Source organism: Oncorhynchus masou, chromosome 8 (genome assembly GCF_036934945.1).
Source record: "Oncorhynchus masou masou isolate Uvic2021 chromosome 8, UVic_Omas_1.1, whole genome shotgun sequence".
Classification (NCBI taxonomy): Eukaryota; Metazoa; Chordata; class Actinopteri; order Salmoniformes; family Salmonidae; genus Oncorhynchus; species Oncorhynchus masou.
In genome coordinates, this window is record NC_088219.1 from 30819229 (window position 1) to 30963407 (window position 144179).

The following is a 144179-nucleotide window of genomic DNA, read 5'->3' on the forward strand; positions in this document are numbered from 1 at the left end:
GGCCCAGGGAGATGGCTCATGTTTCTGGTTAAACATGCTAGCTCACTCTGCCCCCTACATGTACCATGTGTTGCGGGTCACATTTCGGGCTGGGCTGGGGTTTCCTGTATGTGTTGTGTGTGGGTGAAGTGATCTGTGTAGGTGATGTGTTTGGGTCTGGGGTGAGTCCGCATGTATGTGTGAACAGAGCACATTCAGGGAGGATCTGGCTGGCCCCATGCACCTCTCTCTTCTCACCTGCCGTGTCGTCTGACGGGAGAGTTCAAAGTTCACACCTGACAGGATTAGAGATGTTATCATGCCAGATATCGCAAATCTCATGTTTTGGCTATCCTCAGCCAATGTTTTGAAAACTATCTGAACAGTGTATCAGTACAGGATTTTCTTTCAATTGTGAGTAATTAATGGAAAACCCTCACCTCAGGAGGGCTTTCAGTTTACAGTGGTTTATTGGGACTGGAAAATTGACTGTATGTATGAAGTGTTGTTTTCTCTACTTTGTGTTGTTACTATTCAGTCTCCCTGATTTTCCACTGTGATTACTCCAAAATAATTGCCTTTTTCAGAGCCAACTTTCAGAGAAGCTGGTCATTATTGTCTTGTTGTTCATTCAGACACCTCATTGGCCTAGAACTTTAGAGCTACCTTTTGCTGATTGGTGAAGAATTTAGAGTGGGTGGACCTGAGGGTGGATTATACAATTGTTATTTATACTTTATATTACCTATGACTTATGTTAATCTCCATATCTATTCAAACCAGGAGTTAGGAAAAGTACAAACAGTACTTTTCTTCAGCCTCCAGCTACAGTGAGCTCCAAACGTATTGAGACATTGAATAATTATTGTGTTGTTGTTTTGGATCTGTACTCCAGTACTTTGGGTTTGAAATGATGCAATGACAATGAGGTTAACGTGCAGACTGTCAGCTTTAATTTGAGGGTATTTTCACCCATATCGGCTGAACTGTTTAGAAATTGCAGCCCTTTTTATACATGGTCCCCCCAAAGGTATTGGGACAAATTCACTTATGTGTATTAAAGTTGTCAAAAAGTTGAGTATTTGGTGCCATATTCCTTGCACGTAAATAAATACATAAAGCTTGTGATATTTATGTCTAACTTTCTCACTCATCATTACTCATGATTCATTCAGGATTTTCTATAATCATGTCAGCACCCACATTAATGTAGAAGTGTTTAGAAACATTCTATTCTTATTTACAATAAAAGTGACTCCAAAATGAAACAATACATTATTTACCATTAATTTCTATTGTGCACAGAATAATCAGAAACACAAACAAAACAAACAGCAAATGCATCCAACAAATTTAAAGAGTCACAAGCTTGATGTAGTTATTGTGCACGAGGAATGCACAAGGTTTTGACTACTTTAATGCACATATAAGTTAATTGACCCAATACTTTTGGTCCCCTAAAATGGGGGACTATGTACAAAAAGTGCTATAATTTATAAATGGTTCACCCGATATGGAAGAAACACCCTCGAATTAAAGCTGACAGTTTGCACTTTAACCTCATAGTCAGTGTTATTTTATCAGTGCTGGAGTACAGAGCCCCCCCCCCCCAAAAAAACGTGTCACTGTCCCAATACTTTTGGAGCTCATCAGCGTGAATATTCACAGCTTTGTCAAGGATACCTGTTTTCTAAAAGGGAAACAAGTTTATATTCATCGAAGCGGCTGCATTCTCCATGCAAGAGGTTGTTGTTGAGGACAAGAGTACTTTTACAGCGTGGCTGTTGTCAGCTCATTCTGTTGCTGCGTTTGGCACATGCACTGGCACTGGGGTCTGCATTAGACAGAGAAATGGATCTGTTTTTTTTTCTCTCGTGAAGTGACCCCTGGAGAGGCGTCCTGGATTTACTGCCTATTGTGGAGCTACTTTTAGGAAAGCTGTGAGAGGCTTCGAGTGTCTACTGGCCAGGCATTCAGGAGGGGAAGCACTCCCAATGCTCCTCAACGTGTCGTCGCCCCTTCCCCCCACCACACACACACCCACACGACCACAGAACAACAACATTGTTTCCTAACTCAAGACCGGCCCTTGTCCCACTTTGGACTTCGTTATCCTGCCAAGCGGATGGAGTGGCTGTAGTCAATCGTGACCCCCAGACATACAACAGGATTCAATTGAAACAGGATATATTTTATCTGATGGGTTTTTTTTCGGTCCAGATTGTAACTTGGTTGTACAATAAGGTGACCTGATTTTGGTGGCTTGTCCCCGGCTAGAGCTATCCCTGGATTAGCCCTCAGAAAGACAAAAGCAACTCAGAAGTTAAATTGAGGCTGATGTTTCAATAATGAAATGCTGTATCCAATCGGATGAGCATGTAAATATTATGTCTATCACTGTACCAGACTTGTTTGCTCCCCAATTTTAATTTCCAATATCTGGTCTCCTTATTGCATAATCAATTTTTAATGTGTAAGATAAAGGCTTTGAAAAATGCAGTCTGTTTCTCAAAGGTTGCTTTATTGAGTTTCAATAAGAAACTAGGCCTTTTTTTCTCATATTTATGAAATATAGTTCACTTAAATACATTTGGCTTGTTTTTATTCCTTTTCCATTCTGTTCTACAAAGGGCATTTGCCCACTTCTTATAGCACATTGCAGTAAAACTGTAATTAGTAGAGAGGAAAAGAGATTCACATTTTGTGTTTTGTGGGTTGTTGTGCTCACTTTGAAAACCCTCCAACCCTTATTTATGTGGGGCTGGAATGATGGGGGCATGGGCATCTTGTAGAACTGGATTAAATCACTGTGTGAATGTTTCAATACCAACATAAGCTAAATGGGGATATTTGAATATAAATGTGTAGAGTTATCCACATGTGAATGTTTGAATCTCAACGTAAATTACAATTATCAGAGCACAGGAGCTGTGGATGAGTGAGAGATGTTCCTGGTGCCATAAGACCTTGTCCCCTTGGTGTCTTGAAGCACAATGGTGTCAGTCATGTTTGTTGTCATAATGTTAATGTTGTTTGTTGCCTCATGTTATTCATGAGCATCATCTCAGTGGCATCAGCAAAAGCATGCCCTTTCACTGGCCACTTAAAGCCACGTTATGATATACAGTTGAAGTCGGAAGTTTACACACACCTTAGCCAAATATATTTAAACTCAGTTTTTCACAATTCCTGACATTTAATCCTGGGGAAAATCCCCTGTTTTAGTTCGGTTAGGATCACCACTTTATTTTAAGAATGTGAAATGTCAGATTAATAGTAGAGCGTGATTTATTTCAGCTTCTATTTCTTTCTTCGCATTCCCAGTGGGTCAGAAGTTTACATACACTCAATTAGTATTTGGTAGCATTGCCTTTAAATTGCTTAACTTGGGTCAAACTTTTCAGGTAGCCTTCCACAAGCTTCCCACAATAAATTGGGTTGATTTTGGCCCATTCCTCCTGACAGAGCTGGTGTAACTGAGTCAGGATTATAGGCCTCCTTGCTCAGAAACACTTTTTCAGTTCTGCCCACAAATTGTCTAAAGGATTTAGGTAAGGGCTTTGTAATGGTCACTCCAATACCTTGACTTTGTTGTCCTTAAGCCATTTTGCCACAACTTTGGAAGTATTTATTTTAATTTATTTCACCTTTATTTAACCAGATAGGCTAGTTGAGAACAATTTCTCATTTACAACTGCGACCTGGCCAAGATAAGGCAAAGCAGTGCGACACAAACATCACAGAGTTACACATGGAATAAACAAACATACAGTCAATAACACAATAGAGAAAAAGTCTATATACTGTACAGTGTGTGCAGGAGGTAAGATAAGGGGGGTAGGCAATAAATAGGCCGTAATGGCGAAATAATTAGCAATTTATCACGGGAGTGATAGATGTGCAAAAGATGAATATGCAAGTAGAGATACTGGGGTGCAAAATAGAGAAATAAAATAACAGTATGGGGATGAGGAAGTTGGATGGGCTATTTACAGATGGGCTATGTACAGTGATCTGTGAGCTGCTCTGACAGCTGGTGCTTAAAGTTAGTGAGGGAGATATGGGTCTCCAGCTTCAGCGATTTTTGCAATTCGTTCCAGTCATTGGCAGCAGTGAACTGGAAGGAAAGGCGGTCAAAGGAGGAATTGGCTTTGGGGGTGACCAGTGAAATATACCTGCTGGAGCGTGTGCAACGGGTGGGTGCTGCTATGGTGAACAGTGAGCTGAGCTTAGACAAGATTTTACCTAGCATAGACTTATAGATGACCTGGAGCCAGTGGGTTTGGCAACGAATATGAAATGAGGGCCAGCCAACGAGAGCATACAGGTCACGGTAGGTAGTATATGGGGCTTTGGTGACAAAACGGATGGCACTGTGATAGACTGCATCCAATTTGCTGAGTAGAGTGTTGGAGTATATTTTGAGAAATTTGAGAAACCAATGCTGTTGAGTCTGCCGATAAGAATGTGGTGATTGACAGAGTCGAAAGCCTTGGCCAGGTCGATGAATATAGCTGCACAGTATTGTCTCTTATCAATGGTGGTTATGATATCGTTTATGACCTTGAGCATGGCTGAGGTGACAAGACACACCCATCAAAACTCACATGACGAATAACAGATCTTAGGAACATTATACAAAGAAATACTTTACTTCAGAGAGGAGTATCCCATAGCCAGACAGCATTGACTATAAATTATTGTTCAGTTTGGTCTCCTAAACGAAAGCTCCTATTTAGTTCTTGGTACCACTTAGAACCAAAAACATTACCTCATCCAATGGCATATATCAAATACACCCCCTCCTGTACAAGCTTACAGAGAGATGTGACTGGCACACAGACATTGTGGAGCCAACCTAACTGGTTCCCCATTAATCACACCATCCCTTCACATGGTTTAGGAATAGTTTACAGACACATTCATAGATAAGACTAACCCGACCTCTCCCCTCTCTGGGCCCAAGTAACTTTCCCACATAAGCATGCTTATGAACATTAATAAAACATCTTATTTATAAATGTTACCTAAAGGATTCTGATTCTGCCACGACAAAACTTCTGACTTCAACTGTACCATTCTTTCCATGTTCTATGTTTAAATGAGTTAGGTGTCACGTGACCTTCTCTTACACACCTGCTGTGATCAAGTTAACACTTGCCCCCTTTAAAGTCCCATCACCTCCACTACTATTGTACCTACAGGTAACTGCCAAAATAAAGGAAACACCAACATAGTGTCTTAAGCCTTAAACCCACTCGTAGGAATTGTCCTATATGGATAGGGCTGAATAGAAATGTTTCTTAAAAAATGATGAGTAAGCGGACGAACTGGTGTCTCCAAGTGGCCACACACCCATGAAGTGTGCACAGTTACTAAGTAATGTAAATGCACTTTTATGACTCAAAGAAGAGTGATTACTCCTGAGGCACTGGTCTGTTGCACCCTCTACAACCACTGTGATTATTGTTTGACCCTGAACATTTGAACATCTTGAAGAACAATCTGGCGTTAATGGCCATGTACTCTTATAATCTCCACCCAGCACAGCCAGAAAAGGACTGGCCACCCCTCAGAGCCTGGTTCCTCTCTATAGGTTTCTTCCTAGGTTCCTGCCTTTCTAGGGAGTTTTTCCTAGCCACTGTGCTTCTAGCGTAGCACCCCTTATTATCGGCATATTCTACTGTGTTTAAGAAATATATTACCTTCACCAGTGTTATCTTGTGATCAAGCCATCAATGTTTTGTGATTATTGGTGTTGTAAAAATGTTAGCTAATGGGTTAACAATTAGCATGTTTGACATTTCAGTGGAAATACTACTAACTATCAGCTTTTTGATAAGCAGTTTAGAAACACAAATAAGTCCCGTATTATCGTTATACGGCCCCCAGTTATTGGCCACCTTACTATTTTGATGTGTGGTCTGTTGCGCAGTCGAATTTTACAATATACAGCATCTCCCACAAGATGTGTGTAGATGTAAGTTTTTTTTGAAAACTCTCAAAACCAAACTTAACTTACATAAACTGCAATGAAAATCATTGGTCAGCTGACTAGAAGGGTGTCTTTAGTTGCAAAACATACCATTATTTTCCAGGGCATTTAAATGTTGAGCTTGAGGTGATTTAGTCCTCCAACCTCTAGACTGTCCGAAGTTAGGGGGTGTCTGATGTTGGGGGGAAATCTGTTTTGCTTGCTGTTTGGGGTTTAAGGCTGGGTTTCTGAATAGCACTTTGTGACATCTGATTTAATTGATTGATTGTTCAACTATAAGGTTATTTTTTGATCTATCCTAGCTGTGCCATTGAGGATCATTGAGCAAACACACTTGTAGTTGTTTTGTTTGGAACACAGCCCTGCATCCCCGCCATCACATGATTACTTCTGTTGTTTACACAATCCAAAAATGGCCCATTATAAATCGCAATCTGGGTTAGGTAGGCAGCATTTGAAGGCTTGCTCTATTGCCAACATTACTAGCTAAGTTGTAAAATAGGATCTTACAGTGTTAGGCATTCACAGGGCAATTTAGCTAAACAGATCGTAATTTTGGTGCGCATAGAAAGGAGTCATGCGTGCATTCAGGTGCATGTTCCACTTCAAATTATCTTCACAATAGACAAACAGACTCATTCTGTTCAGAACAACCCAGGATATAACGCCATGTCATCCTGTAACTGTACAGTGCCTTTGCAAAAGTATTCATCTCCCTTGGTGTTTTTCCTATTTTGTGGCATTACAACCTGTAATTTAAATTGATTTTTTATTTAGATTTCATATAATGGACTTACACAAAATAGTCCAAATTGGTGAAGTGAAATGAAAAAAAGAACCTGTTTCAATTTTTTTAATTAAAAACTGAAAAATGGTGCGTGCATATGTATTCACCCCCTTTGTAATGAAGCCCCTAAATAAGATCTGGTGCAACCAATTTCCTTAAGAAGTCAGATAATTAGTGTGCAATCTGTGTGCAATCCAAGTGTCAAATGATCTGTCGCATGATCTCAGTATACCTGTTCTGAAAGGCCCCAGAGTCTGCAACAACACTAGGCAAGAGGCACCACCAAGCAAGTGGCACCATAAAGACCAAGGAGCTCTGCAAACAGGTCAGGGACAAAGTTGTGGAGAAGTACAGATCAGAGTTGGGTTATAAAAAAGATCATAAACTTTGAACATCCCATGGAGCACCATTAAATCCATTATTAAAAAATTGAAAAAATATGGCACCACAACAAACCTGCCGGGGGGAGGAACGCCCACCAAAACTCAGACTAGGCAAGGAGGGAATTAATCAGAGAGGCAACAAAGAGACCAAAGATAACCCTGAAGGAGCTGCAAAGCTCCACAGAGGAGATTGGCGTATCTGTCCATAGGACCACTTTAAGCCGTACACTCCACAGAGTTGGGCTTTACGGAAGACTGGTCAGAAAGAGCCATTGCTTATAGAAAAAATAAGAAACCATGTTTGGTGTTCGCCAAAAGGCATGTGTGAGACTCCCCAAACATATGGAAGAAAGTACTCTGTTCAGATGAGACTAAAATTGAGCTTTTTGGCCATCAAGGAAGACACAATGTCTGGCGCAAACACAACACTCATTACCCCGATAACACCATCCCCACAGTGAAGCATGGTGGTGGCAGCATCATGCTGTGGGGATGTTTTTTATTGTCACGGAAACTGGTCAGAATTTACATTTACATTTAAGTCATTTAGCAGACGCTCTTATCCAGAGCGACTTACAAATTGGCATCCAGTGGAACAGCCACTTTACAATAGTGCATCTAAATCATTTAAGGGGGGGGGGTGAGAAGGATTACTTATCCTATCCTAGGTATTCCTTGAAGAGGTGGGGTTTCAGGTGTCTCCGGAAGGTGGTGATTGACTCCGCTGTCCTGGCGTCGTGAGGGAGTTTGTTCCACCATTGGGGGGCCAGAGCAGCGAACAGTTTTGACTGGGCTGAGCGGGAACTGTACTTCCTCAGTGGTAGGGAGGCGAGCAGGCCAGAGGTGGATGAACGCAGTGCCCTTGTTTGGGTGTAGGGCCTGATCAGAGCCTGGAGGTACTGCGGTGCCGTTCCCCTCACAGCTCCGTAGGCAAGCACCATGGTCTTGTAGCGGATGCGAGCTTCAACTGGAAGCCAGTGGAGAGAGCGGAGGAGCGGGGTGACGTGAGAGAACTTGGGAAGGTTGAACACCAGACGGGCTGCGGCGTTCTGGATGAGTTGTAGGGGTTTAATGGCACAGGCAGGGAGCCCAGCCAACAGCGAGTTGCAGTAATCCAGATGGGAGATGACAAGTGCCTGGATTAGGACCTGCGCCACTTCCTGTGTGAGGCAGGGTCGTACTCTGCGGATGTTGTAGAGCATGAACCTACAGGAACGGGCCACCGCCATGATGTTGGTTGAGAACGACAGGGTGTTGTCCAGGATCACGCCAAGGTTCTTAGCGCTCTGGGAGGAGGACACAATGGAGTTGTCAACCGTGATGGCGAGATCATGGAACGGGCAGTCCTTCCCCGGGAGGAAGAGCAGCTCCGTCTTGCCGAGGTTCAGCTTGAGGTGGTGATCCGTCATCCACACTGATATGTCTGCCAGACATGCAGAGATGCGATTCGCCACCTGGTCATCAGAAGGGGGAAAGGAGAAGATTAATTGTGTGTCGTCTGCATAGCAATGATAGGAGAGACCATGTGAGGTTATGACAGAGCCAAGTGACTTGGTGTATAGCGAGAATAGGAGAGGGCCTAGAACAGAGCCCTGGGGGACACCAGTGGTGAGAGCGCGTGGTGAGGCGACAGATTCTCGCCACGCCACCTGGTAGGAGCGACCTGTCAGGTAGGACGCAATCCAAGCGTGGGCCGCGCCGGAGATGCCCAACTCGGAGAGGGTGGAGAGGAGGATCTGATGGTTCACAGTATCGAAGGCAGCCGATAGGTCTAGAAGGATGAGAGCAGAGGAGAGAGAGTTAGCTTTAGCATTGCGGAGCACCTCCGTGATACAGAGAAGAGCAGTCTCAGTTTAAAGAATGATGGGTGGTGCTAAATACAGGAGAATTCTTTAGGGAAACCTTTGTCAGTCTTCCAGAGATTTGAGACTGGGATGGAGGTTCACCTTCCAACAGGACAATGACCCTAAGCATAGTGCTAAAGCAATACTTGAGTGCTTTAAGGGGAAACATTTAAATGTCTTGGAATGGTCTATTCAAAGCCCAGAGTTACGCACGCTCAAGTTTCAGTCTTATTTCTTTTTTGTATCACAATAAAAAATATTTTACATCTTCAAAGTGGTAAGCATGTTGTGTAAATCAAATGATACAAACCCCCCCAAAAAATCTATTTTAATTCCAGGTTGTAAAGGCAATAAAATAGGAAAAATGCCAAGGAGGGTGAATACTTTCACAAGCCTCTGTACATCAAACATAGTGATCATAAACATTGACACTGTATATGACATGAGTTTTATGCAATGAAAATGTTAAGTACACATTTGGCTTGCTTGTAAGACATCAAAACGGTGTATATTTTAATCCTTAACATCTCATCTTTCAAAATACATCAAGTCCTCTAAAATGTACAGCATTTCCCTCACTCGGAGAACAAACAATTTGCAAAAGTGACCCCAATTAGCAGGAAGGTTGTGGGCAACTTCTTGTTGTGTACGGTGCTCAAGTTCAGAACAGCTGTCAGTCAAAACCCATACAGCACTGTAAAGCAAAAGTTCTGATGTCATTTATTGCGTGTTACTATACAGGCATTGTGTTCCAAGTTAGGCGCTTATCATTGCCCAAATCTGCCATTTTCAACCTGTATATGGTTACGAGTGTACAGGGTTAAATGGGTGTTGGGCCACCACGAGCCAGAACGTATTTAATGCACCTTGGCATAGATTATAGAAGTGTCTGGAACTCTATTGGAAGAATTTAACACCATTCTTCCATCATTTGGTGTTTTGTTGATGGTGGTAGACAGCCAGAATCTCCAGAATCTCCCAGGGAACGGATTAAAACGTACAGAATGTTTACCTGAAAGAAAATGGGGAGGGTCATGCTCTTTCAATTTCAGTCAGGGGGAGGGTTTAGTGTTTTTTTAAATCTAGTCCAGGGGAGAGTCATGTCATTTGTAATTGATGAAATTCCAATATTTCTCAGTGTGTCACGTCTACCCCCACTCAAGCACCCGATGTCGCCGGTTTACTAACCACCGGTCCTGGCAACCCTCATGCACACCTGCGCCCCATCATGAGGCACACCTGGACTTCATCACTGCCCTGATTACTTCCCCTTTATCTAGCACTCCTTAGCATCAGTCTTCAGGCAGTATTGGTTCTGTTTTCATGTCCAGATGCTGCTCTTGTTTTGTATCGCTCTGTATCGTTCATTATTCTTAAACTCACCAACTGCACCTGCTTCCTGACTCCTAGTGTCTTCGTTACACAGTGTTTTAGAATTAGTTTCTTATTAGGTTATATATCAATGTGGCCCGATGCCGCCCTTCGTCTCTGATTCTCCGCTGGGCTCACAATATCAATTGTGCCTATAGGCTATTTAATGTGGTCTCAATCAAAGGATCAATAGCCTATAGGCTATGAAGTGCATGCTCTGAGAAGCGGGGAGCAAAGTTATATTTCTCAGATATCTGCTTGGATGGTGTAAATTAAACTAGGCTGCATTACACACTGCAATGTTTATACCGACTCTGAGCTCCGACTTACTCTGCTGTTGCTGATCAAAAACATGTTTGTGCGCTACTCAATTGTGCTGCTTGGTGTGCCAGTTCAGGAGGAGAGTACAAGGTTGATTCTGAAAATAATTGTTGATAAATCTTAAACCAAAAAATGCGTTATCTTGCGTGTGGACTAGCCTATAGCCTATCTTCTTTTCAGTTTGAGAAGGAGAGCATGAGGCGGAGAATAACCGGAGGTCAACATTGATAGCTTGCTACTGCTATAATTGATTTGATTAAAAACTATATGTTTCTTGCCCGTGATCTATTTATCAGAGTTATTGACCTCACAATAATCCAGACTTGAGTAATTTACATCGTGGTGTTAAACCTTGAAGCAGCAGCCATGGCACAATCAATGGGAAATGGACAGCTCATTGTGCTGAAAGTAGGCAAATTCGAGTAGGCATAATTAATTTAAACCGTCTTCATTTTATTTAGACTTTACTAACAACAACAAGACTTTGTTGGAACCTATTTTCTCCTATTTAAGAAATAAGAGGTAGGTCTACCAGTTTGACAGACGAAATTAAGCTATAGGCTACTATATCCATAGATTTTGTCGGTCAATTTCTTCACCCTCCATGCATTCGTTAAATAGCCTTCCTCCATGTCAGTGAAGGGCTATTAAGTTAAAACCAAAACTCGAATTGAGTTTGTCTGTGATTTACAAGGAGCATCCAGACCCTGCAATTGATGCATTTTATGAAATTGATAAACATGCACCTGAAATTGACTGTTAGAACTGTTAAGGCTCCATGGATTGACGAGGAATTGAACAACGGTATGGTTGAAAGAGATGGGGAAAAAGGAGTGGCTAATAAACTACATGACTAAAAGTATGTGGACACCTGCTCGTCGAACATCTCATTCCAAAATCATGGGCATTAATATGGAGTCGGTCCCCCCTTTTATTTATTTTGTTTTATTTAACATTTGTTTAGTCCTAGCCCTCAGCTGAATCTGGTAATGAATGTTATGGCTGTTGAACAAGTTGATTAGACTAAATTACTTGGTGTTACCTAAAATTGTAAACTGTCGTGGTCAAAACATGTAGATTATATGGTTGTAAAGATGGGGAGAGGTCTGTCCGTGATAAAGAGATGCTCTGCTTTTTTGACACCACACTCCACACGGCAAGTCCTGCCCGGCTCTAGTTGTATTTTATCTTGATTATTGTCAAGTGCTGCAAAGAAATGCCTAGTTAAGCTGCAGCTGGCCCAGAACAGAGAGGTACGTCCTGCTCTTCACTGTAATGCCTATGCATGCCAGTCTCTCTTGGCTAAGAGTTGAGGAAGACTGACAGCGGCACTTCTTGTTTTTATAAGAAACCTTAATGTGTTGTAAATTCCAAAATGTTTGCATTGTCAACTTACACACTGCATTGACACACTCTTACCCCACCAGACATGCCAGCAGGTTTTTTTTTTCACAGTCCCCAGGTCCAGAAAAAAATATATAATGAAACGTACAGTATTATACAGAGTCGTGAGTGCATGGAACTCCCTTTCATCTTATATAGTGCAAGTGAACAGCAAACCTGGATTCAAAACACAAATAAAGCAACACCTCATGGCACAACGCCTCTCCACAATGTGACCTACTTGTTGTGTGTATGTACTGACATTATTGTGTAACTGATAGATGCGCACACACACTACATTTTAATGTTTTAAAATGTATGTAAATTGTAAAGCCTTTGGTCTGTACTGTCTTTTCCGTTATTTGTCGGACCCCAGAAAGACTAGCTGTCGCCATTGGCGTCGGCTAACGGGGATCCGAAAAAAACAAATATAACCCTTATTATGAATTAATTCTCTCCCTTAGTGTTCAATTGGGTTGAGATCTGGTGACTGAGATGGATGGTTTATATCGTTTTCATGCTCATCGAACCATTCAGTGGCCACCCATGCCCTGTGGATGGGGGCATTGTCATCCTTTTGGGGCAGAGCCAAGGTAGCAAAAATAACGGCCTGACCAGCGTTTTTTTATACATGACCCTAAGCATCATGGGTTGTTAATTGCTTAATGAACTCAGGGACCACACCTGTGTGTAAGCACCTGGTTTCAATGTACTTTGTTGCCCTTATTTACTAAAGTGTTTCCTTTTATTTTTGGTAGTTACCTGTATTTCTCTGTCCTCGCCTTGCTCAGATATTCATCCAAATCTGCAAGCTTGTCATGCCTTCTCCCCTCCTCCTGACTCACATACACCTGTGTTTTTTCTCCACTTATAGAAAGTCAGATTAAGTGAGTAAGAGAAGAGAGAAATCGAGTAGGGTGACGCATCATCTCCATTCACAAAATGCCCTAATTACCGTATCGTGCATGTCCTCTTTCTCGACTCCCCTTCAGCTCTTACAGATACAGAAAACCCGTAGTCAGCTACATTTCAGCATGGCTTGTGTGTAGCATTAGCACCCTGAAACAAGATCTTCTGGTTCTACGTGGAAATCACAGTGGACGTTGGTACTGTATAAATTGTACAAAATACTCCCAATTATTACATTCTGAACGGACCACTGCGTTAAGTTTTGTTACCAATGGATTCACTGTGGGTTCCTTCCAAAGCATAATGAGATTCTTAGATTCATAGATTTGTTCCCTTATGTTCTTGCTGTATCGGTGTCGTTGTGATCATTCACTCAAGTTCTGCAATGTACGGACCACATGCCCAATACACCATCAGGTAATATTAATAGATAGCATACCCAACTACCTCATCCCCATATTGTTATTTATCCTCTTGCTCTTTTGCACCCCAGTATCTCAACATGCACGTCATCATCTGCACATCTATTACTCCAGTGCTAATGCTAAATTGCAATTATTTTGCCTCTACGGCCTATTTATTGCCTTACCTCCCTACTCTTCTACATTCGCACACGCTGTACATAGATTTTTCTATTGAATTATTGGCTGTACGTTTGTATATGTGTAACTCTGTGTTGTTTTTGTCGCACTGCTTTGCTTTAACTTGGCCAGGTCGCAGTTGTAAATGAGAACTTGTTTACATAAATCTTTTACATCTTTTTTTAAGGTGAAATTAAAAAAAATGTAAAAGATTTGAATGGGCAATTTAGGTTAGCCTAAAAGCCCTGTTGAACTTGTCATTTTTGCAAATGTTTCCAAAAGACTAGCCATATTTGACTTGAAAATGTGAATTTTCCATTAAGACAAATTGAATTAAAAAAGTGAGTTAAGAATCAGGTATACTGATATTTCTGACTGAACTCTATTGCCTGCGGTCTTATGAATATATGAGACCTAGAGAAAGTAGACGCTGAAACCCCTTATTCATGTCCAAGGACGAAGATTCGTCTCTCCTTTCTTTAGCCCCAAACTTGTAGGACACCTTTAAAGGAACGAGGATGATCAAAAATTCTGAAAATTGGTGATTGGAATGAAATGGCCTTGATTCCACCCTGACTCCAATGAAGTACACTGCCACTGTCACATTTCTGACCGATCTAGCTTCAGCATGTGTGATGAATCTGATCACCAACAGGCAATAGGATTTAATTCTGTTTAGCGGTGTCCCATTTTAAATGGAAATGCAATCAAAAGATAATGAACACAACACAAGTGTCTGCATGAATCAGCTGCATTTCCATGACTGCAGAGCCTAGTGTTGATTAGAGAGGTAGAGTTTAAATACGCAGTCTGATTGCTATGTTGTCTGATTATAAGACGTAGTATGTGAAACTTAGCTGCTGGGAAGAGGAGCGGTCAGACCTTTACTGAACATAGGGGTTCAACATTTTTTTGCGAAACTCCCTGATCGGTGTCCCTATACCGGGACGGTTGTTGCTAATGTGACTAGAATTACATTGTAAGTAACAGACAACTTTCCAGGACATAGTTTAAATTATTGTTCAATCCAACTGAAGTGTCCAATTAACAGTAGCTATTACAGTGATAAAATACCATGATATTGTTTGAGGAGAGTGCACAACAACAAAACACTTTTATCACTGCTACTGGTTTGATACATTCACCTCTGAAGGTAAATAATGTACTTACTCTGATTTGTCATCCTGAGGGTCTCAGAGATAAAAGGTAGCATAGAATAAAAATCTATTTTTGTGTTCAAATGTAGGTACTGGGTTCTACAGGTTGAACCACTGCTGTATCGGATGGGATGTTAAACCGGTGTCCTGACTCTCTGTGGTCTCTAAAGATCTCCGGTTAACTCCGGTGTCCTGACTCTCTGTGGTCTCTAAAGATCTCTGGTTAACTCCGGTGTCCTGACTCTCTGTGGTCTCTAAAGATCCCATGGCACTTATAAAAGAGTAGGGGTGTTAACTCCGGTGTCCTGGCTAAATTCCTAATCTGGCCCTCATACCATCTTATCATCCCCAGTTTTTAATTGGCTCATTCATCCCGCTATTCTCCTCTGTAACTATTCCACATGTCGTTGCTGTAAATGAGAATGTGTTCTAAGTCAACTTACCTGGTAAAATAAGGGTTACATTTAAAAAATAAATAATATATAAATTTGAAAAGTTTGTTATCTTTTACCAGATCTAATGTCTTATATTCTCCTACATTCTCCCACAAACTTCAAAGTGTTTCCTTTCAAATGGTATCAAGAATATGCATACAGTATCCTTGCTTCAGGTCCTGAGCTACAGGCAGTTAGATTTGGGTATGTCATTTTAGGCGACAATTGAAAAACAGGGTCCGATCCTTATTAAGTCATGGACACTGTCATGGATACTGCGTGAGTCTCTCGTGTTAAATGCTCGGGCGGAGAAGAAAATCACTGGTTTTCTTTTTTAATAGATGGATATCCTTTGCATGGATTGTCTTCCTAATGTCCTTGCTGGTGGAAAGGAACATTTGACAATGGCTGTCTCCACACAATGCCTCCCTCCACAAGCTTCCTCTGCCAGATCTCCATGCAGAACGTCAGCTGCGTGGCCTGTCACAATGGAGTCCCTGGGCAGGATGAGGGGAGCAGCCAAATTCTCTCCTCTGATCCTATTGATGGCTGAGCTTAGCTCTAATTGAGGAGGTGCTCGCTCAGAGAGCACACAGCCGATTCCACCCCCCCCCCCCTGCCTCCCTCCAGCTCCAACTCAGAGCACAGTCTGAAAAACATTTCATTATTAACAGATACCTGTATTTTCTTTTAGGAATGTCCTCAATGACTACGAGGAGTGCTTAGGGGGTTCGTGGAGAAGGAAGGATCCAGACAATTTAGAAAATTAAGTAAGATGGTAAAAAGACAAGCGACATGGACGGGTTGTTCAGTGTTTACCCTGGTGAAGTAAGACATGCAGCTTTTATAGGGAGATGCACTGACACACACAGAGCTACTGATTAATGGACTGGGTTGGCCAACCACAGCCAATCCAGTCCATCAATCAGTAGCTCTGTGTGTGTCAGCGCATCTCCCTCTAAAAGCTGCATGTGTCTTACTTTACCAGGGTAGACACTGAACAACCCGTCCATGTCGTCTGAGTGCATTTTATGGAGGGGTAGAGTACAGGCTGTTTGTTTGTGTTTTGTTATGATGGTTGACATTCCCAGTGGATTGTTAATAGGTAGGAGGGTGTGGAGTGGAGAGAGGCTTTTCACATTCATAGGGATCTCCTTCATTCAGGTGACCGGGCTCTTTGTGGCCGCTGAAGGAAGCTACTCGAAGCAAATAAACAGCTTGTGAATCTCTCTCAATTAAAAACACATGCTTTGTTTATGTAATGCATATCTGTCTGTCTGCATGGGTGTGTCAGACTTAGAGAGTACATTCTACCCAATATGGTAGCTGTGTCCTTTTTTATCTAAGAACGTAGTTTAGATTAATATTCCCAATTGAAATATTGCATTTCGATTTTTGTCATTTAGCAGACACTTTTATTCAGAGCGACTCGGGCTCTGATGCCTTATTGTCGTGGGCTCAAAATGAAAGAGAAAATCATACCTACTTGCTCTAATTGTTTAGTCATCTGTTCTCCTTTTTGTTTTGTCAACTTTTTGGTAAATAGGCTACAGGATTTTTATACCTTTTTCCACCTGGGCTTAGCTGGGCTTAGCGTGCTAGCTGGCGGACATCTGGAATCTATCTATTTTGGATTTCCTGGACTTTCCCTCGACCCCCCTCACTTTGGTAGCTAACTCAGGCTGCACTCTTTTAAAAGTTTTACCCTCTGATGGGCCCTAACCATCAATCTGTATGTCTCTGCTTTCTCTTGGCTTTGATTTGTGTTTATGTTTTAGTTGTGTTGTGTTCTAGCTGGTCTGCAGTAGTTGGACTCTAGCTTACTGTGGTGGTTAGCTAGGCGGGCTACGCTAATAGCTTATTCGATAAATAGCTAATGTTAGCTGGCTGGCTAGCTTGCTGGCTAAGATTACCGCAAATAGATTTTTAAAAATTGATAACTGTTTAGATGATGTTTTTTTATTTCCAAAACTTTGGTTTATTTTAATGTAGCTGTAAGCTAGGTTTTGATAGCAACTGGCTGACTCATGTAGTGCTAACGTAAAATTAGCAGGTTGATAGGGATAACGTTTGTAGGCAAGTTGATTTGTAACAATAAACTCATAAAGTACTTGCTTGTAAGTTGGCTGAAAATGTCATTGAAACCAGTAGTCATGAGTGCAAATGATTTGGTTTAATTTGAAGATATACATCTGAAGGTTGGAGTATTGGAGTTTACATTGTATGGAATAGTCTGGCTTGCCGAGTGCTCCATATTACATCACACCCCGGCATTGGGTCAGGGGGTCATGCTAACTCATGCCTGCCGGCATCATAGAGGGGCAATGGCAACATATGTAGCTCTGGTACACTGACTTTGTCCACGTTCCTTCCACTCCAACACAACATGGCACACCCCCACACACAGCACGTTCTGTGCGCTGTGATCAGGGAAGTGTGTGTGTCTGTGACGCACGTCCCATATTAAGGGGATCAGAGGTCACGGGATTGACGTGTCATAGCATCTCTCCCTCAGATCTAACAACGCCCCCACTGTGATGGCGAATCTCTCCTGATCGATGAGATCTGATGGACCGGCCCATCCAATAGTGACAGTACAGCCGAGGGCACTGAGAGGGAGTTTTGGGAATATCTTCATCTCGTTCAGGTGGAAAATGACACATCATGCTATCTCTATGGGAAATGTCCTGAACCGGATGATGAGTGCCACCGCCTGACATCCTCTGGTTCTCCAATCCCCCTCCCTTCAGCGCTCAATTGGGCTCTTTTATCTATCAGCCCCGTATCCGTGCCCAACCGATGCTGGGCCAGAACCAAAAACCCTCTGCATGTATAATTCAGGGAGCCATGTTTGTGTGCAGCTGTTATGGGCTGATTAGATAGGAACGATATAGAAGCTAATGATACAGTGATGAACGAGCTGTCTCACACACTCTATCTTACAGTAAAGCAATATGGCATGTCTGTCAGAGGGAAGCTCGTAGTGCCAAAGCGCAAAAACAACAACAACATGAAGTTGAAAGTAGATGCAGAAGAAGCTGCTATCATTGACCATGCTGTTTCATTAATTCCCTCTTTGTCTTGCCCGATGGAGCAGTTGTGGACTGAAGCTGCTGCAGCAATTGAGGGAAAAGCCCTCCGGGTCCTCCTCCCTTCCTGCTCCCCATCCCTCCATGCCACTCACTCTGTTAAGTGAGTGCTTTGAAAGGGTCACCCAGCCCATCCACAGGAACACAAACATCAAAACCCTCTTTCTTTCAGTTGCTGTCCAAGTAGAATCATCTCCGCAACTGGACGGCGACAAGTGGAGACCGGCGACTGGCGAACACTGCCAGGATGCATGTGTGAGTGTGTGTGTCAGGCGTGCATGAGTTTGTGTTGTGTTTGAGTGGGTTTTGTTCCATTTGGCTGCACATGGGCTGGGCCCATTAACCAAATGGATTTGGGCAGCACAGAGAAGGGGAGAGTGGAGGGGATGGAGGGAGGGGGGACAGAGATGGGAGCCAGTGAGGGTTAGTGGGGATGTTAAAGGGTGACTGCACTTTCTGATTTGGTTCATTAAGAAATGCAAGCAGACCATGGCTAAATTCAACCTTGGGTTGGTTTCGGGGTGTGGTTTGATGTGAGTGTCTCTTGTGTGTGTTCGCAAGTGGGAAGAGTTAGCCAAATATTGGCAAAGTTGCTTGTCATAGTTTGGTCCCGTCAATAAATTACACAATGTAAATGGGACAATATTTTCATGTTGCACATCTTTTAGTTGTCTGATTAAATGCTTTCAATATATACATCTACAATTGAAAGTTGGTTTTGAGGTTTTTAAGTCATTGAAATTTGGAGCTATTGCTTATTATGATTGGATCCCATGCAGCTGCGCTCCGAATTGATGATTACTTGGGTCCTGCCAGCTGTGGGAAGGTAAAAATAAACCCAACCCACAGAACTTATTACGGCACCCTTCATTCCGTGACATACCATTCTTTTCCTATCATCTCGCAAATCTCAGTTTTGGATGGGACTGACTTTGACCAAAATGATCCTATTTACACATTGTAGTCGTGGTGACACTACAATAGGTGTTTCTGACGATGCCACATAATGTAGGTTGTTTTCAAAGAAGATGCTTTTTAGGGGCAGTCGCTATTTAATGGCTTCCTCTCTTTCCTTACTCAGTGAATAGCAGAGAAGTGTCTGAGGCACACACACAAAAAGCCTAATGTACATCCGAGAACGGGAAGCTTAGGCAATTTCACGGAGCCAAAGGAGACGATGATAATCCAGTTAAATTAAAAGATGTGAATGTCAATGGATCCTCGTTGATCCCCCTTTTAATCCATCTGTGTATTCATAGACCCAGATAGTTTACATGATTAGAATTGACTTAGGTTTCTAATGTTTTCAATATGTCGCTATGGTGAACTACTCTCTGTAGCCCTTGAGATGTTGACTAAATATTTGGTCATGGTGAAAAAAGAAATGGCCATTTGAAAGCTTTTAAATATAGAGAAGGCTGTTAACCCTGGCTCGGCGGAGTTGCTAGGAATAGGTCAGCATGTTATACATTGTGCAGTACCTCCAGAGTGTTTAATGGAACGGCTAAATGAAGGACTACAGGGAAGATAACGGGGGGGCTGGTCAGACACACAGACATGCACACTCCCACATGCACACTCCCACATGCGCACACACACACATTCTTCTCGAGCACCAGCCTACAGATAACCTGCGGTCATGGAATCAACCTCTGTAACAACAAGTAAACCTTTCCCATCTGTACCCTTCACTCATGTCCACTTGGTGCAGTTAATCAGGGTTAATGAAAGTTTTATGGCTGTCGTTGTTTCCTCTGGACCGCTCTTTGTGTGATGGTAATGGTTGCTGTGTTGTTTCCGCTCCTGACTCTAAACTATGTGTGTCTACCCTGACGAGCAATTTTTTAAAAGGTGTCTGGTTTGTAGTGCCTTATTTATCACTCCATAAGTGAGGGGGTAGGAGGAGGAGTCTGAGTTTATTGGTCTCGTACACAGATGTTATAGCATGTGCAGCGAAATGCTTATGTTACTAGCTCCTAACAATGCAGTAAAATGTCAAACAAGTACATAAATATTAATAATACATTATTTTGTTTTAAATATTTGAAATGTTGGAACAAATCCAATTCACTCAGATAGCACTGTAACAGTAATCAAAATCTTTATGTATACACCAGATGAATTTACAGGACAAGGACCCAACACACCTCCAGGCTGTGTAAGGGCTATTTGACCAATAAGGAGAGTGATGGAGTGCTGCATCAGATGACCTGGCCTCCACAATCACCCGACCTCAACCCAATTGAGATGATTTGGGATGGGTTGGAAGAATATGGAAGATAATGTCATTATTAGACTTTTACATCATTATAACAAATCATGATAACATTGGATAGATAGATGCATGTGCACACACATGGATGTGTAGCATGCGACAACAGCAGGATCATATATTGTATTTAACTAGGCAAGTCAGTTAAGAACAAATTCTTATTTACAATGTTGGCCTACCCCGGCCAAACCCTAACCAGGACGACGCTGGGCCAATTGTGCCCCGCCCTATGGGACTCCCAATCACGGCCGGTTTTCATACAGCCTGGAATCGAACCAGGGTCTGTAGTGACACCTCTAGCACTGAGATGCAGTGCCTTAGACCGCTGCGCCACTCAGAGATAGCATCACAAATGAATATATAAGTACCACTTGAAACTTGATGATGAGTTGATCATTTGAATCAGCTGTGTAGGCAAAAACAAAAATGTTGTGCACCTCTTTGAGTCCCCAGGACCAGGACTGTGAACCACTGCTCTTCATTTGGACCTCTTCATCTGCAGACAGGCTTTCATAGCTCTCTGTATCTGAAGACAGAAAACATCACATCAAACAGACTTTATCATACTCAAATTAGACAGCACTGAATATTATGTTACTATTATCTCAGTCCTCACTTCTAGGGACCGGAACTACCAACTACCAAAATAATGGGCAACTGGGCATTTACATACATGACCCTAAGCACGATGGGAGGTTATTGTTTGATTAACTTAGAACCCACACCTGTATGGAAGCACCTGTTCTAAATATACTTTGCATCCTTCATTTACTCTAGATTTCCCTTCATTTTGGCAGTTACCTGTATATCAGCCGTGGAAAAGGTTAACTATTATCACCAGTCACATGGATAGTTCTAATACAGTACATAGATCACAGATAACCAGGTAGATATCTCTACTGTAACTGAATGGAAATGGTTAACTGGTAATACAATGGCTCATGGCCACATGGAGGTTTCCTCACCAGTAGGGCCCTGTAAAATCTGTGATGCGGAGAACGTGGATGGAATTACGGAATCCAGACATATTAAAACTAAATTCAATAATGTTCAAAAACATTTAGTAGGAAATCAATGAAATGTACTGAACTTATTAGAACATTAATTAATTTGTTCAAGAGTATGAGAGAATGGTGTTGGGATGTATAGCGGCCGTTTTGCGGGCTCCTGACAAGTTATACTATTTTGTGGGAGTTTTTGCAATGATCTTCTTTTGTACATAATGTTTCCGCCATTGTTTCCTACGACCGAAAACAGTTTTTGCAGAACAGAACAGTGGTCAAAAACCTTTATTTGAATGAAGAATTATACTTCAATGACTCGGCCGCGCAGATCATACTGCTCACCCAGGACCAGGCCCTCTTAAATTTGGAAGAGGAAAAGACGGCAATATACAGTAGAGGCCGACTTGGCGACACCCTAAGGAAACTTCGGCGACGAGTAAATAAACAGCCTCTACCCTCTGTTCTATTGGCGAATGTACAATCACTGGAGAACAAACTAGACGAACTCAGTTCGAGCCTGAAGAACTGTAATATCTTATGATTCACAGAGTCATGGCTGAATGAGGGCATGCTTAGTATAAATCTAGCTGGTTTTTCTATGCATCAGCAGGACAGAATGGCAGAGTCTTGTAAACTCAAGGGCGGGGTTTCCCTTTGTTAACAGCTGGTGCGCAATCTCTAATATTAAGGAATTCTCAAGGTTCTGCTCGCTTGAGTTAGAGTACCTCATGATAAGTTGTAGACCCTACTATTTACCAAGAGACTTTTCATCTATATTTTTCACAGCTGTCTATTTACCAACACAAACTGATGCTGGCACTAACACCGCAATCACCGAGCTATATAGGGCCACAAGCCAACAAGAAAATGCTCATCCAGAGGCATCACTCTTAGTGGCTGGTGATTTCAAGGAAAACTGAAATCCATTCTCTACATAGTGCACTACTTTTGATGGGCTCTGGTCAAAAGTAGTGCACTATATAGGAGATATCCTTGTATAGCCCAGCACTGACAAAGTCTCCAACTACTATTGAAACGGTAGAAGTAGCTAGTTAATATTCACATAAAGAGCTAGAGGTAACTACATACAACATTATTTATCAGATATAATTTACTTCATGTTATTGAATGTTCTCCTTATAATTCAAGCAATATGATGAATGGTTTCTTTGTGCAGTTTGGGTACTGAACTAAAACTGGTAGGTCTTTATCAATGACTTGGATTTCCCAAGTCCATTTAACATTCCTTGATCAATAGCTAAGTCCATTGACAGGAAGAGTGGCAGGTGTATCTCACAATGTTAACTGTGAGCATGAATATATTTTTCCAGAGTGAATGAAACCAGCAACAGAGCCAGGCTTGATTGTTTTTAACACTCAAGTATTGACTACATTCTAAGAAGGTTCTTAGCGGTTCTAAAAAAGGTTCTATAATATATATACTGTAAACCCAGTTTATAAACCCAGTGAAGGCAAAGAACCTTGAGGGTTCTTTCTCTACCCCAAAGTGTAATGTGGACTTTAGCCAACAACAGCTAACCAAAACTAGCGTTAAATTCTTAAACTAGATGCTTTTTCATTTTTTTTACGTGATGGGCAGTGGGCTGACTGAGAGGAGGTATGTATCTAAATTAGAATAAATTATTCATTATAAGTCTTGGTGATTCAATAGTTGATCATTACATGATTTGCTCATTCTGGCAGAGGATCTACTCTTTCGGCTACTGCTGATGACAACAACGGCATGTTCTTCTAATCAACATCATATTTATTATATCTACATAGCATTTAGTCTTCACTTTGGCAGATTAACTCATATTTATTTCTGAAGATGAACTTGTTTATTTCTGAAGATGAACTAATGTTTTTGCTCCTCATTTCTTCTTCTCAAAAACCAGCCAGGAAACAACCCATCTTGTATCTTGTACTGTTCCATAAAGGAATCAGCCAGAGTTGCTACCAAGATTGACATTGGCCATCATTCAAATAAAGAGATGCCTCCCAGGCTATTGGTGCTTACAGTGACAATACAACTATGCTGGTATTCTTTTGTACATTATTATATTGTTTATTATGTTATATTCTTAGCTAGAAATAGTACTATTTATTAGTATAAGCCATAATTCATGAATGGCACCAAACAGGGTTCTTTATGGAACCAATTTTGGTTCAGTGAAGAAGAACCCTTCAGGTTACCCATAGGGTTCTGATCAAAGAGCCCTATAAAAGGGTTATATATGAACCAAGCAATATAACTGTTTTTGCTTCTATATGAGTGTACGATTGCTACATCAATTAATTAAAGGAGCAACAGTACACCCTCCTCTGTTTCTATACACATAGCCTCACAGCTGGAGCGAATAAGCACTGGGGCTTTAATTAAATAGCCAGAGAGAACCAGTGATGTAAAAGTATTGGTCAGTCAGTTCATTATGGGGAGTGTTTGTGTCCCTGAGAGGCAGCCCAGGCTGATGCAAGTCTCCATTAACCTGACGGCACCAGCTACAGGCCTGCCACGGGGAGATCAGCATAGTGCCACAGGAGCACCAGGGCAACAACGAGCAAGGCACCACACTGTCATCAAGCCACCAGGGCTTTCTCTCTCTCTCTGCCCTAGCCAGAGCGAGCTCTGCGAACAGCCATCGTACAAACCAGGCCCTTTACGTAGCCAACAAAGCTGTCAAACTTAACACCTCTGGCAGAATATACTCTTCTTTAAGTAACTGATGCTTTTTATCAACCCTGTTAAGCACCAGCGTTCCCCCCAAAAGAGGATTGATGACAGAGGTATAAAAACCTGTAATTGGAGGGGGTTAAAAAAGGATGGCATGGTTTTTAGGTGAACCTGTCCACCGTCCATTTGGTCCCCCTTGCAGTTGGTGCCAAAGTGGGAGTGTTGACACAATTAGGGATCTTTTTTTATACAGGCACCTCGGGCCCAGCCTCTATGGGGCTTTGAGGAAGCTGTGTGCTGGTAATTAGCTGAATAACTAAAAAGTTATTAACCCCACAGTGTTTCGCTGTTAGCGGCTAATATTATCCTGCCTAATTAGCCCTCTCGTTGCGTTATGTGGCCTAATTCCAGATATGTGCCACGATGTTCCCAGGAATGTGAGTAAGTATTTTGGAGAGTAACCACACCCTGAAAATACCTCACTGAAATATGGAGAAGGGGATACCTGCATTCCAACATGGCGACCAGAGTAAAGGTGAGAGGGTGTGCCGGAAGGAAAATAGTGGGAGTGTGGAAAGGAGTGGGTGTGTCAAAAGCTCTCTTCTATAGCTTAGACGGTTTTGATTGAGCTGTGTTTTTTTTCTTCTGTTTCTTACCACGCAACTGGAGCTACTGTACCGCCAGAGTTTGGTCTTCTGCCCAATTATAAGTCTGAGTCATAGTTCACTGTTAGTTTTACAAAAATAATTGTACATTTTCAGTTATAAAACTGACGATTGTTCATTTTGTATGAAAAGTACTGATGATGGGTGTACTGTTGCTCAATGCGTTGTATGTGTGTGCTTACTGTGACTGTCACCCTGTTATTGGCTAGGTAGCTACTGCAGGACAGATGTGCTTGTCAAGTGTGAGTATTGTTACAATGTTGCCGTTTTGTTATCGTTCAGGCCCTTCTCATTGAGTAGTAGACTGTATGTATGTATCAAGGTGAGATCTAGATGGTTAACAACAAGAGTTATTTAATGTGTAGGCTGCTATAGCTACTTGAAATAAAATCATGTGAGAGAAAACATTTGCATCCTAGTTACGACACGACCGTGATACCTAGTAGGAAGCACTTAAAGTTGGCAGGCACAATATCGGTGATGGATGCCAAATCAACCACACAAAAGGGTCTTGAGCGGCAACAATACTGCCCAATTAGCTGTTTAGCTTTCCATACACCCACTGCTTTCGACACTCCCAATCACCCAAACCTCGTTGCCATATTGGGCTGCAGCTACCCATACTTGGAAATATGAGTAAGAGCTACTGAGCAAACTCCACAAAACTCCACTGGTACACACTCCAAGCAAAAATAGAGATTCTTATTTAAACGTGCATTATGCAAAAATTCCTCTGCCATTTCCTGATTGCAAAAAATCTAATAGTTTGCCTAATTTTAGTTTGTGTGACAAAACAAGCAATGTATCTATCGGGTAGAGAATCTAAACCACTGAAATATCTTATCAATAACCAATCATGTATTTTCAGCTGTTTGAAGCTGGTGTACAAAACCAAAAGTAAAAGACGCAAAAATGTAACTTCAGAACAGGAAGCATAGAAATAACGTGCATAGAACATACAGTGCCTTGCGAAAGTATTCGGCACCCTTGATCTTTGCGACCTTTTGCCACATTTCAGGCTTCAAACATAAAGATATAAAACTGTATTTTTTTGTGAAGAATCAACAACAAGTGGGACACAATCATGAAGTGGAACGACATTTATTGGATATTTCAAACTTTTTTAACAAATCAAAAACTGAAAAATTGGGCGTGCAGAATTATTCAGCCCCCTTAAGTTAATACTTTGTAGCGCCACCTTTTGCTGCAATTACAGCTGTAAGTCGCTTGGGGTATGTCTCTTTCAGTTTTGTACATCGAGAGACTAAATTTTTTTCCCATTCCTCCTTGCAAAACACCTCGAGCTCAGTGAGGTTGGATGGAGAGCATTTGAACAGCAGTTTTCAGTTCTTTCCACAGATTCTCGATTGGATTCAGGTCTGGACTTTGACTTGGCCATTCTAACACCTGGATATGTTTATTTTTGAACCATTCCATTGTAGATTTTGCTTTATGTTTTGGATCATTGTCTTGTTGGAAGACAAATCTCCGTCCCAGTCTCAGGTCTTTTGCAGACTCCATCAGGTTTTCTTCCAGAATGGTCCTGTATTTGGCTCCATCCATCTTCCCATCAATTTGAACCATCTTCCCTGTCCCTGCTGAAGAAAAGCAGGCCCAAACCATGATGCTGCCACCACCATGTTTGACAGTGGGGATGGTGATGAGCTGTGTTGCTTTTACGCCAAACATAACATTTTGCATTGTTGCCAAATGTTCAATTTTCAAGTTCAATTTTGGTTTCATCTGACCAGAGCACCTTCTTCCACATGTTTGGTGTGTCTCCCAGTTGGCTTGTGGCAAACTTTAAATGACACTTTTTATGGATATCTTTAAGAAATGGCTTTCTTCTTGCCACTCTTCCATAAAGGCCAGATTTGTGCAATATACGACTGATGGACAGAGTCTCCCACCTCAGCTGTAGATCTCTGCAGTTCATCCAGAGTGATCATGGGCCTCTTGGCTGCATCTCTGATCAGTCTTCTCCTTGTATGAGCTGAAAGTTTAGAGGGACGGCCAGGTCTTGGTAGATTTGCAGTGGTCTGATACTCCTTCCATTTCAATATTATCGCTTGCACAGCGCTCCTTGGGATGTTTAAAAAAAATTATACTAACTGATATCACAGTTACACAAGTATTCAGACCCTTTACTCTTTACCCTTTAGTACTTTGTTGATGCATCTTTGGCAGCAATTACAGCCCGGAGTCTTCTTGGGTGGGACGCTACAAGCTTGGCACACCTGTATTTGGGGAGTTTCTCCAATTCTTCTCTGCAGATCCTCTCAAGCTCTGTCAGGTTGGATGGGGTGCGTTGCTGCACAGCTAATTTCAGGTATCTCCAGAGATTTTAGATCCAGGCTCTGGCAGGGCAACTCAGGGACATTCAGAGCCTTGTCCCATAGCCCGTCCTGCGTTGTCTTGGTTGTGTGCTTAGGGTCGTTGTCCTGTAGGAAGATTAACCTTCGCCCGTGCCTGAGGTCCTGTGCACTCTGGAGCATGTTTTCATCAAGGAGCTCTCTGTACTTTGCGCAGTTCATCTATCCCTTGTTCCTGACTAGTCTCCCAGTCCCTGCTGCTAAAGAACATCCCCACAGCATGATGCTGCCACCACCATGCTTCAAATCAAATCAAATGTATTTGTCACGTGCGTCAAAAACAACCTTACAGTTAAATGCTTACTTACATGCTTTAACCAATAGTGCAAAAAAGGTATTAGGTGAACAATAGGTAAGTAAAGAAATAAAAACAGCAGTAAAAAGACAGTGAAAAACAGTAGTGAGGCTATATAGAGTAGCGAGGCTATAAAAGTAGCGAAGCTACATACAGACACCAGTTAGTCAGGCTGATTGAGGTAGTATGTACATGTAGATATGGTTAAAGTGACTGCGTATATGATGAACAGAAGGTAGCAATAGCGTAAGAGGTGATGGTGGGTGGTGGGTGGCAGGACACAATGCAGATAGCCCGGTTAGCCAATGAGCAGGAGCACTGGTTGGTCGGGCCAATTGAGGTAGTATGTACATATGTACATGAATGTATAGTTAAAGTGACTGTTCATATAAGATAAACAGAGAGTAAAAGAGAGCGTAAAAGAGAGGTTGGGGGGAAGGCACACAATGCAGATAGTCCGGGTAGCCATTTGATTACCTGTTCAGGAGTCTTATGGCTTGGGGGTAAAAACTGTTGAGAAGCCTTCACCGTAAAGATGGTGCCAGGTTTCCTCCAAATGTGACGCTTGGCATTCAGGCCAAAGAGTTCAATCTTGGTTTCATTAGACCAGAGAATCTTGTTTCTCATGTTCTGAGAGTCTAAGCGGGCTGTCAAGTGTATTTAACTGAGGAGTGGCTTTCGTCTGGCTACTCTACAATAAAGGCCTGATTGGTGGTGTCAGTCCCTGATCTGTTCACATGTCTTTGTGCTTGTCTCAACCCCCCTCCAGGTGTTGCCCATCTTCGTAATTATACCGAGTGTATTTATGCCTGTATTCTCTGTTTATTTGTTGCCAGTTTGTTTTGTTTCGTCAAGCCTACCAGTTTTTTTCCCGTGCTCCTGTCTGCCCCCCCCCCCCCCGTTTTTGTAATAAACTTTTGTTACTTCGAAACTCTGCTTTTGGGTCTTCTCCTGAACATTGTCAGGTGGAGTGTTGTAGAGATGGTTGTCCCTCTGGAAGGTTCTCCCATCTCCACAGAGGAACTCTGGAGCTCTGTCAGAGTGACCATCGAGTTCTTGGTCACCTCCCTGACCAAGGCCCTTCTCCCACAATTGCTGAGTTTGGCCAGCCGGCCAGCTCTAAGAAGAGTCTTGGTGGTTCCAAACTTCTTCCATTTAAGAATGATGGAGGCCACTGTGTTTTTGGGGACAATCAATGCTGCAGAAATGTTTTGGTGCCCTTCCCCAAAGCTGTGCCTCGACACAATCCTGTCTCGCAGATCTATCGACAATTCCTTCGACCTCACCTCATGTGGGACCTTATATAAACAGGTGTGTGCCTTTCCAAATCATGTCTAATCAACTGAATTTACCACAGGTGGACTCCAGACAAGTTGTAGAAACATTTCAAAGATGATCAATGGAAACAGGATGCACCTGAGCTCAATTTCAAGTCTCATAGCAAAGGTTCTGAATACTTATGTAAATAATCATTTTTATTTTTAATACATTTGCAAAAATGTCTAAAATCCTGTTTTTGCTATGTCATTGTGGGGTATTGTGTGTAGATTGATGAGGGAAAAAAATGTATTAAATCAATTTTAGAACAAGGCTGTAACATTACAGAATGTGGAAAAAGTCAAGGAGTCAGAATACTTTCCGAATGCACTGTACATCATCCAACGAAGTGCTTACTTGCAGGTTCCTTCTCGACAACGCAAACAATTAGAAGTAATAAAAGATAAGAATACGAACGTAAAGTAAATGGCAGTCAAATTGAATAATTTTATCATAAGTATAATACAGGAAGGTACAATTTATAGTCCAATATTTACATGTGTATTGGGGAAGGGGGTAAGTGTAGAAATATAGCAGTGTAGTAAGAGTCTAGTAGCAGTGTGTGTGTGTGTGTGTGTGTGTAGATGTGTGCGTGAGTGGATTGCATGTGTGCTGAGGTGCGGAGAATCAGTGCAGGTGGTCAGTCCAGTTCAAGTGATCAGCAATCTGATGGCTTGTGGATAGAAACTGTCTCTGAGCCTGTTGGTACAGTATCAGACCTTATACTCCTTTACCGTCTGCCCAACGCCAAGAGAGAGAACAGCTTGTGTGTGGTGTCCTTCCTCAGGCACCGTTTCGAGTAAATGTACTGGATGGTATGGGAGCACGTTCAGGGTCCCAGTGATATACTGGGCAGTCTTCACCTCCTGCTGTAGGCCCTTGCGGTCGTGGACGGAGCAATTCCCATAGCAGGCCGCGATGCAACCGGTCAGGCCGCTCTCGATGGTACCGTGGTAGGATTTGGAGAGGTCCCGGGGTGGCATGCCAAATTTCTTCAGCCGCCTTAGAAAGTAGAGACACGGTTGCGCCCTCTTGACAAGAGTGGTGGTGTTGATGGTCAATTAAAAGTCCTCGGTGATGTGGATGCAGAGGATCTTAAAACTTGTGACTCTGTCTCCTGCAGTCCAGTTGATGTGGATTGGGGCTTGCTCCCTCCTCTGCTTCCTGAAGGAGTACTCCACTTACACAAGCACAAACGCACACACTCCGCTAGATTGCAAATGGAATCAGAGAACAATCTATGGTGTGCATTATTTGTTTTATTCACTGTGTGTGCTCCAACTGGGAATGACAAGGGGGAGGTGAGCAATGAGATTACCCCTCTGCTGGTACAGACAAGCCTCTCTCACAGGCAGCAGAGTACTACGTCCAATCTAGAAAACATCTCTCACAGAGAGACGCAACCGAGAGGGGTTACATTAGACTCTGATTAACATGAGGAGATAAAAGGTGCATATGTATGGTGCACGTGTATATGTCCTCTGTCTGATTTCAATTTCCCAACGGTTCAATTAGACACCAGGGATGAAGGTGGTGGGGGTAGAAGGAATGGAGGGGAAATGTGTATATCCACGGCTCTGAAGCATGAACGTTGTTACCCGCCGTCTCGAGCCATCTCTCACTGAGAGTATCAGATTTCATTATGCGATGCCGGCTTTTGGTTAAGGCCGGAGATTTAATCAAATGAATAATCATCCGGTTGCCACTAATGATGAATCACAGAGCATTCGCCGATCGTTTTGCATGTCACAAAGGCAAAACTGCTAACACAAAGCACTTGGTTCATACCGTGGCATGTCTGGTGTGAAATCAAAAGTCAAATGTGGAGATCCATGGATTAAATATGGCCTCTAGTGAGTGGTACTGCTTACCCAGAAGGAGAATCCTCCATATCCCCTGCTTCTATTCATCACGCCTAATCCATAAACGTACCATAAATCAGCTTTGGAGCTTAATTTGATTAATTAGCTAATTAATTAAAGGCAAAATGATTGAGAGAATGCCTGGATGAGAGTCTGTTCCACGGGATGCTAGCACATGGTTCTAAGACTCTTGTAAATCCATCAATTTATATTTCGATAATAGATAAAGCACTGCCCAGCAATATACATGGAACAGATAATAGATGAAAAATGGCTAGGAAGAAAAACATGGATATGGGGCGTGGCGTTATAAGACAGGAGGAGACTTTCCATTAGGTAATAAAATAGTACTGTAGCTAAAATGGTGTAGAGTCAAGGCTTTCTGAACAATATAGCTACACTGAAATTATGCAAGAAATGAGGAAAAGCAGGGTTGATCATTCTTCAGAGAGTGTGTGTGTGAGAGCGCTAGCTAGCTAACCCACCTGCAGCTCTTGCAGAGGAGGGGGGAGAAGAGAGAGCTCCTAGTGTTGGTCTAAATCATTGATGGCTTATTCTGAGAACCTGCAGATCAGAGGAACAAGCTCCTAACACAGAGCGCCGTTTCACATTAAAGGAGTCGCAGGTAGAGGGCTCTCTGAACTGCTGCTGCTGCTGTTAAACGTTATAGTAACCGACACCAATGGATGTGAGAGGCCTAGGTGGGAAGGAATACTACTCTATGCTTAAAGATGGCTGTTTCTAAAAGAGAGAAGGCAGGGAAAGGACGACGGACGAGGGTATTTGGAGTTCAGAGACTAAGCAGAGTAATGGGTGATAAGGGTCTATGTTTTTTTAGGGGATCAACTTGAATAGATCCTTCATGGATCACAAGAGACATGACAAAGCCATTTCCCCCAGGGATTACTGATAATAAACATCTGAAATTGGGTTGCAGAAGGGTTACCATCACTAATGAATGCATGTCAGTATGGTAATAGGTCAACTATTGATGCTGCCTAAGGTGCTGCCTGATTTCCCCAAGGGTGTATTCACCTGGGCATCTCAACCTGTAACCTCCCCTTCTCCTCTTCCCCTTCATCCTCCACCTCCTCCTCCACCTCATCCTCCTCCACCTCATCCTCCTCCACCCCCACCTCCACCCCCACCTCCTCCTACTATCCTGTTCCTTACATTGTTGGCCTCATTTATTTTTGTATTTAACCTTCATTTAATTAGACAAGACAGTTTTGGAACAAATTCTTATTTACAATGACGGCCTACCCCCGCCAAACCCTCCACCAACCCGGATGACGCTGGGCCATTTGTGTGCCGCCCTATGGGACTCCCGATCACGGCTGGTTGTGCTAAAACTTCTGTGGTGGCTATCAGACGGAGACAAGCTGAAGGGTGACATTGAGGCAGGGAGGGTTGGACACCGTGGTCCATAAATCAGATCCTGTCTCGGGAGGCAGACACATGACCCCCCTCCCCCACCTAGACCCTGCACCAGCCCCAGCCACTCCTCATCCGCCACAGACAGCCCCAGTCTGATCCAATCTGGTACATGCTGACATGTATAACTCGTTTGATTTCCTCTCTTTGATTGAAACACACAATCTCATCTGCAGGGAAGGCAGTTCTGGAGGGTTTAAATTAAGACAATTAAGGTAAGGAGCACTTTACTCCAAAGGTTGGGAAAATATTGATATGGCGGTTTTATTTGGTCTCCTGGTCTTTCTCTGCATGTTAGCATGCTTTTCTTACGGGTTTCTTTCATGTATGTTCATCACACATAGTTGACAATCTTGAAAGATCTACAACATCTCATCAAATGAAACATGACAAAGCATGGACCAATAGCTGTCTTCGGCATGTTTTCCCTGTTACCCACCATTTATCCCTATGGCTGACGCTATTAAAGATCAATAATTTTTTCCCAAAATAATTCATTGAAGATACTGTATGTCTGTTGACCCAATATCTTTGAAAGAAGAGTATGAGCAAGTCCCTGCGTCATTATCTGGTGTTATGGGTCATCCATGTATAACAATCCCTATGGGTTTCGTCACACACACTCACACATCCAGGGATTGTCATGGAGGATATGGGTGTGTGTAACAAAAGGAAGCTTGACAGGTTGATAACAGCACTTACTTTCTTTTAAAAACGCTATAAGGTGCTTCCATAAAGCTGAATAAAAAGCATGCATTGAAAGTACCAAAGCCAGACTCTCTCTCAGATAAGGTGTTTTTTGTGTGTTTTTTTACAGCTGCACTGGACTGAATGTGAATGGAGGGAGAAGGCATGATCGGAATGAGAAAAGAAGACACGGTCTCCGGGGGGGCTGAATAAATGTGACTTCACGTAATCTGTATGTGTATCACAACAATGCAAGACGGCCTTCATACTTTAGGCTATCTGTGTCTTCAGAGAGGGTTCTGGCGTCTTGCTAAGTCTGTTGATGAATAACATTATAGCCTTCTGCAAGAGAGAATATAACACAGGAATCGGATATGATGTGAATATTTCTTATTAACAGTGTGACTTCGACTTCCTGTGTGTGTATGGATCTATAGTATGTTTTATGTTCTACGGTATGCCATTGCCTTTGAGCTTTTTTGGTTATACTTCAGTGTACACACACACACACACACACACACACACACACACAAAGCCAGAAAGTACAAAAGCCAAAGATATTCATTAATGCCCAGTTGACGTGTATGTCTGTTTGTAAAGACTGTAATCTTAACCTGTCCAATGGGAATGCCCATTAGGCAGTGCTGGCAGTGGAGATGCGGAATGCACCAGGTTGAGATGCACAGTGTGATAAACACAATTACAGGCAGACAGATACCGTCTCTCAGACACTGGCTCGCAATTTTTTTATTTATATATGGCAAGAAAATATGTTAAAAAATCCCTCGGCATGAATATCCATACTCAGAATAGACAAGATATAAACTGAAAAGTAGACATGAAAACCTTGTGTTCCTTTTACATATCCCGGGCTTGGAGAGAGAGGTGAAAAGATGACAGGGTTAGGCATGGTACCAAAACCTGCTCCAAAAAGCCTTCACATTGTTATCAATAGAATGTCTCTTCAATGTTCTGTTTTGTTATACACAATCATTCAATTGCCTTAGGTCATGTTTGAGGTAATGTGATATAGTCTCACCAAATATGCAATGATTATGTGACGTCATCAGGGCCGTAGCTACATTATGAGCAGATCGAGGTCCAGACCTCTGTAATGTGGTTGTGCATCAGCAGTTTTCCTCTTGTTATATGTCATTCACTGACAGTCACTCAATTATCTGTTCAAACATTTTAGACTGGTATATAAGTCTAGTTAGTCTAGCCACCTATCTAAACTTGTAGTAATCATCAAGTTTTTCAATTGTATAGTAATGCAGTAAATGCGCTTGAACTTTTTTTAAATTGGAAATTGGAATTGGAAACACAACATTTCAAAAACATGAATATAATATTACAGCAAGGTCTGCGACTTGAGATTGTAATGCAAGGATATTACCCCTTGGCTTAGATAACTTAATACTGCTTTTGTTGGGAACTAATAAAGCTTAATGTATTTTTTACATGTTTCAGCCCTCAAGCCTTCAGATAAATGACAGTCAGACTGTTGGACCTGATCTGAATAGGAAATGTGGGAAGAGAAGGTGTTTGTGTGTATTGGCAATGCATCTCTGGATAGCTTTATGCCTCTTTTTGCTCTTTTTGCATGAAATTGTGTTGATAATGATGGAGTCAAGGGTCAAACAGTCTGGTAGGAATTTTAACACCATCATAGAGACTGCTTAACCTCTCATGTTTTTCATTCAAATGCTGTCTTTGTGCATATGATTTGAAACATTTCGGAAAAGTTTCAACAGGCTGTAGTTCAAACACGTCTACATTGTTATATTTGACATTTTAGTAATTCCAGAGCGACTTGAAGTTGCTATCAGCAAAGTCAGTGCTAGTTCACAAGGTGAAACATTTGTCTGTGCCCTACTATACTACTATGGCTGATCCTGTAAAACAACACATTTCATTGCACCTATCCAGTGTGTGACAATACAACATCTATTTTCATTTAGTAGGGAAAAGTGTTAGTTCTTGAAAGTAAAAAAAAATTAAATTGTGGGGCAGGGAGGGGTGCTGTTGGAGTTTTAAGATATTCTTTGAAGGGGTAGGGTTTCAGACGTTTTTGGAACACGGAAGGTAGCATAATACAGACATACATACACGTGTACATACAAAGCTTGGTACAATACAGCTGTCACTTTATTAATTAAACTTGTTACACAGAGTCTCTCTCCTTAATGGTGACTTTGAACATCACAACACAAAGATGTCATAATTCTGTCTTTTATATTCACAACAACAAAGTGCTACTCATCTGCTATAGAAGAGTATGGATCATCTGATTGTCTGTTCTCCATTGCGAGCCCTCTGATTTTGTGTAATTGTGATGATTTCTGCTTTTTTCCGAATTGGTTTGTAGTTTTCTGTGATGTCTTTTGAAATGCCAGAGTAATGAGGAGTAGAAAATAAAACAGCTTCTGTATTTCAGAGGCATTCGCACTATTTTCAGTCCAAAGAGTTTGCTGCTGGCGATATGTATATTTAATTGGGTGTCAGTTGTCTCCCTGAACACTCACTTGTATATTCTGGGGGCTCCTGGTCTCTAACGACAACAAAAAAAGCCATAACATGTATCACTGGTTTGCTAAATAGCCCAACTGGGAAAAGATAATGATAATATCTATTTATGCTTTTATACAGGAACCATATTTGAAATAGAGATCCATGGGTTCCGGAGGAATGGAGGAGACTTAACCATTCTTTAAGGCTAGAATCCTTTGTTGCTACATACATTTTGGGATTTATAAATGTATGATACACTGGTGGAAAAAGTACCCAATTTCTCATACTTAAGTAAAAGTAAAAATACTTTAATAGAAAATGAATCAAGTACAAGTGAAAGTCACCCAGTAAAATACTATGTGAGTAAAAGTCTAAAAGTATTTGCTTTTAAATATACTTAAGTATCAAAAGTAAATGTATTTGATTGTTTTTTTTAAGCAATCCAGAAATCACAATTCTCTTTTTACTTATTTATGAATAGCCAGGGTCACACTCCAACAATCAGACATAATATACAAACAAAGCATTTGTGTTTAGTGAGTCCACCAGATCAGTGGGAGTAGGGATGACCAGGGATGTTCTCTTGATAAGTGTGTGAATTGGACCATTTTCTGTCCTGCTAAGCATTCAAAATGTAATTAGTAATTTTGGGCATCAAGGAAAATGTATGGAGTAAAAAATACATAATTATTTTTAGGTTTTGCAGTAAAGTAAAAGTTGTCAAAAATATAAACAGTGAAGTAAAGTACAGATACTGCAAAAAACTACTTAAGTAGTACTTTAAAGGTATTTTTACTTAAGTACTTTACACCACTGATACTGTATACCCATTGATTCTTGACGAACATAACTTATAAATGCCTCAGGATCTTGGTTCAAATCACACACCCAATCAGAACCCAAAATATAAGATAGTTTTACTCTAATGTTTGTAAACAATGTAAATGTAAACTAACTCTGAATAGTCTCAAAAGTCCTTGCATCAAAAGCTCTGTCTACACATTTGAGAATGGTTACATTTCTCCAGGCCAATCCCACAGCTTTTTACCGAAACAAAGGCGGTGTGGGTGTGTTGTGCAAGACAAAAACAGCAACCTACATCAGTCAGTTGGCTCTATCTATAACTGCAGACTCGTAATTTTATAGGTATAGGCCCCATTTGTCAATAATTTCACAATGTAATTTCACAATGTAAACTCCCCAGTGCCCATTTAAGTCAGTCATCCCCACAGTGCCTAACTCTGCAGATTTTTTTCAATGGAATGAGGGCACAAACACAGAAGGGCTTTACTAAAACATGTTAGTGTGCTTAGGTGTAAGAAGGATGCACTCTCCTAAATGAATGTTACAAATGTGCTATAACCATTTCCATCCTTGAGGAATGGAGATGGCTATAATGTAAAACATATACTATTGTGTATCTTGATCAACTAGGCCTTCCTCAATGTTAATGTCCTTGGAAGAAGCCAGGTGATTAATACCAATGGACATGTCAGACAGAAGACTCAAGGTCCTATCACTCCGCCATCTGTCTAACCTTGGCAGACCCATGGCTGTTATAATTATCATTATATGAAGTCAAATATTACCAAATCTCTCAACTTCGTAAAGGTTGAGAGCAGGGCCTAACCTCGTCGACTTGTCAAACACGAATAGGTCCATGACATTGATGGGTAGTGTACTACCAGAGACGCGAAGTTGAAATGCCTCGAGGCATGACTCATGTAAAGAATCAGACACCAGTTGTTCGATACTTGTATATGTTTTTCTATAGATTAAACTTGAAGGCCAACGAGAAATACTTAATGTTGACTGACTTCTTTTGACAGAAGCGGCGCAGTAAGGCGTAAAGGCTACCCACCGATTTCCCTCCGGTGAGACAGCGCGAACATGTTCTCTACAGTTTACACTCTGCCCAGTGCCCAGGCTTTCACCTCACCTTCTGTACAACGTGAGAGAAACCTGGAGCCGAGGCTTCCTTCGTAGAGATACGTATATGTCATTGCATCACATAGGCCAAGTAGGCTACAGACACGTTTTTGCAACATCACCTGGTCTTATAACCTATTGGTGTACCTATATCAACTTTCTTGGTAGGTAAGCATTTGAACTATGGGTAGCATCATGTGTAGGTATATACGTTAATTTGGCTAATGATGAATTGATAGGCCAACGGGCTACCTTTCACCCTGCGAAACAATACTTTTTTCATTTGAACAAAATGCAGAGATGGCATCTCTGTTGCGCATGTATAGGCCTATCTGATGTGCACACTGTTGTGCCTGCAACTCTGAAACCGAGGGTCTAAATATTAAAAAGATGCCGCAAATGTAATACTATGCACATTCTAAGTGGACTGAATAATGCGCCTTTTGTACCGCCTCCTCCCATTCTGCAACTGGCTAAATTCCTCTCCACTCTCTCATCGTGCGTCTGTCTCAGTCTCTGACACACGGCGCAGAGAGCACAAGCCTATCTTCGTTTGCTTGTGTTACAGAGGGAATATTTAACGGGTTAATTTTCTTTGCCTCATGGGCATATTGGATATTCTGAAATAAATGCAGACTCTTATGCCGAAAGTAGAAGTTATATTTATTTGTAAATACTGGTAACCGTTGGCGTAATTGGGTGGTCCACCAAGGAACAGCAATATGACTGAGATGGTTTTTCAGGACGCGGATCTTGGTGAAAACGAACTGTTTAATGTTTTTAAAGGCATTTTCGGCTCTATGTGATATGTGTTTCATGTGTTTACGCGCAACAGTGAGGTAGAATTCTCGTCCAAATTGGACCGCATATCAAGGGATCCGGAGCTGGGTGATTTATTTGGTGAATGCGGCGGCCAGGGTCGGTGTCTGAGCGCTGCTGGAGCAGCGAGTGGCAGGGCATGATTTCTCAAATGTTTCAGTTCGCGCGGCGCATTTGGATTATTTCTCCAGAGATGCTCCTGCTTCCCATGTTTTGGTTTTTATCTCAGGCACTTGCAGCACCATCTCTGACGGCCGAACAGATGGATATGGGGGTGGTAAGTGCCTATATTCTTCCGACACTTTACACTGAATATTTGAACATAGTCTACTGCAGTGGACACATTTTTCTTGGTTAAATAGGCTACGTATAAACTAAACTTTTATCCACATAGGCCGACAATAGGCTGTTGAAATAGGTTACCTCATATTAGTTCATTATCAGCATATCAAGACGATGCCAACTGTGGTATGTGATAGTAGTGTAACTCCTGTGCATTCAGTGAACATTGAGAAATCATATAGGTTGCTTTTTATTGTAGCCTTATGGCTTCAGTCGTTTAGAAACAGAAGATAAAAGGCAGAGTGAATAATTGGGAGTGAGTATTGTATCTGTGCCCTGTAGTCTCCCAGGTGCATTTGCCTAATATATGAATTTAAATTTTCAGTGAAATCAGTCTGACTTTCAGTAAATATTTTAATGGTAGGCTATCCATAATTATTTATTTGGACATAGGGTCATGGGCTACTCTGCCATGTGAACGACTGCTCCGTCCAACCTGGTCTCAGAGCATTTAGTATTATTCTGTATGAAAATCCGAGACACTCCATTTAGTATGATATGTTACGTTTCGTACAAGCTTGTATGAGAGAAAATATCTCTGCATGATCCTCTATCACTGTGCAGACCGTGTCAATATGTTGTCAGTATTGTATAACATTGTATTTACCCTGATTTATCATTTTTCACATGCACAATATGATGTAGGCAACAATTCCCATGACATATTACACATACCGCGGCCACTTTACACGCATGGCACAGAACGATGAAGGAACGCTTTGAACTGTTTGTAAATGCAAATCAGAATCATTGCCTGCGGGTGGAGAGGTGAGAGAGGAAGAAATTGAAGAACGGTTGAAGAAATGCTACCAAAATGTAAGCAGATTTAAAACGCAATGTCGCTCAAGAGTGTAGGCTAATTGCCCTGTAGGCTATGGAGCTCATGGAGAAGTAACCCCTGAAGGCATGTTTCACTTTGAAATGGCATTTCTGAGTGCCTCAATATTTCTGCTCGCTACAGGAGTCACAGGGAGATGGTGATGCGATGGCAAGGATGCTCGCTCCTCTCAGCGAGTAGACAAAAATTGCTGCTTAAATAATCAGAGGTCATTTACACTTTACAAAATCATCCAAGCATTAAATTAGTTGAAAGTCGAGAAATTCTATAAATGGTCCTCATTTATCCCTTAAAGAAGTTCTCCAACACCATTTAATTTAGACAGTACCATCAGAGTAAAATAGTTAGTTTTTTTTATGCAGGCTTGCATTCAAGAACCAGTACCCAAGCTTTATAATGATTTTCCCATTCTATAGAGAAGATTATTGTCCCCAAAATACTTTTGTACAGTATTACAGTCATCTGTAAAATGAACTGCCCCTACCTTACCCTCCCCACCCAAACTCTCAACACACAATATGCAGATCTTCCTCCCTATGTTTTCAAAGTTCATTCTCTAGCATGAAGGCTGCGAGGGTAGGGGGCAGAAGACGATCTTGTCTCACAGCTTGGCCCATAAACAAGGGTCACACAAATGCTTTTTCATGTGCTGACCTCTACATGGCCCCCCTGGAGCGAGTGGTGTAGGTGCTGTAAGAGTGCACATTTAACGAAGCTGCATCATGTCTCTGTGGAGCTGACACATTCAACACAGTGGACACTCTAATTGCCCGGTGTTATTGTGTGGGCTAGGGCCTGTCTGGCACCATTACTGGGATGTGTCTGTAAAGACGATGGCCAGTTTAGCGGGGTAATAAGTTGGCAATAACTGAACCTTATTAATGTGGCACAGCAAGGAGGCAGAAGGCTTAGGCGGGATCGTTCTGCACTAGTGGTGCGCAGGTCAGCTGTTCATTCACCCGCACCCACCCACAAATGCTAATAACCCATCTGCAACCGCCCGACGAGGCCTATTTTATCTGGTTGAAATACTATCAGCTTTTATGATGCTGATAAAGATAGCACCTCTACAGACGGTATCTCACTGCACATTCACATTCTCTCAAGATGTTGGAAGAAAGAAATCATATTTCTCCACTCTTGGTGGTGTATCATTTTGCTGCACGAAATGCTTAATTCTGCAGGGGTTAATGTTAAGGCTATGTGATACGTTAACTTACAGTCAGTGTCCAGATGTCAGTTTCCATTTAACCCATCTGAACAGTAGGTTACTGTTCAGTAGGCCTATTTGAAGTCCCCTTCTTGTGACTGTCGAATTTGTACAGCGCTTCACAATCATCACACATCGTCTTTAGCACTGCAACAAATCTTTCCCAAACATGACTTTTCTGACCCTCGCTTCTCTTTATTTTCAAGTCAACATTTTGCAGCTTTTCTGTATTTGAGTTAACCACTGTGACATTGTTATTTTTGCCTCTGTGGATTGATGTTAGCTTTTTTTGCCCGTTCCCAAAAGCATTTGGTGATTGGCGTGTAGGCTCTATGGCGCGTGTACAGTTAGGCTCTAAAGCTTAGGCTTGCGCACCAATACCAGATTGGTGCGTAAGAAAAACCTCAATGTAGCCTATAGATATACATTGTTTTTTCTTAATTTAACCCACCCGCCAACCACCCACTCTTCATCCACACAATATTTATTGACCCTAAACCCGGCCGCCCCATGGATATAACAGCGGGGACTGCGGGTTATGAGTCAACCGGCGCTTAATTAATCTGCACAATCAGCCCATCCACAACACAGGCTTTACAGCAGAGATGTGATCAGATGATTACAGAGACGATTCAATGCGTGTGCTGGTGCATGTCGGTGTGTACTGGTGCAAGTTGTGTGGGTGTGCATTTGGGTGTGTCCGGCTCAGCTGGGCAGGCTCAGGTGCGTAGAAGTTACCGCTGCGGGGGGGGGTCAATACTCAGACAGACAGATGTAAAGACTTCTATCCCCTGGAGTGCCACCCCATCTCACGCCCTTCTGCAGCCGGCTGGGACTAAAGTAAGTTTTACGTGGGGCAGGTGAGTGTGTTGCTCACTGATTATAGGGTGGGAGGCCATTTCCCCTACTCAGCAGGACAAATGTCGGAGACTGCTATTCACCAGGGGCTTGGGATAAAGCCCCCTTCCAGACAGCCCACCAGAGACACACTAGACACTGTCTCGATGTCTGGGTTATTGTCATTGTACATCACATGCAAAGTCCGATTGGCAATTTTGTAACATTCTAGGAATTGGGATCAAATGGACACATGCAAGCTATAACCAGCACAATATGCCTTCTGCTCATCATGTCATTTTTCCCCTGTGGATTTCAGTCTGCTGATACTGAGAGCCCTAACTCCCCAGTGGACAACTCTCACAGCTTTCAAGCATCTCTTTAGCTGTCATATAGACCAGTTGAGGAAGCACTGAGATGATGTTTTAATCAGCCAGCAAATCACTCCTGTAGAGGACGTGTAGTTGCAGTAGAGAGAACAGCATGTTGTGCAAAACTAGAGTTATTATCAGTATAGTATTGCAGTAACTTTAAAGTTTTCTGGCTAGTGTGAGCAAGCTGACTAGAAGGTAAGATGCTAACGTTAAACGGAGCCTGACCTCAGCAGTAACAAAAGACAGCTATGTTCTCATCATAACTTTCCTTTACAGAGAGTACTAGCGAGACAGACAGTGGTGAGGCTGAGGCAGGCTGCGATGCATGCGGGAGTAGACAGAGGAGACAAAGAGAGAGAGGAAGCAAGCAAAGAAAGAGGATAGTACAGAGGTTCCCAAACTTGGTGTCGGAGCCCCATGTGGGGTCCCCTGAAATAATCTGTACTTAATTTTATCAAACGAATCAAGAACTTAAAAAGAAAAATAAGGCCGACATTAAAATGCAATCAAACTGCAAACCATACAGTTGTAAAATTTTTAGATGTCTTAGTTTATATCGGTGGTTGTTTGTCTTAACTCGACTGCCTACTGGAGTTTATGGTTTGCCCACTTCTTTTTACCACTACAACACTGGTTATTATCACACCCCAAATGTAGGCACAATGCTTATAAGAAACCGTGTGAAATGATTCCGGCTGAAATGTGTGTAGATACGATGTGCTACTGTTTGAGTCCCCCATTCTGTTTGGAGTCTGGCAGGATGGTATCGATCTTACCAGCCCGTCTATATCCTAAAGCGGAGAATCTCATTTTGCTGTAATTTCTTTAATTGCGAGCACCATCTGGTCCCATCTCCAGTGGAGTGGAGGCGAGAATAGGATACCCCCCACACATACCCTTGAATTTGCACCACACAGTCCAGTCGTGTCACTTCCTCTCAGCTCATTCTGTCCCACCTATAGCATTTCTCCTCTGGAACTCTATAGACAGGATGCATTCCTTCACCGACCGACCCCAGGCTGCTCCAATTACACAGAGAGGCGTCGGGAACAGGTAAATGAAAGAGAGCGGGATTGATTGACGGGGAAAGGGAAATGGGTAGGAGTTAGTGTAGCTCTGAAAGGAGAAATCAAACAGAGGCACAAAAGAAGCGCACACCAAACAAAAAAAAGCTACCGCACCACTTAGACAAGTGGCAAACATGAAATCAATACCCTCTCTGCGGCTGGGATGGAACTGTCTCTTTGGGCTAATGCTCTGGGGAGAGATTTGCACCTGTGGAGAGGAGAGCGGATACATTTTTACTTAATTGTCCTCGTCAGCTGTAGTCGTGAGTCGTGACTCAATTGTGTCTGAGTTATGGTATGTTACTATGGGCTCTATCCAATCCGTATCGTAGAAGTTAAGCATTACAGCATAATTGAAACTTAAAGGAAATGTTAGCGGAGACTGCATTCATGGTAAAAACGCTGCATATCGGCACAATCGGAAAATACCTTTCCATCACTTAAATCATACAGATTTGAGTAGAGGCCTAGATAAAAGGGACGTGGGATATTAATAATAATGCCATGTCTTCTCTTTCACACACTCCCCTGGTTCCTAGTCCATTTTTAGCACGTCTGTCCTACTTTCAGTTGGCACTTTGGACGCCTGTGACCATGCGTCCATTGCACGGCATGGTTGGGACAAATTCCGGGCAAGGAGATTATTTCAGGAACAATGTCTAGGGAGAGGAGGCCGCAGTGCAGGAGAGAATATATTACTGTACAGAGAAGGAGGGATACCCAGCTAACAACAAACGTTCCCACAGCTTTCTCTTAAGAGTCTCATTATGTCATTACCTAATATTGTCATAGGAATGTTCCAGTGATGTGCAAGGACTGTTTCCAAGAGACCATTGACCTTCTTATCAAACAGAATTTACCCAGAATTTGGTTGCCATGTTCTCCAAATATAATATATTCAGACATAATTCATTCTAGACACGTATCATGGGAACGTTGCAAAAGCACCGTATCCAGTTTTCTGAGGGATAGGAGAATATTCCATCAACATCACACCAAACATACACAGAACACGGTTGCTATGTTCTCAGGACATAATATATTAATGTTCTAGACACGTTTCATGGGAACATTGCAAGAACATTTGTGTCCCAAAAATCTTCCTTACACATTATTACACATTAATGTTGCTTTGCCAATCAAGGCCCTGATTGGTGAATCACTTATCAATTCATAGCTCTTTGTCTGTTAGCAAGGTTAAGGATGCTTACACACACAGTTATTTTAACATACAATGTTTTCAACGTACTTATTTGGCATACAGTACCAATCAAATGTTTGAACACACCTACTCATTCCAGGGTTTTTCTATATTTGTATTATCTTCTATATTGTAGAATAATAGTGAGACATCAAAACTATGAAATAACACATGTGGAATCATGTAGTAACCAAAAAAGTATTAAACAAAATATATTTTATATTTGAGATTCTTCAAAGTAGCCACCCTTTGCCTTGATGAGAGCTTTGCACACTCTGGGGCTGAGGTCGGGTGATTTTTCTTACATTTTCACCTTTATGATAGCCTATCGGAAAGAAGCTAGCCTACAGCATGAATATCGTTAGCATGAAACAAGGCTTAAAATATGTATGCATGTTGGCATGCCTGCTCCCGCTCCCCCTCGAGGGCGCCTGGCGGCCCATCATTAGGCACGTCTGTCAACATTGTTACGTGCATCAGCACTTCATGGGACTTACCTGGACTCTTTTACTTTATTGATTGCCTTCCTTATATCTGTCACTTCCTCAGTTTCTTCCCAGTGTCTGCATTAATGTTGTTTTGTTCCCCCTGTCCAGACGCTGTTCTTGTTTTGTTATAGGTCCATTTATCCATTAAATCTTCACTCCCTCTACTTGATTCTCACCTGGCGCCTGTCCTCACATATATACAGTATTTGATAAACTACCAACCAGTAAGAATTCCGGCTCTCACAGACCGGTTAGTTTTTCTTTAAGAAGCCATCCTGTTCTCCACTCATTACCTGTATTAACTGCACCTGTTTGAACTCGTTACCTGTATAAAAGACCCCTGTCCACACACTCAATCAAACAGACTCCAACCTCTTCACAATGGCCAAGACCAGAGAGCTGTGTAAGGACAACAGGGATAAAATTGTAGACCTGCACAAGGCTGGGATGGGATACAGGACAATAGGCAAGCAGCTTGGTGAGAAGGCAACAACTGTTGGCACAATTATTAGAAAATGGAAGAAGTTCAATATGACGGTCAATCACCCTCGGGCTCCATGCAAGATCTCACCTTGTGGGGCATCAATGATCATGAGGAAGGTGAGGGATCAGCCCAGAACTACACGGCAGGACCTGGTCAATGACCTGAAGAGAGCTGGGACCACAGTCTCAAAGAAAATCATTAGTAACACACTACGCCGTCATGGATTAAAATCCTGCAGCGCACGCAAGGTCCCCCTGCTCAAGCCAGCGCATGTCCAGGCCCATCTGAAGTTTGCCAGTGACCATCTGGATGATCCAGAGGAGGAATGGGAGAAGGTCATGTGGTCTGATCAGACAAAAATACAGCTTTTTGTCTAAACTCCGCTCTCCGTGTTTGGAGGAATAAGAAGGATGAGTACAACCCCAAGACACCATCCCAACCGTGAGGCATGGAGGTGGAAACATCATTCTTTGGGGATGCTTTTCTGCAAAGGGGACAGGACGACTGCACTGTATTGAGGGGAGGATGGATGGGGCCATGTATCACGAGATCTTGGCCAACAACCTCCTTCCCTCAGTAAGAGCATTGAAGATGGGTCGTGACTGGGTCTTCCAGCATGACAACGACCCGAAACACACAGCCAGGGCAACTAAGGAGTGGCTCCGTAAGAAGCATCTCAAGGTCCTGGAGTGGCCTAGCCAGTCTCCAGACCTGAACTCAATAGAGTTCAAAACTCAAAAGTTTTGAGAATGACACAAATATTAATTTTCACAAAGTCTGCTGCCTCAGTTTGTATGATTGCAATTTGCATATACTCCAGCATGTTATGAAGAGTGATCAGATGAATTGCAATTAATTGCAAAGTCCCTCTTTGCCATGCAAATCTCCCCCCAAAAAATTTCCACTGCATTTCAGCCCTGCCACAAAAGGACCCACTGACATCATGTCAGTGATTCTCTCGTTAACACAGGTGTGGGTGTTGATGAGGACAAGGCTGGCGGTCACTCTGTCATGCTGATTGAGTTCAAATAACAGACTGAAAGCTTCAAAAGAAGGGTGGTGCTTGGAATCATTTTTCTTCCTCTGTCAAACATGGTTACATGTAAGGAAACACATGCCGTCATCATTGCTATGCATAAAATGGCTTCACAGGCAGGAATATTGCTGCCAGTAAGATTGTACCTAAATCAACCATTTATCATATCATCAAGAACTTCAAGGAGAGCGGTTCAATTGTTGTGAAGAAGGCTTCAGGGTGCCCAAGAAAGTCCAGCAAGCGCCAGGACCGTCTCCTAAAGTTGATTCAGCTGCGGGATCGGGGCACCACCAGTACAGAGCTTGCTCAGGAATGGCAGCAGGCAGGTGTGAGTGCATCTACACGCACAGTGAGGTGAACACTTTTGGAGGATGGCCTGGTGTCAAGAAGGGCAGCAAGGAAGCCACTTCTCTCCAGGAAAAACATCATGCACAGACTGATATTCTGCTAAAGGTACAGGGTTTGGACTGCTGATGACTGGAGTAAAGTCATTTTCCCTTTCCGATTGTTTGGGGCATCTGGAAAAAAGCTTGTCCAGAGAAGACAAGGTGAGCACTACCATCAGTCCTGTGTTACGCCAACAGTAGAGCATTCTGAGACCATTCATGTGTGGGGTTGCTTCTCAGTCAAGGGAGCGGGCTCACTCACAATTTTGCCCAAGAACAAAGAATTTAAAAAATGAATAAAGAATGATACCAACACATCCTCTGACAGCAACTTCTCCCAACCATCCAGGAACAGTTTGGTGACGAACAATGCCTTTTCCAGCATGATGGAGCACCTTGCCATAAGGCAAAGTGGCTCCAGGAACAAAACATCAATATTTTGTGTCGATGGCCAGGAAACTCCCCAGACCTTAATCCCATTGAGAACTTGTGGTCAATCCTCAAGTCAGGTGAAGATAATCTTAAACGTAACTTCTTGTTGAAAGTTATTCTTGAAAAGGGAGAAGCTAACAAATTAGCAACAACATCCTCTTCGACAACACTTGCTGCAGCCTCTGCAAACTAGCCTACAACAAAAGATGGCTAGCTAGACCGTGGGAAAACTACTGCTCTCTATTGCACAGTGACCTTTTGGCCTTTCGAGAAGGCAGAAGTTTCCATATGTTTTTGTTAAAACGGTCCCTTCCATTACAAGTCAATATAATTGGTTGATTCCACTGTCAGTCCAAAATGTTGCCCTAATTGTTATGCTCGTCATTGGAAGGAATAGACCAAGGTGCTGTGTGGTAGGCGTACATCTTTCTTTTATTGATGACACCGAAAAAAGAAAAAAAATACAAAACGAAAAGCACAGTTCTGTGGGGCTGGAAAGCAACAGTACAAAAACAAGATCCCACAAACTAAGGTGGAAAAAAGGCTGCCTAAGTATGTTCCCCAATCAAAGACAACGATAGACAGCTGCCTTTGATTGGGAACAATACCCGGCCAACAAAGAAATAGACAACATAGATTGCCCACCCTAGTCACACCCTGACCTAACCAAATAGAGAATTAAAAGATGTCCAAGGTCAGGGTGTGATACCAGTACAGTTGAATGGCAAATACCTTCTATCAAGCTTCTGGTGGCCTAGCCAATTGCTGACTTAGCTAGCTATAATTATCTCCCCAAAGATCACCAAAGAAAAATCATGATTGGATATTTTTTTCTTTTCAGTGTTATTAACAGGCCGACTGCACCACTCGCGTCGCGTGAGCGAGCGTTGCAAAATAAATGTAGAAATCTATATTATCAAATTATTGCGCCTACATTGCTTGCGCGCGCCAACGAGCGTCTGCGTTGCAAAGGGCTAAAATAGAAGTCAGTTCTATTTGTGATGCAGATCACGTTTGGTGTGGGGGGACAAAATACATTTATGCATGATGGTGCACGCACGCGCGCAGCCGGTTTGGGATCAATGTTAACTTTCTCTTTTCAAAAACTGAAGAGATTAAATCAGAACATAATTGAAATTAATAATATTGTTATTATTATTTTATATATCCTTAGCTCCTTATCCTTACTCTGAAAGCATAGAAGGCCCTCATTGTTCCCAACTTTGGGTTAGTAAAAATGTGTAGAGTGGCTCTATTTTCCTTCAGCATGCATTTATTCTGAATGTCTAAAGAATCCATATGTTGATGTGAAATATGAACACAGAAATACTAGACATTTTGAACACTTATTATGGTGAAAATTTGACTAAATTACAGTCATGGGCTTGAATGTGGACTCTCCATTTCTGGTCTTGGCATAGCCGCGGGAAGTAGGAGTGCTGAGGGTTCTACAGCACCCCTGAAAAATAAAAAGTATAATAAAAAAAGCTACATAAAAATATATATATATTTTTTTTTTAGAAAAGTAGTGCGTGTGCTGAGCCTTTAATCCTTCAAAGAAAAAAATTGTGGCACCCCCAAACTACTTCTCTATGGTTCTCGGTCTTGACTTGGTCTCGGACCTCTTGTCCCCCTCCCGTTCTTGGTCTTTACTCCGACTCGTTTCGCTCCAGTCTTGATCTTGAATTGGTCTCACTTTAGGTGGTCTTGAACAGAACACTGGTGTATGATCTGTGTTGTAATATTATTTGCATCTCAGAAATCCATTTGCATTGCTAGTTCTGGCCTAATATTAGTTAGCTAGCTCAATCTTTAGCTACCTGCAGATTCATGCATGGTGCATGGTAGTATGAGTTGGGATTATGGTTCATTGTTTACTACTGTACAAAATACTCCACTATGCAATTAACTATTTCACTGTACCGTTTACACATCCTGTAACCTGTGCATGTGACAAAGGCTTCAGAGGCGTAAAGGCTTAAGAGGGTGTGAATAACGTTGAATGAATGTAGACAAAGAAGAGCTCTCCAGTAGGTGTACCAAAACATTCATGGGTCATTTTCTCATAAGTGGGGTTACAAGTTTATCAACTTTCAAAGCAGAATTACTTTTCCATTGTGCCTCAACTACAGTGTATGATATACAGTACCATTTTCTAGCTCTGATTCTCTACTTTTATCCAATGTAAAAATCACCATTTCAAATGTTGCTACATAGGACCAAATCCAGGTGGTGGGTCACAATATGTAAACATTTCTTAAAACATAATTCCACTTTGGCGTTATGGGATGTTGTGTGTAGATCAGTGAAACAAAATCAAAATTTAATTCATTTAAAATTTAGGCTGTAACACAACAACGTGACAAAAGTTACAGGGTTTGAATACATTTTGAAGGCACTATATTACCCCCAACACTGGTCCCAAGTGATTCTGTTGTCTGTTTTTCATGGACTGTGTTATGTACTGTTTTGGTATAACTGGCATCATTGCTTAAATGACAAATGTGAGAAAGTACAAACATGCTACTGTAAATATACATATTTCTGATACTCTGAGAATACGGCAACCATGTTCTAGGTATGCTTAATGTCAGACGCAACACTCCCACCTGGGCCATGTTTATGCAAACAATGAGGAATGTTCCAGATAGAAACACTATGATGAGAGCTGATGTGATTCCTTATCAGAGACACGTTTGTTCTACATGGTATATGTGGTGTGGATTTAAAAAAACACATGATAGAGAGATGCTCAGCTATCTGGAATTCTACCAATTCTTATCTCTCAATAAGAAACACATTTGAATTAGATCAGATAGATGTGTTGTAACAATGACATTAACGTATTTGGCTCGTGATGTAAAAGTAGGGTGATTCCCCTACCGTGTCTCGAACCCTGGCCACAAGCAGCAATGACAAAAGCCCTAACCACTGTTCCAATAAGGGATATCTCTAGGGCAGTGGTTCTCAAACGTTTTCACTCGGACCCACCTTCCATCAAACCTAGCGAAAACACCTTAGCTGACATTAACTAGTTGATCTAGACATTTCTGGCAAATTGTAAATAGCGCTCTAAGGTATGCAGTGACTAAAATGACAAGAGGAAAACTGCTAATGCTCTACCCCATTTCGAAATTGTACCTTATGCAACGTGTCAGAATAACTATCGAGAGTAGAGTGAGTTCCTTAAAAAAAAAAATCTGTACCCTGGGGGGGGGGGGGCACTAGTGATGCATTGGTTGACTCATAAGCCGCAGTCCCCGCGGATATATTCGCGGGGCGGCCGGGTTTAAGGTGATTAATCTGTGGATGAAGGACAGGTGGGTGGTGGGCGAGTTGAATAAAGAGAAAACAATACCTTTATGAAATCCATAAATGTATCATTCTTGTGCAATTTATATCTAAACATTTAGGTTTTTCTTTCATTCTTTTAGGCTATCTGGCATTAGTGCATAAGCCTAAGCTTTAGGGCCTAACTGTAAACGAGACAAATAGCCTTCACGCCAATCACCAAATGCTTTTTTTTTTACCTTTATTTAACTTGGCAAGTCAGTTAAGAACAAATTCTTATTTTCAATGACGGCCTAGGAACAGTGGGTTAACTGCCTGTTCAGGGGCAGAACGACGGATTTGTACCTTGTCAGCTCGGGGGTTTGAACTTGCAACCTTCCGGTTACTAGTCCAACACTCTAACCACTAGGCTACCTAAAGAGGCAAAAAGGACAATGTCGGAGTTGAATTCAATAAGAGAAAAGCTGTGAAATTAAGAGCTGAAAATAAAGAGAAGGGAGGGCCAGAACAGTAATGTTTGGGAAATATTTGGTGAAGTTGTAAAAGAGGACGATAGCAGTGCCAGCTACTGTACGTTAAGTGTGATGATTGTGAGGCGCTGTACAAATTCGACAGTCACAAATCGGGGACTTCAAATAGGCCTATGGCACGTCAAGGGAACAGTAGCCTACTGTTCAGATGGGTTAAATTGAAACTGAAATCTGGACACTCATAGCCTTAATATTAACTCCTGCCAGTGGCGAGCTGTCATTCAGGGCAGGTGGGGCAGAGCTTTAAACAAGTCAGCCATGTCAACTGTGTTTTTTAAAAAGGAAGTAAATTAGGATGAATTAACTGTTTCCTTGCCAGACAAGGCTCCACCAGGTGTAGCGATGGTAGGGATTCGCCCCATGGTTCTGAAAAGAAAGCTCTGCTGTTGGGACAGCTTTATGTAGGACCTAACAGTTTGTGGGCACCGTTTGTCATCGTTATAATGCAATTCATGTATTTTTTAGTGTTTTATTGTGTTGTGTAGTGGCTTTCTGGCATGCATTTTTTTTTAAAGATGTTGAGTTTGCTCCACCAAAATTTACGTGCTAAAAGCACCAATGGTTTCTGCAGAATTAAGCATTTGGTGCAGTAAAATCATTCACCAAATGTAGGCAATTTTTTTACTGGGGAACGTAAATGGAGAAATTAGATTTCTTTCTTTCAGTATCTTAAGAGAATGCGAATGCACAGTGAGATACTGTCTGTAGAGTTGCTATCTTTATCAGCATCATAGAAGCTGATAGTATTTCAACCACATAAAATATGCATCCAAGCCGAACTGAAATGATCAGACACATGTTGGGTCATTTTCACATCTTTTAATTTCCTTACAACCGGTCAAACTGATGTCAAATGGACATTTTGCACTGAACATCTTTCCATTATTTTATTTTATCCCTGATCCCTAATCCCTAATCATCTTTGCTCTGCGAAATAAGCTGACTAACAGTTGACTAACAAATAGCCTTGCAAGATATTGGATATTATAAGCAGCAACATATCTATTTTTTTTACCCTTTTTTCTTGGTAGTTTTACGGTCTTGTCCCATCGCTGCAACTCCCGTATGGACTCGGGAGAGGCGAAGGTCGAAAAAAATTGAAATTTGTTAGTTTTCTCCCAGACCTAAAAACAATGTCTTCTGATGTGATTTCTCCATGAACAACTGTCATTCTGTGAGTGAAAAAAAAGTATGGAAAAGTAAAACGTTGGTGTTAAAAAATCTCAGTTTTTATAGAGTTGTTTATTAACCATTATTTTACCAGGTATACTGACAGAAAACATAGTTCACTACTTTCTCTTGTACACTAAGGACCCGGGGAAGAGTTGCAGGGGAGAGGAGAAAAGAAGAATGTGTCCATTTGAAAGATAGAAAAAATGAGTAGCTCGAAACATGTTTCTTTATAACTCTTGTGCTAGAAAATATTGGAGACCCCTGAGTTAGGCCATGTCCAGAAGAAAACCTAAACCCTCCTCCCTAGGCACTTGATAGGTGTAAGCAATAGGGTGAACAAATTCAATCTCAGCTCTGTTAATAGTACATTCAATAACTTTTATTGATCATAGTGATTCAAGAGTATCATTAAAACAGGTTCATATTCCCCAACAACATTAGACAACTATACAGAAAGCTATTTAATTGTTTAAATAGTTAAATCAATGAGGAGAAATTAGTCAAATTAAGTGATAGCTGGGCCTCTCGGGTGGCGCATTGGTCTTATGCACTGCATCGTAGTGCTAGCTGTGCCACCAGAGATTCTGGGTTTGAGCCCAGGCTCTGTCGCAGCCGGCCGCGAGCGAGAGGCCCATGGGGCGGTGCACAATTGGCCCAGTGTCCTCCGGGTTAGCGAGGGCTTGGCCGGCAGGGATATCCTTGTCTCATGGTGAACTAGCGACTCCTGTGTCGGGCCGGGCGCAGTGCACGCTGACCAGGTCGCCAGGTGTCAAGAAGCAGTGCGGCTTGGTTGGGTTGTGTTTCAGAGGACGCACGGCTCTTGACCTTCGCCTCTCCTGAGTCCGTACGGGAGTTGCAGCGATGAGACAAGACTGTAACTACTACCAGTTGGATACCACGAAATTGGGGAGAAAAAAGGAGTAAAAAAAATCTAATCAAATATAACTGATAGCTGACACAGACATGGCGGCGTAGAAGGAAGCGCTGAATGCTGCGAACCAAAAGGTTGTGACTTCAAATCACAGGTGAGGATATGTTGAATATGAATTACTGTATAAATTAACATGCACAATGTAATCAATTGTTTGGTGGGACATTGCTGGAATATTCTCCTGACCCTCAGAAAACTGTTCTTGCAACATGTCTAGAACATTAATATTGTATTTTCTGAGAACACGGCAACCATGTTCTGTGTATGTTGGTGGGCTGTTGATGGAATATTCTCCTATCCCTCAGAAAACTGGACGCATGAATGTTCTTGTAATGTCCCAAAAAACTCACACAGAACATTAATGTTGTACTGTATATTCTGAAAACATTTGATCCACGTTCTAGATACGTTCTGCTTGACAATAAGGGAATGTTCTTCTAACTTCCACAACAAAACTAAAGGTTCTTCGGAGGATTTTGCTGACATAGATCGAATGTTCCCCAAACTAACGGGAAATGTTCTTGAGGAGATTGTCAGATTTGCTGAAGGGTTTAAGACAGCCTCAAAGGCCCGATCTGTGAGGTTTTGCAGATCTTGACACATTGGCAGCCGCAGCAGCTCTGTAGTCTGGGATTGCTGCACTGACCTCATCCAGACCCTATCGATCAGCACGAAGACAGGCATATTCAGACCGTTGATAGATCAAATACTCATGCTTTGCAGTGAGGTATAAGATGACAAGATGAAGACGTTTGTTTTCCTGAAACAACCACACATGCAGAACAGCCACATAAGCATACATACATAAACTCACACACACCAAATGAGATTACCTCATAATATTCCAAGCAACATTGATTATGATCAGAGTGAAGCTATGGATCATAGCAATGGAACAGGAAACAATACTTCACTGGAAATCTGCATTTCCAATCTCTACACTTAATTCATGCCATTGTAATGTTGTGTGCATCGAAAAAAGATTACAAATGCCAGAAAGTATGACTTACAGTGGTAATGAATCAAATTGTGTGGAAGAGGGAGTGGGAATTATTGTTCTCCGCAACAGAGCTGCAGCGATCTCCCTCTCTCTATTGGCTCACACTGATTCCTGCACTCAACTGTGGTTTATGAACGAAGCTGCCCCACTCCACGAAAACCCCAAATCAACTCTATGTGCTCCCTCCCAGGTCTTATTTTAGCCAAGGAGTCCCCCCTCTCCCCATCTCATCCCAGATTATGAAATAGTCACCATTGCCATCCAAATGACCAAGGAGCAAGTACGTCAGTAAGCTGACAAGCAGTCAGCTCCCACTATGAGTAAGCAGGCAAAATGAATGTAGAAAGCCACCTTGTTACTGATGCAGGTGACAGGCCCCTTTGGCTTTTAGTATGTTTGTTCATTTTCCAGGTGATGCCGCCGTTAGTCTCTCATTAGCATTTGTCAGTTCTTAACAAGACGAAAGGAGAACGGAGCAGTGAAAAAAAATGGAAGCGAAAAAGCTCCCTCAGAGAAATCATTATGGGGAATGAAGACGTTTGAGGTGTAGTGTAGAATCAGCTTCAAGCCCGCTGTGTAATGTTCTCATGACGGGACCCTATTCCTCTGCTGGTCCTTATGGAAGGAAGTTGGAAAGAGAAGGAGCGGATTGGGTTAGCTAGCAGCTTGTTTTCAAAGGCCTACTACTGCTAATTAGATAGGAGACTCTGATAGGATCAGGGAATGAGCTAATAGGTGAGAATAATCAGACTGTGATGAAAATCATCTTAACCACAGATATTGGAGAGTCATCATTAGTGGAACAATTCGTTGTTGACAGGATTTTCTCTCAGCCGAGCCCACGGGAGAGAGAGAGAGAATCTATTCTTTGGATGGATGGATGTCTTAATAACAATTTAATTCATTAAAGTGCTCTGCAAAAGTACTTCAGAATGAAACAAGTTACTCCTTGATTGACACTGATTATCTAGATTTTGGACAGCCCATACAAAGTCCAAGAACTACCAATTCACAGACCTGTATCAGTCTATAAAAAAAGTTATTGGTGTAGAAGGCAGGCAGGATACCTGTGTGGGCTGGGTTTGGCTCAGCAGGGAGCCCACTAAAGATAATGCCCCTCACTGTGTCCTTGATATGGACTCCTCACCTCACCGGCTTCATTTCAAATGGATTTTCAGTAAATTGGTTACTGCCTCTGAGTTAACAACATTGTAAGTCACCCTGGGAAATTGTATCTGCTCAGAGAATACTGTGTATGAATGTAGCTAAGCGGGGATAGAAATGGGCTTTTCTCTGTCTATATGGTTTATGCTTTCACTTCTTTCACCCCTGTGGCTTCTGGGTATTCCACCTTTCACTAGCTTTGCAGAAAAGTCCACAAATCTGCTGAAGAGCTCTAGCCTTCACATGGAAATGGATAGTTAGTCCCTCAAGCCAGAAGCAAAGCAGAAGATTAGCTTTGTCTGAGTGGCCAAAGTGCTGTTTTTACTGATTGGTTCATCCTCTGCTGATGTTGGGGGAACAGTGTTGCAGTAGATTCTAGGCCTTTTACAGGGAGTCTGTTTAAATGCTTGACGTACACACTATGTTGTGTTGTGATGTAAGATACTCAATATCTTTACGATCTCTTTCTCCACTCCCTCCTATGGCTCTCATTTAAATAATCTGAACCCCCCCCCCCTCTTCTCTTCCTCCATTCTTTAGCACAGCCACTTGTCCCTGTGAAGATGCATAGTGCTGCAACTGGAGGCTGGTTGGCATTTAATAACTTAGCAAGTCGATATGACCTTAATCGTTGGCCGTTCATTCAGTTATGTGCCGGATCATCAGTTCCATAATTTTTTTATGCCCTTATTAATATGATTTCAGGCCGGCGTTGATCTGATTGGTCGTTATTGGCACACCAACCAGGAGTAATGGGCCGAGCCCAGCTAGAATGAAGCTGGTGCACTTTAAAACAGGGTCACAGTAGGGTGTCTTATATATTTATGTACAGTACAGGAAAGGAAAGATAACCACACTAATACATTGCCCTCCAAATGACTCAAAGAGATGCTCCAGGTCCTTACTTGCGATAAGACACCTTAAGAGCATGTAGCCCACAGAGATCCTACAAATTACTAATTTTTAATTCTATGATGTAGCCTATGTTCTGGGGGAGAAAACCTTGCCCTCTGCAACTCTGCCCTCCATCTAACAAGAAGAGTTCGGCGAAAGAGATGTTGTTCTTCCCAGTCTTTTGTGACACGACTGTTCCTTCCCCAGTCCATAAACAAGCGAACCCAGCTGAATCCTCTCATTTTGTGTCGTCTCTCATTGTTAAGTAGCACCCTGTAATGGACTAAATCAGGATTTGCTGCATAAAGTGAAGATAATAAAGAACAGGCCTACTGTGCTCGGCGCCGTGTTATTATCAATTTACCCGGATCAATTGTCTCCTCCATCTGTCTGTGGTTTGCATACCGCCTTTCCCACTTTACGAATACACTGGTTTAATAAAACTCTGATTCACCTTGGAATTAAATGGTTCTGTTTCACCAAGTGCCAATATGTCAGTCTATGAATAAATTAGACCGGAAGACAGCCCCCCCCAAAAATCGTATTTATTCACACCAACAAATATACGCATTTTTCCCCTGTTTTGGTGAGACGATCCAAGGTCGATGAATATGCATTGCGATAACTCATAGAAATGTGTAAACATGCTGTGTGAAGTGCTGTATTTATAATTTAGCTCATCATGAGCACGCATTCTTCACATACAGTATATGTGTGAATGGGATTAGTCTTTTGGTAGGCGATCTGCATTTTTTTTATAGAGCCCACTGCTGTTGCCTGGCTGCCAGACTGTCATTAAGGTTACATTGATGTTTCCGTATTCTTGGATCTCCTTGCTCCTGCTAAGGGTAAGTGTCTGGGGCTGTGGTTTGACAGCAGCCCTGCGGTGAGGTGAGCCCCCTGATCCCAGTCTGGCAGCACAGTCTGGGTCATTCCACAAAATGAGTCCCTTTTGCGTCCCTTTCATATATTAAGTAGAAATTGTACACCAATATAGAATTTCAAAAGGCTGTTATATTAAATTAACTGGCTTTTAATATAGACCACATGGAAAATTATGTCATATGAATAAAGACTTGCTAATGTGTCAAAATTCAGCATTTTGGCATGTCGCTGTGCACTCGCTCTGACTTCTAGGAAGAAGAACATAAGTTCTTCCCACATAAGTTTTCACCAAAAGTCCTAGTTGTTCTCTTGTTTTGACAAAGTCATTTCTGGAGATTATTATTTATTTTAATGTGATCAGTGATTCATTTTAAGGTAAAAAAAAAAAATAATAATAATAACTGTCCCTGATTTTAAGGTTGACCAAGGTTAAGTGGACTGAACTAGGGGACTAATATGGAGAAACTATTCCTTTTTCAATATTTTTTTCAAATGAAACATTGAACATCGAATAGTCAAATCATAGTGTAAAAGCAGGTGATCTGATTTGACTCTTTTTGGACATTTTCTGGTGTTTTGTGGCGGTAAACTAAGTGGTTCGAGCATAACACATGAAAAGCCATCTGACATTTACTCCTGAAGTACTGACCCGATGCACCCTCTACAACCACTGTGGTTATTATTTGACCCTGCTGGTCATCTATGAACGTTTGAACGTTTTGAAGAACAATCTAGCATTAATGTTCATGTACTCGTATAATCTCCACCCGGCACAGCCAGAAGAGGACTGTCCACCCCTCAGAGCTTGGTTCCTCTCAAGGTTTCTTCCTAGGTTCCTGCCTTTCTAGGGAATTGTTCCTAGCCACAGTGCTTCAACACCTGCGTTGCTTACTCTTTGGGGTTTTATGCTGGCTTTATGCTGGTTTTATGCTGATGTAAAAATGACTTTATATATACATTTAATTGATTTATTGATATAGCAATTGTATTATTTAAAACATGTTTTTTATTAAGTTGAATATTTGCTCTTGATGACATAATGTTAAAATTAGGTGAAATCAAAAAAACGATTAACCAAGTTACACTACCCAAGGGGACTAATTTTGTCGAATGACCCAGCTACATGACGGCTGGCGAATCAAAGAGAGAGGAGACGGAGTAGCTTATTAGCAGTCATTAGTGAGATGGCTACTGTGATCAGTTGGTGCTGCGGGGCACCCACTAATCCCCCTGTGCCCTGTGTGGGGTGGGTGTCACTACCCACCCTGCTCTGTCAGCTAAACCCTGTATGGGCACCCCTCCTCACCATTCAGCACGGCAAATGAGATCTAATTTAGCATGAGCTGAGTTACAGAAACTCACAGGCCACTGCATAAATTGGATCACTGACACACACACCCCAGCTAGCACATTTGGGTCCTTGTAAGTTGTGGGAAAGTTCGTTTTTGGTTTCCCATTGGTTCTGGGAATGAAGCCATACTTTTCCTGAAAGTTAAAACATTATTTGTTTTAACATTCTGAGAACAGAAGTGAAAATTGAACCTAATCTGGGAACATACATTTTTAGGTTGCAGGGAGGTTCTGAGAAAAAGCTATTATGTTTCCCTAAAAATTTTCTGGGAGGTTATATTAGTGGTCAAAATGACTGTTTCAAAAATGCTTCTAATAACACTGCTATCTTATTAGAAATGCATTTCCTTAGGCATTAATCATGCAAATATATTTATTTTTTATTGTGACATGGCATCAGTGAGATTCAAACCTACAGTATAATCCCCTGTTTCCCATCCATGTAATTAGTCCAGTGAGCCACCAGGATGGAGCTGGCATGACATTTTTTTTACACATACAAAGCTGTTCATTTTAGTCTATTCAAACAGGCCCCAAAACAAAGAAAACAAGCACTCATTAAGATCAAGTATAGCCAATTAGTGGGTGCGGCAAACACACCTCAACACACTTAACAAAACAGAGAATAAAATTAGTTTTGTTGATGCTGAGAACGGAATGTATATGTTTTTAAATAACATTCTTAGAATGTTCTCTGAACGTAGCTAAAGTTTTCGTGTGGTTTTTATGGAAAGTTTTCTTAACGTTCTGAGGAATGTATGTTTTTAAATACAATTTTTAGAACATTCTCTGAATGTTAAGAAAGTTGGCTTGTTTTTTATGTAAAGTTTTCTTAACGTTCTTGGAACATTTTGAGAACATGACTTGAAATAAAACCATGAGGAAACCTGTAGGAAAGGTTATGCTCCTCCCCTCCAGTGTTCAAAGTCGCCGGTCTACTAGCCACCGGTCCTGGCAACCAATTTTCACACATACCTGGCAACCACCATTACGCACACCTGTGTCTCATCCTCAGTCACACCTGGACTTCATTACACCCTAATTACTTACCCTTCATATAAAACTATTTTGTTATCCGACATCAGGTAGTATTGTTTGTGTTTCCATGTCAGATGCTGTTCTTGGGTTGTTCCATGCTCATTGTTTTTAAACTCACAAACTGCACCTGCTTCCTGACTGCCTGTGTCTACGTTACAACAGAAGAATGTTGTTTCTTAATTCCAAAAATTCTTAATTTAAAAAAAGCAAGTCAGTGTCTGGTGTGACCACCATTTGCCCCATGCATCTCTTTTGCATAGAGTTGATCAGGCTGTTGTGGAATGTTGTCCCACTCCTCGCCAATGGCTGTGCAAAGTTGCTGGATATTGGCGGGAACTGGAACACACTGTCGTACATGCCAATGCAGAGCATCCCAAACATGCTCAATGGTGACATGTCTGGTGAGTATGCAGGCAATGGAAGAACCAGGACATTTTCAGCTTGGGGCCGATGGGGAGATGGGGCCGTGCATTATCATGCTGAAACCCGAGGTGATGGTAGTGGATGAATGGCACGACAATGGACCTCAGGATATTTCCACGGAATTTCAGTCCATTCAAATTGCCATCGATCAAATGCAATTGTGTCCGTTGTCTTACGCTTATGCCTGCCCATACCATAACCCCACCACCAACATGGGGCACTCTGTTAACAACGTTAACATCAGCAAGCCGCTCGCCCATACGACGCCATTGACAGTGTCTGCCATCTGCCTGGTATAGTTGAAACCGGGGATTCATCCATGAAGAGCACACTTCTCCAGCGTACCAGCTGCCATCAAAGTTGAGCATTTACCCACTAAAGTAGGTTACGATGCCGAACTGCAGTTATGTCATGACCTTGGTGAGGACAACGAGCACACAGATGAGCTTCCCTGAGAGGGTTTCCAACAGTTTGTGCAGATTCAACAGCTGTCTGGTTGGTTGGTTTCAGGCGATCCCGCAGGTGACGAAGTCGGATGTGGAGGTCCTGGGCTGGCGTGATTATACGTGGTCTGTGGTTTTATTGTCCCCAACACAAAGTGCACCTGTGTAATGATCATGCTGTTTCATCAGCTTCTTGATATGCCACACCCGTCAGGTGGATGGATTATCTTGGCAAAGGAGAAATGCTCCCAAACAGGGATGTAAACACATTTGTGCACAAAATTTGAGAGAAATAAGAATTTTGTGCTTATGGAAAATGTCTGTGAACTTTTATTTCAGCTCATGAAATATGGGACCAACAATTTACATGTTGCGTTTATATTTTTGTTCAGTATATTTGAGAACATTCCCAATGTCTAACCAGTTGGATAACGTTCCTAGAACATTACCAAAAGTTAAATTAAATGTAACCATGTTTGAACTTTTTGGAAACGTTCTGTTAAAGTAATGAAATACCAAGAAAATTCAATTTCTTTGTTAAGTTCCTTAAATGTGCTGAGAATATTCCAAAGCCAAGCAACTATCCTGCACCATTCCCAGAAAGTTGTGGGAAGGTTGTATGCAAAATAACCAGCTCTAAGAAACATATGGTTCTCAGAATGTGCTAGTCGGGACACACCTACAGTGCTGTGATGCCATGCATTTGGGCTATTTTATTCATGGGAGTGTTGTTGGAGTTTGAACATTGGCACCATTTCTAAGGACAATCCAGTCTAGGGGTGTTAGTTAGCAGCTAGTGTCCCTTCAGTCTCCAACCAATACACAATCTCCTGTTTTACCTTATTTAAACTGAATCAATTGTCCATTTTCAACTTTTTAAATTTGATTCAGCAGTACTTGTTTTCACTGTGTTCATTTGCTAGTCTTTACTGCCTCTGAAAATAGCCTTTTTCTCCACCTCTGGTTGATGGTGATTCACAGTGGGACATTGTCGTGCTGATTTATGGCTCTGGGTTTTGTGGCATCTCCACTTCTCTCCATGAACAAGGCACGCAGAATCTAGGCTATGTAAACTATCTCTGACGGGCCATGCTGGCATGGTTCCCCGTACTCAGGTAACACATGAAAACTTTGTCACAGTAAGCGCTTGTCACCCAACACTGCTGCACTTTTCATCGCCGGTGGCTACTCTGAAATGTTGTTTTATTTGTGATGTGCTGTTTCACTTCCTACCTTTCCTAGGGAAATTGCTATTGTGTCTAATGTACAGTAGTAGTTTGTTGCAGCTAGAGGTTGTAATATCCCTGTATGTGAAGATAGCAGTAGAAACTCTCACACTGTCTACCTTGCAGGATGAAAAGTTTGTTTATCCTGTGGCGTTGATGGGGCTTGTCTGTGTTTTCCTTATTGCTTTGGTTTGAGTATGTGAGAGTTGTAGGCCAGTTGCTGCTGTTACTCAGTGTATTGTCAATGGGGCTCGCGGCTTAGACTATGAGGGTAAATCTGTCACATCTGGTCACATCTGTCCCACGGTTACTTTCCAGGCCATGAGTTACATACACATATTGTAGAGGCCTACGTAAATACTCACACACATAGTTACACATAGACACACACACATTAATATACACGTACTGACACTCAACCTCATTCATAGAAATTGTAACAATAACACTCAGACATACACAAATAAATGCATACTCATATGCATACTGTCACACTCGCACTGACTAAGAGACACACGATAATAACTCAGAGACAAACACAAACCACTGCCCCGCTCAAACAGCTCCAGCGTTTGCGTTCTCCCTTGCACAGACACACAATTTCATACTGTCCATGCACACATACACACACTCAGGGATTCATCATAGCACTAGATGGCATATAACAGTTCTGCAGATTTTCCTTGGCAGGTCTCTGGTCGATGGCAGTCAGTCTGTGTGTGTGACTGTGCTTCTCTCTTTTCCCTCCGTGACATATGGACTAAATATCACAGTAGGGCACCAGGCCAGCTTTATTCAAGCCTTCTGTTTGTGGGCTTTGGCATGGTGCCATGTTAGATCGTTGCCCAAAAGAGATCAGACATCAAACGGTTCTGGAAGTTTGGACCCACTTTGGCAGTTAAATAAAATGACTGTTATAGAGCGTCTCCAAATTGGCTCCGACATCACGGTTGGTTTATTTTCTAACTTGAGCTGACTCTTGTTTACCGTGTATGTTTTCCCTGGCAAGGTTTAATTCATAAGCACACATATAAAACGCTGACTAACTGAGAGCCTCTGATGTGGGATTTGGTCTTTATTTTCACTGTAAATACTTGCCAAGGGGTGATGGGGGGGCAATTGTAGCGCACGCCGCGATGGTGCCAGGAAGAGGCATTTCCTCCACCACGGTGAAAAGGTGCCAATGATGGGATGGCTGAGATACCTTTATCAGAGGCTGTTCTTAGCCACGCCATAGCCTCGATCACTGTCACGTTACTGCAGTGAATCAGCCTACAGTTAGCCCTCTTTGGAAAAAACTGGGAGTTGGAGGAACAGCTGCCGTCCAGAACCATGTCTCCCCCCTACACACAATACACACTCTCTTTTTTAAAATGTATTTATGTATTTTATTTCACCTTTAACCAGGTAGGCTAGTTGAGAACAAGTTCTCATTTACAACTGCGACCTGGCCACGATAAAGCAAAGCAGTGTGACACAGACAACAACACAGAGTTACACATGGAATAAACAATAAACAAGTCAATAACACAATTAACAAGTCAATGACACAGTAGAAAAAAAGAAAAAAAAACTTGACCAATCTGATGCAGATCGCTCTCATCCGAGCAGACGACCATAGTTACCATTAACTGGTCGTGGTTATCCCCGCAGAAGAAGGCCAGTGTGATGGATCTGCCATATTGATCCCCTCCCTCTGTCTACCACCGTCCTTCTCTCGCTCTCCATCCTTCCCAGCAGATTTTAATGAATCACCTGTCCTGTGCCTATGAGGGGTGACCGTACCTGTTCAATGTAGTCTGATACCCATTAGCCTCCTGTCACTGATGTACCTGATGGGACCACACTTACTGTCCCATGATTTCCTTCTGTCTCTCTCTCTCTCTCTCTCTCTCTGTCTTTGTCTCTCCATTGCTCTCTCTCGTTCTAATTCTCTGTCTCTCCCACTCCCTCTCTCCCCCCTGCCACTGTCTCTCTTTCTTTCCTCCCTTTCTTTCTTTTTGTCAGCAGTTCGTCCCTCCTTAGGGACAGATAGAGCTCCTATCTCTTTTCCCTTACATCAAATGTCGAGATCCAGGGATTTACGACTAACTTATCGGCTGCATTTTATACATGGGTCTCTGCCTGTGTGTTGCACATACACATTCCACACCACACTGGGGATCGCACCCCGAGAATCACACTTTTATGTGCGCGCGCGCACATATACACACACATGCACACAGACTCACTCTCAGAAGTGACGAGGTACACTCACAGACACACTCAGATACACCTTTTAGCATGTAAATCTTGGTGGGGCAAACTCAACATTACACATGGAAATCAGCGGAGCCGTGTCTGGCAGTTCATTCAGCCTTATTTACTGTCTTTAAAAAAAACATAGCTGATACGGCTGACTTGCTTAAACAAATATGGTTTCTACTGACAATTGAGATGTACAAACTATGGCATAAAGGAACAGTGAGTGGATAAGAGGCAATCTGTAATTTTGATTGACATTATTGAGCGAGCTAAGATGGACGTAGTCAATAAACTATTTGTTCAGCACTTTTGAAATGTACAGTGACAGAATTCAGAACATGGGCCATTCTTACAGTATTCTCCCTGTACACCAAGTCAGAACTGTAGGATAAATAAAGGGGGCATATAAGCAGACAATGAAAGTTCTTCCAATATTTGATCATGACGTTTCTCTAAAACAGGCTATAGGCTACATGTGCACCACCAAGTCAGAACAGTAGGATCATTTATGAGTGGGAAAGGGACCAAATTATTAGGGTGAGGCACATGAGCTACTAACAGCTTACTACCCAACATACATTTAGTATTACTTTCTTAGCTACAGTATACATATCTCCCTGGCATATTACATAATTTATGAAGCAGCATATACAACATTTTTGGACTTTTGTGTGCTGACTTGAATAGAAAGGTGTCGCAGTAGTCCTTCTTGTGGGCAACTTTTGTCATCAAACTTTGTCATCAAAGTCTGGCATTCTCTTGATTTATCGTGCATTCAAGACATCTGGGATCTCTGAAAAAACAAGGTTGATTCATGACATCAGTGATCTTCAGGTCAGAGCTCTGGAAAGGGCGGCAGTGTAGCCTAGTGGTTAGAGCATTGGACTAGTAACTGAAAGGTTGCAAGTTCAAATCCCCGAGCTGACAAGGTACAAAATCTGTCGTTCTGCCCCTGAACAGGCAGTTAACCCACTGTTCCTAGGCCGTCATTGATAATAAGAATTTGTTCTTAACTGACTTGCCTAGTAAAATAAAGGTAAAAAAAAGATGCCTGAGTTCCCGACTTGTAATTCCAAGTTGGATGACCATTCAAAACATATTTTTTAAGAGTTCCCAGAGTTCCCAGTTGTCTTGAACTCACTCAAGTATGAGATTTCCTAGTTCCGAGTTTCCAATTGTTTTTAATGCGGCAGAAGTCATGCTGTATTGACAGCATGGCCAGTGCATTCAACCTTTTCTGGCCCATGGTGGTGTCTGTGAATGTTTATCCTTTTAAGCTTGGAAAAGAGATCCTTAAACCCAGACTTGGACCGCAAACCCTCTCCACCAAATATCAGGCAGGGGAAGAAAAATAGTGATTGCTTTGCAATGCTTGCAGTTAGCCACTGATTCTTTCCGAACCACACTGTTGAATTTGCAATTCCAGAACATTTCTGACCCCTCCACACTGTATTGTCCACTGACTGCCCCTCCACCACAGAAAGCACTGAGCTAGTCTGGAACACCTGCATTTTGGAGCTACCTTGCTCAAGAAAGCAAAACAGAGAGCATGTTTGTGGCTTTATTAACTCAATTTTTTATTTTTTATTTTTTTTGTACATTGTTTGCAAACTGATATGTGACACGTATTAATGCCAAAATAACATTAACATTAAACAGGCAACAACAACAACAAAAATGTTTGTTTTTTAGCTAAACAGGTGACAGGTCGCCACTGTACAGCTTAGACACACAAGTAAAGGCATAATCTCAGACAAACATGCCAAATATTGTTCACTCACTCCATTTCATACACCCTCAAACACACATAAAATCATGTTACAGTGAACAAGACCGGCAGGTGTTGTTACCTTGCTATGGTCTCTGTTTAAGGACGGGTTATGATGAAGCTGTTTCCTACTCGGGGTGTCAACCCACTAAGACACAAACACGTTCACACACACACGCCCAATTGAACTCACACCTGCATCACCAAACGCCAAAACGCTGCAGGCCTAAGAGGATAAGTGCAGCGCCCTGTGTTGATATGCGCTTCCTCCAGCGAGCGCGCACGCGTCAGGGTTATCACTGTCAGATTGTGTGTGTCTGGAAAGGTGAGTGTCGACTCCACACTGCTCGCTCCCTGAAGGGGCTTCTGAGAGGCTGATGACAGACCAGACACAAGTGCGACCCAAGAGAGTATGTAACGGAAATACATGGTGACACTCAAACACACACAGTCACACAGCCACATATACACAGTGACACACACACACACACCGCCCTCCGTAAGCTTAGTGCATCTGGCTCATTTGATTTTCAAGTGGCAGTCTCTCTGACATTCACACCTCATGGTGTGTGGACAGTGTGTGACTAAATAAATTCTCCCCTGTGTGTAGCGACCTCTCCCTCGTCACGTGAACCATACACTCCTGTGTCCTCTAGTATATGATTATAGAAGAGCTCTGAGACTACCCCCTGCACCCCCTTTATCATGATGAACATCTCTACGTATACTAGATATACTGTGTAGTACCCTCTCCTGTGTGCACTTCTACAGTAGTAGAGTGGTATGAAGACACAAGCTATTGCAGCAGAAACTAATTAAAGTAGTGCAAGTGTGTATGTTTACACTTCAGTGGTGGATGGCTTCCTTCTGGTCTATGACTGATCAGTCTCTTGAGGTGTGTATTAATGTAGCTCTGTGTTGAATGCTAAGAGTTTCCATTGTAACGATCGACCCATACCTGTAGTTTGTGCTGCTATACCAGCAGCCTGAATATGGATGTACAGGAACAATAGGACCGGCAGCAAGGTTCTCTCTCTCTCTCTCTCTCTCTACTCAGTTGACACGTGACTGTTTTATCCATCATCCTGCATCTATCTTGGCTTGTGGTCCCCTAGAGAACTAGGCAACTCCTGATGGAAGTTACACCTATAAAGCTCTACCCGTCAGCCATCTTTAATCTGTCTTTCCTCTGGCGTTAGATGGAGGTGTGTGTTTAGACTGCTCGCATGCTGGGTTTCCATTCCCTGCTTCACTTGTTTTGCTGTTTAAATCCCCTCTTTCCCGTTGGCTCTTGTAGCTGTGTGTGTGTGTGTGTGTGTGTGTGTGTGTGTGTGTGTGTGTGTGTGTGTGTGTGTGTGTGTGTGTGTGTGTGTGTGTGTGTGTGTGTGTGTGTGTGTGTGTGTGTGTGTGTGTGTACCTCTGTACCTTGCTCATCCTCTGGTGATCGTTATAACCCAGGGCCAACATGTGCTGTCAACATACTGCACACACAGCACAATATGGGAATGAACCAGCCTATACGCTCCATAGCTTTAGTAAAGGTGAAACGTCATGCTGGTCCTTTCTTATTTAATCAGAACTTGACAGGACATGCATTGTTAAGATGAAACTGATAGGTTGGGGTGAGGGTAAGCTGATTTTAGATCAGTTTCCACGGGCAACTTGTAGCCAGAGCCGACAACTGCAGACAGCAGTGTTTAACTGTGTTTTCCAGGTATCCGTCTCGGAGACAATGACATTTATTATGGGAATTGGTCGCTGGTGAGTTCAACTGAGAGAGTTGCGTTTGTAAGGAAACTTTTGATTATGGCAGCATGTGAACAGAGGACATTGAATTGACGAGGAGAGGTGAGAAGAAAAAGCATAACAGATGCAAGATAGGATCAAGACAGGGATTCATTCTCACTTTTGCTTGTTTATAATCCACATGAAATCTAGTGTTGGATATTGGTGTCAGTAAGGCTCCGAACCCCCCAGAGTGTCGCCTGCATGTGCTCTCTCTTCTCCCTCTCTTTTTCTCCCCCCTCGCTCATCCATCACTAAACTCTGTTTACTCTCAAAGACAAACTGTGTTTTGCTGTTCGGCTCCTCTCCTCACGCAAGATCAGAGCACACAATTGTTCTGAATCCTCCCATCGATGTATCACAGACACATAAAAAAAAGCAGCTACATAAATTGTTTCCCTGAGATTATAGGGCTTTTGAGATGTAACGGCTTAGGGCAAACGATAATACGTTTTTGTCTGTAATGGAAAGGGATCTGGATGATTTTTGAAGACACCCAACTTCTTCCCCCTCAAAAAAAATGTAAGCTGAGATTTAATATTTGCATCAGAAACAAATGGCCTCTGAATATTCTGAACCAGAACAGTTGTGTGCATGTGCACGCGTGTGTATGTGTGCCTCTGGGTTTGGCTGTGTTTGTTTCTCTGTCTGTGACTTTTTACACCTACAAAATATGCAAAGTAACGACCTGCCTTACTTTGCTATCAGATTTGCAACTTTTCTGTTTACACAATCCTCACATTAACTTTGAATGGGGTGTGGCCAAACCCATGTTCACACTTTATGTAAACTTCATGCTACTTCAAGCCTCACGCTTCATTAGACTTCATGCCGTGGAGGAACACGGTCTGATCTGACCTGGCCTGACCCTATCGTGAAATAGCTGTGTAAACGCAATTTTTCCACAACTGATATGGAGGGCTAGAGAGGGGTCAGCGGGTTAAGTCTGGCCGGATGATTCGCTTCCTGTCACTAAGGCACATTAAAGAACCTTGGTCTGCAGCTGGTCCTGAGGGCCCCACAGAGAGGAGCATTGTGGAATGGAGAAGGTCATCAGAAGGGAACACATGGCTGTTCATGGCGGTTGTGTGTGGCGGCATGGTGAGTAGAACCAGCTGACAAGTTACAGAAGAGGAAGGGTTGTGCACTTTGACCTCTTAGAGCTCAGTGTGAGAGTCCTCCCTTGTTGTCCAATTGAATCTCCACATCTCATCAGATATCATGTGTTATGTGATCCTGCCAGTGTCCTAATCCACAACAGGAGGGATGAAGTGACTGGAACTACATTTTCTGTTTAGGTCTGGTTCTCTCTTTAGCTCTCTCTCTCTCTCCTCCCCTCTTTCTATATGCTGTATCTCTCTGTCTCTCTCTCTTGCCCCCCCTCTCATTTATTCCAAGATGTACAGCTGGATGTTTTTAGAACATTAGGATTACTGTTGGTAACTGCTGATACTTAGGAATTACACAGAGAAACGAGGGACAGTCGTTTTCTTACACTGCGGAATAGAGGAAAAACCTGTAACTCCCAATGTTACACAGAGTGGATACTAATCTGGTGACTCGCATGGGAGTGTGTGTGTGCAGGGATGTATATGGGGGGAATGTGTGTGTACATGCATGGCCTGTGTGAGTGTGTGTCTGTCCGTGTGCCCAGGCAGTGTGTGTGACAGGGACAGAGTGTTAGGGGATTACAGGGTGTGTGTATGTGTGCCCATGTGCCGCCTGCCTGCTCTAAAGTCTGCTCTGACTCTGAACTGTGGTCTAAAGCATGTCCAAGGTCTCAGAACAACCCGGGGGAGTACAGTAGCCACCAGCATCCTCCACATACCTTTTGGGTGTCCCTTTTTTAAGCCCTAAACTCCCCTAATCTGTCCAACTAGGTTGTCAATTTGATCTGTGACCCTGGAAGTGATAGGCCATCAAGGGGATTTATTTGTTTAGAGGAACAGGAGATGCAGTAGAAGCAATGTGTTTTGATGACATCATGAATGAAACAGGCCAGTGCCGCATTTTGAGATAGTTGCCACTAGGGATGTGACAAATGGAAGAATGTGCTTAACGTTTAAACAGAAACCTTTATTAAAAATAAATTAAATATAGGGCAGAATACAACAAAAGAGACAAAACAACACTACATAAAAAGACCTACGACAACAACACATAATACAGCATGGTAGCAAATCAAATCAAAGTTTATTTGTCATGTGTGCCGAATACAGCAGGTGTAAACCTTACAGTGAAATGCTTACTTACAAGCTCTAACCAATGGTGCGGGGGAAAAAAGGTGTGTGTGTGTGTGTGTGTGTGTGTGTGTGTGTGTGTGTGTGTGTGTGTGTGTGTGTGTAGGTAAGTAAAGAAATAAAACAGTAAAAAGACATTTGAAAAAAGAGTAACAAGGGGGAAAAAAGGTGTGTGTGTGTGTGTGTGTGTGTGTGTGTGTGTGTGTGTGTGTGTGTGTGTGTGTGTGTGTGTGTGTGTGTGTGTGTGTGTGTGTAGGTAAGTAAAGAAATAAAACAGTAAAAAGACATTTGAAAAAAGAGTAACAAGGCTACAGTACAGACACCTGTTAGTCAGGCTTATTGAGGTAGTATGTACATGTAGGTTTCGTTAAAGTGACTATGCATATATGATGAACAGAGAGTAGCAGAAGCATAAAAAGAGGGGTTGGCGGGTGGTGGGACACAATGCAGATAGCCCGGTAAGCCAATGTGCAGGAGCACTGGTTGGTCGGGCCAATTTAGGTAGTATGTATATGAATGTATTGTTAGTGACTATATAACATAAACAGAGTAGCAGCAGCGTAAAAGAGAGGTTTGGGGAGCACACAATTCAAATAGTCAGGAGTCTTATGGTCACGCCCTGGCCTTGGTTATCTTTGTTTTCTTTATTATTTTGGTTAGGCCAGGGTGTGATATGGGTGATATATGTGTTTTGTCTCGTCTAGGGTTTTGTAGATTTATGGGGTTGTGTTCAGTTTAGGTGTCTAGGTAAGTCTATGGTTGCCTAGATTGGTTCTCAATCAGAGGCAGGTGTTTATTGTTGTCTCTGATTGGGAACCATATTTAGGCAGCCATATTATTTGGGTATTTTGTGGGTGATTGTTTTCTGTCTTTGTGTTTTATGCACCAGTTAGGACTGTTACGGTTTTCACGTTTATTGTTTTGTAGTTTGTTCATGTTTGAGTTCTTATTAAAGAACCATGAACTATAACCACGCTGTGTTTTGGTCCGCCTCACCTTCCCGTGTCATAAGTGACACTTATGGCTTGTGGGTAAAGACTGTTGAGAAGCCTTTTTGTCCTCGACTTGGAACTCCGGTACCGCTTGCCATGCGGTAGTAGAGAGAACAGTATATGACTGGGGTGGCTGGGGTCTGACAATTTAGGGACTTCCTCTGACACCACCTGGTGTAGAGGTCCTGGATGGCAGGCAGCTTTGCCTCAGTGATGTACTGGGCCGTACGCACTACCCTCTGAAGTGCCTTGCGGTCGGAGGCCGAGCAATTGCTGTACCAGGCAGTGATGCAACCGGTCAGGATGCTCTCGATGTTGCAGCTTTTGTTTCCTGAGGGGTAATAGGCTTTGTCGTGCCCTCTTCACAACTGTCTTGGTGTGTTTGGACCAATCTAGTTTGTTGTTGATGTGGACACCAAGGAATTTGAATCTCTCAACCTGCTCCACTACAGCCCCGTCGATGAGCAACACATGACAGCAGCACAACATGGTAGCAGCACAAAACAGGGTACAAACATTATTGGGCACAGACAACAGCACAAAGGGCAAGAAGGTAGAGACAACAATACATCACGCAAAGCAGCCACAACTGTCAGTAAGTGTCCATGATTTGAGTCTTTGAATGAAGAGATGGAGATAAAACGGTCCAGTTTGAGTGTTTGTTGCAACTCGTTCCAGTCGCTAGCTGCAGCGAACTGAAAAAACGGGCGACCCAGGGATGTTTGTGCTTTGGAGACCTTTTAACAGAATGTGACTGGCAGAACGGGTGTTGTATGTGGAGGATGAGGGCTGCAGTAGATCTCTCAGTTAGGGGGGCGTGATGCCTAAGAGGGTTTTATAAATAAGCATCAACCAGTGGGTCTTGTGACGGGTTAACAGAGATGACCAGTTTGCAGAGGAGTATCAAGTGCATTGATGTGTCCAATAAAGGAGCATTGGTGGCAAATCTGATGGCGGAATGGTAAAGTACATTTAGCCACTCGAGAGCACCCTTACCTGTCGATCTATAAATTATGTCTCCATAATCTAGCATGGGTAAGGACGGGCAAGGAGGCATAGCTGAGTCAAATAGGAATCCTGACTTAATGAAGTGGTGATTAAATAGCTCAGCCATGTGCTTCTTGTCAGTAACAACCACATCAACTTTAAGGAGGGAGGGTTTATTCTCCAGGTCTTTAACCATTTTCCAGAACTTCTTAGATTTAGACCCACAGAGAAAACTGTTCCTTAAAGTAACTAACTTTGTCCTTCCGGATAGCCTGTGTGCACTTTTTTCTCATTTGCCTAAACGAGAGCCAGTCAGCATGAGTATGCATGTGCTGAGCCTTTCTCCAAATGCAATTCTTGAGGTGGAGTAGCTCTGCCAGATCACGGTTGAGCCAGGGTCTGAACCGGTTTTAATTCTCATTTTCTTTATGGGGGCGTGTTTGTTAATGTTACGAATCCCTTTTGCTCTGCAGTCAAGGGGGGGATGGCAACAAGACCCGTAACATAACTCATCTATAACAGTGAAAAAGTAATAGTGAGAACAAAAACCACAGACAACTTAAATCTACCTTCAAACACACAGGGTTTATTTTTAAACTCACGGTAAAGGGGGGCGGGAAAAGGGGCTGAGCTGGACCCAAGTAAAGAAATAATAATAAACACCGATAAGCTAGTCTACCTGCTTCAACAACAGCTAGCTAACTAACCAAAAATACAGTGGGTGGTCTGCCCAGTTCTAACTAATGTATTTAGACAGTTTACCTACGGGTAGTGTATGCCCATGGGCAACTTGTCTTGGTACCCCCTTTCCCACCATCAAACATAAAGTCAAACAACATAACAAAACAATACTCACAGGATAACGGACAAAGTGACATATAGTTGCAAAAACAAAAAAGAGAGAGAGAGAGCTAGATAGAGGTAGAGGGAGAGAGTGACTGCGAGAGTCAGAGAGTTTTAGAGAAACTTTGGGAAAACAACTGAATGGGTTTTTAAACCAAGGGAAAGGGGATGTGATTGGGTAATGGAAACAGGAGGAGGTGCGTCTTCAGAGTGATGACTGATTGGGGAATGATGATTGCCACCTGTGAGGGGAGAAGGAGATATAAGAATTACACACACGCAGGATACACACTCAGGATACCTGTATCCGTAACAGTTAACAATACCACTAAGATATCGAAAAAGAAGGTCCAAGTGTCTTCGGGGATCAAGCTGATTCTATACCATTTTACAGAGGCCAGGTCATGAAGGAAGGCTCATTAAAGTTTTTTACCTATGACAAATCAGGGCATGTCATTTCACTGAGCAGCCATTACAAACACAGGCCGTTAAACAGTGATCACTGAGGTCATTACAGAAAACACCAGACTGATACCTATCAGGATTATTTGTGAGGATAACGTCGAGGAGAGTAGCCTTTTCTGGGTGTTTTAGGGAGTACCATTGCATTAGGGGTTGGTTTAAGCATGTCTCAGTTTAGGTCACCTAGCAGGACAAATTCAGACTTGGTGTAAGGGGCCAGGAGAGAGCTTAGGGCAGGTAGGGTACATGTCGGTGCTGATGGAGGACGATATAACACACAGCAACAGTCAACAAAAGGCTATTTGAAAGTTTAATCCTTAAAACGAGCTAATCAAATTGTTTGGTAAACAACAACTAACTTGCCCGCTCCATATATCAAGCTGCTCTATCTGCACTGATTGGTGAAGGATTCAAAAGGAACTATAGAAATCGTTACTTTTTTGCTGGTCAGAAGAGTGGAATAGAATGAAAGAAATTATAGTTTTGTTCAGAACAAAACAATTGGAAAATAATTTCAGTCTCAACCCCTGACATAAAGTAACTGGTGGTCTTAAGTTTAAATGCAACAATGTTTTTAACTTTCGCACGCATTTTTAAAGAGAGCTAACTGCAAGCTAGCTGCAATAAAGAACAGTGCCACTTACCAGATGATCATTTGAAACATAATTTATTGTTGAAAGTTCACCTTCAAAAGTCGATGACAACAAATTAGCAATATCCTCCGAGTCCTCGATAACACCGGCTGCTGCCGCAGCCACAACCGCACATAACAAAAGTTACCATGGGAAAAATACTGCTGCTATTGTGCTCGCTCTCAGTACTGACATCTCAGGGCCTTTGAGAATGTCGAGATTTTTACCCCAAAATATGTAATAACGGTCCCACCCATTGCAAGTCTAAATCTAATTGGTTTTTCACTCTCACTCCAAATGTAACGGTCGTTGTCGGTTGAAGAAGGTGAGGACCAAAGCACAGCGTGGTACGTGTTCATGATGTTAATATTTAATGAATCAAATTGAACACTGAAATACAAAACAACAAAGTGAACGAACTAAACAGTTCTGTCTGGTGCAGAATACAAACACTCAACAGAAAATAATGGGTGAAAACAGGCTACCTAAGTATGGTTCTCAATCAGGGACAAGGATTGACAGCTGCCTCTGATTGAGAACCATACCAGGCCAAACCCAGAAATCCCAAATCATAGAAAAAAGGACATAGACTGCCGACGCCCTGACCATACTAAAACAAAGACAAAACAAAGGAACTAATGTCAGAACGTGACACCAAAATTCTGTCATAACACAGTTGAATGGCCGATGCCTTCTATCTAGCTTCAGAGGGCCGAGCCAATGGCTGAGCTAGTTAGCTAGATTTTTCTCCCCAGAGACCAGCAAAGAAAAATCCTGATTGGATCTTTTTTTTTCTCTAATGTTAATCCTTCCCTTTCCTACACAAACTGAATAGATATAATCAGAATATAACTTAAATTATTGAACAAATTAAATATATAGTTAAAATAATTGTAAATACAAAAATAAAATACAAATTCTATAAATCGTTAGGGCTTCACTGAAGGACTAGAAGGCTCTAATGAGGCACACACAGCACACACTATACTGTTTGTCAGGACCTGTTTTTGAACCCTATACTACTTTCTCTGGTCTTGTATAACAAGGAACATGTACAAATAGTACGTAAAAACACAAACATATTGCCCTAGGGGTTGGTAGAAGACCAACAAATAGATGATAGGCATGCCCTGTACAGTTACATTATAGCATCAACTCATTCCAGGGACATGAAAGACATGGACAGGTTTCCCCAGAGGGCTGAGAATACAGAGCTTTCGGGAAGTATTCGGACCCCTTGACTTTTTCCCACATTTTGTTACGTTACAGCCATATTCTAAAATTGATTCAAAGCTTTTTTTCCTTCATCAATCTACACAATACCCCATGATGACGAAGCAGAAACAGGTTTTCAGAAATGTTGGCTACTTTGTTGAAGCACCTTAGGCAGTGATTACAGCCCGAGTCTTCTTTGGTATGAAGCTACAAGCATGGCACACCTGTATTTGCGGAGTTTCTCCCACTCATCTCTGCAGATCCTCTCAAGCTCTGTCAGGTTGGATGGAGAGCGTTGCTGCACAGCTACTTTCAGGTCGATCAGGTTCAAGTCCGGGCTCTGGCTGGGCCACTCAAGGACATTCAGAGTCTTGTCCCGAAGCCACTCCTGCGTTGTCTTGGCTGTGTGCTTAGGGTTATTGTCCTGTTGGAATGTGAACCTTCGAGATCCTGAGGGCTTGGAGCATGTTTTCATCAAGGATCTCTCTGTACTTTGCTCTATTCATTTTTGCCTCGATCCTGACTAGTCTCACAGTCCCTACCGCTGAAAAACATCCCCACAGCATGATGCTGCCACCACCATGCTTCACCGTAGGGATGGTGTCAGGATTCCTCCAGACGTGACGCTTGGCATTCAGACCAAAGAGTTCAATCTTGGTTTCATCAAACCAGAGAATCTTGTTTCTCGTGGTCTGAGTCTTTAGGTGCCTTTTAGCTCTGTCAGGGTGACCATCGGGTCATCTAGGAAGAGTCTTGGTGGTTACAAGCTTCTTCCATTTAAGTATGATGGAGGCCACTGTGTTCTTGAGGACCTTCAATGCCCCAGATCTGTGCCTCAGCACAATCCTATCTCCTCCTTCCTTCAGCTTGGATTTTGCTCTGACATGCGCTGCCAACTGTGGGACCTTATATAGACAGGCGTGTGCCTTTCCAAATCATGTCTAATTAATTGAATCAAGGGGTCTGAATACTTTCCGAAGACACGGTATGTCCTTCCTCATCTGCCCTTCCTTCTCTCCTCCCCACTGCTCCTGTCGTGGCTGCTAGGCAGGTCTGCCGGTAAAGTGGGGAGCCAGGGGAAGGAGGAGGCGTAAGGGGTCAGGAAGGAGAAGCGGGGGCTGCTCAGGAAAGACTGACTGTTTCTGAGATAAGTGCGGGTGCCTATAGCCAGACTGACAGTCTTGCCGGCGGCAACAGACAGCAGGAAAAAAAGGAGCTCATCACCGATCTGCTTTGCTCCCACACTTTGCTCTGGATGGGATGAGATGCTGAGATGGAGTTACGGAATACTGGGCAGCGTCTCTCTCTCTCTCTCTCTCTCTCTCTCTCTGCGTTCTTTAATTATTATTATTTTTGGCCAGACAGACCTGAAAAAAAAATCATTTTATTGTATCTTTCAGAAGTGTTTCTGAAGCCAAAACTTTGATTATTACTCTGAGACTGTAGCAGTTTGGTTTCGTTCGCCCCTCCTCCCTGTACCCATCGCCTGTCAACCCTCAGGGATGCTCTTTAACTTTACATGCAATAGGCCTATGGATGAAGCCCCCTGTGTCTCTCCTCCCTATCCAATCTGCCTATTAACCTTTCACTGTATCCGGTGAGTGGCACAGAGCCAGACATCATGCCAGGTTAAACTGTCAGACAGAGATGAGAGAGGGAAGAGAGAGAAGGAGGAAAGGAGAGAGGGGGGGTGACAGTGAGAGAAGGGGAAAAGGGATGTAAGGGAAATTGTAAGATAGTAGAAGACAGAGGCAGCAGGTAGGCAAAGAGAGAGAGAGAGAGAGACCGAGAGAGAGAGGGAGAGAGAGACAGAGAGAGAGAGGGGGAGAGGGGGAGAGAGAGGGAGAGGGGGAGAGAGAGAGAGAGGGGGAGAGAGAGAGAGGGGGGGGAGAGAGAGAGAGAGAGAGAGAGGGAGAGAGAGAGGGAGAGGGAGAGAGAAAATGTAATGGTAAGATAGTGGAAGACAAATGCTGCATGTAGGTCAGATTCAGGAGGATTGATGTGTCTGTTTTGTTTTGTCATTAAAGACCCCAAAGGTCAAGTGAGATTCCACACAGCAGCATGCCGCAGCAAGGTCTGAATAAAATACTGTACTCACAAGGACAAAGGCACACACACACTCAGCTTTTTGTTTTGCCTTACAGCTAAACAAACATCATCCTTGCTGTAGGTTTTCAATTTGTTGGAGGACGACATGTTGGAGGTGATCCAGACTGTTATTGCCCCTAGACTCTGTGGGGTTTTTTTTTCATTGGGGGGGTAGAGCAGATTTAATCTTGCAGATAGATTGTGGGTTCTATCAATATCAACTGTTTGCATCATTTATAATTCCCCTTGTATTTTCCCCCAACCCTGCCACCCCAACCCTGATTGGAACAATCTAACAGACAACAATACTTCTACTGCTACATACAGCTACTTTCTCTCACATGTATGGTGCATGTTATTAAATAATGATACATATATTCCTAATTTCCTCTTTCCTCGAGTGCTGGCTTTTCACCCACAACGGCCAATCCAGCATTCAGTCTGATCTTAACTCCAGCTCTCCAATGTCCACAGATGAACTCATCTTTCCCAGTTTAATGCCATTTTGCTATTTCCTTTTGCAATACATCCATTTTAATGTCTTATGAGGTTCTCTGTTTCTCTCTCTCTTTCTCTCTCTCTTTCTCTCTCTTTCTCTCTTTCTCTCACTTTCTCTCTCTCTCTTTCTCTCTCTCTTTCTCTCTCTCTTTCTCGCTTGATGTGTAGCCTAAACAAATTGGCTTTTTTGCTTGTTAGTGAGGACATACCCATCCCATTCCTGAGCTTTTGTGCACACAGACACACACCCACCCACACACACAAACAAACAAACACACACATACACACACTTATAGTTCAGGTCTCTTACTGTAAGTAACTCAAGGAGAGGACAACGTGCCTGTCTGCATAGCTTTTTTGTTGGAAGCTGGTTTTCTCATTGCTAGAGTTATGTAGGGTGAAATCATCTGCACTGTGATTGAGTCAAATCCCATATGATTATATTGGTATTCCCTTTCTCCATCAGCCCAGTGGGTTATACCTCTGATTCTCAAAGGTGTATGCTGGTTTTTGTCCTAGCCTTTTAATCAGAGGCTGGTTTAGAGTTGGGTAAGTAGATGAAAGGACTGTGGCAGTGTGGGTGTCCTGGTGTGGCTGTGTTGTGTTGTTGCGGGTGATAGGAATCTCATCTCCCAGTGCTGAAGGAGCCCGCACTGTAATTGATAACTGTGCCTGGTCAATGACATGGAGGAGCTGTGTATTCTAACTTGTCATGCATCGATTTCCCAGCCTGCCAGAGGAGGAGAGCAGTCTCACTCACTCACTCACTCACTCACTCACTCACTCACTCTCTCAGTCACTCACTCACTCACTCACTCACTCACTCACTCACTCACACACACACACACACACACACACACACACACACACACACACACACACACACACACACACACACACACACACACACACACACACACACACACACACACACACACACTCACACACACACTCACATATATACAGACACAGACAGAAAGACAGAGGGAGAGAGAGAAACCGTCACACACATAAACATAAACTCATGTACACACGCACGCACACACACACACACACACATGCGCACACAGACACACACACAGAGAGAGACAGAGTGAGCCCTCTCTCCACAGAGAGACACAACTGGATGCTTGGTCAACACACAAACAGTGTCAGCAGGGAGTGTAGCACACCACAGTCAACATGAGACTGGAATTTAGTGATAGAAAGAGGAGAAGAGAGGAGAGGATATTACTTGTTGTCCTCCATAGGGGCATAAGCACTGTCCTCTGTATTCTCTCTCTCTCTCTCTATGGGTATTAGGTGTGTCTCAGAGTCATCATAGGGAATGCCCAAGCCAGTGTACAGTATGAAAAGCTTTAGATTTTATACAATAAATAGTTTACCAAACACTTGCTCTACTGAATCTAATACATTAAAAACTGGAGTTGTGTGGTGGCAGTTGGACTTTTGGGCAACACAGAACCTATAAGCTCAGCAGAATGGCCCAGTACCGCCCAAAACCCCTTGACTCACAAAACATCTCTCTCCAATCAGCAGACGAGTGAAATGCTGATGTCGTCATTCTTCTAATTCAGCTGCTATAGATGCCAATTTTTTCCATTTTCCTTCAGTAGCCTTTGCAGCTATTAGATGTGTTAGATTGGCTTCCATAGGTCAGGCAATGGAATGAGGCTCTGGGCCAGTGGCTGTGTATCCACGTGGTGATATTTTATATTTTACCTTTATTTTACTAAGCAAGTCAGTTAAGAACAAATTCTTATTTTCAATGACGGCCTAGGAACAGTGCCTGTTCAGGGGCAGAACGACAGATTTGTACCTTGTCAGCTCGGGGATTCGAACTTGCAACCTTTCGCTTACTAGTCCAACGCCCTAACCACTAGGCTACCCTGCCGCCCAAATATGTAGTGAGCTGGCTGCTGAGTTAAGCAAGCAGGAAGTCAGAGTGCCCCGGGTTTAGTTTGACAGCACTGCTGTTGTGCAAACACATAGCTCACAGAATCAACACTTTCAGAATGTCACTTTTCGCTTTCACACTCCAAGACTTGAGATGTCAAACACATGCTTGCGCACAGAGACACACACACACACACACACACACACACACACACACACACACTGATTAGTGTAGTCATGGTGACTAACTTTCAAGTTTTGTTCGTTAGCTGGAGTTATGAATTGGTTTAAATCAAATTATTTTTTAAATGTATTTTATGAGGTAGAAGGATTTGTACCTTTTGAATAGAAAACGTAACTTCATGCGCTTCCTAGTAAAAGTTAAGAGTTCTTAAAGTTGCACCAGAAACTTTTCCCAGTTTGCAGCCCGGAACTCTGCTAATACCATGGATGGGGAGGCACGTATCATCGGTAGGATTGCGGTGTAAGCACAAAGCAATTTGGGTAATTTGTGGAGTGTTGTCAATAGAAGGGGGGGTCCTGGCTATCGATGCAAGTCGTTCATCACTCACGCTGATCAAAAGCCCATTTAAAACTAACCAACTCTGACTGCATGCTCAGAGATGGAGGAGAAAATGCTTGAGTGGTTAGAGAGGATGTCAGTACTTAACTTTCATTTTAGCCAGACATGATTAACTCTCAGATTAGTGCAGCTGACTAGGCTTCCCCTTTCCCTTCCCTTTCCCAATGTTCTTATCCCTCGCTTGCTAGCTAGACAACTTCGGCTAACACAGTCACATCAAACAGTGCAGCCAGAATAACAGAATACATCTATAACAATGAGCTAATGATGCACGATTTTGCCTGGCATAGGAAATTTGTTCTCCCGCCAGGACACTGTTCAGAGAAGCTAACCAACTAACTTAGACAGCAATCACTTCAAATTGAATCTGGAATGACAGCAAACTAACTCCATTTTGTGTTTTTCTAATGGGATTTCTTTGTATATATCCACAAAACTGATGCTGATTCATGATTTCGACAAGCTGAGAAAAGCTACCAGACTGTCTTGTCCCAAATCCTGGCACGTTCATTACTATGGTATAGCTGGAGATTGAATTTCAATATTTAAACAATGTTGCAAATGTCAGAGAGACAGACAGCAAGGTTCATACAAATCTCCGCTGTTGAAAACTAAATGTAAGTCTAAAATAAATCTGAGATAATGTCTAGAAGCTTTTTACAGTGGAGATTAAGTTTATAAATTGCCTGGCTGGGATGATGAGACACTGTATTGCGCAGTCAGATGGAACAGAGTAAATAGGCATTTTAGCGTCATAGATTTAGCCGGTGGAAACTTATGGAATAGACACCTGCTGGAATCCAGTTTTAACCAATCAGCATCTAGAATTAGACATACCCGTTGTATAACCTCAAATATTCTCATGCATTTGCTCAAACACATCAAATATATACTGTAGATGTTTAAACACACACACCTACACATTCATAACACTGACACATTCACAGGGGTTTGGAATGGCTGGAATGGTCCTTAACACTTCCTGTTTTGTCTCCTCCAGGACTGGCTGAGTAAGTTTGGGTATCTCCCACCCCCTGACCCGGTGACTGGACAGCTCCAGACCAAGGAGGCCCTGACCAAAGCCATCAAAGCTATGCAGAAGTTTGGAGGACTGGAGGAGACCGGAGTGCTAGGTGCGTGTGTGTGTGCGTGTGTGTGTGTGTGTCAGTGCGGCACGTATGCACACACTGCCTTTGTCTTTGTCTTGTTATGTTCTGCTAAAACAATACAGCTTTAATTGATTAATGGGTCGACATGCTCACTAGTTTACCACTCAATATGAACGTGTACATCTGCGTATCTGTTCCCCTGCTCAGACCAAGCCACCCTGGGCCTGATGAAGACCCCGAGGTGTTCCCTCCCGGACCTGTCTGAGACCGAGGCGGTGGTGGGCCGCAGAAGACGAGCCCTGACGCCCCAGAACAAGTGGAGCAAGAGACACCTCTCCTGGAGGTACAGTACACTACAATAGAATAAACCCACCTGGCCACAACGTCAGTCTGTGTGCTACCAGTGTGAGGCTGACCGGGGAGATGTAGAGTGGACTGGGTATGGTAGAGAGTATGGTACCAGGGATGGTATGGAACACATAACCTGCTTTGCATGTACAATCTAGTCCATGGCTAATGATGCACATGGTGTTGAGCAGGCATGTTGGAGTTCAGGGAGGATCAGCGTTGGATGTGTGAGGTTACTTTATGAAATGGGTGAAACATTGTACAAACAGTCCCTGCATGCGGACCGCTGTGCTGGACTGCAGATGGATGTGTGTGCAGGCCAGGGTCACGGGGAAGGGAAGCAAGGGGGAGGGAAGGGTGAAACCATTACTATACTGAGAAAAAATATAATTGCAACATGCAACAATTTTAACTATTTTACTGAGTTACAGTTCATATAAGGAAATCAGTACATTTAAATTCATTCATTAGGCCCTAATCTATGGATTTCACATGACAGGGGAGCAGCCATGGGCTGGCCTGGGAGGGCATAGGCCCACACACTTGGGAGCCAGACCCACTTACTGGGGAGCCAGGCCCAGCAAATTCGAATATGTTTATCCCCACAAAAGGGCTATATTACAGACAGATATACTCCTCAGGTTCATCTGCTGTCCGGGTGGCTGGTCTCAGATGATCCCGCAGGTGAAGAAGCCAGGTGTGGAGGCCCTGGGCTGGCGTGGTTACACATGGTGTGAGGTTGTGAGGCCAGTTGGACGTGCTGCCAAATACTTTAAAACAACGTTGGTAGAGACATGAACATTCAATTCTCTGGCAACTGCTCTGGTGAACATTCCTGCAGTCAGTATACCAATTGCACACTCCCTCAAAACTTAAAACATCTGTGGCAGTGTGTTGTTTGACAAAACTGCACATTCTAGAGTGGCATTTTATTGTCCCCAGCGAAAGATGCACCTGTATAATGCTCATGCAGTTTAATCAGCTTCTTGATATGCCACAACTGTCAGGTGGATGGATTCTCTTGGCAAAGGATAAATACTCAATAACAGGGATGTAAACACATTTGTGCACCAACTTTTAGAGAAATACGCTTTTTGTGCGTATGGAACAATTCTGTGTGCGTGCATAAGTTGCTGACACCTTACATAGCCTCTCTCACATGCACACGTACACACGTACACACGTACACATGTACACACACACACACACACACACACACACACACACACACACACACACACACACACACACACACACACACACACACACACACACACACACACACACACACACACACACACATCTTTCTTCCCCCTCATTGACAGATCCTGCAGTTGTATCTATCTCTTTCCTTTTTTCCCTCTCTCGTGCTCTCTCTCTCTCTCTCTCTCCCTCTCTCCTTCTTTCACCTGCATTCTAGTGCCAATCATATGCCTTGCTCCTGTCTGCTTGCTCCTGCTCTCCTCTCACCTCTACTGTCTGCTGGCAGCCTGACTGTCTGTTGAGACCAGGGAGAATGTGTTTGTATTAACACTAGTACTGATTTGTACAGAGTCCTGAAAACACTGTGCTCACTGGATGGAGAGCTGGAGTTTTCTCTCACAGATTTATTGGTTTGGGCTGTAGAGCTCAGAGACCAAGCATATCTTCTATATGCTTCTTTACCTGGGGGTTTGGAAAGTAGCACCCATTGATTATCTGTTGACTTAAACCCAATCTTGCCTCACTGCTCCGTGCAAATGAAAGCATCCCAGAAAAGAAGCTTGAATCCATGTTCCTCCAGTCATCTAAAGAGTCAACAGAAGTTCTTTAAACAGGTGAAGTTCTCTCTCAGTCAGTTCTACTTACTGCTCTCAGTCACAGACTGGCCTCGGGTCTACCAGCCCCAGTGAGAGTAAGGTCAGGGCTCAAACACTGTAATAATGTTCCTTAATGGTTTGTTTGAGAGCGCTGGTGATAAGGGGCTGGTGTAGAGCAGAGGATCATGGGGCAGGGACTTGGCTGGGAGCTGTGTGGAGAGCTATACACACACACACACAAACACATACACACAAACACACACACACACACAAACACACTCAGGGAAGTCCACACTTCAATAGAGTTCCACATATAGATATGTAGGGAGCTATTTTCAGCTGGCGTTAAGGCAGCGCTAGTGTCAAACGCACATTAGTTTGCTATTTCATCATCTAAAAACTGTCATTTACTGTCAACTATCAGCACACTTGCGCTCAGATGGGAGGGGTGAAAATATGTTTGACTTGTTCTTTACAACATGATCCAAAGTTCTAATTTCAGGCAGCGATGGTAGGTATATTTAAGACCAAACAAAAACTTTTTTTTAGAGGTAACGCAGTTGGTTATGACTTGAATATTGAGAGTGGAAACACAGCCTATCCAGCCATGACGCACACTGTCCATATTCGCATGGATCAAGAGTAGACTAATGTGCCTTTGATGCATGTATACTTTGTATTTAGTTTAAATACCCAATGCAATCGCGAAATAGTCAATACTGTCGATAAAGGGTTTGGCTCCTGAGACCGCTTGAAAATAAATCTTAAATCACCAAAGATTTATAAAATATCAAGTTTGAGAGGAGTAAAACAGTGAGTAGACATTCCATTTTTATCTCTGCATTGTAGGCAGGCCCACATTATTTTAGCCATGCAGGTCTCGTGCGTTAAACCCCCTCCATGATGTAGGCTACATGTTACGCCCATCGTATTTAGAAGTTATCTGTAACCTGTAACAATTGCTTGTTTTCCGTTTAATATGTTCAAACCCTAGGCCCTCCCTACTATAACAAAGAGTCTTTGTATCCTGGCGACTTTACGATGTCGTTACATTTTACATTTATTTATTGTTGTTGTTCAAAAAAACAGATTGAAGGGGCGGAGCTAGCATGTTGGAGTGAACGGCTGTGTTCGTGAAACATTCTAACTTAACCTACTTTACTTTTTACAACATTTGTTTCTTTCTAGTACAATATTGTACATTTTATGTGAACATGCTGGGTAATAGGCGACTAAAGGACAATAAATCCTCATCGGAGGCCTCTTCCCCACCAAACAACGAGACCGACATGGCGGAAGGCACCCGTAATTAACGTGACACTTTCAGAACTTATTCGGGCTCTGGGAGGACTAAATTGTTTAAGGCTACTATTGCTGAACTGGACACCATTTGAAAGGTTTCAGAGTATTGTGGACCTTGAGAAGGCTTCTGAATTCAATTCTGGTAGGATCGACGACTTAGAGAAGCTATGCACATCCTTGCAGGAGAATGTGCAGGGGCTTTCTGTGAAAGTGGTCGGCCTAGAGGTTTGTCCAGACGTCATAACCTTCACGTTGTTGGTCAGGCAGAGGGAGTGGAGGCTGGCTCTCGCCCCACCGACTTCTTCACCAAGCTATTGAGGGATACAATGGGATCGGATGTTTTGGCTTCAGATCCGCTGCTGGACCGTTCACATCTCGTTCTTGTCTCCGTGCCAGGGCCGGGCCAACTTCCTCGCCCAGTTATCATCTCTTGTCCCCGTGCCAACCGGGCCAACATCCTCGCCCATCCTCTGTTGTCACAGTTTCAAGACCAAGGATCTTATCTTGCTGAAGGCTTGAATGAGGGGTAACCTGTTACATAAAGGACATCCTTTCCTATGAGGATTATGCGCCCGATGTAGCAAAGCATTGCGCCGGCTACAGAGATGTCATGACCAAACTCTACAAACTCCATCTTCACCCAGCCTTGCTATTCCCTGCCAGACTCAGAATTACCCCCCCCCCCCCCTTCTAGTGAGAAGATTTGGCTCTCCTCGGTTTTGGACGCAGAGAAGTTTATTCAGGAATATACAGCAATCACCCGTACGGGTTAGAGCACCTTGTCATTGTGTGTTAGAGTCTGCTCATGGACTCAAATCCATACTGTGCCATAGCGGATGAAATCTTATTAAACTGTCTCAGCAAGGGCTGCCGACTGTAGTTTTATTGTTGCTCTCGGACATATTAGACACTTTGCCGGGCCAATGGAGGGCGGTCAGAGCTTTCATTTCACTTTTCATTTCACTTTCATTCTGGCTTGACGACTGCCCTGTCATTGGAGGTTAGAGGATGCCTGTTCGAGTGGCTTGCCAGGTTCGATCAATGACACTTTCAGATGGATATTCTTCTAGTCCCCTATGTTTGGTTTGTTTCATTATTTATTTATGAATATCTCAAGTCTTGCATTATCTAGTTATTATTTATATATGCATTTGTATTATTATTTTTATTTATTTGTTTAAAACTTGTATTATTATTATTTCTATTATTATTATTATCAGCATACCTTTTATTTATTGTTGGCAGAGGACTGGTGGTGATGGTTGGGGCGGGGCAGATGGGGTGGCATCAGACACCTGGATATCATGTTGGAGTTTTGTGCAATTCTGCTTCTGTCATTGCACAGGCCCCTTCTACCCATTAGGTGCCACCCAGCCTCCTGTGGTAATTGTGTATATATTTGTAGGTGTGTGTACATATAATTATTATTTATACTATATACTTTATTTTTTTCTCTTAGCATTTTATTATTATTATTATTATGTGAATATTTTAATTTAGTTTTTGGAATAAATGTTTGTGTGTATATACAGTTGAAGTCTGAAGTTTACGTACACTTAGGTTGGAGTCATTAAAACTCGTTTTTCAACCTCTCCACAAATTTTTTGTTAGCAGACTATAGTTTTGGCAAGTCAGTTAGGACATCTACTTTGTGCACGACACAAGTCATTTTTCCAACAATTGTTTACAGACAGATTATTTCACTTATAATTCACTGTATCACAATTCCAGTGGGTCGGAAGTTTACATACACTAAGTTGACTGTGCATTTAAACAGCTTGGAAAATTCCAGAAAATTATGTAATGGCTTTAGAGGCTTCTGATAGTCTAATTGACATTATTTGAGTCACCTGGTAGTGTACCTGTGGATGTATGTCAAGTGCCTCTTTGCTTGACATCATGGGAAAATCAAAATGAATCAGCCAAGACGTCAGAAGATGTATTGTAGACCTCCAGAAGTCTGGTTCATCCTTGGGAGCAAGTTCCTAACTCCTGAAGGTACCACGTTCATCTGTACAAACAATAGTACGTAAGTATAAACACCATGCAACCACACAGCCATCATACCGCTCAGGAAGGAGACGCGAGTCCTAGAGATGAACTTTGGTCCTATATCGACATAACCTGAAAGGCCGCTCAGCAAAGAAGAAGCCACTGCTCCAACACCACCATAAAAAAAGCCAGACTACAGTTTGCAACTGCAAATGGGTACAAAGATCATACTTTTTGGAGAAATGTCCTCTGGTCTGATGAAACAAAAATATAACTGTTTGGCCATAATGACCATCGTTATGTTTGGAGGAAAAAGGAGGAGGCTTGCAAGTCGAAGAACACCATCCCAACCGTGAAGCAACCATGTTGTGGGGGTGCTTTGCTGCGGGAAGGACTGGCGCACTTCACAAAATAGATGGCATCACGAGGAGGAAAATTATGTTGATATATTGAAGCAATATCTCAAGACATCAGTCAGGAAGTTAAAACTTGGCCGCAAATGGGTGTTTCAAATGGACAATGACCCCAAGCATACTTCCAAAGTTGTGGCAAAATGTCTTAAGGACAACAAAGTCAAGGTATTGGAGTGGCCATCATGAAGCCCTGACCTCAATCCTATAGAAAATTAGTGGGCAGAACTGAAAAAGTGTGTGCGTGCAAGGAGGCCTACAAACTTACTCAGTTACACCAGCTCTGTCAGGAGGAATGGGCCAAAATTCAACCAACTTATTGTGGGAAACTTGTGGAAGGCTACCCGAAACGTTTGACCCAAGGGCTAGGTCCCTTTTTCTCAGTTTCTGCCTGACTCATGTGCCCAATGTAAACTGGCTGTTGCTTAGGCCCTGAAGCCAGGATATGCATATAATTGGTACTATTGGAAAGAAAATACTTTGAAGTTTGTAGAAATGTTAAAATTATGAACACAATTGATATGTAAGGCGCAAATCCAAAGAAAAACCAACCAGAATTGTTTTTTTGAGAGACCATGCTCTTACAATGGAAACTAAAGGGGCATACTGAATTCTAGCTCCCAAGATGCAATTCCTATGGCTTCCACGGGGTGACAGCAATCTATGGGGCGGCAGGGTAGCCTAGTGCATAGAGTGTTAGACTAGTAACCGAAAGGTTGCAAGTTCAAATCCCCGAGCTGACTAGGTACAAATCTGTCATTCTGCCCCGAACAGGCAGTTAACCCATTGTTCCTAGGCCGTCATTGAATTGAATTTGTACCTTGCCTAGTAAAATTTTAAAAAATTATGCTCAAGGTTTCAGGCTTGTAACTTCCCAAACGAATAAGAAATATGAGTTTTAGTACAGGACAACAGTCTTGGAAATTCATGTTTGGGCGCGCAATGAAGTCAAGACTCACCTGCTAAGGCGCACCTGTTCCTATTGAACATACTTCTTTCCGTAAGAAATATTATAGTTTGATTACATTTTAGGGTATCTGAGGAGTAAATAGACATGTGTTTTGACCTGCATGTTGAACGAGAGGATTACTCAAATCGATGGCGCCAGCTAAACTGACTTTTTGGGATATAAAGAAGGATTTTATCTAACAAAATGACACTACATGTTATACCTGGGACCCTTTGGATGACAAATCAGAGGAGGATTTTCAAATAGTAAGTGAATATTTAATCGCTATTTGTGAATTCATGCAACCTGTGCAGGTGGAAAAATATTTTGAAGTGGGCCGTCGTCCTCAAGCAATTGCATGGCATGCTTTCGCTGTAATGTACTGTAAATCGGACAGTGCAGTTAGATTAACAAGAATGTAAAGCTTTCAACCGATATAAGACACTTGTATGTACCTAAATGTTTAATATCCATCATTTTTATGATTTTTTATTTGAATCCAGTTTCACCAGAAGTAGGCTTATGAACTGATCCACTGGGAATGTGATGAAAGAAATTAAAGCTGAAATAAATCATTCTATCTACTATTATTCTGACATTTCACATTCTTAAAATAAAGTGGTGATCCTAACTGACCTAAAACAGGGATATTTTACGATTAAATGTCAGGAATTGTGAAAAACTGAGTTCAAATGTATTTGGCTAAAGTATATGTAAACTTCCGACTTCAACTGAATCTACAGTGCCTTGCGAAATTATTTGGCCCCCTTGAACTTTGTGACCTTTTGCCACATTTCAGGCTTCAAACATAAAGATATAAAACTGTATTTTTTTGTGAAGAATCAACAACAAGTGGGACACAATCATGAAGTGGAACGACATGTATTGGATATTTCAAACTTTTTTAACAAATCAAAAACTGAAAAATTGGGCGTTCCCTATTTTTTGCCTTGTAACCTTGAATTAAAATGGATTTTGGGGGTGGTTTGTATCATTTCGATTTACACAACATGCCTACCACTTTGAAGATGCAACATATGTTTTATTGTGAAACAAACAAGAAATAAGACAAAAAACAGAACGTGAGCGTGCATAACTATCCACCCCCCCCCCAAAGTCAATACTTTGTAGAGCCACCTTTTGCAGCAATTACAGCTGCAAGTCTCTTGGGGTATGTCTCTATAAGCTTGGCACAAAACTGCTCCAGCTCCTTCAAGTTGGATGGGTTCCGCTGGTGTAGAGCAATCTTTCAGTCATACCACAGATTCTCAATTGGATTGAGGTCTGGGCTTTGACTAGGCCATTCCATTTAACTGTTTCCCCTTAAACCCCTTGAGGGTTGCTTTAGCAGTATGCTTAAGGTCTTTGTCCTGCTGGAAGGTGAACCTCCATCCCAGTCTTAAATCTTTGGAAGACTGAAACAGGTTTCCCTCAAGAATTTCCCTGCATTTATCGGCATCCAACATTCCTTAAATTCTGACCAGTTTCCCAGCCCCTGTCGATGGAAAAACATGTGGATGTGGTATCCACTCGGCTCGCTGCCTCTCCGATCTTAGGTTGGTCCATCTGCTCCGTTCCCGAAGTGTGGTCTCCCTGAGATCCCGAGTTTGAGGGATCCCTTGTGCACGATTACCTAGGTCGTCAGGAGCGGTCACCGAGTGAAGATTCACATCCCATCCCCGTCGCCAAATGTCATGGAAATTTCCTTAATTACCAAATGATGAGAGGGCAAATCACACGAGTCAGAGTTATGCTTAATCTTCACTTTTAATAATAATTAAGCTTTTGCAATAGCATTTTGACTTTCAACAGTTCAGTATCTCTAATGAAAAGTTGAGAGTCCCCAACATAATGGCAAATGGGTTCCTTTATGGCAAAGATCCACCCCCTCCTAGACGACATGACAAAACACAGGTCTTAGGAACTTACACAGAGAAAGACTTTACTTCAGAGGAATATCCCCTAGTCAGACAGAGTTGGCTATAAATTATCGTTCAGTTTGGTCTCCTAAACAAAGCTCTTATCTCGTCCTTGGTACAAGATGGTACCAAGACATTACCCCCACCCTATGATATATATCAAATTGTCATTTAGATAGAACCACTTCTAAATACAACCAATCCTGGACAAACTCACGGAGAGGAGAATGACCCTATAGGTCAACAAAGAGTGAGCACAGAATGATTCCAGACACTGCCGTCCTCCTTTCCCCGATGGGAAAAATAGGGAGTGACTGGCACACCGACACAGTGGAGCAAAAGAGCAAAAGATATGTTTACACATGATGACCCCTGACCTCTCCCCTCTCTGCGGCCCATGCAACTTAGTCTTGACATAGAACAGATAACTGCCAATGGCCACCACTATAGTACAACAAAATACATTCTCATGAGAAATAACTCATAAGCATATGATGAATATAAAACATCTTATCTATGTTACCCAACAATTCTGATTATTCCCCAACAACGTCCTGTGCCAGCTCAGTGCTACAGCTCTCCAAGACGTGCCTACCATGGCGGGCATCGTACTGGTCAGGCACCGTGTTATGTGGTGGAGCGTACGGTATCTCCAGTACGCGTTCTTAGCCCGGTGCGCTACATCCCAGCTCCCCGCATCTGAGACCTCTAGTGCGCCTCCACAGCCCGGCCTATCCTGTGCCTCCCCCAAGGACACCAGGCTGTCTCTCCGTCTCCTCCCTCCTGAATCTCCCTCTAGCCCGGAGCTGCCAGAGTCTCCCGCCTGTCCGGCACTGCCAGAGTCGCCCGCCTGTCCGGAGCTGCCAGAGCCGCCTGTCAGTCAGGAGCTGTCAGAGCCGCCCTTCACTCTGGCGCTGCCAGAGCTGCCCTTCACTCCGGCGCTGCCAGAGTCACCCTTCTATTCGGGGCCCACTGCAAGGGTCCCCAGTCCGAGGTCGGCGGCGAGGGTCGCTGCTCCAAAGGCGCCACCTAAGTGGGCCAAGACTTTGGTGGAGTGGGGTCCACGTCCCGCCCCAGAGCCGCCACCGCGGACAGATGCCCACCCAGATCCTCCCCTATGGGTTTAGGTTTTGCGGCCGGAGTCCGCACCTTTGGGGGGGTACTGTCACGTCCTGACCTTAGTTCCTTCTTTTATGTCTCTATTTTAGTTTGGTCAGGGCGTGAGTTGGGGTGGGCATTCTATGTTTTCGTTCTATGTTTTTGTATTTCTGTGTCTGGCCTGGTATGGTTCCCAATCAGGGGCAGCTGTCTATCGTTGTCTCTGATTGAGAACCATACTTTGGTACCCTGTTCCCACCTGGTGTTTGTGGGTAGTTGATTTCTGTTTAGTGTGTGTTGTACCTGACGGAGCTGTTTCGGTTGTCTCTTTGTTGTTTTTGCATTTTCGTGTTCAGTTTCGAATAAACATGACGAACACGTACCACGCTGCGCTTTGGTCCTTACAAGTATTTTTTTTTCCCTTCACCAATTTGGACTATTTTGTGTATGTCCATTACATGAAATCCAAATAAAAATCAATTTAAATGACAGGTTGTAATGCAACAAAATAGGAAAAATTCCAAGGGGGATGAATACTTTTGCATGGCACTGTACCAATGACAACACAGAGACTAACCCCAGCATTATTGTGGGAAACAGTGAAGGCTTATTTGAGAGAGGCTGTATCATCTCCATTCAGGCTGCCAGGAGTAGGCAAAACAGAGGAAAACTGCTGGAAGAACTGGAGGGACAAATTCACTTACTGGATAGACAGAATGCTAGCCATCCATCTATGGAGATTTTTTTTTTTTTAATTAACACTTTGAAATTTGAATATAATCAGATTCTCTCAAATAAAATTGCTTAATATTTTCTCTATGCCAAGCAAAAATATTTTGAGTTTGGTAACAAACCACACAAATTACTTGCCAGACAACTTCGAAAAACTGAGAGTGACCGAATGATCACAAAGTTAAATCTGCAACTGGGGAATTACTCTCTTCCCGCAAGGACATCAATGACAGATTTCGTCAGTTTTACGAGACATCGAAAGCAGATCCTAATCCCTTAATTATGCTAAACTTTTTGGAGGACTGTAATCTCCCTGCCCTGAACCAGGAAGATTCCAACTTCCTGAATAAGGTAATATCTCTTGGAGAAATTCGAGAAACAATTACATCTCTAAAGAGTGGCAAGACCCCGGGCCCAGATGGATTCCCTATAAAACATTCAGCAATATTATCCCTACCTGCACAAAATGTTGATTCAGGCCATTGAGGATGGAGATCTCCCACCTACTTTCGATGAGGCGTTCATTACAGTTGTTCATAGAAAGGGTAAAGATACGGAAGTGGTAGGGTTACAGACCAATATCTCTCCTTAATACAGACCAAAAGATTTGCGCAAAAACTCTGGCTAATAGGCTTAGCATTTTATTGGGAAAATTGGTACATTCGGACCAGACTAGTTTTATCTCTAACAGAAACTCATTTTTCAATCTCAGGCGCCTCTTCAACATTATGTATTCTCAGAGGTTACCCAAGTGGACCTTGCCGTTATATCTCTGGACGCCGAAAAGGGCTTTGACCAAGTTGAGTGGTCCTATCTATTCACAGTCCTACTGAAATGTAATATTGGAGATGGGATCACAAAATGAATCCAGCTTTTATATAGGAACCTCTGTGCGAGAATACTCATAACCAATCATTGTCGCCCTGATTTAACCTTTATAGAGGGGGAAGGTTGTGCGCTGTTGCCTCTGCCTTTTGCTCTAATTATTGAACCTCTCGTTCAGGCGATCAGATCTCATGCAGCAATACACAGCTATAATACTGAAGATACTCTAAATAAGATTTCTCTATACACAGATGACATTCTCCTCTATGTAACAGAACCCCAGTCTAGTATTCCAGCTATTCTTGATTTGATTAATTTGTTTGGTACATTCTCAGGATATAGAATCAATTCTCATGAAGGAAATTAAAGTCCACTTTGACCCTACACCAATATCATTCCTGCTCCCTGTTGCCAGGATTCCCTCCTTTACCCCCTCTAACCTTGATAACACCTTTGAGTGATGGGGAGAACGAGAGATCAATACCACAGGGGATCTACAATATATATAGAAGGGACCTTTGCCTCTGATTTGTTGAAGGAAATCTATAATCTTCCCAGAAGTAACTTTTTCAGATACTTACAGATTAGAGACTATGTTAAAAAAACATCTTCCTACATTTAGAAATGCTAAACCTTCCATGTTTGACGGATGCATCAACATTTGTCCCATCTCAGGCAAACTAATATCTCGTCTATATGATGCTTTTCAATCTGTTAGCACACCATCTACAGATGCCATTAAGGCAAAATGGGAAGAAAAGCTAGGCACTAACATTTCTGTAGCAGACTGGGAAGAGAGCTTGGAGTATATCCACACCTGCTCCATTAACTCCAGACACCGTCTCATACAATTCAAGATCTTACACAGATTACACTATTCCAAAACCTAAGCTGCATAGGATATTTCCTGATACCTCCCCTATGTGTGATAAATGTCATGCTGTGCAGGGTACACTATTCCACTGCTTTGCCCTTTGCTCTAACTTCTATGGTTATTGGTGTGGAATTGTTAGGATAGTCTCTGAAGTTCTAGAGACTTCAATTGACCCCAGACACGCTTCTGATCATGCTGTGAGTGTCTGAAAGTGTCAGCCTCTCCTCTCTTACTTGGACCATTCAGTGCTGTGGGGAGGTAAGAGGACATCTCCCCTCTTTCTGTTTACATGTCCTTGTTTTCTATTATTTACTTTGGACCCAGAACTCTGGGTTTTGTTGTTTCTGTCTTCTCTTTTATGTTTAGATAAGAATTTCATCCTTGTCTTTTCTACAAAATACCTATACACCATTTGTGTGTGTGTTCAATGAAAAATATTTGAACAGAGAATGTATTTGTATTTTTATAAACAGATTACTTGTTTTTCATTTTTCGTTTTATTACAACCAATCTTATTAGAATGATTCACCTTCCTGATTTTATGCGCCGCGCGCATTCATGCAACTTCTGGAGATGTGTGAATGCGATGTGATCTGTGAGATTGGTTCCGATTATGTTCAGAAAACGTAGGCCTTTTTGGGAGCAGTACAACGGTGAGTGGACATTCTCCCTTACTCTTTATCCTGTTAAAGCTATGCACAATACTGCCCCCTTTGGAGGAATTGCGTGCCCATAGTAAACAGAAAAGAAATCTGTCCAAAATTGCTAATATATGCATATAATAATTTTTACTGAATAGAAAACACTCTAAAGCTTCTAAAACCGTTCGAATTATGTCTGTATGTAAAGCAGAACTCACAGGGCAGCCATTCTCCCAAACTCTCTCTCTCATCAGGAAAGTTACCCCAACTTTGACGTCATCGCCCCACCCTTCCCAACCAGCTACGGATCTGGGATCAGTTTCTGTGTCTTCAGCGTGCTGTGTTCTTTCAATGGGGCGCGTAATTAAGAAAATCCCTCGAGCTTTGACCGGTTGGCGGGCAAAATACTGAAGTGTCACGAGAATTTAGCTGCGCGCGTCAGGGCGCAATTGAAGACACCGCACTCTTTTTTTCACATCGTCTGAGGAGAGTTGCGTTCTTCTGTTGACTCTAACATAGCAGAGAAATATTGCTTATGTCTGAGCGCCGCCTCAGATTATTGCATAGTGAACAAATTCTGTAACGTTAAAAATAAATGTAACACAGCGGTTGCATTAAGAAGCAGTGTATCTTTCTAACTATATGTAGAACATGTATATTTAGTCAAAGTTTATGATGTGTATTGCTGTTATCTGGCATTATCTGGCGGAGCTTTCTATAATTTCTCCGTACATTTCTATAGCATTTTTTGAACGTAGCTCAATGTAAACGGAGATTTATGGATATAAATTGCATATTATTGAAAAAAAAACAAATGTACTGAGTAACATGTCCTATTACTGTCATCTGATGAAGATTTTCAAAAGGTTAGTGAATTATTTTTCTTTTAATCCTGCGTTTGTGATTGTGTCTTTTGCTTGACAAAATGGCTGGATATCGTCTGTGTGTCTGTGGTGGTTTGACATAAATATGTGCTATGTTTTCGCCGTAAAACATTTTAGAAATCTGACTCGCTGGGTAGATGAACAAGGTGTTTATCTTTCATTTGTGCTATTGGACTTGTTAATGTGTGGAGGTTAAATATTTCTAAGAATATTTTGGCATTCTGTGCGTCACGGTTTGAGTTGAGTGGGGGGGCGTGGTTCCCCTTGGGGAACGTGTACCGTTAACAAGTTGTATCTTTTTTCAGCTACTGTGAGAAGTTTGGATGTGAGTAAAACAGAGTCTGCTTTGTTTTTAATATTATATGCCCACGTGTCGAAGTTATGGTGCCTGTAAGTGTGACACAGCATATTTAAAACAAAATGCAGTTTCGCTTTGTTTAGGCCTTATCAAGAATGAATTTAATCTTGCTTATTGACAATGTTTGGCATGTCCATGCTCAGACATAATTTAATGTACAGTAGGCCGAGCCTCTATATCAGTGTGAATGCTATTGAAGACATGCAATTACTTAGAACAATGTGGACTGCAAATGGGTTCAAGTTAACGTATTTAGCAACGATAGGTCTATATTTATTGAATGGAAACCTGGAAACCATGTGTTTGATGTATTTGTTACCATTCCACATATTCCTCCCCAGTCATTACCACGAGCCAGTTAAGGTGCCACCAACCTCCTGTGGCCTATAGTATTGTTAGTGAGCTAGCAGCCTAAGCCTGTCAGCGAAGGTTATTCTCTATTGAGCTGGATTACCATATCGACTCATTGAAGGAAGGGGTATTTGTAACATAATCAATAGCAGAGGCAGAGCTCACAGCCAGTCCAAAGCAGGCTCTATCAAACATATAATACCGTATCTTAAACACCAAAATAAGGATTGATCTTGTGTTGTTTTGTTGTCCTTGTATCATTTTTTTTTAAGTATGAGACTGGTTGATTTTAGTTTGACGTCATAAGATCACCTGTGAGACAACACTCAAAGGAATATTTCAGGATTTTGGCATTGAGGCCCTTTATCTGCATGCTAGCAGATACCCATATACTTCCAGTCATTGCACTAACGCTAGTTAGAATTGGCTTGCGAAACTACCTCTAACTTCCTTCATACTGGACACAGAGACATAAAAATGGTATCCACTAGATCATCTGACTGTGGAAGTAAAATCCCAAAGCATCCCTTTAACAGTGAGAAGTATGGAACAATGATCATGGTAAATCCAGTAATAATGCCTCGTGTTCATGAGACTCGCTATCGTTGACTGGAGTAATGTATAGGACACCATTATAGGCTGATTTCAGAACTAACTAGTGTGAGGATGAAGATTAATTGGTTGGGGAGAGCGGAGGTTGGTGGACCTAGCTGTTGCGACATGAACACGGAACAGCCCCAGTATTAGAGCCGGTTTATGGTCAATCCGCCACCTGCAGTGGCTTACAGCGTTTATGGCGATTCAGCCTCCACAGAAGTCAGAGCATTAATACTTCTTGCGCTTCGGGGAGCAGAAGATAGCGGAGTGAGTCATACACATCCAATAAATTGGTCTGCACCTCTTAAAACGCACCACTCGTAGTGATTCAGGGCTAAGAACACTGTTCTGTACCCAAGAACACTAAGGTAACCTGCCTAAATGACTACTGACCCGTAGCACTCACGTCTGTATCCATGAAGTGCTTTGAAAAGTTGGTCATGGCTCACATCAACACCATTATAGCTAGAAACCCTAGACTCACATACCGTCCTACCAGAGCCCCAGATAAGGCAATCTCTATTGCACTCCACACTGCCCTTTCCCACCTGGACAAAAGGGACATGTATGTGAGAATGCTATTCATTGACTACAGTTCAGTGTTCAACACCATAGTGCCCTCAAAGCTCATCAATAAGCTTAGGCCCTGGGTTAGACACCTCCTTCTGCAACTGGATCCTGGACTTCCTGGTGGCCGTCCCCAGGTGGTAAGGGTAGGTAACAACACATCCGCCAAGCTGATCCTCAACACATGGCCCCTCAGGGGTGCGTGCTCAGGACCCTCCTGTACTCCCTGTTCACTAATGACTGCACGGCCAGGCATGACTCCAACACCATCATTAAGTTTGCAGATGACACAACAGTGGTAGGCCTGATCACCGACAACAACGACACAGCCTATAGGGAGGAGGTCAGAGACCTGGCCGTGTGGTGCCAGGACAACAACCTCTCCCTCAACGTGATCAAGACAAAGGAGATGATTGTGGACTACAGGAAAAGGAGAGCCGAGCATGCCCCCATTCTCATCGACAGGACTGTAGTGGAGCAGGTTGAGAGCTTCAAGTTCCTTGGTGTCCACATCACCAACAAACTAACGGTCCAAGCACACCAAGACAGTCGTGAAGAGGGCACGACAACGCCTATTCCCCCTCAGGAGACTGAAAAGATTTGGCATGGGTCCTCAGATCCTCAAAAGGTTCTACAGCTGCACCGTCAAGAGCATCCTGACTGGTTGCATCACTAGAGAGTAGTGCGTACGGCCCAGTACATCACTGGGGCCAAGCTTCCTGCCAAGACTCCAGCCACCCTAGTCATAGACTGTTCTCTCTGCTACCGCAAGACAAGCTGTACCGGAGCGCCAAGTCTAAGTCCAAGAGGCTTCTAAACAGCTTCTCACCCCAAGCCTGAAGACTCCTGAACATCTAATCAAATGGCTACCCAGACTATTTGCATTTTCATGTTTTTCAAATCCCTACACGAGGTATCCTAAAGATATTTATATTTGTGAACGCCTTTCATCAAAGTTCTCCATGTTTGTTGTGAAAAGTTGTCAAGAATGTGAGTGTGTTTATACAGGATGTACCGCCCCCACCTACCATCAACAAAATTTGGGAGGCGCACGGCATCGCTGTACTGAGCTCAATTTGGCTTCTGCTAGGTTTTGGAGGATCTGCATTAGCGTCACCCCCTCCGCACAGAGCCTGCTGAATCAAGCATAAATCGGCGCACGGCATCGCTGTACTGAGCTCAATTTGGCCTCTGCTAGGTTTCGGAGGATCTGCATTAGCGTCACCCCCTCCGCACAGAGCCTGCTGAATCAAGCATAAATCACATTATTGTTAGACAGAAGACATGGCCTCCTAATGACACACAAAAGCACATACCTACACACAAACACACACACACAGTCCAGTTCATCACACACTGTTAGCCCATTATCCCCCAGCAGACAGCCTCCTGCTCGTTAGCACATGTATTAATCACCTGAACAGATAGGTGGGGAAAGCAGAGCAGCCTCCCTCCCTCCCTCAATCTCTCTCTCTCTCTCTCTCTCTCTCTCTCTCGCTCTCTGTCAGTCTGTCTACTGCTCTCATTCACGTCCATGTCTATCTGTCTGTCTTTCTGTCTACTGCTCTAATTCACTTTCCTGTCTGTCTGTCTGTCGGTCTCAAGCTCTGATTCAACTTCCCTGTACTGTCTGTCTAGTCCAGCTGGCTGGCTGGCCGGGGTTAACATGCTGCAGTGGAGGAAGGAGACAGTCATTATAAGCATCAGTCACTCTGTCACCATGACCTTAGTGTACCCTCTGGTTCCTATTTGGATTTGAGTGACTTGATGCATACAATGGATCAGAGAAAGAGCATGGATAAGAGTGATAAGTTGGATACAGTATAGGTTGTCACATATGTTCAGTGGTGTACACACACAAGTGTTAAGGAAATATATATTTTAGGGATACAGTAGGGGAGGAGAGAGTCGGGTGTATGCGAACCAAAGGACAGACCCAAGGAACCTAAGGAAGCCCCATCACATCGTCATTGTACCATAGCTGGGTGATCTAATGATGAGGGTGTTACCATAAAGTGATACTAATAACGAGGGGACACCACATCAATTCCACCCTTCTCCCTGTGCTGTCATCATTATAGCCGTGATTGACGGCTGGGATAGCCACTCTGACAGGGAGATGGAGGAAGATGGGACTCACTCTTGACAAAGGATTTATCGAGGGACGGGTATTATCCTGCTGAAGGACACTATCTTTAAACCTCACAAGTTCACTGCATTTTAACTTAGCGATGATCTTTTTTAACTCTAATTTATTACTCAGGGGCAGCAGGGTAGCCTAGTGTTTAGAGCGTTGGGCTAGTAACCGGAAGGTTGCAAGCTCAAATCCCCGACCTGACAAGGTACAAATCTGCCGTTCTGCCCCTGAACAGGCAGTTAACCCACTGTTCCTAGGCCGTCATTGAAAATAAGAATTTGTTCTTAACTGACTTGCCTGGTAAAATAAAATAAACTCAGCCCAGTGAGTCAATGTTAAAGGATAGAGTTAGTGTTAAGTCCCTGTGTCAGCGATAATTCCTATTATTTTCCACGGCCCTAGACAGTTTTGCAGGACAGAGGTGGCAGTCCCTTTAAAAGGAACAAAGAGAAGAAGACTTGTCTCGGTCAGGGCTGGCAGAGACTCAGTCAGGGATCTCTCTGGAGCAGGGGTCTCCAACCTTTTCTAGCATGAGAGCTACTTTTAATTAAACATGTCGCGAGCTGCAATTTCTTTTCTAGCCTTCAAATTGGCACATTTTTCAAATAGTACTCCTGCAACTCTTCCCAGGTCCTTAGTGTACTGTGTGTGTGAGTGTGAGTGTGAGTGTGAGTGTGTGTGTGTGTGTGTGTGTGTGTGTGTGTGTGTGTGTGTGTGTGTGTGTGTGTGTGTGTGTGTGTGTGTGTGTGTGTGTGTGTGTGGCACATGGGGATGTGTCCCCACTTGCGCCACCAAATAGCCGATCAGCTAGCTTTTTTGTGTGGCGCAACTGATAAGAGTGGCAAGAGGCTCTGGGAGGGCGGTCACATGTGCTTTCAAAGCAGAGGTCCTGGGTTTGAGCCTTGGTGTGAGCCGAATCAGGAGGAAGAGGTACTTGTTAAGCAAGAATCCGTGACATCCTTTAAATGTCAGTAGAGAGAATCTGCATCTTTGCATATATACGTTTCCATGAAGAGAGAAAGACAGCTCATTTCATATCAGGGCTAGGGAGGTTAGTCCTGCTGAGAGATTTAAGTGAGAAAGAGAAAAATTACTTTGTTTCAACATTCTATGTTTTTTCCCCCACTCTTATTCTGAGTCATCAGACTATGGGAGCGCAGGAGCTGTGACTGGACTTGCAAACGAAGAGTCAACATTTGAGTTGCGCCTGGGAGACTTGATTTACCATTTATTTCTATTTGGCACAAAATAATGTGAAACACAACCAGAACAAACAGCAAGCATCCAAAAAGTGTGTAGAGTGAGAAGCTTGATGTAATCATTGTGTGCTAGGAATATGGGCCCAAATACTTATATTTTGACTACTTTAATACACATATAAGTGAATTTTCCCCAAAACTTTTGGTCCCCTAAAATGGGGGGGAATCTATGTACAAAAAGTGATGTAATTTCTAAACGGTTCACCCGATGTGGATGAAAATACCCTCAAACTAAAGCTGACAGTCTGCATATGATACATAGACATGCTACATAATCATTTTATCCGGTCAAATTCAAAGTGCTTGAGTACAGAGCCAAAACAACAAAAAATGTATCTATTTACAGTGGGGTCCAAAATGATCGACACATCAACAATGACTGTACAATAACACTGAGCCATATTGAATGCTCAAAGAAATCACATACCTCGCTTGTCAGATCTAGACTCTGTACATAGGGAAGCAGTCTCTAAGGTGCATCTGTGATGCAGGGGAGTCTGCCTCTGACCTTGGCTAGCAAGTTGCTATTCCTACACTATGGCTGACCAAGCACCTGTAATAATGCTATTGAGCATGTGTTTGGTCTGGGGTTGTTGCTGGGAATGTGATAGTTCTGGTCTTAGTGGATAGAGAATGGAGGATGGCTAGCTAAGTGAATCCCACTCTGGGGGGGGGGGGGGGTGTGTGTCTGTGTGTGTGCAGGGGGTCTGTGTGTGGGCCTGTGTGTGTGTGTCTGTGTGTGTGTGGGTCTGTGTGTGTGGGTCTGTGTGTGGGGGTCTGTGTATGTGGGTCTGTGTGTGTGGGGGTCTGTGTATGTGGGTCTGTGTGTGTGTGGGTCTGTGTGTGTGGGTCTGTGTGTAGGGGTCTGTGTGTGTGGGTCTGTGTGTGTGGGGGACTCCTAGCGGGCCTCAAGCTTTAACAGGTGAACTTTACATACATTTCCTACTGATCTGGTCTGGGGTGGAGAGGCCAAATGGCCCTCGCAGGAGAGGGGATGTGTGTGTGGGAGTGGCACAGTGGGTTCCCAATCACTCTCTGTACGGTTTGGACAAATACACACAGAGGAGAGTGAGAGAAGAGGGGTAGGAAATAGAGAGAGGGGATAGAGAGGGCAAGAGTATGACTGCTCCACTGTTTATTCAAATCCTATTACTGCTGCAGCAGAGGCAGAGAGAGATGGGGGAGATAGGGAGACAGAGAGCGTGAGTCAGTGAGAGAGAGAGAGAGAGAGAGAGAGAGAGAGAGAGAGAGAGAGAGAGAGAGAGAGAGAGAGAGAGAGAGAGAGAGAGAGAGGGGAGGGAGGGGGTACCTCAAAAGTTATTCCTAAAAAATCTAATATTTTGTCTTTCTCCTCTCTCTCCGCAACTCAGTTCAAAGATGTTGATGTATTCTAACACTATGGTCAATGTGTTTCCAGCTGCGAGGGCTCACCAAGCCATGAAATGGAAAAGGAGATACAATCAGTGGGTATCTGCAAACAAGCCCTGTAGTCATGCATGAACTGGCAATATTTTGGCATCAGCTAACATTTTGTTGAACAGTGAATGCAGCTCTGCCAGTGTACTTGTACTGTATTCTAATTTTTAATTTTGACCTCTCACACTCTCCTCCTCTCCTCCTATCTTTTTTCTCCTCTCTTGCCTGGCCCTCCTCTCTCCCTGTTCCTACTTCCATCTGCTTCCACTCTCCTCTCATCCTCTCCTCTTCTCCTCTCTTCTTCTCCCACCTGGTCCCCTCTCCCTCTTCTCTTCCTCTCCATCTCCAGGATTCGTACCTTTCCTAAGGAGTCTCCTCTGTTAGGTCGAGATACGGTACGAGCTCTCATGTACTACGCCCTCAAGGTCTGGAGTGACATCTCCCCCCTCAACTTCCATGAAGTTGCGGGCAACGACGCAGACATCCAAATCGACTTCACCAAGGCCGACCACAACGACGGGTACCCTTTTGATGGGCCGGGAGGCACCGTGGCACACGCCTTCTTCCCAGGAGAGAGGTTCACGGCCGGGGACACCCACTTTGATGATGATGAGGCCTGGACCTTCAGATCACCAGGTGAGTGGTTGGTGGTTTACTGTACCTTCAGTGACTAGTGTGTATTGTGCATGTATTGTATATGTGATATCATGTTCATTTGTTCATTATATTTATGTGTATGTGCATTTCCAGGAGTATGCACGTGGTTGCATGTGTGTGATGCCCAGTGACACCTTGTGACACCTTGCAGCTCCAGCGTTTGGTCGGTCAGCCATGGGTCGTTCAGATCTACTAAATGCTCCCAGACACAGGGATGCTCTCATTAATCATTAAGTCTGCCTGCTGCTGCTCGGCTGAGGACTGCCCCCCTCCCCCCCCCCCTCTCCCATTCTCATTAGACTGAGTGGACTCAATGTGGCTTCCCATCGCTCCCTCCCTGTCCATCTCTGATGGAGAAAGTCATGCCTTCTCTGTTATGACCTTACCTCTCCTTCCTTCCCGAGACAGACGGAGGAAGAGGGTGGCAGGCGAGTGCAGACAGTTTTGGAAAATGTTTCTCTTTTTCTCAAGAATGAGCTCCACCTACATCTCCCTGTCTATGATGAGACTAGAACCGCTGAGAGCACCCAGAAGTACAGATCCTACAGTTTATAGAATCACATTCCACTCTAGCCAATCCCAATACCTCCAAAGATAGACAGCCAAACACATCTGGAAAGGTGATGCAATGTGTGATGTATGCTGGCCCATTACCTCTCTAACAGGGCAGGACAGATCCCAAAGACAAACCGACCCAAGTTTGACGTTTTAATGTCACATGCACAAGTACAGTGAAATGCCTTTCTTGCAAACTCAAAACCCAACAATGCAATAATCAATAACGATGTATTACTAGAAAAAAAAACTTGAGAAATAAGAAAAGAAAATATGTAATACACAGTAAATTAAATAAGTAAGCATATATTTAAAAAGTCAGTTCCAATACCATATGAACAATGTGCAGGGATACTGGAGTGAAGGAGGTAGATATGTACAGTATAGGGGTAAGGTGACTAGGCAGCAGGATATAAGATGAACAGATTAGCAGCCTCTTGTATGTGCGTGGGTGTGGAGTCAGAATAAATGTATGTGCATATTATGTGTGAGTGAGGAAATTATGGAGTGAGTGAGTGTTTGTGTGCATGTGTGCGTGTGTGTGTGTGTGTGTGTGTGTGTGTGTGTGTGTGTGTGTGTGTGTGTGTGTGTGTGTGTGTGTGTGTGTGTGTGTTGGAGTGACAGTGTGTGTGAGTGTGTAGGACCCTGTGAGTGTGCATAGAGACTGAAATAAAAGGTCAATAAAGATATAAGGTAAACTCGGTCCGTGTAGCTATTTTGTGAGCTATTTATTAGTCGTATTGCTTGGGGATGGAAGCTGTTCAAAAGCATGTTGGTGTCAGAAGCCCATTGGTACCTCTTGCCGTGCTGCAGCAGAGAAAATTGTCTATGGCTTTGGGTGGTTGGGGTCTTTCATGATTTTCCAGGCCTTTTAAAAAAAACACCGCCTGACAAAGAGGTCCTGGATGGCAGGGAGCTTGGCCCCGGTAATGTACTGGACTGTTCGCACAACCCTCTGTTGCGCAATCGATCAAGGGCGGTGCTATTGACATACCAAGCAGTGATGCAGCCAGTCAAAATGCTCTCAATGGTGCAGCGGTAGAACCTTTTAAGGATTTGAGGGCCCATGCCACACTTTTTCAACCTTCTGAGGGGGAAGAGGCACTGTCACGCCTTCTTCTAGACTGTGTGGGTGTGTTTGGACCATTTTAAATCTTTAGTGGTTTGGACACTGAACTGTCTACCTGCTCCATTGCCAACCCATCGATGTGGATGGGGGCATGCTCATCCCCCCCCCCCCTGTTTCCTCTAGGTGGTTGAGGGCAGTGTGGAGAGCAATTTAGATTGCGTGATCTATGGATTTGTTGGAGCAGTATGCAAATTGGAGTGGGTCTAGGGTGGCTGGGATGATGGAGATAGTGTGTGCCGTAACCAGCCTCTCAAAGCACTTCATGATTATGGAAGTGAGTGCTACAGGGTGGTAATCATTGTGGCATGAAGCCTTAGAGTTGTTTTGATCATGGGTGACTGTTGTCATCTTAAAACATGTGGAGATTGCAGACTGGGACAAGGAGAAGTTGAAAATTACTGTGAGAACGCGCCCTGGAATACTGTCGGGGCCCGCGGCCTTGCGGGTATTGACCTGGTTAAAGACCCTTCTCACGTCTGCCTCAGAGATCACCCAGTCCTCTGGGTCGGTGACCGCCTTCACTCCCGGCTCATTGTTGTTGTCAAAGCATGCATAAAATGAAGCATATCCTCGGATATCCTCATATCCTCGCATATCCTCTGATTTTAGTGACCATTTCCAAACTAATCGAATCGCAGGTACTTCCTGTTTCAGCTTTTGCTTTGAAACAGGAAGCAAGAGTACGGAGTCATGATCTGATTTGCCGAATGGAGGACGAGGAAGGGCCTTGTATGCTTGCTTGTGGGACCCAGACCTCAGTGTAGGAGGTGGGGGTAGGAAAGAAGCGGTGCTGCGTGATGTAGGCTGGCCCAGCTTGCATGCCTGGTGATGGCGCCAGGCTGCCAGGCCGTGCCCTGGTCTCCCGCTGTCCTGCAGGAGGCCTGGGGGCCATATGCTCCTGGACAGTGGCTCATTCTGCTCCAATTAGGGCTCCCACCAGGCCAGGCCGGGCAGGCAGGCAGCAGCTGCCTACACAGGGACTGGCAGGTGGAGCAGACAGGGAGGGAGGGAGGGAGAGAGGCGGTGGGGGTCAAGGGAATACACTGAGAGGGTTGGGGGATGGAGGGTTAGATTTAATGAAGTGGGAGAAAGTGAAGGAAGATGATTGGAAAATCCAGCCTCTCTCCATGCCATCTCACATCACTGCATGAATAAATGATGATGATGAGGAGGTGGAAGTGAAGGATAATGATGATGATAAATATTATGATTTACCCTTCTCAACCCACACAGGGAATGAGATCGCTTCAGTATTTGCTTATGATATGAACCCTTTTACTGAAACGAATGAACACCCCAAACCACCATCTTGATTTCTTGTATAATTTCCTAGTCCTTCAGCACTTGGATTTATTTGTGTTTGTTTGCTCTTCGTGTTATCCTTGACTTTCTGGTGGCAGACGTGAGTCAACCGAGGTGCAGGAAATACAGTTAATTAATCATCTCTTAACTTCTTCTCAACATCACAGTCCGTTGGGTCAACACCGCGACTCTTAGTCCCCCCCACACAGTAGGATACTAATCTCAAAGATCACTTACTAAAACTGATACCAATGCCTTACCTTGACTAACGTTATGTACATGTATGTGTGATATGGTTGTTGTTGTGTTTTAAGACACTGAAGGATTGTGTTCTTTGACATGTGTAATGAAAACATTGTTGGTGCTTTGGGTTAGAAATGGTAGTTAAACCTTAACTAGTTGTCCCTAGTTTTCTGCCAAAACAGTGAGCCATACAGGTGCTTCTTTCATTAAGGTCCTTTTCAGTCAGTCTGAAACAGCATTCGAAGCCTGGCCCTGCCCCCCCCCCCCCCCCCCCAATATCCTAGACATTGTTGTTGTTGCTGCAACTTTCCAACAAGAGGATCATCTTTGGAGAGGTTGGAAAACTTGTAAGGTCAAGAGCTAGCAGTGAAACGCGGTGGTTCAGTAGACTTCCTGGGCCCTAATCTTCTTAAGAAGGATGGACGTTACCAGAGGAATAAGGACTTGAGCAATTGCTTTTCCTCTCACCCTTTTTTTTCTCTCGCCCCTTGCCGATTCTCTAATCTCCCATTGTATTGTTCTTGTCAGGACCTTACAACTTTCCACCCTTTGAGGGCCATCTGCTAATGTATGTAATTACCACTGAATTTAAAATGGGCATTTGAAGAACAGCGGAGCTAGAAGAATGCTGAAAGCTCCATTTAAGTTCTCTAGCATTCTGCTCCCCACTGGTTGATTGTAAGGGGTGACATTAAATGTGGTGGCCAGGGTAGGCTCTTGGGGCCGGAGTCACATAAATGGAATGATGTTTTTGTTTTGACAGCAGACAGATTGCTTTTATTCATAATCTCGCTGCTGATTGCTCGCTAATGCAGACAGCTTACGGTGGCCGAAACAAAAGGCTCATTTAGCAGGTGTGTTTTTAATTTGGCTTTGGTTCATGCCTGTGTGCGTGTGCACACTTGAGTGTGTTCGTGTTTGTGTGAAACTGGGAGAGAGAAAGAGAGACAGAGAGATAGAGAGACAGAGAAGAGAATGATGTGGGAGAAGGTAGAAATTGCTCCACCCTGCTCATCCACATTATCAAGCTGTCAGCCAGTCATTTAGTCTCCCTGCTCTGGCTGACTGGCTCCTCAGAGACCAGGGTGCACCCCATGGCTAACAGGCTGTACGCCATCACCACCATCGCCATCACCACAGAGGAACAGCAGCCCTCTCCTGAGGATTGGAGAGAGACATCGAAATGGAGCCCTAGTCATATTTGGAGATGGTCACAGGGGCATGGAGTCAGGTTCCACAAAGCTGAACGCATTTTGGCTGAGTAAACAGCCACAAGGCTGAACCTGCTGTAGTCAGTGAACAAAGGACTCTAAAAGGGAATGGGGGGTTGTTCCTCTCATCCTCCACAGACTCCTAATGTTTTCCCAGCAGCACCCTTTTCTGGCCACCTGTAGCTTGCTTTTAGAAAAGGTTTCCATCCCTAAATCTAATGGGACAGACAGACTCCATCTGGCCTGTACTCTCTCTCTCTCTTTGTACCTCCTGCTGCCACCCATCCCAGCCCAGACGCTTCCTCCTCCACCCTGCTTACTCCTTGTAAAGGAAATGGCACCAAGGTACCATAACCTCTCTCCCTCCTTTTATCCCTTCCTCCATTTCTCCATTCCATTTCTGCACAATGTGCTCCCTTAGATTACAACATGAATTCGGCTTTCCTCGCCCTGGTGGCTACACTAACCAGGAGTGAATCTATCACCAACTCTCTCATTTGTCTGTGTTTCAGCATGACCCTGAGATGCAGCCAAGCCTGTGCTAATCTAAAGCTAGCCACACACAAAGCACCAGGGAACCTAGCTAGCTGTGGCACACTAACACACACCACACTGAGTTTGGTGGATGATAGAGCCGCAATCGAAATCTCTTACCCACAGGTTAGAACTCTTGGTCTCGCTTAGCAGAGCCAGACGAACAGGTTTTCCTTCTTTTTTTTAAAGCAAATTCAGCCGTGGAGGAGAGGAACGGTATTTCTAGCATGCTGCCCTGGCTCCAGGTGTCCCTCCATGCTCGTCTGTGACTGACAGCTCGTGGATCAGGCTTCATTTCCATAACTATCTCTCTGCACCACTACCCTAAAAGCATTAAAAGCCTCTGTGCCTGTCTGCCAGTCTCCTTAACTGTAACTATATGAAGATGAGTTTATAAGTAAGAGAAAAACACTGTGTCCCCCTGAGATTGAAAAGTTGGGAGTTTGATTCTCGGCCGAGTAAACTGTAGACTGTAAAAGACTGTAAAAACTATTTGCTTTTTGCTTGACACTCAACATGAGGAGATCAATGGGGGTTAAGGCCCTGCAATAGACTAGCGTCCTGTCCAGGTGGTGTACTTGTTCATCAAGCTGCCTCACGCTACAGAAACAGGAGATTGGCGTCATGGTTCCACCTGTCAGAAGAGGGCGGCAGAGACCGCCCTAGAGCCTATTATGACACTCAGGTGTTTTCTATTACTAATTATGATTCCCTTTTAAGAGATGTGTATTTTCTGTTACCCTTTGCAGATGTTTGATTTGTTTGCTGTGTGTGTTTGTCTCCTGAGTAGGTTTTCGAGTCCTAGTGTTTATTGTTGTCCCAGTTTTACTATGTACCTACTGTTGAACTTTTTCCAAGTAAAGTATTTACGTTTATTCTAAACCACTGGTTCCTCGTCTGGTTCTCTTCTCTGCTCCTGGGTCCTACCTCATGTCACAGCAAGCGTCTGCCTCCAGCATGGACCCAGCAGAGATCGGCCAGATCAAGAATGTTATAACCCACCAAGGAGCACTGCTGGGGTGACAGCAAGAACAACTTTCCCAAATATCAGAGACTCTCCGGCCACTCACCGACTCCCTCCAACCAATGCACACCCACAACCCAGGAGGAACAACTGCCTAAGTCTCAGCGCCCAGTGCTCCAGTCGTCACCGTAGATTTCCCAGGGAACCTGCACCGGGAACCGAAGATCCCAGCCTCCGAGTAGCATGACAGCCACCCGGGAAGATGCAAGGGGTTTCTAACACAGTACTCTCTGGTGTTCGAGCTACAGTCCTTCTTGTTCCACACCGATCGGGTCAAGATCACCTATATCCTCTCTCTACTATTGGGTAAAGCCATTGCATGGGCAACAGTGGTGTGGGAACTGCAGCCACCACCTTGCAGCTCCATAGCATTTCTCTACACCCACAATAACATCTGCTAAATATGTGTATGTGACCAATAAAATTTGATTTGATATCAGCCTTCATTTCTGAGTTGCAACGAGTCTTCGACCACCCAATCGGCAGACGAGAAGCGGCGAGCCGGCTATTCAACCTCCGCATGCAGTGGCTGACTTCACTATTGAGTTCTGCACCCTCGCTGCCGAGAGTGGGTGGAATACTGAGGCACTCGTCGCCGACTTCCACCAGGGTCAGTCTGACTTTATCAAAGATGAACTGGCCTCTCAGAAACTGGGAGAGAAACTTGAGTCCCTGATAACGCTTGTATTCAAGATCAACAACCGCATCCAAGAATGAGTGAGACAGCGTACCTTTGATACCATCTCCGTATCCTGGTTTCCCCAGTACTGAGGAGCTCATGCAGCTGGGATGCACATGTCTGAGCCCACAGGAAGGCGACATGCGCATGTGCAAAACTGCTGCCTCTACTCCGGAGGTCTCGGCCATCTCTGTCTGTTCTACTTGCCCAGAGCTTACGGGAAACACAGGGGCTCGCCAGGACAGGGGGAGACCCTGACAAGCTGTGTAGTCACTCCCAGGCTACCCAGTCACCGACTGTCACTACCGGTGACCCTACACTGGGACAACCATCAGCACCATATTCAGGCCTTCGTGAACTCCGGGGCCGTGGATCATTTCATTGATCAGGACCTCGCCAGAGAATTACAAATCCCTGCGTGAAATGCCCCATCCCTCTTCAGATTCTGTACTCCCGCTCGGCCCCTGAAGCAGCATCCATGGACGACTACATCCGGGAGTCGCTGGAGGCAGGCTTCATTCGTTCCTCAACATCCCCAGCTGGTGCAAGCTTATTCTTTGTAGGAAAGAAGGATGGGGATCTGTATCCCTGCATCGATTACAGGATTATGATTAAGAACCGTTACCCCCTATCCCTGATGTCCTCCGCCTTGGAGCTTGCCCAAGGGCCCCAATTCTTCACCAAACTGGACCTCCGCAATGCTTACAATCTGGTGAGAATCAGAGAGGGAGTTGAATGGAAAACTACCTTTAACACCCCTAGTGGCCACTATGATTCATGCCATTCGGATTATTGAATTTACCGGCATTGGTCAATGACACTCTTAGGGACATGTTGAATCGTTTCGTCTTTATTTACCCCGACAACATCCTGATCTTCTCCAAGACCCTTCCAGAACACATCCTGCATGTCCGCCAAGTCCCGAGACGCCTCCTGCAGAGTCAGCTATATGTCAAAATAGAGAAGTGTAAGGTCCACGTATCCCAAGTCTCATTCCTGGGCTATATTATCTCTCATATTATCTCTCCCGCCGGCATCTAGATGGACCCCGTAAAGGTTACGGTGGTCACCAACTGGCCCCGTCCCACCTCACTCAAACAAGGCCAGGGTTTTCCAATTTTTACAGACGTACACAACTTTGGTGCGGTGGCAGCGCCTCTCACAGCCCTAACCCGTCAGTCCCAGACCCGGTTTTGATGGACCCCCGAGGCTGACAGGGCATTCAAGGAGCTCAAGGGACATTTCACCTCTGGAGCCATCCTTGTTCATCCTGATCCTGCTCGTCCCTTCATGGTAGAGGTGGACGCCTCGGATACCAGAGCAGGGGCGGTCCTTTCACAGCAGAATGAGGGGGACTGGAAACTGCACGCATGTGCCTTTCTCTCCAAGCGGCTCTCAAAGTTGGAATGCAATTACGATGCTGGCAACCGGGAGCTCTTGGCAGTTAAGTGGGCACTTGACGAGTGGAGACACCGGTTGGTGGGGGCACCTCATTCCTTCGTAATCTGGACGGACCACAAGAACATGGTCTCAATTCAAGAAGCGAAGAGGTTGAACACTCGCTAGGCTCGGTGGGCTCTGTTTTTTAACAGGTTCAACTTCACACTAGTCACCAGGGATCCAAGAACCAGAAAGCAGACGCCCTGTCTCAACAACATGTCTCTAACGAGGAGAAAGACCCCAAGCCCATCATCGCCAGCTCCCGCATTGTGGTCCCTGTAGTATGGAGTATTGAGATCACGGACCGACAAGCCCAGACCGAGAACCTGACTCCGGCGGGGTCCCACTAACAGACTTTATGTTCCACGCTCAGCCCATTCTCGAGTACTACAATTGGGACACTCCTCTACATGAACAGGGCATCCAGGGGTTAATCGGACACTGGAGTTCCTGAGATGGAAATTCTGGTGGCCCAACATGATTGAGAATCTCAGATCCTTCGCTACAGCTTGCTTCATCTGTGCCGAAAGCAAGTCCTCATGACAGCAACGGGCTGGGTTGCTCCAACCTCTGCTCATCCCCAACCGGCCCTGGTTCCCACCTGTCCCTAGACTATCATGGGGTTACCTCCATCCCAAGGGCTTACCACTATCCTGGTGGTCACCCATTTCATCACCCTATGAAGTTGCCCTCGGCCAAAGAGACAACTGATCTCATGATTAGCCATGTCTTTCGACTACAAGGACTCACACAGGACATTGTCTTGGACCGTGGCCCCCAGTTCATCATACGGTATTGGAAAGCCTTCTGCTCCCTGTTGGGGGCGTCGGGAGTCTCTCCTCTGGGTTCCACCCACAGACGAATGGGCAGACTGAGCGGATCAAACAGGAGCTGGAGAAGTTCCTCCGCTGTTTTGTCTCCACTCAAGTCACCAACTGGGGCAAGTTCCTCATCTGGGCCGAATATGCTCTCAACACCCTGCTGAACTGTCACCTTTCGAGTGTCAGTTTGGGTTCACACCCCCTCCCGACAAATTTGCCGCACCTGGACCAGAGCGCAATCCTCCTTGTTCCGCTCCTCTGTTTGACAACAACACCAAGCAGACCGACAACGAAGGCCCCTTCGGCTCCTCCAACCTGGTCAGTGGGAGTGGCTGTCCACCAGTAATCTCGGCTTAACTTCTTGCATCGAGCAATCCCATATCCGGGGGAGGGGGGTAATCATAGCCTCAAGCTCATTACCATAACACAACGTTAACTATTCATGAAAATCGCAAATGAAATAAAATAAATATTATCACTCACAAGCTTAGCCTTTTGTTAACAACACTGTCATCTCAGATTTTCAAAATATGCTTTTCATCCATAGCTACACAAGAATTTGTGTAAGAGTATTGTTAGCTAGCATAGCATTAAGCCTAGCATTCAGCAGGCAACATTTTCACAAAAACAAGAAAGGTATTCAAATAAAATCATTTACCTTTGAAGAACTTCGGATGTTTTCAATGAGGAGACTCTCAGTTAGATAGCAAATGTTCAATTTTTCCAAAAAGATTGTTTGTGTAGGAGAAATCGCTCCGTTTTGTTCATCACGTTTGGCTAAGAAAAACCATGGAAAATTCAGTCATTACAACGCAAACTTTTTTCCAAATTAACTCCATAATATCAACAGAAACATGGCAAACGTTGTTTAGAATCAATCCTCAAGGTGTTTTTCACATATCTATTCGATGATAAATCATTCGTGGCAGTTGGGTTTCTCCTCTGAAGCAAATGGAAAAATGCACTCCTGGGTCCTACCTCCTCATAGGCTCCTGCTCCTATTAGCCATTCCAGTTCACTCAAGCCAAGGCTTTCTAGGGCAGTCCAACACTACATTCTTCTGACTTGTCTTGTCTATCAGTGAGGGGTGTGTTCATGATACAAAAGCTTTATTAAAGCATTTCTCTGCTCTAATGGATGGAGAAATCTCACCGTTATCTCTCTCACTTCTATCCTTTCGCTCTCTCTCCTCAGACTCTCACGGGATGGATCTGTTTGCGGTAGCAGTGCATGAGTTTGGTCATGCTATTGGCCTGGCCCACACCTCAGCAATAGAGTCCATCATGAGGCCGTACTACCAGGGTCCTGTGGGGGACCCACTCAAGTATGACCTCCCTTATGAGGACAAGGTCCGCGTCTGGCAGCTCTACGGTACGTTCTCCAGCCCACGTCTCTCTCCTATAACCAACACTTCTCTTTCTCTCCTCCCCCTCTCCATCTCACATATTCCAGTCATCTCCCTCCACTCTCCTCCTATCTTTCCTATTTCAGTCATCTTTATCCTTCGGCCCACACATCTGAACACCTCTTGCCTGGCTACTCCTCCATAACTCTTCTATACCTGCCCCCACCTACCTCACCTACCTCACTTACACAGATCACTGGACTGGCATCCTGCCATCCCTTCTATGTACACATGCTGTGCAGAAAATCCTACCTACCACCACCCCTCAACCACTCACTGCAAATGTCTCCTATAATTACCCATGATTCCTAGCGGGATGTGGCCGCCCATCCCTCAGCGCGACATGGGTGGTGCAAAGCAGAAAACCCAAGGCCTCGGCACAGGAAGCAGAATTGATTTGTTTATATGCAAGGAGCGAAGAGAGGGCTTTAATTGGTCATCCCTGTGGCACAGGCCCTGCTTATCACTGTGTGCCATGCTACTGAGAGAGGTAGAAGAGGAGGAGAGTAGAGGAAGACAGATACTTGAGGGGCGAAGAGAGAGGGAGGCGAGGAGGATAGGAAGACTGATAGGTGAGAGGGGATAAGTGGCTGGGGGAGAAGGGAAGAGACTCGAGTTAGCGGGCAAGGTAGGACAAAGAAGAAAGGGAGGGTGAGAGAGAGAGAGATGGAAGGAGGGAGGGAGAGACCATGTTGAGTCATGCTGGGGCTGTATGTCTGCATTTACACAGGCAGCCCAATTCTCATCTTTTGCCCGATTATGGGCAAAAGAGCTGATCTGTTTGGTTAAAAGACAAATAAGTGAAAAAAACATACAAATTGGGCTGCCTGTGTAAACGCAGCCTATGTGTTGAATATCTGTATCTGAATGTGGGGTTGCGTGTCAAAGTGCTGTTGATTTGACCTTTGCCCTCTCATCTTTCCCAGGGGTGAGAGATTCAGTGTCTCATACGGCGCGTCCTGATGATCCCTCCCAGACCGCTGACCCACCTGTACTACTGGACCTCCCTGAGAACAGATCTACTGTCCCGTAAGTCACACACACACACACACACACACACACACACACACACACACACACACACACACACACACACACACACACACACACACACACACACACACACACACACACACACACACACACACACTCAAATGGACACACAAGCAGACACATTAAATCTACACACCCCTGTATACCTCCAAACTGAAGCTCAGAAACTTCCAGACCCATTTTCTCTCCCTCAGTCATCCATCTGTCCTGGAGGTCAGCGAGTTTGGACATTGTCACAACGCCGCAGCAGTGAGAGATAGCAGTCCTTACTTCACCTTGTTCTCGAGTCACAGTAAAGTACAGCCGAGCGTGTGCTAACAGTACAAAATGAGTCCATTTATACCAAATCCAGTCTCCAGATGACACAGCACTCATCTAATGTAATAGATTTTCATACAAAGCGGAGACTTTGTCCTCTTTTTTGTAGCTTTCCCTTCTCATTTCTCCTCCACTCCATCTTGCTGGATAATGTGTGGAGAAGGTGGATTTAGCCCGACAAAGGTCACTAATATAGTAGTCTCTTCGCAGCTCCTCTGTTAATAAGCCCTGAATGGAGATCTTTGTTAATAAGGATCTAGGCGAGTAGCATCTCACAAAAGCAGCCCTGTCGTTGTAATTGCCTCGTCATTTGCAGCCAGGACACGTCAAGCGCTTTACTCAGTCATTAGCACTGGGATAATGCGTGGAGGACCTCGGTCTCCTGCGTCAGGACGATAACATCTCCTCTGATGTTTGGCTCGTTTTTTAATTGACACGCATATGCAGAAAATAAACACAAATATAGTGCGCATGGGCGCTTTGCATACATGAAACAAACAGAGACACACACACATTGGTTTAAGATGAGAAGACACTGATTTAGACTGGCATAGTAACACGTACACACATTACAGTACGTCTGACTGGGGATAGAGAAGTGGTTTGGTGTACAGAACATTCTGTCTTAGTTTCTTCAATTAATTATATTATTCACTTTTGTCTCTCGCCCCCCTCTCTCTCTCATTCTCTCCCCTCCCCCCCTCTCCCTTTCTTTCTTCTCTTAGGCCGACACGAGATGCCCCTAACAGGTGCACAAGTCACTTCGATGCAGTGGCCCAGATTCGTGGAGAGGCCTTCTTTTTCAAAGGTACACAGAGAGGCCAGAAAGGAGAGAAAACAGAGTGTGGCGCTGCCTGCGATCAATATAGAACCCAGCCAAGCATATCTCTCTGAGTTCCACACACACCTTCACACCAAAACAGGGGATAGCCCTAGAGGGGCCCCCAGTTCCATCTGACTCACACAATCAATTGGATACATTTTACTGTCCAGTTATAAGGTTTTATGAGACAGGTCTCTCTTGCAACAAAAAAAATCTTAATTAACATCGGTTAACCTCAAGAGAACTCCTGGTAATAATTAAAGTTAAGTATGTATGGACGCTGTTAATACACTGTAGAGCTGCAGATTACAAAGTAATAATGCACAGGCTGTGACTAAACTCAGACAAACTTAGACTAAGGCAGTCCGACACAGATACTGGGAGCTAGGCTGAATCTGCTTCTCCCTGTTCGCTTGGTTGGTTCTGCCAGCTGTGTGCCTGCCTGGGTACAATATGCCCTGAGGTGTCCACACATGCTTTCCCTGTGGACCATTTATCTTATTTTACAATTAACACACATACAATGCATACAAACACACACACACTCCACATACAGTCCTGTACAGACACACACACACACTTAAACAGAGAGAGAAGGACTTTGTATTCTCTCTTCCACTTTTTAAAAAAACATTTCCTTCCTATTTTTATTTTACTTTCTCTCTCTTCCTCCTCCTAGGGAAGTATTTCTGGCGTCTGACGCGAGAGAAGCACCTGGTGTCTCTGCGTCCGGCTCAGACCCACAGGTTCTGGAGAGGCCTGCCTACCAACCTGGACAGTGTGGACGCTGTCTACGAGAGACCTGGGGACCACAAGATCATCTTCTTCAAAGGTACATAACTCGGAAACTCTGCCGTGGCCGTGGTTGAGGCAGGGAGGTCAGCTATGATCCCAATGATGGGCTGGTCAAAGGAAGGTGAATGTGTTCTGAGAAACACATGAAAAGAGGTCTATCAGTTGCTACTTCCATTTGTGAACTTATAAATGTATGATCGGTGCCCATTGATTCTTGAAGGATATAACTTATGCAATGCCTCATGAGCTTATTAGTTCAACTGTCACACCCCATCAGAACACAAAATTTAAGCTAGTTTTACTCCGATGTTTGTAAATAAAGCAAATGTAAACAAACACTATATAGCCACAAACATGGTTAAAACTATCATTTTATATCATGGATGATGAGTCCTTCGAACCATAGCTCTGTCAATGAATTTCAGAGTGGTTACATTTCTCCGGCTGCATCCCTGAGGCCTTTTACAAAAACACTGGTGGGGAAACACTTTGTTATTGTGTAACTGCTGATTGCTGCTTTCATGTGTCATCATTGATGGACGTGCGTCATCATTGGCCTTGGAGGGTGTTTTTGACGGTTTTGTGGATAACAGAGAGTTTAAAATACAATCAAGATTACCAAAGCACAAAAACAAGAACACCTCTTTGGTAAAACCTGTATCTTGGTAAAACCTGTATCTCTATATTTCAGTCAATTGAATAGTTTAATCACAAAACACATTTAATCACAAGTCACTTTCATTCAGTTGAGTTATTAAATTGAGTTATCCAGTTCACTCTCGTTGATTGACGTTCCTTTGTCCCGCCTCCTCAGGACTAAAGTATTGGATATTCAAGGACAACAACGTGGAGGAGGGTTATCCTCGGCCAATCAGTGACTTCGGCCTGCCTATGGAGGGTGTAGACGCGGCCTTTGTGTGGCTCCACAATGACAAGACCTACTTCTTCAAGGACAACCGCTACTGGCGCTATGACGACCATCTACGGCGTATGGATCAGGGCTACCCAAAAGACAGCACACTGTGGAAGGGGATCCCGTCCCCACTAGACGACGCCATGCGATGGTCTGACAGTGAGTATTAGACACACACAGATCAACATACTAAACACACACATTTACACACATTTACTCACTACATATCGCTCACTTCATAAAACTAAATACAAGCTGAAAAACACATTCAGTACACTGCACTTGACAGTACACAAAAATAATGGAAGCATTAGTAAAAAAGAATGGAGTACCTGAGTGTATATCATTCATGCCTGCCCTCAGGGTCCTGACAGGTCTACTTCTACAGTATATCCACTACTAACCCACACTGGGTCCTTTTCCTACCCAGCCCCCTTGCCCTCTAACTCTCAGACTGGAGACTAATCTAGTCAAAAACAGCCCAGGTCATTGGTCAGTCAAGCCTGCCTGAACCACAGTCCTGGTGGAGCCGCTATGCATTCTAAAGCTCTCAATGCAGACGGCCCCTAACATGTAATTTGATATTCGGTCTTTTGATCTGGAGTGTGATCTTGGAATGATAGGTTCTGTGTCCCAAATGGCATCCTATTCCCTATTTAGTGCACTACTGTCAGCCAGGGCCCATAGGGCTGTGGTCAAAAGTAGTGCACTGTATAAGGAATGGGGTGTCATTTGGGATTCAACCATAGTGTTTTCATCGCTGAGCCTGTGTTTTCATTGTTGGGTTGTCATGGCAGCAATCGCCTGCAGCTGGAGTGTGTGTGTGTGTGTGTGTGTGGGGGGGGGGTGCTAGGGCATCATGTCCCAGCTATTGCACAGTACTTTCAGCAGTGAGCTCCTTACTCATGCCTATCTCAGTCAGACCCTAACCAGTGGAGGGCCAGTCTAACAGTAATTAAAGTACAATCAGTGTGACACATTGGTAAGTCATATCACACCAAGGCACACATGCAGTATACAGCCCTCACCTCTCTATCTGTCTCACAGAAACTCAAGCGCGCACACACACAAACAAGCATATAATGTAGCTACAAATACATAGAATAGCTTATCAAATATATTCATACAGTATAGTGACCAAAAGTTATCAAAACCCCTTCTTCAGTAACACACACAGCCATTATACACACTCACTCTACAGTGCATAAACACACACACGCATGGCAAGCTCCAGCCGAGTCTCCACATGAGCCAGTTAGATTCTTTCTCCCCTGTAGCGACTCCTGTGGCTGAGTGTATGTAAGCGCTTTCCTCCGTGTGCTGGGCTCTGTACTGTTGCCAACTCTAGAGGTCCTGCTCGGAGCTGTTTGATGTCGGTGAGCACAGGACACGCGCAAAAATGACAGTCTGAGCCACCAGAGGATTCATACATACACACGTGGACCCTGGGGGCCTGGGAACTGGAAGCACATCAAAGACCTCAGGGAGAGAGGTGGATGTGGTGGCAGGGATGGAAAGAGTGGGAGAGATAGTGCTAGGAAGGATAAGAGCGAGGAAGGGAGAGAGAGAGAGGAAGAGATAGCTGCTTGTAGAGACACAGGAGACAGATGAGGGGGGGAATGATATTTGAGAGAGAGGAAGAGAATGAGAGTTTGTTGTGGGAATACGAACTGGTGTGTGAAAACAAACTGGTGAATAGAGAGAGGGACTGGACGAAAAACAGCAAGACAGAATCAAGTGACTGATGTATTACCATAGCAAAATCAATCGTCACACCCTCTTTTTCACTTATGCAGCCTCTTTGTCTTCTTCCTCTTTTCATTAAGGCTCCTCATACTTCTTCAAGGGGAAGGAGTACTGGCGTGTGGTGGGCAGCGATATGGAGGTGGAGGCTGGGTACCCACGGTCCATAGGAAAGGACTGGCTGGTGTGTACAGAGATGCAGTCGGACTCCCCAGCCACAGAGGCCAATAACACGGCTAACACGCGGCTACACGGGCAGCACCACGCCGACCACGCCGAAAACGGCTACGAGGTGTGCTCCTGCACCTCCAACTCTGCCTCGCCCTTGGGAGCCCAGCCCTCCCCCTCCCCCCTCTGGCTACTTGCCCTCTTGACTGTCTCTGGGGTACTATCCTACCTCCCTCTATAATGTAAGCAGTGGGGAGCGGCCTCAATCTGTGACAGGAAGTACAGCAGCCAATCTGCTGAGAGCGGGGGAGTGGCTTAAGGGGCTTTTCGCCTTGGTTCTGCCCGACCAGCTACACCATCGAATCAAAACAATGACTGGAGGAATTTGTTGTTATTGTTATCTTAATTGGGATCCTCATTGTTTATTTGTTTTATTTATTATACCAAATCTTTCTCAATGGATCAATATACTTTCAAATGAATGATGTTTAAATTATGATACTGGATTGAATTAGAAATGTAATAACATGACGATAATGGAAATAGTATATCAACTTGATGATGATAATGATAACAAGTTTATAGCAAAATGTCCCTCCGTGACTAAGCAGTCTAGAAGGAGAGTGGTCCTCTGGGATGCTGTGCTCCCTGTCCCCTTGTTCCTGCAATCACTATAAGAGCTTTAAAGTAACTCTCCAGTGTTTTGGGATTTCTGTGAAATATGACCTATTATTAATTACAATATTAGTGAAAGTTTTCCTTCCCCAAAAAATGTATTATGTTAAAAAGCAGCTTTTCTTTGTTGGAATGTTGTGGGGCGTGCCCCAACAACAGAATGGTGTTGGCGTATACCGGTCATTAAAAATATTCACACGACTAGACCACTGATTGGCTAGCTCATCCTCCTCAGGAAGATGACCATCCTCTCTGAGGAAATAACCAAGCATTTTTTTTAACTGTTTGAGGTTGGGTTTTTCAAGTGTTTTGTCTCCAATTTATGCTTTGGCCACAAATACTAGTATAGGATGAGTCAACAGCATTATTTGCGTATGAGTTAGCAGAATATTAACTTTTAAATGTTTGTTTTTTTACTGGAAAGTTACTTTAAGAACCTTCACACCCACACACACACACACACACAGACCACTCCATGTGTGTTTTTTACAGTGAGCTAGCTGGACAAATGTATCTGTCTCCTCTCACTCATTCAACTGGTAATGTGTGGGCTGGTCGGATGAACACTCCACTATAATTGGACAGCTTGTTCTCTCACTGAGTTTCTAATGTCAGGGCTATCTGGATGGAATGGACACTACTTAATGACACTGACTCTCCCTTCTTGACTGGACTCGCGTGCCCTTTTGAGACCTTTGGCCCTGTATCTTTAATTTTGTTCTCAGCTGAGATACAGTCGCACCTCCTGCCGTTATCAGAGAGGGTAACCCGTTAGCATTGATTATTAGGATGTATTTTTGTAATAAGCACAGAAGGATTGTGGTCGAGCCCTACTCGGGGATGTGCTTGGTAGGGTTTTCATGATGCCTTGGTCTGATCAGGCCAGTGGCCACTGCAGCTGTCAGCGATACCCAGCGGTCACCCAGCTGCGCCATTCTCCTTCTCTATTGTCTCTCCTAACATGAACTATCTCTAAGGATAGGAGGATGTCTGGGTACCAGTACAGTGACTGGACATGGATATCCACCAGAGACCTGCCTGCTGAGAGGAGGGCACCCACTCAAAACACAACTAGATTTATTAATATTGCTAAGATATATTTACTTACAGTCTATATATACAGATCTATTTGAGGTGAAAAGTTCTATGGCAGTTACAACAACAAAAACATGTACATTTCTCAGCCGTCTTTTCTAAGGTGAAATATTTTTGTAGGAAAATAAAGAGGGGGTAAGACGGAGTGTACTGGGTCGTGTAATGATTTTGTGTCACAGGGAGCCCAGGCTGAACAGAAAGAGGAGGACAATGCATCGGCAGCCCGTCACAGGCTGACAGTTACTTTCTTGTCTGTGTTGTTGGGAGCCATGTTTCTTATGTACAGGCGCAGGTTATTGTTTCCTCGTTGCAAAACAAACCATGCCAATCAAACTATGCCAATCTCCTCCTGGTAACAAGCCATCTGATACATTCATTCCTTGTTTCAGATCTGTTTATTCAGGATTATGTGTAGTACATGTGTTTTGTGACAGAATTCAGTGACTTTTGAGAATAAGTCTGAAAAATGTTGATTCAGTGACTAGAGCCAATAACAATCCAGATACTGTGTTATTGACTCAAGGAGAAATAAATGTGAGGCAGACACACAATGGCATGAGGATTGAAACAGACCGTTTTCCAGCAGAGGCTGATTAGGGGAGAACGGCTTATAATAATGGCTAGACTAGAGTCAATGGAATGGCATCAACCATATACCATTCCATTCACTCCATTCCATCCGTTACACTCCATTCCAGACATTATTATGAGCCGTCCTCCCCTCAACAGCCTCCACTGTTTTCTAGCATTAAGAAATGAGCATGCAGAGAAAGCAGCAGTACGTGCCATGTGTTTTTTGCAGATCAGAGGCTGCAACAGTTGAACTTGGGAAGAAACAGTCTGACTAATTTCATGGATTACATAAGCAGCACAAAATAAAGAAACTGAGTTATTGCCAATTGACTCCATTTAAAGTAGCAAAATACTCTTGAGGGGTCGTTGTACAGGGCAAAAGATCATTATGTTCAAAGAGATTCCAATTTCAAGGAAGATCATGACAAGTTGTTTCAACCAGAAAGATCACAATGGACCTCATCTCAGTGGTTGGAGTTGACCTCTGCACAACCCTGCTACACTACATACAACCCTTATTACCTCCACGCACAGCTGTGCTCTGACCTGCAGGAGACACTGGGATCTAAACTCAGACACTAGCAGCAATGCCAGGTGTGCACTATAGGACACGTGTGTGTGTGTGTGTGTGTGTGTGTGTGTGTGTGTGTGTGTGTGTGTGTGTGTGTGTGTGTGTGTGTGTGTGTGTGTGTGTGTGTGTGTGTGTGTGTGTGTGTGTGTGTGTGTGTGTGTGTGTGTGTGTGTGTGTGTGTGTGCGCACCAGTGGCAGTTGGTGCCGTTCAAGATTAGGGAGGTTGTTGATAGGTTTAGGCTACTACATGATACATGAATTTGCCCTATACCCATCACAAATGAAAGTTTATAATACAGGTGCGTAGGTCGAGAGACAAATTGGAGTAATCAAGGTGACACATTCAATACTGCTTTGCAGTCTTGCCTGCATCTAGCTGATCTGGCAGTAATCATTAGTCCAAACAGTTAGTCCAAACAATGCTAGTTCATACTAAAACGAGAGTTTCAATTGGAGAAATTCAGGTAGGTCCCTCCCGGTTTCGTTCCGTTTGCTTCTATTTAAGAAATGTTTTGCAACAGAACCTGCGGAATGAATACAGCCTGATCAATTTCATAACAGCCACACACCATTTGTCTACACCATGGTGCTACCTTCATGTGTTTTAATCAGTTACTTGACATTTAGTATAATTTTATCTAAAAAGGATCATTATTTCATTTTTCGTATTTTTATTCAATTCACTGAGTACGATGGTCCTCCCCTTACCCCTCTGAGGAGAGCCTCCATTGGTCTCCACCTGTGTGTGTAATGTATGTGTTTGTGCATGTGTGTACGTGTGTGAGAACCTCAATCCCTTCACTCAGACTAACAGAACTGAGACCGCAAGGCTTTGGACCGAGCCACAGCAAGGGTATCCTCCAGATGGGCCAGGGAGAGCCGATCAATCACCCCTGGGCTGCCATGATGCCGCTCCACATCCAAGACCAGAGAAAACACTTACAGAGCATCTGTGGTGATATTGATAGCAATGACAGGAGATGGTGTTCCTTCCTTTTAGGTTACACCACCTGCTCTGCTGGAAGGTTCTGACATGAAAATACACACCGGATCTGAGAACAGAACAACCGCTGAATTTGCACATCTCAGTACTGTCTACATTCTATAAAACCTTATTTATATGAGCCATAAGCCAGCACGTATCGCATTTGTCAGTCTGATTTTTAGATGGAAATATCCTTGGATCTTAGTTCTTCTGCAGATGGGATATTTGACACACACACCTCCTCTGTAATAACACTTTCTGATGTGCCTCCACATGGCGCTGTACAACCACTACTGCAATAATACATGACGCATGGTGCCCCACACTGACTACTTGAATGATAAGAGTTAAAAACGTTGCACTGGCTGAGGTGCTCTGGCTCTTGGATCGAAATGTCCCAAACTGCCCCCTGCTCTACACCCAACCTTTAAGGCAGTCTACAGAGGCTGCATTGCTACTGTGTCTCTGTGAGTCTGTCGCGCTGAGGTTTGCTGAGCAGGAACGCAGCAGTGGATGTTTCATGTGACATCCTGGTTTAGGCTACTACTGGGGGGAGGGTGAGGTGTTCTACTACTAGGCTACTACTGTAGTGATTTCCTTCCACCTAACGCACCGGGGTGTCTGTCGCCAGTGTTGTATGTTACAGTCAGCTCTAGTGTAATTGTGTTTCCATCAGCAGTGTGACACTAAAGACTTCGGTAGTAGAATCAACAACCTCTGCATTATGAAGACAGTTGCTTTGTGAGAAGGTTTTCAAGTTCACAGTTATCCATTGTTATATATATGCCTGCTGAAAAGTACCAGTGGCCTGGCTATGGCCCCAAGTAAGAGCAGGTCTGCCGGAGCCATGGCCCAGTGAGTCATGGGTGCCGGCCTGTGTAGATGGAAACAGAAAAGTCTGAGCCTTTTCGGTAAAAACACTTTGGTATACCTCAGATGGAAACTCGACATACTGTGTCGCTCATTTAAAGTACCTCACCTCAAGCTCCTCTGTCCTCACTTTAGTGGACCTGCACTGTCCCCTGGTGGTGGAAAAAAATCAACTACTTGTGATAACGTGCAAAAACGTATTTTTATGAAGTAAGCACTTGCAAAAAAACTTGACAAATGACAATAATAGAAAGATAAAGGTGTATGGATGATGAACCAATCCAAGGGATGAAGGCCAATCCAAGGGATGAAGGTAGCATATGGATCTCAGGTGGAGAAGGCAGGAAAGAAGCTCTGGCATCTGAGAGGGAGGCCAGTGTCTAAATAGGAAAGCAAAGAATACATGAATTGAGAGGGTAAAGTGTGGTGGAGCAGCATATATGCCAAGTCAGTTGAAAGCATTCAATCTGAGAAACAGAACAGAAAGATTATAAGTTAAGAGTTTCACACATTAGTAGAATTACATACTGTTGACATTTGACAAGCAACTATGGAAAAATATACATATTAGTAAAAAAAATGTAAGTTACTCTCAGATAATGTACATACTGTACCTCAACTGTCTTTTCTGCCATATGCTCATGCATACTCTGTGAAGTCGTCTGTGACATACTCTGTGTAGTCCTCTGTGACATTCTCTGTGAAGTCCTCTGTGACATTCTCTGTGAAATCCTCTGTGACGTACTCTGTGAAGTCCTCTGTGACATACTCTGTGAAGTCCTCTGTGACATACTCTCTGAAGTCCTCTGTGACATACTCTGTGAAGTCCTCTGTGACATTCTCTGTGAAGTTCTCTGTGACATACTCTGTGAAGTTCTCCGTGACGTACTCTGTGAAGTCCTCTGTGACGTACTCTTGCTGTTGGTCTTCACACACCTAGCCAATCTCTCAGACCATATTGTTATCTTTTGACATCCCACCTCTCTTACCTCTCTGCTCAGTTCGTTTTGGTCTTTCTTTCTGTCCTTCTCCTCAGCTCTCTCCCGCTGAAGTTTTTTGCCAGGCCTCTTCCCATTTCTGCCTCTTCTCCTCCTGCTGATTCCTCTTCTCCCTCTTTCGTTCTCTTTCGTTCCACTCTTGTTTTTCTGTTGATTCCTGACAGAGGAAAGAAACGGTTGGTATACAGTACGAGTCAAAAGTTGGGATACAAATCAAATCAAATTGTATTAGTCACATGCGCCGAATACAACAGGTGTAGGCCTTACAGTGAAATGCTTACTTATGAGCCCCTAACCTACAATGCAGTTTCAAAAAAATGCAGATAAGAATAAGAGATAAAAGTCACAAGTAATTAAAGAGCAGTGAAATAACAATAGCGAGACCATATACAGAGTCAATGTGTGGGGGCACCGGTTATTTGAGGTAGTATGTACATGTAGGTAGAGTTATTAAAGTGACTATGCATAGATGACAACAGAGTAGCAGTGGTGTAAAGAGGGGGTGGGGGGCACTGCAAATAGTCTGGGTAGCCATTTAACTAGATGTTCAGGAGTCTTACAGCTTAGGGGAAGAAAGCTGTTTAGAAGCCTCTTGGACCTAGACTTGGTGCTCCGGTACCGCATGCCGTGCGGTAGCAGAGAGAACAGTCTATGACTAGGGTGGCTGGAGTCTTTGACACGTGTTAGGGCCTTCCTCTGACACCGCCTGGTATAGAGGTCCTGGATGGCAGAAAGCTTGGCCCCAGTGATGTACTGGGCAGTTCGCACTACCCTCTGTAGTGTCTTGCGGTTGGAGGCCGAGCAGTTGCCATACCAGGCAGTGGTACAATGGTGCAGCTGTAGAACCTTTTGAGGATCTGAGGACCGTTGCCAAATCTTTTCAGTCTCCTCCTGGGGGGAATAGGTTTTGATGTCTTGGTGTGTTTGGGCCATGTTAGTTTGTTGGTGATGTGGACACCAAGGAACTTGAAGCTCTCAACCTGCTCCAATAAAGCCCCGTCAATGAGAATGGGGGCGTGCTCTGTCCTCTTTTTCCCTGCAGTCCACAATCAACTCCTTTGTCTTGATCACATTGAGGGAGAGGTTGTTGTCCTGACACCACATGGTCCTACACCTATTCATTCAAGAGTTTTTCTTTATTTGTACTATTTTCCACATTGTAGAATAATAGTGAAGACATACAAAATATGAAATAACACATATGGAATCATGTAGTAACCAAAAATGTGTGGCCATCATTTGCCTTGATGACAGCTTTGTACACTGTTGGCATTCTCTCAACCAGCTTCAGCTTCAACCTGCAATGCATTTCAATTAACAGGTGTGCCTTGATAAAAATTCATTTGAGGAATTTCTTTCCTTCTTATTACCTTTGAGCCAATCAGTTGTGTTGTGATAAGGTAGGGTTGGTATACATAAGATTGCACTATTTGGTAAAAGACAAAGTCCATATTATGGCAAGAACAGCTCAAATAAGCAAAGAGAAACAACAGACCATCTTTAAGACATGAAGGTTTTTATTTATTTATTTTAACTTTATTTCACTAGGCAAGTCAGTTAAGAACAAATTCTTATTTTCAATGATGGCCTAGGAACAGTGGGTTAACTGCCTGTTCAGGGGCAGAATGACAGATTTGTACCTTGTCAGCTCGGGGATTTGCAACCTTCCGGTTCGTAGTCCAACGCTCTAACCACTAGGCTAATGTCACTAGGCTTTAGCCTGCCCCCTCAGTCCGAGGGTTCAGCCGTTGTCCGTTACCTACCTGTGTCCTCTGCGTGATCTCCTCCTGTCTTGTGCTGATATTCTCTTCTCTTGTGCTGATATCCTCTTCTCTTGTGCTGACTTGTGCAGTTTCAGCATGCCCCCTCAGTCCGAGGGTTCAGCCGTTGTCCGTTACCTACCTGTGTCCTCTGCACGATCTCCTCTTGTCTTGTGCTGATATTCTCTTCTCTTGTGCTGATATCCTCTTCTCTTGTGCTGACTTGTGCAGTTTCAGCCTGCCCCCTCAGTCTGAGGGTTCAGCCATTGTCCGTTGCCTACCTGTGTCCTCTGCGCGATTTCCTCTTGTCTTGTGCTGATATTCTCTTGTCTTGTGCTGATATTCTCTTCTCTTGTGCTGATATCCTCTTCTCTTGTGCTGACTTGTGCAGTTTCAGCCTGCCCCCTCAGTCCGAGGGTTCAGCCATTGTCCGTTGCCTACCTGTGTCCTCTGCGCGATCTCCTCTTGTCTTGTGCTGATATTCTCTTCTCTTGTGCTGATATCCTCTTCTCTTGTGCTGACTTGTGCAGTTTCAGCCTGCCCCCTCAGTCCGAGGGTTCAGCCCTTCTTATTCTTCATCTCCTTGTTCGAGGAGCTTCTCCTACTCGAGGTCTGTGCCTCACGATGGTTCGACAAAAAGTGCTGGCTAAGGTTGCCTGCTTTCTTGTTTATTTTTCGGTTGAGGTTTCATTGATCGGTCATTACCTACCTTGGTTGATTCCACTCCTCGGAGTGATGTCCTCTCATATGCTGGATGATTCCCTAGGTTGGACTTTTCAGGTTGGACGTTTCATTAGTTCTAGGCTTCGCGGTTGGAATTTTTCAATTTGGACGTTTCATTAGTTCTGTGCTAGAGCTTCTCCTACACGAAGCCGGGCCACCCAGGGTCTTGCCTACGCGTTGACGTTTCATCCGTTGGCCATTACCTACCTGTGTCTATTCCTATCCTCGTCGCAATGTCCTCTCATATGCTAGTCCTCAGTCGGCCGCTCCCTTTACCGAGTTTGCAAGAGAAGCACTTGGTGTGCCAGTTGGGCCCTTCTTATACTTACATGGCTAGAATGTGTGGGATCGTGACTAGTCAGGCTTCACATCAAACTTAGCGTATCGGGACAGAACAGAGAGTAGGACAGAACAGAGTAGGAAAGGACACAGTAGGAAATAACAGAGTGGGAAATGATATGGTAGATACCCTTTGCCTGTTGAGAGCTATCTACATTTATACTCACGTCGTTACTGGATGACAAGAAGTGAGCAAAGGACGATCCCTTGTAACCGGGGTCGAATCTGTAGATCCTATTCTCTGGGTTACCACAGATGTTCACGGGTTTCTCAGTGTGTCGGAAAGAGGGCAGGAGCTGTTCTTCCATGGCGCTCTCCACCCCAACTCTCAAGGTGGTGCACATGTGTTTATTTTGTGCCTGAACCATGACGTTGATATCGAGGTGTAGGAGAACAGCCGCTAGTAACAGCCTCATCATCAAACTTTTTCCACACTGTCTCCGGGGCTGGCTAATGGTAACACCCAAAGCCACTCCCCTGAAGAGCTCTATCTGAAACGGTTCCATTCTCATGCCTTTGACTTGGAAATATTCAAACACCCTATCTATCAGACTTTCAAATCGGTACATTACGGAGCTTGACTTCTCGTTTACCGACGCGTCGTAAAGCTGTAACTCGTACAGCCTAGCTTTGGCACGCTCCACTCCGAGCTCCTTTATTAGCGCCGCTTGTGCAAAGAGGTCTTTTATCAGTCGATTGTACTCGGTCATTCTATCGTTATTCATCCGCTTCATTTCTCTGTTGCTGTCGTCCTTGGAGAGCCTGACCCTCACACAGTCGTCAGCAACCCCGACAGGAGCAGACCTAGTGATGTCGATGGGGTCTCTCACCAACTCGATGAGTCACCACGATGTCTCTCCGGGTTTGAGGGCAGCACTCGGTGGCGCGATCGCAACCCTGTTGATGTGTTACATCCAGAACTTAGCTGGAGCTCAGGTGAATCGGAGAGTGTCATACTGTGCCTCAGTGAATGCATCAGGGACAGCATGTCCATGTGTCACACAGGTAAGGAGCAATCGAATCCCTCGAAATGGACCGTGATAGAGTTTGTATTACCGATGAAAATCCACTTCAGATACTGTTGGCTTTTCTCGGGTTCAACCTGCCACACCACAAAGCGCCTGTGGAACAGAACGGAACCGTTAACCGATAGAGAACTGCTCTGGGTTAACCATACGCTGATGACAGACGTAGAACCCGAGCTGTGCAGCCAGGTGTGTTGTGAAAAGCTCACCTCCCAGCAGGAGGTCAAATCGTTCTGGTTGACGACGGATGGCAGACTGGTCTACATGGATAGACTCTCTGAAGACATTAAGTTTCGCAGCCTCAGACTGCAGAACCTTCGAGTGGCATTGTCCCTGTGGATTACCAACCCAGAGCTGTGTGGGCAAGCGATGAGGGCTTCGGGGTTGGCTCACGGTAACCTATTCAAAATATGCGGAGAGGCAGCCCGCATAAGCAAGGGTCACTTCTACAACCTGTACACAAAGTACCCTCTCCCAATTAACAAGGATGGTGAACAGAACCTTTCAATACAGTTACCGCTTGCAATGAACTGAGGGAGAGAGTGTTAGGCTTGGGTGCTGAGTGGTTGGTGCAGCAGGACTGTTCGGAGGTTGCGTCGTCGATGAACCTCAGAAGGAACTGGGTTACAAAGATTGTCATTCGATTGGCTCTCTTTCTGGCTATGCCATGAACAAGGAGCAACTGGGACACAAAGTACGGTTGGACACAAAGCCTAACGCCACAGAGGTGCAGCCCGAAAGGTTCCCGGTCAGACTGATATCTTCCAGCCAGAGTCAATCAACAGTGCTTTATCTAGGCATGTGGAGAGTACTCATATTAGGAACCTGACTAGTTACGACAATAGGGTATACCTGTTAGAGATAGGGGGCAGTATTTCCCCTTTGGATGAATTGCGGGCCCATAGTGAACTGCATCAAAATCTGTCCTAAATTGCTAATATATGCATATTATTATTAATATTGGATAGAAAACACTCTGAAGTTTCTAAAACCGTTTGAATTATGTCTGTGAGTATAACAGAACTCACAGGGCAGGCAATCTTCCAAACAAGTTTTGAAATCCTGAAAGTTGGGGCAAATTTGACGTCATCGCCCCCTCCCTTCCCAACAAGTTATGGATCTGGAAACACTTCCTATGTCTTCCACTAGATGTCCTCATTCAGTAGATTTGCTGTGAACTTTGACAGGAAGGAAAGTAGTAGGTGTCGCAAAAGATTTCCATTTTGTTGAGGCGTGTTTGCGTTTGAGTGCTTCGGCTGTTCCAATCAGCCCCAGATGAAAACGAATGATCCGGTTGAAATGCTATTGGATATGTATGATTATAACATTTGGAAGTTTTGATGCAAAGTTATCCTGGACCAGAAGTCATTTTTTGGGCATTTGAGCTGAAAGTGGTAGCAAATGCTGCTACTTGGACACTAGAATTGAACATTATGAAACAAAACTATTTATTGTTGAACTAGGACTCCTTGCACTACATTCTGATGAAAGATCATCAAAGGTAAGGGAACATTTATGTTGTAATTTTGTATTTCTGTTGACTCCAACATAGCGTAGAAATATTGTTACGTCTGAGCGCCGTTTCAGATTATTGCAATGTTAGGCTTTTTCCGTAACGTTAAAAAAAAATGTGATACAGCGGTTGCATTAAGAACCAGTGTATCTTTTTAATTATATGTAGAACATGTATCTTTAGTCAAAGTTTATGATGAGTATTTCTCTTATCTGGCGTGGCTTTCTATAATTCCTTTGGATATTTTGGAGAATTTTCTGAACATGGCGTCAATGTAAACTGAGATTTATGGATATAAAATGCATATTATCGAATAAAACATAAATGTACTGTGTAACATGTCATCTGATGAGGATTTTCAAGAGGTTAGTGATTGATTTTTTTTTTATCCTGCTTTTGTCATTTTATCTGTTGCTGGAAAAATGGCTACGTTTTTTCTTTGGTTTGGTGGTGGTCTAACATAAATATATGTTGTGTTTTCGCCGTAAAACATTTTAAAAATCTGACACGCTGGGTAGATGTGTCACGATTTACTAGCATACAATTGACCAGCCCATACACAGGACCAAAATAGTCCGGAGAATACACACACGAAAACCATCATACAACAGAGTAACAAAAAACAATCCCGCGCAAAACAAGGGCGGGACAACCTACTATATATAAGGACTCTAAATTAAACTAAAATACACACAGGTGAAACTAATAAGACAAAACCAACAGACAAACGAAAAAGGTATCGGTAGTGGCTAGTAGGACGGTGACGACGACCGCCGAGCACTGCCCGAACAGGCAGGGGAAGTCGTGACAGTACCCCCCCTGACGCGCGGCCCCCTGACGCGCCGCCACCGGCCTCGAGGACGACCCGGAGGACGAGGTGCCGGGCGATCCGGGTGGAGACGGTGGAAATCTCTCAGGAGAGAAGGGTCCAAAATGTCCCCGACCAGAACCCAGCATCTCTCCTCCGGACCGTACCCCTCCCAGTCCACGAGGTACTGTAGGCCCCCCACCCGGCGTCTCGAATCCAGAATGCCCCGAACCGTGTACGCCGGGGACCCCTCGATGTCCAGAGGGGGTTTAGGGACCTCAGGCACCTCACCTTCTTGCAGGGGACCAGCCACCACTGGCCTGAGGAGAGGCACATGAAACAAGGGGTTAATACGGTAATACCTAGGAAGTTGTAACCTGTAACACACCTCGTTTATTCTCCTCAGGACTTTGAACGGCCCCGCACACTGCGGCCCCAGCTTCCGACAGGGCAGGCGTAGGGGCAGGTTTCGGGTCGAGAGCCAGACCCTGTCCCCGGTGCAAACACGGGGGCCTCACTGCAGTGCTGGTCAGCGCTCCTCTTCTGCCGTTCTCCCGCTAACCTTAGGGAATCCTGAACGGCTTTCAAGGTGTCCCTGGAGCGCTGTACCCATTCCTCCATCGCAGGAGCCTCGGTCTGGCTCTGATGCCATGGGGCCAGGACCGGCTGGTAACCTAACACACACTCAAAAGGGGACAAGTTAGTTGAGGAGTGGCGTAGGGAGTTCTGAGCGAGTTCAGCCCAAGGAACATACCGTGCCCACTCACCAGGCCGGTCCCGGCAATAGGACCGCAGAAACCTGCCCACATCCTGGTTTACGCGCTCCACCTGCCCATTACTCTCGGGGTGAAAACCTGAGGTTAAGCTGACCAAGACCCCCAGTCTCTCCATAAACGCCCTCCATACTCTGGACGTGAATTGGGGACCCCGATCAGAAACGATGTCCTCAGGCACCCCATAGTGGGTGATGCGGAGGGCCGAATGTACCCCTGTCCCAGCGATTCAGCAACATATGTTTCCATCGCTACCGTCTCCTCTTGGGAGGAGACTCCTAGGAAGTGCAGCGTTCTCCAGAAGGTTTATCGCGCAGTCCTCTCGACGATGGGGTGGCAATTGGGACGCCCTCTTTTTACTGAAGGCGATAGCCAAATCGGCATATTCAGAGGGAATGCGCACGGTGGAAACCTGGTCTGGACTCTCCACCGTAGTCGCACCAACGACAACTCCTTATACACCTACCTGAACACTCCTCTGACCACCCCTTAAGAGCCCCCTGTCGCCAGGAAATCACCGGGTTGTGTTGAGCTAGCCAGGGAATTGCCAACACCACTGGAAACGCAGGGGAATCTATAAGGAACAGACTAATCAGCTCCTTATGATCCCCCTGCGTTACCATGTCCAGCGGCACCGTAGCCTCCCTAACTACTCCTGACCCTAATGGTCGGCTATCTAAGGAGTGCACGGGGAAAGGTAGGTCTAACGACACCAGGGGAATCCCTAGCCTTAACGCGAGCCCACGATCCATGAAATTCCCAGCTGCGCCTGAATCGACTAGCGCCTTATGCTGTAGAGAGGGAAAAAACCCAGGGAATGAAGTCAACACATACATATGACCGACAGGAAGCTCTGGGTGAGTCTGGTGCTTACTCTCCTGGGGTGATCGAGTAGTGCTCCGCCTGCCCTCCCGACTCCCAGACGAGTTCCTCCAGCACCGGTTGGCCGAGTGCCCTCGTCGACCACAACTGGTGCAGGAGGACACTACTCCTCCGGTCCCCGTCGAAGCAGCCCCTCCTAAATAGGGATAGGGGCAGGAGGGCTGGGAAGTGGAAACCACAGGACCTGATCCGAACGCCTGCGGGCAGCCAGCAGGTTGTCGAGACGGATAGCCAAGTCAATGAGTTCATCCAGTGTGAAGGTGGTGTCCCGACATGCCAGCTCCCTGCGGACGTCCTCCCTGAGACTGCATCAGAAATGATCTACCAAGGCCCTGTCGTTCCACCCTGCTCCTGCGGTCAAGGTCCTGAACTCCAGAGCAAAGTCCTGTACGCCCCTCGTCTCCTGACGCAGGTGGAACAGCCGTTCACCCGCCGCCCGACCCTCTGGTGGATGGTCAAACACAGCTCGGAATCGGCGGGTGAACTCTGGGTAATTATCCCTCGCCGAGTCCGGACCATTCCACACTGCGTTGGCCCACATGAGGGCTCGCCCAGTCAAGCAGGAGATGAGGGCGCTCACGCTCTCCTCTCCGGAGGGAGCAGGACGCACGGTAGCCAAGTATAGTTCCAGTTGGAGAAGGAAACCCTGGCACCCAGCCGCCGTTCCGTCATACTCCCGTGGGAGCGTCAGCCGAAGAGCCCCGGAGCCAGATGTGGTTGCAGGAACAGGAGGTGCTGAAGGAGGGGGTGCTGGAGATGAGGTGGGAAGGCCACTCCTCTCCCATCGAGCCATCCTCTCCATCATTTGGTCCATGGCCAAACCAATCCTGTGAAGCACGCTGGTGTGATGGAGGACCCTCTCCTCCATCAATGGGAGAGGAGACGCGGCTGCTCCTGCTGATTCCATTGTCGGTGCGGGATTCTGTCACGATTTACTAGGAGTGGTGGGTGGAATCAGGCGCAGAGAGCAGGGTTCAGTAGATTGTCAATTTATTCTCCGGCGCACAAAAACGGTCACGCCAACACACAGGGCGCATACAATTGACCAGCCCAAACACAGGACCAAAATAGTCCGGAGAATACACACACGAAAACCACCATACAACAGAGTAACAAAAAACAATCCCGCACAAAACAAGGGCGGGACAACCTACTATATATAAGGACGCTAAATTAAACTAAAATACACACAGGTGAAACTAATAAGACAAAATCAACAGTGGCTAGTAGGACGGTGACGATTACCGCCGAGCACCGCCCAAACAGGCAAGGGAGCCAACTTCGGTGGAAGTCGTGACAAGATGAACAAGGTGTTTATCTTTCATTTGAGGTATTGGAATTGTGTTGAGGTTAAATATTTCTAAGAATATTTTTGCATTCCCTGCGCCACCTTTTCAGCTGAACGGGGGGTGGAGTTCCTGTAGGGGAACCCATAGCCTCAAGAAGTATTAATTAACTATCAAATAGAATGTCAACACTGGGGCCGATTGAATTCAGGACCATCAGAGCTGAACCAAGTACAATAATATTTCGCAACCGGGTCAGGGGAGGCATCAGGAGAAAGATACCTGGCTACGACGCTGGAAAGAAAGACCTGGCTAACACCTGGGCTGCACAGATGCTCTCACAGAGGTTTGTCAGTAAGCAGAATATGAATGTGTTATTACATTTTCATAAGGCCTGACAATATGGAAAAATACAAGTTTGCGGTGCTGCTGCGGCGCCAAGGTAAGAGTGTTCGCTACAACATTCTTCCAAACGAAGACTACAGCGCACACATCATGGCCACCCTGGACGACGGAGACGTACGGTACAATAGTATATCAGAGCTTGTACAACAATGGGATGACAGCGGCGACGACTACGAAATGATCAGAAAGATGGAGCTGGACGAGATGTCTTCTGGAGCAAAGATCAGTGGCGACATGGCCGCCTCCGAAGGTGCACAGGTGCACACTGGGTCAGGAGAGCCTAGACGAAGTGTACAATGTGATAGGGAACGTCAAACAGTCCGATCGGACCAGACCCCCAAAGATCTACAGAAACCGTAAGCTGCAATACTACCGGAACACTGCTCCTGGGGGCAAGGATGAACCCAGCGCTATGACGGTGGAATCAAAGTGTCCCAGAGCAGGATACCAGAGTCATGGCAGACTAGACGACGTGTACAGTTTGCTAGGGAACGTTAAACCGTCTGACCGTAGCACATGGCCCGGTATCCACAAAAGTCGTAAGATGCGTCAGCCCCAACACAGTGCTCCTCAGGTTGAAAAGGAACATGTGAACCTCGTACAGCATGACTACGAGCAGGTTGAGGGCACGAACACAGATGCTGGTGATGAATCAGAGTGCTATGAGGTTGAATACTACCAGGACGATTACTACAATGGAAATAGAAACACTGTCACCCAGGTTAAGGTTGATTTTGGAGCAATGGGTAGAATTAGACGAGGTACAACATTTCAGTAGCCACGTCTTTGGCTCCACTTGATAGAGGACAACTTGTTTAATTTGACAGACAATGTGGTATGTGTACAATAATGTGTGTACCTGTGTGTGCAGAATAAAGACTGGAATCGTAATATATTTGCTGCCTCGTGTGCTTTATTATCAACAGGGTTGTTGTACAACACATGGAGTAGGACTTTGATGATGGCAGGAGATGTGATAAATGTCAAGTCTTTATCATGCCCCGTAGTGTATTTGCCCTCTCCTATGCCTAGTCCAACAGTGGCGTAGGCTGGTGGTCTTCCTCGGCACAATGGACATCATTCACATTGTATGCAGCTAGTTGGATTAGGGCCTCTTCAAACACAGCGTTCAATGCTTTCACGGCCTCTTCAGCTAGGATCATCAGCCTGTTATCATCTTGCTGTAATGTATAATCTATTAAGTCTGCTTTGTCCATAGGTGGCATTTCCTCATGGGTCTGTGTTAGGATGGCCTCCATGGTCTTGAGACGATTTCCAGGTTGCGTGCTATGTCTTCTAACGGTTGATCATCAGCAAGCACAGTGACACTTGTATCTTCAGTGCACACTGTCAAAGGGTACAACAGCAATGATTAGGACTAGGCTGGTCATGGCAATTGCAGCGTCACAATTGTGAACCTGCACATTTTGTTAAATAACAGCTATTGTAATGTCAAAGTAGTTTTGAGTCGGCCAAGCCCATGCAAAGTTTGGTCTGTCAGTGAGTGTAGAGTGTGAGGAGCTACCCTGTGTCTCGACCCGGGATGTTCTCCACCTGGGCTCTTAATCCTAACACAACTGGTTACTCGCAACACTACTCTTTTCATGGAGCCACATCTGGTGCTCTCTCCCCGCTTGTCTTTAGTCTACCACCTCGGGTCTGTCAGAACCGCTGTGGGGAAGTAGGCTGCTCTTCCCTGACACTGTTATATGGCACTCATTGTTTCACACAAGAGTCTAACGGTGTTGGGGAGGTTGCAGTAGGACTCAGCTATTAACTAATATCTGCATAGACAAAGAGTAGTTGAGACAATAATGACGAGCATGGTTAATTAACAGTGTAGTTGAGCAGGGCACGAGGAAATACACTGGGCACATAAGGGATGTCAACGTGAAACGTTTGGTTCAACCTGGACATGTCTTTTGAGGAGTTTCTGCTCATGCCATCAGGGGAAACTGAACGTGTTGGTGTTGGGTTCGCTACAAAGCACGGACAACTGATCAGGACGATTCTCATTAAGTATGCTGAGTCAGTCAATATCATAAATGTCATGCCTGGAGTAAGGGGACACTAGACATCACAGTCCACTCAGACGCGACTGCCACGCGACTGACAACTGCCACTTGGACCGAGACGGTGCTAGTGGGTATGAATACGGGGACCAGGATAGACTGCACGCACAGGAGTTTGGGGTGGACAATGATCTCGCGGCATACATCATGGAGATGAGGCTTCAAGAGGAGTTGAACCGCAGCCATGTACCTCATAGCACAACACACCAAAGAACTTAGTTTGTAGGAGCCTAGTGCCATGGGTACTGTTGTTTAACGGGAGTAGTGAATTAACCGTTTACACAAGCCGATTGTTTTCTCTTATTAACTACGTGCAAGCCGAAAGGGACCAGTACAACCGTTTGTTTTACATAGCACAAGGGAAGGACTCGAGATGGAGAAGATTAACACCAGTTTGAAAGCGTTCCTAGATAAGTACGATCATACAAAGGACAGTTCCAAGTTCCTGGGGATGAACTTTATCGTTTTTTCCGCCTTGCCGGTGAACGCTCTACAAGCCATGGGTGTCACGGAGAGGTTCATATGTGACCATAAACAACTGGTGGAGAAGAACACTCATGGATGGCTGGGGCCACATTTTCGGATGCTGCAAGATCAGCAGGTAGAGCAAGTACAGCAGCAACAAGGCGAGAAGGAAGCTACACCATGGTTGCAGGAGCACAATAATGTCACCGCACGCTCCACTAGCCCAGATTTTGCTTATCGCACTCCAGCTGTGCCCGCTGATAGGGTATATGCCACCTATCAACACAAGCTCAGGGACAGTTGCTGCAGACACTCTGCGAGAGCCGACCGTGTACGAGATCAGAGCCCAGAAGCGAGGTGTGCTAAGCCATCTCAAAGCCAACAGCAGCTGTGCTCCGAATTGAGAAGGGATATGAGGCTGAGGTCCGATGTTAGAAAGGACACAAGCCAGCTGAGGTCTGCTGAGGTCTGGACATGGGCCGGATGAGGTCCGCTGCGGAACAGTGGGAGTTAGAGTAGCAGTCCGTAGGAATATTGAACCAAGAAGCGCGGAAGCATCCAGATGAAAAGAGACACGGTTAATCGGAACAGAGGGGGTCGGCCGTCCAACCATAGTGTTTGACTAAAGGGTGGATGTCTCACCAAACGGTTTAGATTTAGATAAATCATTTGGGTTAAAAAATCAGACCTGTACTAATAGGTTTCCCTTGTTCCATATCTGATATAAGACCGGACTCAACTTCCAATAGACCATATCCTGATTGTTTGGTTCAGACTCACCCTTCAGCCAAACTGTCTATCTATCTGATCCGAGTTAAAGACTATCCAGAGGCGCCGCTCACACCCAGCCGTGACTGATAGACGACTCGGATACCTGCAGCTGTAAGGGAATACCCCCCTGTATTGGACAAAAATGAATGGGAAACCATTGGCATAGTACAAACCATGTACACAATGGCCAATACCACCCAAATCGGCGTTGATTCATGCAAAATGTATTTCAAATGCCATATGGCAATTGCCAGTTGTAACACTTCAAAAATCCAACAGGTGGCGTGTGCGCTCCACCGTGGTTTTTCATATTGAAAATGGACTCCAAGTCAACATCCAAAAGCCAAATTTTGAAAAAATGGATTTTTTGTCAAAAACTTATCACCCCTTAAAAAAGTGCTTTCTGGACCGTTTTTCGAAATTCTTTCGCTTTTTTTGTCAATTACACATGTGTAAGAACTGTATGAATATACTTTTGTCCAATTTTATATTCATTATTTTTTTATTTTTTTTACTTGCGCATTATTGCATGTGTTTTCTCCATTTGCAATATGATTTCATAGGAAGTCAGAAGTCAAAAGTCAATAATTGCAAAATTTCATAAAAAACTTCACACACCCCTAAAAAAGTGCTTTCTGGACCGTTTTTCGAAATTCTTTCGAATTTTGTGTCAATTACACACGTATAAGAACTGTATCAACATACTTTAGTCATATTTTATTATCATAATTTTTTTTTTTTTTTTTACTTGTGCATTAGGCATATGTTTTCTCCATTTGGAACATGATTTCATAAGAAGTCAAAAGTCAAAAATTGCAAAATGTCATAAAAAACTTCACACACCCCTAAAAAAGTGCTTTCTGGACCGTTTTTTGAAATTCTTTAAAAGTTTGTGTCAATTACACACGTATAAGAACTGTATCAACATACTTTAGTCATATTTTATTATCATAATTTTTTTTTTTTTTTTTACTTGTGCATAATAAGGCATATGTTTTGTGGGGGCCAAATGTCATAAGAAATTTGACATAATCAAAAATCCTGCAGAAATGCAAAATTGACTGGCCTGATGAACTCGGGATGGCCGGGCAGTGATTGTTGTTCCTTTCAATCACTTGTGGTGTTGATTTCATCATGTCCATTTGTTTATGGTTTCTCACTTTTGCAAAGTCACTGTGCATTTGCAATATGGTTAACTGAGCATTCACCATCACCAATTTGTCATGCTATAAAAATCGTGCAGGAATGCCAAATTGACTGGCCCGATGAACTCGGGATGGCTGGGCAGTGATTCTGGTACCTCTCCATCGCTCGTTTGGGTTGATTTCAGAATGTCACTTTTGGTGATGGTACCTCACTGTTAAAACATATTGCAAATGTTTTCTCACTTTTGCAAAGTCACTGAAAATTCGTGCAGGAATGCCAAATTGACTGGCCCGATGAACTCGGGATGGCTGGGAAGTGATTCTGGTACCTCTCCATCGCTCGTTAGGGTTGATTTCAGAATGTCCATTTGGTGATGTTTTCTCACTCTTGCAAAGTCACTGTGCATTTGCAATATGGTTAACTGGGCATTCACCATCACCAATTTGTCATGCTATAAAAATCGTTGCGTTCTGTCTCTATGGGCCGAGACGGTCACAATGCACCTAGTCTTGTGACTCTGGGACATTTCTAAATGTCGCCATTTTCTTAATGGTCAAAATGAATTGAAGTCATTGCAAATGTTCGAGGCTGTTTCTCGGTCCGAGAACCTTCTAGAGCGCCGTAACTCACAACACACTATCGACCTGAGGTCTAGAACAGGATTCTAAAGTTTCGGAACTCTAGGTCTGACGGTTCTTTAAAAGTTCCAACAAGGTTAACTAATGCAGGGAGTGTTTGTCTCTATGCACCCCAATGGGTCCCTACTTCCAAGCTGTGTGTGTGTGTGATTTAGTTTTCCTTTGAAATTTTATGGGAAAAATGACTGATTTACAGTTCATGGGGGTTGCCTAATCACATATATGAAGTTTTGGAAAGATCTGATTTTTTTAACCCCTCGAAACAGCCCATGAGACACCAATTATGGCACTTCCGGTTGGCACAGGAAGCTATAACTCAACCCACATCCTCATTGGGGTATTCTATTACAGAATCCTGAGTTTTAAGTCTTTACCATTAAAACTGACTGATTTACACAGGGTTGAATGCACTATGTCTATCAAACTGCAGGCAGGTTATGGGTATCCACTTTAGGGCGATTTTAACCACTTCCGGTTGGTCCAGGAAGCTTAGAATCGACACAGGTAGACCTTATAGTGGTCTGATGGACTGGTACCGAAGACAGGCTCATACAGCATTCATAACCCATATAGACTCCAGGTTGAATTTAGGGGAGCAGGCAATGTATTCCTATGGGGAGAGAAGTCAATGCAAACTGTTTTTATGTAAACACCTTCTTTTAACTGTGAAGGGTTAATGTCACACGGTCAAGGTTAGGCTTGCACAGATCGGGAGGACCTTAGGAACAGTCCTGTGTTTGAATTGTCCTTCTAAACCTAACGGTTCCGCCGCTGTCACCCAAAATCAAATGACGTACTGGTGCAGGCTTCATTTTGGGCATATTTTTCTCATGGTCGCTGCGCTCAGACCGAGCGAGCTACGGTCAAGCGGGGCGCCTCATTGGACTCGGCACAGTCTGGACACTATGGTGATGCCATTTTTTGTGTTGATTTCAGAATGTCCATTTGGTAATGTTTTCTCACTCTTTCAAAGTCACTGTGCATTTGCAATATGGTTAACTGGGCATTCACCATCACCAATTTGTCATGCCATAAAAATCGTGCAGGAATGCCAAATTGACTGGCCCGATGACCTCGGGATGGCTGGGCAGTGATTCTGGTACCTCTCCATCGCTCGTTTGGGTTGATTTCAGAATGTCACTTTTGGTGATGGTACCTCACTGTTAAAACATATTGCAAATGTTTTCTCACTTTTGCAAAGTCACTGAAAATTCGTGCAGGAATGCAAAATTGACTGGCCCGATGAACTCGGGATGGCTGGGCAGTGATTCTGGTACCTCTCCATCGCTCGTTAGGGTTGATTCCAGAATGTCCATTTGGTGATGTTTCTCACTCTTGCAAAGTCACTGTGCATTTGCAATATGGTTAACTGGGCATTCACCATCACCAATTTGTCATGCTATAAAAATCATGCAGGAATGCCAAATTGACTGGCCCGATGAACTCGGGATGGCTGGGCAGTGATTCTGGTACCTCTCCATCGCTCGTTTGGGTTGATTTCAGAATGTCACTTTTGGTGATGGTACCTCACCGCTTAAACATATTGCAAATGGACAAGAGTCACCTGCAAGTCACCGTCCATCAGTCAATTTGATATCATTCAAAGCTAACTATTGGAGGCACTGTCAGTCTCTACGCACCCCAATAATACGTACCTCCATCCAAGTTGTGTATCTGTGTGATTTAGTTTTCCTTTGAATTTTTATGGGGAAAATGACTGATTTACAGTTCATGGGGGTTGCCTAATCACACATATGAAGTTTTGGACAGATCTGATTTTTTTAACCCTTCCAAACAGCCCCTGAGACACCAATTATGGCACTTCCGGTTGGCACAGGAAGCTATAAATACACACATGTCTTGATTGACATAGACACTTACAGAATCCTGAGTTTTAAGTCTTTAAGTTGGGAATTGACGGATCTACACAGGGTTGAATGAAGAGTCATTTTCACCTTTGCTGGTGATGTACATCCAAATACCTTTTGGGTGAATTTAACCACTTCCGGTTGCTCCAGGAAGCTTAGAATCGACACAGGTAGACCTCATAGTGGTCTGATGGAATGTCATAGAAGACAGGTTCATAAGGCATTCATAACCCACATAGGCTTCAGGTTGAATTTCGAGGTGAAGCCAATGTATTCCTATGGGGAGAGAAGTCAATGAAAACTGTTTTTATGTAAACACCTTCTTTTAACTGTGAAGGGTTAATGTCACACGGTCAAGGTTAGGCTTGCACAGATCGGGAGGACCTTAGGAACAGTCCTGTGTTTGAATTGTCCTTCTAAACCTAACGGTTCCGCCGCTGTCACCCAAAATCAAATGACGTACTGGTGCAGGCTTCATTTTGGGCCTATTTTTCTCATGGTCGCTGCGCTCAGACCGAGCGAGCTACGGTCAAGCGGGGCGCCTCATTGGACTCGGCACAGTCTGGACACTATGGTGATGCCATTTTTTGTGTTGATTTCAGAATGTCCATTTGGTAATGTTTTCTCACTCTTTCAAAGTCACTGTGCATTTGCAATATGGTTAACTGGGCATTCACCATCACCAATTTGTCATGCCATAAAAATCGTGCAGGAATGCCAAATTGACTGGCCCGATGACCTCGGGATGGCTGGGCAGTGATTCTGGTACCTCTCCATCGCTCGTTTGGGTTGATTTCAGAATGTCACTTTTGGTGATGGTACCTCACCGCTTAAACATATTGCAAATGGACAAGAGTCACCTGCAAGTCACCGTCCATCAGTCAATTTGATATCATTCAAAGCTAACTATTGGAGGCACTGTCAGTCTCTACGCACCCCAATAATACGTACCTCCATCCAAGTTGTGTATCTGTGTGATTTAGTTTTCCTTTGAATTTTTATGGGGAAAATGACTGATTTACAGTTCATGGGGGTTGCCTAATCACACATATGAAGTTTTGGACAGATCTGATTTTTTTAACCCTTCCAAACAGCCCCTGAGACACCAATTATGGCACTTCCGGTTGGCACAGGAAGCTATAAATACACACATGTCTTGATTGACATAGACACTTACAGAATCCTGAGTTTTAAGTCTTTAAGTTGAGAATTGACGGATCTACACAGGGTTGAATGAAGAGTCATTTTCACCTTTGCTGGTGATGTACATCCAAATACCTTTTGGGTGAATTTAACCACTTCCGGTTGCTCCAGGAAGCTTAGAATCGACACAGGTAGACCTCATAGTGGTCTGATGGAATGTCATAGAAGACAGGTTCATAAGGCATTCATAACCCACATAGGCTTCAGGTTGAATTTCGAGGTGAAGCCAATGTATTCCTATGGGGAGAGAAGTCAATGAAAACTGTTTTTATGTAAACACCTTCTTTTAACTGTGAAGGGTTAATGTCACACGGTCAAGGTTAGGCTTGCACAGATCGGGAGGACCTTAGGAACAGTCCTGTGTTTGAATTGTCCTTCTAAACCTAACGGTTCCGCCGCTGTCACCCAAAATCAAATGACGTACTGGTGCAGGCTTCATTTTGGGCCTATTTTTCTCATGGTCGCTGCGCTCAGACCGAGCGAGCTACGGTCAAGCGGGGCGCCTCATTGGACTCGGCACAGTCTGGACACTATGGTGATGCCATTTTTTGTGTTGATTTCAGAATGTCCATTTGGTAATGTTTTCTCACTCTTTCAAAGTCACTGTGCATTTGCAATATGGTTAACTGGGCATTCACCATCACCAATTTGTCATGCCATAAAAATCGTGCAGGAATGCCAAATTGACTGGCCCGATGACCTCGGGATGGCTGGGCAGTGATTCTGGTACCTCTCCATCGCTCGTTTGGGTTGATTTCAGAATGTCACTTTTGGTGATGGTACCTCACTGTTAAAACATATTGCAAACGTTTTCTCACTTTTGCAAAGTCACTGAAAATTCGTGCAGGAATGCAAAATTGACTGGCCCGATGAACTCGGGATGGCTGGGCAGTGATTCTGGTACCTCTCCATCGCTCGTTAGGGTTGATTCCAGAATGTCCATTTGGTGATGTTTCTCACTCTTGCAAAGTCACTGTGCATTTGCAATATGGTTAACTGGGCATTCACCATCACCAATTTGTCATGCTATAAAAATCATGCAGGAATGCCAAATTGACTGGCCCGATGAACTCGGGATGGCTGGGCAGTGATTCTGGTACCTCTCCATCGCTCGTTTGGGTTGATTTCAGAATGTCACTTTTGGTGATGGTACCTCACCGCTTAAACATATTGCAAATGGACAAGAGTCACCTGCAAGTCACCGTCCATCAGTCAATTTGATATCATTCAAAGCTAACTATTGGAGGCACTGTCAGTCTCTACGCACCCCAATAATACGTACCTCCATCCAAGTTGTGTATCTGTGTGATTTAGTTTTCCTTTGAATTTTTATGGGGAAAATGACTGATTTACAGTTCATGGGGGTTGCCTAATCACACATATGAAGTTTTGGACAGATCTGATTTTTTTAACCCTTCCAAACAGCCCCTGAGACACCAATTATGACACTTCCGGTTGGCACAGGAAGCTATAAATACACACATGTCTTGATTGACATAGACACTTACAGAATCCTGAGTTTTAAGTCTTTAAGTTGAGAATTGACGGATCTACACAGGGTTGAATGAAGAGTCATTTTCACCTTTGCTGGTGATGTACATCCAAACACCTTTTGGGTGAATTTAACCACTTCCGGTTGCTCCAGGAAGCTTAGAATCGACACAGGTAGACCTCATAGTGGTCTGATGGAATGTCATAGAAGACAGGTTCATAAGGCATTCATAACCCACATAGGCTTCAGGTTGAATTTCGAGGTGAAGCCAATGTATTCCTATGGGGAGAGAAGTCAATGAAAACTGTTTTTATGTAAACACCTTCTTTTAACTGTGAAGGGTTAATGTCACACGGTCAAGGTTAGGCTTGCACAGATCGGGAGGACCTTAGGAACAGTCCTGTGTTTGAATTGTCCTTCTAAACCTAACGGTTCCGCCGCTGTCACCCAAAATCAAATGACGTACTGGTGCAGGCTTCATTTTGGGCCTATTTTTCTCATGGTCGCTGCGCTCAGACCGAGCGAGCTACGGTCAAAGCGGGGCGCCTCATTGGACTCGGCACAGTCTGGACACTATGGTGATGCCATTTTTTGTGTTGATTTCAGAATGTCCATTTGGTAATGTTTTCTCACTCTTTCAAAGTCACTGTGCATTTGCAATATGGTTAACTGGGCATTCACCATCACCAATTTGTCATGCCATAAAAATCGTGCAGGAATGCCAAATTGACTGGCCCGATGACCTCGGGATGGCTGGGCAGTGATTCTGGTACCTCTCCATCGCTCGTTTGGGTTGATTTCAGAATGTCACTTTTGGTGATGGTACCTCACTGTTAAAACATATTGCAAATGTTTTCTCACTTTTGCAATGTCACTGAAAATTCGTGCAGGAATGCAAAATTGACTGGCCCGATGAACTCGGGATGGCTGGGCAGTGATTCTGGTACCTCTCCATCGCTCGTTAGGGTTGATTCCAGAATGTCCATTTGGTGATGTTTCTCACTCTTGCAAAGTCACTGTGCATTTGCAATATGGTTAACTGGGCATTCACCATCACCAATTTGTCATGCTATAAAAATCATGCAGGAATGCCAAATTGACTGGCCCGATGAACTCGGGATGGCTGGGCAGTGATTCTGGTACCTCTCCATCGCTCGTTTGGGTTGATTTCAGAATGTCACTTTTGGTGATGGTACCTCACCGCTTAAACATATTGCAAATGGACAAGAGTCACCTGCAAGTCACCGTCCATCAGTCAATTTGATATCATTCAAAGCTAACTATTGGAGGCACTGTCAGTCTCTACGCACCCCAATAATACGTACCTCCATCCAAGTTGTGTATCTGTGTGATTTAGTTTTCCTTTGAATTTTTATGGGGAAAATGACTGATTTACAGTTCATGGGGGTTGCCTAATCACACATATGAAGTTTTGGACAGATCTGATTTTTTTAACCCTTCCAAACAGCCCCTGAGACACCAATTATGGCACTTCCGGTTGGCACAGGAAGCT

General features: G+C 43.9%; 1 protein-coding gene across 1 annotated transcript; it reads left to right on the forward strand.

Annotated features, from left to right (window-relative positions):
* Window positions 1-37775: 37775 nt before the first annotated feature.
* On the forward strand, window positions 37776-118611 carry LOC135544520 (matrix metalloproteinase-17-like). Its single transcript, XM_064972193.1, has 10 exons — window positions 37776-38351; window positions 80351-80483; window positions 80667-80802; window positions 101267-101553; window positions 111707-111883; window positions 112844-112946; window positions 114014-114096; window positions 114791-114943; window positions 115721-115978; window positions 117646-118611. Exons 1-10 carry the CDS (start codon window positions 38160-38162, stop codon window positions 117969-117971), a joined length of 1848 nt encoding a protein of 615 aa, XP_064828265.1. The 5' UTR covers window positions 37776-38159; the 3' UTR covers window positions 117972-118611.
* Window positions 118612-144179: the final 25568 nt, after the last annotated feature.

Coding starts and splice junctions, on each gene's coding strand:
- LOC135544520 (XM_064972193.1), top strand. CDS start 38,160: ATGCGGCGGCCAGGGTCGGTGTCTGAGCGCTGCTGGAGCAGCGAGTGG. Junction 101,554..111,706: donor CTGGACCTTCAGATCACCAG/GTGAGTGGTTGG, acceptor CTCTCTCCTCAG/ACTCTCACGGGATGGATCTG. Junction 111,884..112,843: donor CCGCGTCTGGCAGCTCTACG/GTACGTTCTCCA, acceptor CATCTTTCCCAG/GGGTGAGAGATTCAGTGTCT.